Raw genomic sequence first — 144,179 nt, forward strand, 5'->3', positions numbered from 1 at the left:
TTTAACTAAGTGAATTTAATAGTCTTTTGAAAAATCTTGTGGGTACTATCCCCACCCTAGTTTTACTTTCTATTTGGAATGTTTCTGGGTCACCATATCTTGTGTCAAAGTGTTATGAATGTTTTATTTCTTTCATTCTTTCATGCATGCAATTAGAGTAGAATAATATATGAAGGACTGATTGGTGAGGTAAGTTAAATTTTTATTGGTTCCTAATTCACCCCTCCCTTCTTAGTGAACTATCCTACCTTATATTTCTAATAGTTTTATCCATCCTCAAAGTACCTCTAACAGTTCAATATCTGCAAACTTGAACCAAACACATCGAGATGTTTAGCTTAGGTTTGGGTTAAAAAAATAGGAAACTCAATCCTAATCTCCCATCCTTCTAGAATCTTATAGTACACCAACCTGACTTGCATTTTCTTGAGTGGCATGGGGCATTTTTTCCAAATACTACCAATGAAACAAGGGTTTTGGTACACTCAAGAAAGATGTTTGAATATCTTTTGACTCAGACCACTTCAACTCTTATAAGTAATTACAATGTCTTCCTAGAAGATCTTAGATGCTGGTCTAGTCATTCATTTTCTCCTTCCAATCTATATCAGTTTGTACACACTTGTGTTGCAACCAAATTGTAAGCAAAATAAGGAGTTTGTATTGATTTCAATTGCAAAATTACATTCTCCATATCTGAATCACCTAAAAGGGCCATATGAAGACCTTTCCCAAATAATCCAATTGATTTTCAAAGGTTGTGAATGTTGGGAGGAAATTATGCAAAAGTTATCAATGCTTTGCAAAAGTTTCTAAGCAGCTTTTTTTGTAAAGTGAAATTTGTTGCAATTTATGTAAAATGTGCACTATAACCATACAAGGACCATCCTCTACTATCTTAGGGATCTAAATATTTTTTACAATCTTAACAAGACACCTAACTTGTAATGCTCACCCTTAGTTTTCTTTTTTTGTTCTAATTGCCAAATTCTTTTAGGTCAATTTTATGCATTGATTACTTTTAGAGATACTGGATTTATAGTATTATGATGTTATATCATGACTTGGATTAGTGATATATTAGTGATGATTACTCGGTTGACTATATTTCACATGTCATTTAATGATTGTGGTTACTAGTTCATTAATGATGCTTTAATGATTCTTAGTTAATAAATGAGATTTCTTGAGATGATATTTTTAATGATGAATATTTCATATTCATAATGATGTATTGTTATACCTAAGCATTTGATGTTTGACTTGTGGTTATTATGATACTTACCCCATACTTACATGTGTATGGTGCATGTGTTTGTTTTATCTTGTCTGACATGTTTGATGTGGTTGAGGGAGGGAGTTGTAGTCACCTGCTAGTCAGCATCTACACCATGTACCATTCCCTACCATTGCCTATTTAATTTAGATATATTTATATACATGTACATGCTCATATTTTATGTAGGATCCAAGTACTGGGCATTGCCTTCCCTGAATTGCTAGGATGAGCCTACCCTATTATAAATACTCATATGGTGAGAATGGGAAGATAATGATCAGGTCCAATCCCAGACATAGCCTAAATACTTATCCTGCAAGGAGGACTTGTAACAAAATCTCTACCCTTTTTAAAACCCATAAGTCTTTTGTTTGTATGTGGTTTGATTCTTGTTTGGGTTGATTTTTTTTATGCATTTATTGAAGTTTCACTTGGTGAATTGTCTGATAGACTAGTTATTTATAATTCTTAGATTGATAGTTGATATTGTTTTATTAAATGTTATGTAATTTAAAAATGAAAAAATTTTAAAATAAGATGATCTTGAATTTTTTGAATTATTGGGATTAAATGGATTTTTAGTTAAATTAAAACTTTTAATTTAAAAGTCCTATTTTAGGAAAACTAGATTAATAGGATTAAGAAATTAAATATTAAATAACTATGTAGCATTATTATTTAATTAATAAATAAATTTAGTGACATTTAAATAATGCACTTAAGTAATCTTTATTAATTAAATAATGAATAAATGCTTTTTTTTATAAAATTACTTTAGATGTGGTGTGGAGAAATAAATATTATAATAATAAATGAATATTTTAATTAAAAAGTGAATTAAGTGTGCATGAAAGGGATAATTTATTTAAACAATTGTAATTTTAGAGTTGTGAAGAAGAAAACCTAAAAGGTAATTAAAGTTTATATTAGAGGGTTTTAGAGAGCAACTCCGGGGTTTGGAAAAGAAAGGGATTTTTGTGGCCTGAGGGATTTTTCTTGCAATAGGAATTTCATTCGGCTTTCAAATTTTAGCATCAATGTGAGATTTCCTAATTTTTTGGAAAAAGCTACCACATACCAAACATAATTATAATATTATACTTTATGGAGTTGGCTTAACATGTACATTTTTCCTATCAACTTGCCTACAAATAAGGGGTTTGACTCTTAGTTATGTTTGTCCTTTGTGAATTATTCCTAAATCAAATTTCATAATATTTTCCTTCAAATGTGACTTTGTGTTTTGATTTAAGAAATCCCTATTTTAAAGGAAGAGTATGGATGGAAGTATTAGTTATAATTTAGTCCATTATTCTTTCTTTTTTTCATTTGTTGTAGGAAATTTAGAATAGATGATTTTGAAAATATATATTTCTTGTGCTTTTAAATTTCTTTAATAAATTTATTTGCTTAAATAAATGTTTATAGATTAAATTGATTGTTCTATATTAATAAAATTTAATTATTATTTATTATTTAGTCATATTTATAGTTATATATAATATTAGTTAAGTTCATATGTAACTAATAACTTGGTTATTATAATAACTTTTCGCTTAAATCTAAATAAAGTTTGCATGTACTTGATTAGTTCTAATCATTTAGTTTAATTGCATTGTATTTATTTTGCAATGGTTTTTTTTGAACTTCATGGTTATAGTTATTTCATTTTTGTTTTTCCTATGAGTTGTTTAGATCAACCAACTAGTATGTATATCGGAGGTTGACTTTTGTGATTATTTATGTTGTTCTCGAGATATTATGATGAGTTTTTTTATTTATATTGAATATTTCATTTATGAGGTTTGCTATGTGGTGTATGTATGTTTACATAGGTTGGGAGAATTGGTTTGTTTTTGGGTTGCCTGTGAAGGAACTAAGTTTGATTTTTATGGGTATTGTGGTATGGGACACAACTATGTTTTATGTGCTTAGGAGAGGTTTTCTAGGAACATGTCTTTCAGAGTGGCTTGTAGTAGGTGTTGAGATAATGGGTGTTACACACATTGCATAATATTGTTATTTTATTATTTTATTTTATTATGTAATGTTGTGCCTAGATAGACGTGCAACATGTAAAAGATTCCCATGGAATATTCTTGATGAGTTGTATTGTAACATTGTGATAATATTTTATGTAATTATTTAATATTGGGGGAAAGAATTAAATGCCCAATATTAAATGTGGGGTCAGTGGGTTAGGTAGCACATGGTTTTAGCACATGGTTTATGTAATACCACTTGGTGGTTTTGTGGGACTTGCTACTATATAAGCAGCCACAAAGGTAGTTGTTGTAGAGAGAAAAGAGAGAGAGAGTGACAAGGAGAAGACAAAAGGCAAGAGTCAAGCAGGACAAGGCTTGACAGGTTAGCCAAGGGAGCATTTGTGAAGGTTGAAAGCATGGCATGGGATGTGTGGATTCATGCTTGTTCACATAGTTTGCTCGGTTGTGGCTATGACCATGAAGGCTTCCATGGTTGTATGGCAATGGTATTTTTTGCTGAATAATACATGATGATGGATGCTTTTGGAGGCTGGGTTTTTTCCCTCAATGAGGGTTTCCCAGGGTATATCTTGTGTCACAATTTTGTGGGTATGTTTTCTATTCTCTTGCATGTGGATTTTAATTCTGTATTTATTTCAGATCTATTATGGGTTATGTGGAAACGGTTATATTCTTTGTTGCCAAGTTTCCTTACAAGTGGTATCAGAGCTATGGTTTTATTATTTGTAACCCTAGATTGAATCCATGGGAATGCATGAGAGGATAAAAGAAATGGCAAGATATATGAAAAATTATTGCAGATCTGAGGGCTTTGGATTTGCTGTTATGATGGGATGTTAAAAGATTTGGGCATGGGAAATTGTTGGACAAAAGAGTTTTTCGGATGTTTCATTTAAAATGAGAGTTTTGGGGGGTAGCTTGCAGAAATGACCTCCTGGGTAAAAACAGACCTCACCATTGGATCCGGGTCGACATTTCCATAAATTTTGATATATAATATGCCCTAGTTTGGCCATGTTCAGAGAAAATGAAAGAGTTTTTTGGTTTCAGCCCATGATGGCCGTCAAATTTAATCCCGTCAGAATTTTTGTCACTGAAAAAAAAATTAAAATTAAAAATGAAAAATCGTACTGAAAATGGTAAAAAGACTGTCTTAGTAAAACGGCCATAACTTTCTCTCAGAATATCGGATTTCAAAGTTCTTACAGGCGTTGGAAAGCTAATTTAGAGCACTACAAGATGGTGTAGGTTTGGTTCTATGATTTTGAGATTTTGTCAGGTTTTAAGAGCCCTAAAGTCAGATGTTGTTTATTTTGAGCACGGATTAGGGCATAACTTGGGCATACGGAGTCAGATTTTGGACTTCGAGTAGTCAACGGAAAGCTCTTGGAGAGCTCTACACATTGGTTCAGATTTGGTGCAAGTTTGGCATGATTTATTTGTTGATATATTGATCTGAACAGTTTATAGATATATTTTGACTATGGTAACTTGTGAGTTTATGGCATTGGAGATTTAAGTTTTGATGTCATTGTATACTCAATTCATATTTCAGATTGGTCTCATGATGATATGGTTATCAGTGTTTGGTTTGGATATGCATGATGACTTGTTGGGTCTACAAGTTGTGCAGTGTTGTAAGCGGTCTATACTTACAGGTTGCATTTATAGCTTGGTTATGGGTTGTCTTTGCCCATTGATCTTTCATTATTGATGCATATTCAGATTGGTGGCTTGGATTTGGGTTTTCTATGCCCTAAGTCACATGATTTACTATTTTCTTCATGTAGAAGGGATGAGATGTTATCAGGTACAGTCATGGTGGAGGATTGTGGTTGACTATGCTGACAGGTTGGACATACTTTGAGAGCCAGATGCTCGGTTCATGGATGTGATCATGATGTCATGGATTTTGGCATGACATGATTGGATATACAGGTACATCCTTGATGTTCATTAGCTTGGATTTTTTTGATTTGGTTATGGTGGTATATCTTCTTGGTTGAGGATCATGGTTATTTGGTTTTCTTTTGAGGAGCTCATGATGTGCACTTTGAGTTCTTTGATGGTTTGATACCTTGGTTGATTCTCATGGTTAGAGGATATGTTTTCATCATATGTCATGGATAGCTTGGATACACGGTTTAGTGGGAGCTTGTGACAGTGATGGGGTGACAGTGCAGGATTAGTTCCTGGTTTGGTTTGGATCTTCAAGTAGGAGATGGATTTTATGATGCCATAGGTGACTTGGTACCACAGTTGAGTGGGAGTTGTTGGCATTGATATATTTATTGAGTGTTTGCAGATGTTGGAGGTTTGTCTTAGATCCTGTTGCTGCAGAAGCGTCTTTGACATTTGCATGGTGCACTTGTTATCTTCATGGTGTATGAAGATGGTTAGATCTTGAGGACTCATGGAGTTCTTGGTTATCTTCATGGTGTGTGGAGATGGTTCTTCATGGTATGTGGAGATGTTTTTCTTCATGGTGTGTGGAGATGGTTGCATCTTGAGGACTCACAGGGTTCTTGGAAAAGGTGTGGTTTATGCTTTTATTTGGCATGTTATCCTTGGTGTGAGGATGGTTTCATTATTATGTTATGGTATACTCTTGATACGCATTTAGAGTTGTGACATGTTATGGTATGTTCATATGGAGCATGTTATCTCTTTTAGTTGAGATGGTTAGATCATGTTGTCATGTTTATGTTCCTGAGGCCATGGTTGGAACTTTGACATTGATCTTGGTTTAGTTTCTTGGTATTGAGTACACTGATCATAAGCTGGATACTTCATGATATTGCTATGTTACATTTGGAGTTGGCATGGATTGATTGGTTATAGGTGCTCATGGATACTTAGAGACGGTGGTGACGCTGATTTCTCTTGGATTAGAGAAGTATTTGTTGGGATGGTTGATGGTTTTAGCAGAAAGTCTGAGGGGCAGTCACCTGATATGGACTTGAGAGGAGATTGTTCTTAGATGAGTCTTGGTTGGAGACTTGGGTATCTTGATGAGCATTCTCATTCCCCACTCTTGGTCTACTCAGCGGTTTGCTACTTGAGAGGTATAGCCCATTGTTTCTCTCAGTTACATTATATTTATGCTTGTCTTTCATGGATATAGATCTTGAGCTATGGTACATGAGTTAGTTCTAGAGGGTTCATTTGAGATATGGTTTAGCATTGGTTATCTCCATGTGCATATGTTGTTATGCTAGTTGAGTTTGGGAGACGGTTTTATATTGGGCATTTTCCTTAGATTAGGAATGGTTATTCCTTGGTTTAGGAATGGTTTATGGAGTTTGATCTTCTTGTGAGAGGCTTACATCCATGATTAGTTATATGGTATGGTTTGGGTGTTGTTGAGGCTTCTTGTTGGGGTTTTATGGAGGAGATCATACTTGCACAGTTTACATCTAGAGGTGTGTGTAGAAGGACATGATAGAGGTTATGATTTGCATGGTTTCTCTGGTCTTGGTTATCTTCCTGGATGTTTAGTTTTGACTACATTGGATTTGAGATTGGTTGGAGATTGTGATCACTGGTTTGTGCTCATGTATGTCATGTGAGAGATGACATGGTTATTTCTTTCTCTTTCCTCTGTTGGTTGTGGAGAACTTGGGAGAGCATTGGAGACTTGTTATTAGAGTTATTTGGATTATGTATTGTGGATGTCCTTGATACTACATGGATTCACTTCTTTGAGATGTGTTGAGTGGATTGGTTATAGATTTGACATTATCTTTTGCAGTGGGAGCTTCTTGGTATATATGTGGCAGGTATTGCTCTTGAGGCTTGTGATTGCAGGTTATAGATTGGATATGTCGGTGATATGAGATTCACTTGTTATACCTTTGAGGTATGGATAGTTGGATGGGTTTGGCACTTTGCTGTGGGTGCTATTTCAGCTATGGATATTTTGACAACTACGGATACATGTGATTACCTTTGGATCAAGTTTTTTGTGCTTGGATTTCAGTTGGTACAGGATTTTATGATCTTCTAATGCGACAGGTTGGGTGGTTTTCTCTTTGGATGGCTTCTATGTATGTCCAGTGGGAGTGGCATAATAGGAGGTGAGATCATTCATGTTTGAGATGCTGGATACCTTGATTTTGTTGCGGGTACCAGGATGGAGCACTTGGTGTATTTTGATCCATGATGGTGGATGTGCTGGGAGGGATTGTTCCCTTGTTCATTTTATGTGGCTACGGATTGACCCTATGCAATGTATACAACAAGTGGGAGATTGTTGAGATAATGGGTGTTGCACACATTGCATAATATTGTTATTTTATTATTTTATTTTATTATGTAATGTTGTGCCTAGATAGACGTGCAACATGTAAAAGATTCCCATGGAATATTCTTGATGAGTTGTATTGTAACATTGTGATAATATTTTATGTAATTATTTAATATTGGGGGAAAGAATTAAATGCCCAATATTAAATGTGGGGTCAGTGGGTTAGGTAGCACATGGTTTTAGTACATGGTTTATGTAATACCACTTGGTGGTTTTGTGGGACTTGCTACTATATAAGCAGCCACAAAGGTAGTTGTTGTAGAGAGAAAAGAGAGAGAGAGTGACAAAGAGAAGACAAAAGGCAAGAGTCGAGCAGGACAAGGCTTGACAGGTTAGCCAAGGGAGCATTTGTGAAGGTTGAAAGCATGGCATGGGATGTGTGGATTCATGCTTGTTCACATAGTTTGCTCAGTTGTGGCTATGGCCATGAAGGCTTCCATGGTTGTATGGCAATGGTATTTTTTGCTGAATAATACATGATGATGGATGCTTTTGGAGGCTGGGTTTTTTCCCTCAATGAGGGTTTCCTAGGGTATATCTTGTGTCACAATTTTGTGGGTATGTTTTCTATTCTCTTGCATGTGGATTTTAATTCTGTATTTATTTCAGATCTATTATGGGTTATGTGGAAACGGTTATATTCTTTGTTGCCAAGTTTCCTTACAGTAGGGATCTGGGATCAGAAGTGGTTAGTGCCAGGGTATCCTATTGTAAGTTATGTAATAGGTTATGTAATAAGTGATAATATAGTAATTAATATTTTGGGGAACACACTAAAAATATAAAGAGATATTTTCCTTGTCCATGCCTTAATTACTTGTATAGACTAAGGGTGGGAATGGGCTGAAAGTATAACTAGTTTGCCTCATCTTCTTGAGAGGGTTTTTTGGTTCCACATGTGTCACATTGAGGGTTTGACATTTAGAGTAACCAGTCCATAGTGAGTCAACACTTGAGTGTCTAGGGTCTATTGAGAGATTAGCCCAAGGTAACTCAAGTAGTTTGACCATGTGATGACACTCCCTAGTATGTAGCTTGAGTCTCCTCTGTAGATTTTGTTGTACCTCTAGTGATGTACTTATTGTTGATGTATTTAATGTGGTTATTTACTTTCATTGATGATGATTGGTGATTCATGGATGATTTACTTTTAACATGTGTCTTTTTTCTTGAGGTGCTTATCTTTCGTTGACTTTATCTTATGATTTTGGTGATTTGATATATTCTTGTTATATGTATGATGTTGGTATTGGATTGAGTGTTCTTTCTTTTTGGATTATCTTATCTTCTTGAGTAGTATGTGTTACCTTTGAGGTAGTTTTGGCTATTAGGAATTCCTTGCCTAGGAATTTTTTATGATTGATTAGCTGTATGTCGGTCAGTCATTACCTTCCCTGCATGGTGGATCTGTAAGCTGGACTAGGTAACCACATGGTCAAGAGCTAGTGTATTCTTACCATTTAGGTCCCCCTCACATTGCTAGTTGTTGGATGTTCATTTCAGGAGATGTACCTTTATCATTCCTATTTCTTATCTCAGAGAATTCTTTTTAGTTGATGTAATAATGCTATCATGTATTCTGATGTATTGTATCTATTCTCACATACCCTAGGACATTTGCAGTGGATGTTATTTATTGGATGTACTTTCATTGTATTAGTTATACTTATGCATTTTATTATGTGATTATGAAACTATTATTTCTTTATGACCATGAGACATTGTACTTGAGACTTAAAATAGTTAATATAAACTTCTTAATGTAACTCAACGTGAAGGAACCCTTGAGGAATTGAAACTATATCTATAATTGATTATTTGTTCTTGATGTGTATGTATATATTATTTCCACATAATTGTTACTTTGATGTTTTTTAAACTTTAAAAAAAAGTGTTTAGTAAACATTGTAACATGTTAGGTTTATTTCTCTTGGGTTCCTGAGCGAAGCGTTACATCTGGTATTAGAGCTTGAGTTTCAACATTGGGAACTTTGGGCATATTGTGCACCATCACTTGGGCAATTAGTAAACTTTAAACTCATTCAAATGACATAATTTTATTGAAATCAAAATTGAAACCAAACAGTGAATAACAAACTCTAAAACGATACAAATTCTGAACATGAAACTAGAAAACTTATAACACTTTTTAGATTCTTTCTTAATGTTGGTGAGTTATGAAATTATGTTTTATGATGAGTTCTAAGATGTCATTATTGTATTTAGGTGTTGTAGGATAGATGACTTCTGGTTCTAGATCCATTGCTAGGGGTCGTAGCTTAGCAAATTGTAGAGGTCATGGGAGAGCTAGTCACTGTAGCTCTTCCTTGGTCCATTTAGGCGACCCTATCCAGGAAGAGGCTAGAGGGGATGATAGAGTTAAGAAACATGCTGAGATAGATAGACCAACCACTAGAGACTCGGTCAAGGAGATCCTAGTGTGCCTAACCTTGTAGGATAGAGCTCATCATTTAGAGTATGGAGATAGAGATAGGTCCAGGAGTCCTAGAGGGAGGAACCTAGAGAGTAGAAGGTAGTCCAGCTAGATGAAGGACCTACTATGAGTCAAAGTCAAACCTTTCAATGGAGAAGGTACTAGATATGATGCTAAAAATTGGTTTATCACACTGGATAGGTCATTTTCCATGTAAGACTTTGACTCCAACATTAAAGCAAGATATGCCATCACCCATAGATATTTTTACAGCATTTAGATGGAATATAGAGGAGAAGAAACTTGGGACAAATATGCAGACTGTCATGTGGGAGTTGTTCCTCAAACACTTTTGTGAGTGATTTTTATTAGAGCAATGACAGCAATAGAGGGTAGATGAATTACATGACTTGAGACAAGATACCAAGACTATGATGGAGTATGAGTGTAAGTTCTTTGAGCTTATGTCTTATGTAGGAGTCAATGATAGCTCACCATTGATGGTCTGACATTTCATTAGAGGACTTAATGCTAACATCATTGGGGTTGTTAAGGTTTTCCAACCTAAAACTCTTAAGGATGCAATATTGTGAACTACTTTGGTTGAGATGAGTATGACTTTGCGTCAAGGTGGCCTACCAAATGTTCAAGATAAAGGATCATCTTATTTAGGACCACCTAAGGAGAACCAGTCTCATGGATCTAGAAGCTCTAAGAATCATCCTAACTTCTCTAAGGGTAATCAAGAGTAGTGGGGAAGAAAGTTCTTCCATTCTAATAGTGGTGGTTCATAGTAGGGAAAAGTCCAAGAAGAACCATATACTAAGTTTTGATTTTTTTGAGTTTGATTCACATTTCTTTGTAACAGGCTTCTAGGAGTAAGCCTAATTTTAGGGGGGTGGATGTAATGCCCACCTGTAGTTTTCTTTTTTTGTTTTGATTGCCAAATTCTTTTAGGTCGATTTTATGCATTGATTAGTTTTAGAGATACTGGATTTACAATATTATGATATTATTTCATGACATGGATTAGTGATATATCAATGATGATTACTTGGTTGATTATATTTCACATGTTTTTTAATGATTATGGTTATTAGTTCATTAATGATGCTTTAATGATTCTTAGTTAATAAATGAGATTTCTTGAGATGATGTTTTTAATGATGACTATTTCATATTTTTAATTGTTGGTGTAAATAAATATTTACTATTTACACTTACTTAAGTTTACTTAGGTTAATGCATTATTTTATTATTTTATTTTGTGAGAAACGTAGGAGTTTGCACACCTTTCTAAGTTGTCATGTTGACAACATAGTTATTCACACTCCCCTTTTAGCACATGTTGTCTACAACACTAATTTTCATGTTACACCCTTTTAGGCTTATCCTCTTATCATCACACTTACTTCTATTCTTAATGGAGGATAACTCATATCTGGTGGATATGTGCTTGGTTGTATGACTTATCATGTAGCTGAGTCCAAGGCATTCTAGATGCATCTTAGAGGCCTTTATACACGCACTCCTAGTGTACTCTCATGGCATATTGAATGAATATATCATCATTCTAATCATAATCTCTCTTTCTAGTCTATAGTTATGCTTGTGTTCGAGTTCTTAGTTCTTGGGTGAATTTTTCCTTAAGGAAAATTCTTACATGGTATCAGAATTGGGAGATTTTCTCTTCACATAGCCATTCGAGACCATTGTTACTTCAGCACCTTAGCGTGAATCTAGATTACTGAAGAAATTGGGAGCATCTAGAGCCAAATCTTCCCTTACCATTGTGTCTAGAACACTGATTTGTAATATTTTGAAACTTGGCTACCATAGCCCAAAGTCGACCATGAGGCAAATTTCTTTTGCAAATTCGCACCTAAAGGCCCCAATTTGCAACTCAAGTATGGTCATCTATAGGCTTAATTAATTAATTTAGATCTACATTTTTTAATTCTCTACAATTTTATTCTTTGAATTTTATTTTTGGAAAAATTTACCAATTCGGGCTAGTAGGATTTTTTTTGTAGAATTGGGCTATCAAATCTTGGCCTTGTACCTTTCGCACAAAATATTCAGAAGGGGGATTTTTTTTTTGTAGTGGACATTCAACATAATTTTGGCCAATTCTATGGGCACAATAACAAATTTCCTGATAGCTAATTGAAATTTAGGCGAAGGCCTAAATTTGGTGGCCACTTCCACCAATAATCTGATGAAAACCTTCTTTTATTTTAAGCCCCATAGGCTATTTCTTTTAAACCCCTTTTGGAGTTTCCACCCACTCAATGTGGGATTTTATATAAAAAATCTACCGTACATAGGGCCTCACTCATTCACACTCCTGGCCCCTACCAAATAGCTCCTCTAATAATGGTAAATGGGTTCCAGCAAACCCAAAAGTAGTTCAATTGACATGAGAGTATATTCTGCCAATACATCTCATATTCCAGCTCCTACACATTGCATGGGCCCCCACGCTGAGTGACACACAACCACTATTGTAGATCCCACATGATGAAGGTTTATAAGCCCATCTATGCCCTCCATCAGAGCCACCCATGATAGGTTTTTTTGCCATGATAGTAGCTCTTTGCCACATCAACTCACTGACTCCCTTCTGACACGTCAACACTATCCACATAGGATTGGCACATCATCTAGCCATGTAGATGGCCATGGAAGCATCCATACATCTGCCACCTCACATAACCCTACAAGTGTGACATGTCACATTTGTATGAGTGATGTCAGTAGCTATACTGCCACATCATCAGGTGGTCTAAATTTTTGCTAACATCAACATTTCATAGGAAAAACATTTGACAATCATTTGACCATCACTCCTAGGAAATTTTCAACTATAATGATGGTTGTTTAACCATCAAATTTTACATAGCATTTTTCCTACCAGACCCTTCTCTACATTGCTTTTTGATTTGGCAGCTTGACTTTGCAAGCCCATAACTTGGTCATCCAGACTCCAATTCAGGTGTAATTTTTTTGAAAATGGATAGAAGTTCTTGAGCTTTCTAGTGGTTTTGTTTTTTCCTAGTTTTGGTGCAAGGATTTTTTAGAAATTGCATTTTTTGTGGCTATACCTACATAATCCTCCATTTGCAACTTCAAACACTCTATACGGGTACATTTGTTCACTTTTTTAGGTTTTTTTTTTTTTTTTTTGAAAGTGCATTATTTTTCATCTACTTTCTAGATTTATAGTCAGATTCTAGTGTTATTTGGACAAAATTTTCACTTTTAGAACTAGGGCTCTTTTTCAATTATAAAGCTTTGATTACTTTTTAGAATTGATGTACATTTGAGCTATAGTGCTTAGTGATAGATTTGGGCCTCAAAAGGTAGTTGTAAAAGAAAAATTAGAAAGTCCACTTTGTTTATTTTGACAAGTGGCCCATTCTACATGCACTACTTATAAAGTTCCAAAAGCATCTTTTTTGAAGGGGTCTTTTGATTGAGTGAAAAGGGGGGTGTGTACTATGTTTTTTTGTGTCTCTCTTTTGTGCTCTTTTACTTTTATGTATCATGGGTTCATTTAAATGTCCATGTCTAACTTCGTGTAATTATTCTACATGGAAAGATATTGCTTGGAGTAGATTAATGGAAAAAGGTTATAGTATGTATGTTGATGGTATAATTACCAAACCTACTGATGCTAAAGAACTCATTAAATGGAAAAAAAAGACCAAAAAACTTTAGGAATTATTAGGAGTTCTATACATAGAGATCTCTTCTTCCATATTGACAGTTCCACAGAATCCAAACCAGCTTTAGACAAACTTGAATCATTGTATGGTAAGGTGCATGAAGAAAAGGGATTTTAGATTGAGACTAATCTACTTCTCTTGGATCCAAAGAACTTTGACACAAGTCAAGATTACATCAACAAAGACAATCAGTATAGGGCACTACTTACAGATTGTGGAAATCCCATAAGGATGACAAGTTGATTCATCACATCTTGAAGAGGATACCTTAATAGTATGCTTTCTTTGTTTTGAGTTTCAATACTCGTAGGTTGACCATGGGAACTTCTTACCAAAAGTCTACATTTGATGCATTCATAGAGATGTTTATTTTTGAAGAATCTCACTTGATGGATTTAGGACTTCTCACAACATCAAAAACTAAAGCCTTGGTGGCTAGTGATGAGAACCAATCAAGTCAACAAAGGAAAAGTTCTACCAACAACAAGAAGAAGTATTACAAGTAGAAATCACAATCTGAGGCACAACAATCCTCCTCACAACAAGGCAATTCTTCTTCCAAAAAGAAGGGAAGTAATGAAAAGAAGAACAAACTTTTTTGTGCATATTGCAAAATCCCAAATCATGATGAGCATCATCGCAAGACTAAAAGAATCAATGATTGGAAAATCTACTCAAGAATAACAAAATTCAAGTGCCAGGTACTTCCAAGGATTCTACTCCAAAATATTCAAAGAAAAAAGGGAAAGCACTTATGGAAAATTCAAGTTCTTCTTTTGAATGGATACTTGACTCAAGTGCCTCCAACCGTATGGGTTTTTCAAAGGGAGACTTTTCTTCATTGAAACAGTAATAGTTACCACACATCTTTGTGGGAGATTATACTAGAATGGAAGTTGAAGAAAAAGGACATGTGGAAATGAAAAATGGTGAATTCAAAGATGTTCTCTATGTTCCAAACCTTAGCTCCAATATCCTATCAATTTACCAAATCAATCACCTTGGAGATGGTCATCAAGCTGATTTCATTCTAGATTCAATGATGGTGCATAGTCTTAGAGATGATTCATTGGTTATAGTGGGGAAAGTCAATGATGAGAAGAGGCTTTATACCTTCTCCTACTTTTTGCCTAAGTATCCTTCTCAAGCATTTTTGACTCACTCTACTTCAAAAATCAACTTATGGCATGAGCGGTTTGGTCATCTTTCCTTCTGCTCTTTTTAGCAACATTTCTCAAAAAACATGGTCAAAGGTCTACCTAACATCAAATTTTCTAAGGGTGAGTAATCCTCATGTTCAATGGATATCCATCTTGAGGAGAAGTATGATAAAGGGAAGTCTCCTTGAGCACCAATTGTTCTCCAGTTGGTTCACATGGTTTTACGAGGACCTTTTGCTATGACTTCAGTCAGCCAAGGCCACTACATCCTTACATTTGTTAATGAATTTTCATGATTCACTTGGGTCTACTTCCTTCATCACAAGAGTGAAGTGATTCATAAGCTTCAAGCCTTTAAGACTCATGTTGAACACAAATCAAGGAAAGCCATCAAGGTACTATGGGTGGACAATAAGAATAGATGTATAGACCATAGACTAAAGGGCTTTTGCAAAATTGAGGGAATTGATCTTCAGAATCCACTAGCATTCAGTCCACACAAGATAGATGTTGTAGATATTAGGATTAGAACTTTCAAATCCATGGCAAGTTGCATGATAAAGGCCAAGTCTCTTGATCCTACAATAGAAGTTGAATCCATTAGTAGTGCTCCTCACATATTTAATAGGTCTCCTCATAATGCCCTAGATGGGAAGATTCCTTTTGAGGCATGGTGTGATAGAACACTAGTTGTGAATCACTTTAGAGTCTTTGGTTGTCTAGCATGGGCAAACCTATCTTCTAGGGGATGCAAGGCACCATCACCTAGGCCTTGTACCTTCATCGGTTATGAAGACAATGTTAAGGCTTATAGACTTATGAATCTAGAGACTCATGAGATTTTTGTAGAGAAGGATTTTCACTTTGAGGAAAGCTCACCTAGCTTATCCTCTACTCCTCTTGGCACTTCATACATATTGGAAACTTATTGTGACACTAGCGATAGTACTTCAATAGATTCAAACACATGGGGTTGTATCGATAGTTGCAACAAGATGTCACACAATTAGTCTAGTCCACGTGCTTATATTGCCACAATGAAAGGTCTAGCACAACATGGTACATCTTGTCTTCTAGCTCCAGCTTCAGTTGATGACTACATGGCAGATAGTATAGGTTTTTTCATGGAGTCACACACCAAAGACTTGGGAGACAACCTTGAGGACTTACATCTTCTCATTGATGATTATGATCCTTCTACAATTGTTGTGAGGGCTCACACTAACACTCATGTCCTTCTCTACATGATCAATCTTGACAGGTTTGCATGATTATGGATCCTTATAAACAATAATTGTCAGAGGTCTCTTTCTCAGTTGATGAGGTAGATTGTTCATTGTAACAGGCTCAACAGACATCCTTGCTAGATTTTTATTTATTCTTTTCAGTACTGTTGGAAGGGGTGATCATTAGCATCAACATAGGGATACTTGAGTAGGTTTCAGGGCCACCATACATCTTCAGGATTGTACCTTTTCCACTATTTCTTCCAAAGGGCTAGAACGTCATTGATCACTCTTGGACTAGCTTCTTCTTGGAGCACTAGTCACTGGTGAACATTCTTCAGTTTGGAGAGGGGGGGGGGATTACCTTGTCTCTCTTTCTCTTCTTTCTTATGGAGAGGACATTTTCCACTTATGAGGTCTAGTTCTTCTCATTCTTTACTTTTGTATATACTGGATGCATGTTGTAATGTGGGGTCTTGATTACTCCATCCATCCATGCATCCCTATTGATCTCTCCTTTTGGGTTAGGGTTTTTTCCGTGAGGTTTTCCCTCTTTCTTTTATTTATGAGAGATTGCATTTTATTATGTACATGGGTACCTAACATGGCCTAGTAGCCAAGACCCATCTTGCATCTTCATCCTAGTTTTTGTAAGCTTAAGGGCATTTCCCTAAGTTGCACTTAAGGGGGGGTGTTGGTGTAAATACATATTTACTATTTACACATACTTAAGTTTACTTAGATTAATACATTATTTTATTATTTTGCATTATTTTATTATTTTATTTTTTAAGATACTTAGGAGTTTACACACCTTTTTGAGTTTTCATGTTGACAACACAAAAGTACCCAACTCTATTTCATCACACGGTGTCTACAACATTGGAGTTTGCATCATTCACTAAGTTGTCATGTTGAAAACATAGTTATTCACACTCCCTTTTTAGCACATGTTGTCTACAAAATTGATTTGAATGCTACACCTTGTAGGCTTAACCTCTTTTCATCACACTTACTTCTATGCTTAATGGAGGGTAACTCATATCTGGTGGACATGTGCTTGGTTGTATGACTTATTGTGTAGCTGACTCCAAGGCATTCTAGATGCATCTCAGAGGCCTTTACATATAGGCACTCCTATTGTACTCTCATGGCATATTGAATGAATATATCATCATTCTGATCATACTATCTCTTTCTAGTCTATAGTTTCTTATGTTTTAGTTCTTAGTTAATGGGTGACTTTTTCCCTAAGGAAAATTCTTACATGGTATCAGAATTGAGAGATTTTCTCTTCACATAGCCATTCAAGACCATTGTTGCTTCAACACCTTATCCTAAATCCAGATTACTATAGAAATTAGGAGTGTCTACAACTAGCTCTGACCTTGTCATTATGTCGAGAACACTAATTTGGTGAAGATTGAGTATAAATCTAGCTGCCTTTGCCCAAAGTGAATCGTGAGGCAATTGTTTTTTGCAAATCAGCACATGGAGCCCCTAATTTGGAACTCAAGTATGGTCATTTGTAGATTTAATTAATTAATTTGGATCTCAATTTTTTAATTCTTTGCAATTTAATTCTTTCAATTTTATTTTTGGAAAAATTTGCCTAGTAGGGCTAGCGGGAATTTTTTTCACAAAACTAGGCTATTAGATCTTGGTCCTGCACCTTTCACAGAGAATAATCAATAGTGGGATATATTTTTTTGTAGTGGAAATTCAACATAATTTTGGCTATGCAACTACTAAATTTGGCCAAGTTTTTGGGCATGATAACAAATTTCCTAGCGGCCGGCCAAAATTTAGTTGAAGGCCCTAACCCAACGACCACTTTCACCAACAACTTGACATCAACCTTCTTTTATTTTAAACCCCATAGGCTATTTCTTTTAAACCCCTCATGGAGTTTCCACCCACTAAATGTGGGATTTTATATTAAAAATTTGGCATACATAGGCCACCACCCATTCACACTTCTGGCCCCTGCCAAATAGCTCCTCTAACAATGGTGAAAAGTTTCTAGAAAATCCAAATGTAGTTTGGTTGATGCGAGAGTATATTCTACCAACATGTAACATATTTCAGCTCCTACACATTGCAGGGGCCCCCACGCTAAGTGACACAAAGCCACTACCAAAGATCCCATGTGGTGAAGGTTTATAAGGCCACACAAACCCTCCATTAGACCCACCCATGATAGGTTTTTCTGCCAGAATAGCAGCTCTCACTTGTAACATGTCAATGCCATCCATGCAAGATTGACATGTTATCTAGCCACATAGATGGCCATGCAAGCATCCATACCTTTGCCATGTCACATAACCCTACAAGTTCCACATGTTACATCTATACAAGTGACGCCAACAACCATACTACCACATCATTAGGCGGTCCAAATTTTTGTTGACATCAACATTTCATGGGAAAAAATTTGATGATCATCTGACCATCACTCCTATGCAATTTTCAACTACAGTGATGGTTCTTTAGCCATCAAATTTTAGATAGTAGTTTTCTTGCCAGACCCTTCTCCATATTTCTTTTTGATTTGGCAACCTGACTTTGCAAGCCCATAACTTGGTCATCTGGACTGTAATTCAGGTGCAATTTATTTTCAAAATTGGGTAGAAGTTTCTGATCTTTCTAGTGGTGGTGTTGTTTCCTAGTTTTTGTTCAAGAACTTTTAAAACATTGCATTTTTGGTGGTTGTATCTACATAATCCTCCATTTTGCAACTTCAAATGCTCTGTACAGGCACATTTGGTCACTTTTTCAGATTTTTTTTTTTTTTAAAGTGCATTATTTTTTGTCTACTTTCTAGATCTATAGTCAAATTCTGGGTTATTTTGACAAAATTCTCACTTTTTGAAATAGGGCTTTTTTTGCATTATAAAGATTTGATTACTTTTTAGAATTGATGTTCATCTAAGCTACAATGCTTAGTGATAGATTTGGGCCTCAAAAGGTAGTTGTAAAAGAAAAATTAGAAAGTCCTCTTTGTTCATTTTGACAAGTGGCCCATTCTACATGCACTACTTATAAAGTGCCAAAAGAATCTTTTTTGAGGGGGTCTTTTGATTGAGTGAAAATGGGGGGTGTACTATGTTTATTTGTGTCTCTCTTTTGTGCTCTTTTCCTTTTATGCATCATGGGTTCATTTAGATGTCCATCTCTAACTTCACAAAATCATTCTAAATGGAAAGATATTGCTTGGAGTAGATTAATGGAAAAAGTTTATAATCTGTATGTTGATGATACAATTACCAAACCTACTTATGCTAAAGAACTCATTGAATGGGGAAAAAAGACCAATGGGCTTTAGGAATTATTAGGAGTTGTGTACATAGAGATCTCTTCTTCCACATTTCCAGCTCCATGGAATCCAAACCAGCTTGGGACAAACTTGAATCATTGTATGGTAAGGTGGATGAAGAAAAGAGATTTTAGATTGAGGCTAATCTACTTCTCTTGAATCCAAAGAACTTTAACTCTATTCAAGATTACATCAGCTAAGCCAATGAGCATAGGGGACTACTTAAAGATTGTGGTAATCCCATGAAGAATGACAAGTTGATTCATCACATCTTGAAGAGGCTACCTTAATAGTATGCTTCCTTTGTTTTGAGTTTCAATACTCACAGGTTGACCATGGGAACTGCTTACCAAAAGCCTACATTTGATGCATTTGCAGAGATGTTGATTTTAGAACAATCTCACTTGATGGATTTAGGACTTCTCAAGACATCAAAAACCATAGCCTTGGTGGCTAGTGATGAGCACGAATCTAGTAAATGAGGGAAAATTTCTAGTAACAACAAGAAGAAGTAGTTAAAGTAGAAATCACAATCTAATACACAAAAATCCTACTCATAGCAAGGGAATTATTCTTCCAACAAGAAGGGAAGTAATGAAAAGAAGGACAAACTTTTTTGTGCATATCACAAAATGCCAAATCATGACGAGCATCATTGCAAGACTAAAAGACTTGATGAGTTGGAAAATCTACTTAGGAATAATAAAATTCAAGTGCTAAGTACTTCCAAGTATTCTACTCCAACCTCTTTAAAGGGAAAAGGGCAAGCACTTATGGAAAATTCAAGTTCTTTTGGTGAGTGGATACTTGACCCAAGTGCCTCCTACCACATGGGTTCTTCAAAGGGAAACTTTTCTTCATTGAAGTAGTCATAGGTACTACACATCCTTGTGGGAGATGATACTAAAATGGAATTTGAAGGAAAAGGACATGTGGAAATGAAAAATGGGGAATTCAAAGATGTTCTCTATGTTTGAAACCTTAGCTCCAATCCCCTATCAATTTACTAGATCACTCGCCTTGGAGATGGTCACAAAGTTGAGTTCCTTCTAGATTCAGTGATGGTACATAGTCTTAGAGATGATTCATTGTTTATAGAGGGGAAAGTAAATGATGACAAGAGGCTTTATACCTTCTCCTACTTTATGCCTAAGTCTCCTTCTCAAGCCTTGTTGACTCACTCTACTTCACAAATCAACTTATGGCATGAGCTATTTGGTCATCTTGCCTTCTACTCTCTTTAGCAACTTTTCTCAAAATGCATGGTCAAAGGTCTACCTAACATCAACTTTTCTAAGGGTGAGTGATCCTCATGTTTAGTGGATATGCATCTAGAGGAGAAGTATGATAAAGAGAAGTCTTCTAGAGCATCTGTTGTTCTCTATATGGTTCAAATGGTTTTAGCAAGACCCTTTGTTGTGATTTTAGTCAGTCAAGGCTGCTACATCCTTACATTTGTTGATGACTTTTAACGATTCACTTGGGTCTACTTCCTTCATCACAAGAGTGAAGTGATTCATAAGCTTCAAGCCTTTAAGACTCATGTTGAACACAAATCAAGGAAAGCCATCAGGGTTCTATGAGTGAACAATGAGAATAGATATGTAGACCACATACTTAAGGACTTTTGTAAACTTGAGGGAATTAATCTTCAAAATCTAGCAACATTCAGTCTACACAAGATAGATGTTACAACTATGAGGATTAGAACTCTCAAATCCATGGCAAGTTGCATGATAAAGGCCAAGTCTCTTGATCCTACAATAAAAGTTGAAGCCATTAGCAATGCTACTCACATACTTAATAGGTCTTCTCATAATGCCCTAGATAGGAAGACTCCTTTTGAGGCATGGTTTGACAAGAAACTAGTTGTGAGTCACTTCAGAGTCTCTGGTTGTCTAGCATGGGCAAACCAATCTTCTAGTAGATGCAAGGCACTGTCACATAGGACTTGTACCTTCATTGGTTATGAAGAAACTGATAAGTCTTATATACTTATGTTTCTAGAGACTCATGAGATTTTTGTCAAGAAGAATGTTCACTTTCAGGATAGTTCACCTAGCTTATCCTCTACTTCTCTCTATAGTTTATACATAGTGTAAATTGATTGTGACACCAACAATAATGCTTCAATACATTTAGGCATGTGGGGTTCTATCGGCAGTTGCAGGAAGAGGTCATGACATCAGTCTAGTCCACATGATTATATTATTATAGTGAAAGGTCCAACACAACATGGTACATCTCATCTTCTAGCTCTACTTTCAACTAATGACTACATGGAAAATAGAATAGGTTTCTTTGTGGAGTCACACACCACAGACTTGGGAGACAGCCTTGAGGACTTACATCTTCTCACTAATTATGATGATCTTTCTACAATTGTTGTGAGGGCTTACTCTAACCCTCATGTCCATTCTCTACATGATCAATCTTCATAGGTTGGTGTGATTTTGGATCCTTATGAACAATAGTTGTTGGAGATCTCTTTGTTAGTTGAGGAGATAGATGGTTCATTGGAACAGGTTCAACAGACATCCTTTCCAAACATGCATTCATTCTTGTCAACACTATTGGAAGGGGTTATCATCAACATTAGCACATGGATACTTAAGCAAGTTTTAGGGCCACCATCCATCTTTAGGATTGTACCTTTTCCATTGTTTCTTCCAAAGGGGAGGAACATCATCCATCACTCTTGGACCAGCTTCTTCTTGGAGCACCAGTCACTGGTTGACATTCTTCATTTGGATTGGTGGGGGGGGCGACTACCTTGTCTCTCTTCCTCTTCCTTCTTATGGGGGGGATATTTTCTACTTATGAGGTTTAGTTCTTCTCATTCTTCACTTTTGTATATATTGGATGTATGTTGTAAAGGGGGGTCTTGATTACTCCATCCATCCATGCATCCCTATTCATCTCTCTTTTTGGGGAAGGGTTTTTCCAATGAGGTTTTCCCTCTTTCTCCACTTTATAAGAGATTGCATTTCATTATGTATATGGGTAGCTAACATGGCCTAGTAGCCAAGACCCATCTTGCATCTTCATCCTATTTTTTGGAAGCTTGAGGGCATTTCCCTAAGTTGCACTTAAGGGGGGGTGTTGGTGTAATACACATTTACTATTTACACTTACTTAAGTTTACTTAGGTTAATGCATTCTTTTATTATTTTTCATTATTTTATTATTTTATTTTGTGAGACACTTAGGATTTTGCGCACCTTTTTGAGTTTTCATGTTGACAACACAGTTATTTGCACTCCCTTTTTAGCACATGTTGTCTACAACACTAATATCTGTGTTACACCCTTGTAGGCTAATCCTGTTATCATTGTACTTACTTTCATGCTTAATGGAGGATAACCCATATTTGGGGGACATGTACCTAGTTGTATGAATTATTGTGTAGTTGACTCTTGATCTTAAAGGCCTTTATATATAGGCACTCCTAGTGTACCTTCATGGCATATTGAATGAATACATCATCATTCTGATCATACTCTCTCTTTCTTGTCTACACTTGTGTTTGTGTTTGAGTTCTTATTTCTTGGGTGAATTTTTCCCTAAGGAAAATTCTTATAGTAATGATGTATTGTTATACCAAACCATTTGATGTTTGACTTTTCATTATTATGATACTTACCCCATACTTGCATGTGTATGGTACATGTGTTTGTTTTATCTTCTATCTAACATGTTTGATGTGGTTGAGGGAGGGAGTTTTAGGCACTTTCTAGTCGAATCTACATGATGTACCATTCCCTACCATTTCCTATTTAGTTTAGATATATTTATATACATGTACATGCTCATATTTTTATACAGAATGCAGGTACTGGGCATCAATTTTCTTGAATTTCCAGGATGAGTGTACCCTATTACAAATACTCAAATGGTGAGAATGGGAAGATAATGATCAGGTTCAATCCTAGACATAGCCCAAATACTTGTCCTACAAGGAGGACTCATAACTCTACCCTTTTTAAAATTTGTGAGTCTTTTGTGCATATGTGGTTTGATTCTTGTTTGGGTAGATTTTTCTTATGCATTTATTGAGGTTTCACTTGGTGAATTGCCTGATAGACTAGTTATTTATAATCTTGGATCACTAGTTGATATCAATTTATTAAATGTTATGTACTTTAAAAGTGAAAAAATGTTAAAATAGGATGATCTTGCATTTTTAGAATTATTGGGATTAAATGGTTTTTTAGTTAAATTAAACGATTTAATTTAAAAGTCCTATTTTATGAAAACTACATTCAATGGATTTATAAATTAAATATTAAATAACTATGTAGCATTATTATTTAATTAATAAAAATTTAAAATTTAATGACACCAAATAATGCACTTAAGTTATCTTTATTAATTAAAAAATGAATAAATGAATTTTTAATAAAATTACTTTAGATGTAGTGTGGAGAAATAAATAAAATAATAACAAATGAATATTTTAATTAAAAAGTGAATTGTGTGTGCATGAAAGGGATAATTAAATTTAAAAAGTTTAATTTTAGAGCTATGGGGAAGAAACCCTAAAATGTAATTAGAGTGTATATTAGAGGGCTTTCAGGTCATTATGGAACACACATGTTTTAGAGAGCAACTCTAGAGTTTGGAAAAGAAAGGGATTTTCGCGGCCTGACGGAGTTTTCTTGCAATAGGGATTTCATTCAGCTATCAGATTTTTGCATCAGTCTTGAGATTTGTTGATTTTGTGAAAAATGCTACTACATACCAAACATAATTATAATATTATACTTTATGGAGTTGGCTTAACATGTACAATTTTCCTATCAACTCGCCTACAACTATGGGGTTTGACTCTTAGATATGTTTGTCCTTTGTGAATTATTTCTAAATCAAATTTCATATTCTTTTCCTTCAAACATGAATTTGTGTTTTGATTTAAGAAATCCATATTTTAAAGGAAGATATGCATGGAAGTATTAGTTATAATTTAATCCATTGCTCTTTACGTTTTTTCCATTTGTTGTAGGAAATTTAGAATAGATGATTTTGAATATATATTTCTTGTGCTTTTAAATTTCTTTAATAAATTTATTTATTTAAATAAATGTTTATGGATTAAATTGGTTTTTCTATATTAATAAACTTTAATTATTAATTATTATTTAGTCATATTTATAGTTATATTTAATATTAGTTAAGTTGATATGTAACTAATAACTTTGTTTTTATGATAACTTTTAGATTAAATCTAAAGAAAATTTACATGTAAGATTAGTTCTAATCACTTAGTTTAATTGCATTGTATTTATTTTGCGATGTTTTTTTCGAACATTATGGTTATGGTTATTTCATTTTGGTTTTTCCTGTGAGTTTTCTAGATCAACCAACTAGGATGTATGCTAGAGGTTGACTTTTGGGATTATTTATGATGTTCTCCAGATATTATGATGAGTTTTTTTATTTATATTGAATATGTCATTTATGAGGTTTTCTATGTGGTGCATGTATGTTTACTTAGGTTGGGAGAGCCAACTTGTTTTTGGGTTGCCTATTAAGTAATTGAGTTTGATTTTTATGGGTGTTGTGGTATGGGAAAAAACTGTATTTAATGTGCTTAGGAAAGGTTTCCTAAGTACATGTCTTTGGGAGTGGTTTGTAGTAGGGATCCAAGATCTAAAGTGGTAAGTGCCAAGGTAACCTATTGTATATTATGTATTAATTGATAATCTAGTAATTAATATTTTGGGGAAACCAACTAAAAAGATAAGTTAGATATATTTGCCCCGACCATGCCTTAAGTTCTTGTATAGACTAAGGATGGGAATGTGATGATAGTAGAACTAGTTTGCCTCATCTTCTTGAGAGGGTTTTCTATTCTGCATCTGTCACATTGATTGTCTTGGGTTTAGAGTAACCAGTCTAGAGTAACTCAACTTTTGAGGGTCCGGGGTCTATTGAGAGATTAGTCCAAGGTAACTCAAGTAGTTTGACCATGTGATGACACTCCCTATTATGTATCTTGAGTCTCCTCTATATATTTTATTGTGCCTCTGGTGGTTTACTTATTGTTGATATATTTAATGTGGTTGTGGTTATTTACTTTCATTGGTGATGATTGGTGATTCATGGATGATGTACTTTTGACATGTGGCTTTTTTCTTGAGGTGGTTATCTTTCATTGACTTTATCTTATGATTTTTGTGATTTGATATATTCTTGTTATATCTATGATGTTGGTATTGGATTGAGTGTTCTTTCTTTTTCGATTATCTTATCTTCTTGAGTAGTATGTGCTACCTTTGAGGTAGTTTTGGCTATTAGGAATTCCTTGCCTAGGAATGTTTTATGATTGATTAGCCATATGTGGATTGTTCATTACCTTCCCTACATGGTGGGAGTGGAAGCCTAATTAGGTAACCATATGATCAGGAGGTAGTGTCTTCTTACCATTTAGGTCCCCCTTAGACTACTAGTTGTTGGATGTTTGTTGCAGGAGATGTACCTTTATCATTCTTATTTCTTATCTCAGAGACTTTTTTTCAATTGATGTAATATTGTTATCATGTATTCTTATGTATTGTATCTATTCTCACATACCCTGCAACATGTGTAGTGGATGTTATTTATTGGATTTACTTTAATTATATTATTTATACTTATGCATTTGCTTATGTGATTATGAATATGTTATTTCTTTACGATCATGAGACATTGTACTTGAGACTTAAACTAATTAATATAGACTTCTTAATGTAACTCAACGTAAAGGAACCCTTGAGGAATTGAAATTATATTTATAATTGATTATGTGTTCTTGATGTGTATGTATATATTGCTTTCACATTATTGCTACTTTGATGTTGTTTAAACTTTTTAAAAAAAAATTATTTAGTAAACATTGTAACATGTTAGGTTTATTTCTCTTGGGTTCCCGACCAGGGTGTTACATGACCTATCCTAGGAGTAAGATGTTCTGAATGACCATAGTAAAAAATACATAGTTTACATAATACCAATGGTGACTAGGCCTTACAAGTAAGCTTATTTCAAATAGAAAAATACTTCTAAAATTTACATAGGACTTGTAGGAATGAATGCCCTTGAGTGAAACTGATGAAGATATTGTTACTAGTGAATTTCCTAGAGAGTGGAGGTATAGGTGCTCCTACACCATACTCCCTTATTTTAAAAACTCAAGTGTCATTGTTGGCAATGCATTCTTCAGTCATCCATGTAGCATCAATATCAGAAAGACCCTTCCGTTTCACCATGTAATATGTATAGGTAGTCTTCCTTCTTTTTTTGACCACCTTATAATCTAGAATCTTCTCCAAATTTAATGGTTGTCTAGGTAGCAAATCTTTAATCCATTCTACCTATACATCATCAACATCCTACATTAAATCATTAGTTCCTACATCATCTTTGAAAGGGGTGAGATCATAGTCATTGAATTTAGGAGAGATTGAAATGGTTGGGAGCAATGAGATTTCATATGCATTTTCTCCAAATTTATACAAAATCTAACATGGTCCAATATTTCTCATTTGCAACTTGGTGTGTGCCGTGGGTAGCATTTCTTTGTTGAGATATGCCCACACTTGAACTCATTCTTTGAAAACAACATGCCTTTTCTTCTTTTCTACCTCTATCTCATACCTTGCAGTATTATGATTCAAAGTGTCCTTGACTTTATCATGAATCTTCTTGACCCATCTAGATAGTTCTTCACCTTGTGCACTAACCTTAAAGTTTGTAGGTAAATCTCTTAACTCCATGACTCCTATAGGATGAAATCCATAGTTTACTTGGAATGGTATCTTCCTTTTTGACCTATTTACTGAATCATAGAAGGGAAATTCAGCTTGAGGGAGGATATCATCCCAAGCTTGTCCATGCTATTTTAGTAGATATGTTAGAAGGTTGCCTAAGGACCTATTTACAACTTTATTCTACCCATTTATTTGTGGATGGTAGGAAAAATAGAAAGAGAGGTTTGTTCCAAACTTTTTCCATAGTGTTCTCCAAAAATTTCCACAAAAATTTACATCTCCATCCAAGATAATAGATGTTAGTTATCCATGAATCTTGACCAATTCTTCAAAGAATAGATTAGAAATAGGTGAAGCATGATTAGAGATCTTACAAGGAACAAAATGAACCATTTTTCTAAACCTTTTAACTATGGAAAATATGTTATCAAAACCTTGTCCAGTTCTTGGGAGGCCCAAGAAAAAAATCCATAATTAGATTGTCCCATGGCTTTGTTGGAATTGGTAAGGGTTGGTAAAGGCCTTGTTTTTTCCTGAGTCCTTTAGCTCTTTGGAAAATATGACATGTTTGCACAAAGTTTCTAACATCAGTGGGTAGTTTTAACCAATTGTATTTTTTGTTAGAATATATAGTCTACCACTATAACTTAGCGGGGGTGGATCAGTTTTCCAATTAATATCACAATTATAAAATTTATTAAACTTTAACCATATGAGAAATATAATCAAAAACCAAAACAAGATACTCATACATAATAATACCATATATGTTAACTATCCAAACCCTTGATTAGAGGGAGAACACTAGTGGGGATGGTACCCATAAGATGATGTACTAATATAAATATGCCTCATTAGAGGATGGATCCTATTAGGAGTCTATAACAACATTCAATACATATCATTTCCTATTAGGAGACTTTGAATCTCTATTAGGAAATTCCAACCTTGTTAGGAATTGTGCCTACCATATTAGGAGATGTGGAAGATAGCTAAATCCACTACCCAAATAGCTCCAAGGTTAAGACCAATGAACCCACTATCCAAAAAATATTTGTATCACTCCTTGAAAAAGAATAGAAATGAATTGTACTTCCTTACTCTTTCTCTATCCTATCAACCAAATTTCTCCTTCTAATCTTGTAACCAGATCAAAAAACTCACATCCAATAATCCCTTGAATTGCTTACTCACATTGAGTAAACATTCTGGTACGTTTCATACTTCACACTTCATACAATGATAAAAAAATCTAGGCATATTTTGCAAATAAGAGAAACATATTTCCTTTATACCATATCCTCAAAATATTTCCTTGTGTCAACCTTGAGGCTTTGCTAATTAATCATAATAAGATAATTAATTAATTATAATTACAATAGCACTATAAACTTATAGTCTATACAAAACTTCACACGTGCAATAGTAGGGCTTGTGCATCTATTGACATCATCATCTGACTATCCTCTATCACTTTCTGATTGAACATTTCTTTATTGTATCTTAGATCAAAGATATAATACAAACATTAGAAACTTCTTTTGAAGCACTTTGTCTTTGAATTTCTCTCTATAAATTAGGTACAACTTCTATACATCTTTGACTTATGTCCTATACATTGAACCATGTTATCAAGAAAATATAATAAACAAGTCTATGATTGCATATTACCAAAAAATAAAAACCTTGTCTATACAACTATGATCTCTCTCTATTACTCTACCAGTGTTCACAAACTTACTTCTATGTTGACATTAATGACAAAGAATATCATGAATGCAATATTTCAATACTCTACAATGATTAGGATACTCCCCCAATGTGGTATTATCAACATTCATCTAAACAATATCTACCTTTGGAATTCATGGAAATATAGATGAAAAACATCTAAGTTCCAACAATACCAAAATAATACTCTACTATTGTTGTTGATGTTCTTTTCTTTCCGAATCCTCTATAACATTGCATTCTTCTTCTTCTTCTTCTTCTTGAGGATCTACAATAGTTGTTCATAGTAAGAAACTTACAATACATATCTTCCCCATAGATATATTCCTCCTTCTTTACATGAATCTTTATAAATATCCCTGATAAAGTAGATTTTTCTCCCACATTCATACTTTTCTTATGCATTCTCTCCCCCATTCAAGTAGAGGGTGTTTTTCATCTACATATCACCCCCATTGACATTAATGGCAAAGTCCTCATTGTGTCAATTTACTACTTCAAGTCTTCAACTAGCTCAAGTGTCCAAAGACACTATTCAAGTCTAAATACCAAGAATCCTTAATGACTCAAGTCATCTCAGATACTTCCCCATAAGGGAAGCATCATAATTTAATACAATGACTACATCATTTACTTAGAAGTAGGTAGGGGCATAATACCAATCATACCTCTTAAGTAATCAAACATATATTTAGGTAAAGGCTTCATAAGGATATCTACAATTTGATCTTTAGTACTCACATATTATAATATGACCTCCTTTTCTCCTACTTTCTCTCTCAACACATGATACTTAATATATATATGCTTAGTCTTAGAATGCAATATAGGATTCTTAGACATAATCATTATACTTGTGTTATCATATTAAATGACAACAAGTTTTGCAAACTCAATTCTTATATCCATCAACATCTATTTCATCCATGTCACTTGATTTGAGATATTAGTTGTTGCAATATACTTTTCCTTAGTTGTACTCTAAGAAATGAAACCTTTTTTTTTCTTAAGAAAGAAACCAATCTTCCTCCAAGGCAAAATGCTCCACCACTGGTGCTCTTTCTATCATTCATACTTCCTATGAAATCCAAATCACTATATAGACATAGAGTGAAATCACTCGATCTATCATACAAAATTCCATAGTTAGTTGTTCCTTTCAAATTTTTGAATATCCTCTTTACTATTGTATAATGACACTCCTTAGAATCATCTTGAAATCTACCTACAATCCCAAATACATTTTCTATATCTAGTCTGGTATGAGTTAGATATTCCAATCCTCCAGTCATGGATCTATACTTCTTCTATTCAACTATAGGTGTCTCATCTTTTCTAGATAACTTGTGACCACTTATCATAGGTGTACCAACAAGTTTACAACTTTCAAAAATAAATCTCTTCAACAAGTCTTCAAATACTTATTTTGTAAAATGAAAATACAATCATTATTCTGTACAATCTAGAATCCTAGGAAAAACTTCATTTCTCCTATCATACTCATCATAACCTCATTCTTCATCTATTGAACAAACTTATGACTTGCTTCATCATTTCCTCCAAATATAATGTCATCAACAAATATTACTATTATTGACAAACCATTCTCACTTTCCTTCAAATATAAGTTACTATATGTCATACCTTTAGGAAATCCAAGTTTTTTCCAAATAGTTGTCCAACCTTGCATACCATGTTCTAAGTGCTTTCTTTAGACCATATAGAGATTTCTTTAGTCTGCATACAATATCTGTGTCTTTTTTTAGAGGAAATTTTTTAGGCTTCTCAATATATAGCTCTTCTTCAAGTTCTCCATTCAAGAAGGCCGATTTAACATCCATTTGATATACATATTCCTTCATTTCTTGAATCCAATGATCATCCTTACATATTTCATCTATAGTCATATGTTCAACTTGAGATAACAAACTTAAGTGACATACTTCTTCATTTACCTAATTCTATTTCTACTCCAATGTTTTGTCTAAGAGGGTGATTACTAATTCTTTGATATACTTCTGCTAGGAGTTATCAACTCAACTTTCTCTTCCACTATAGGTTTCATGTCTCCACTCTCCAATCTAATTCCCATTCCAAAAATCATTATTAGTCTCAATAATAACTTCCATATTTTCACAGTTAGCCTTTGGGTCAACAATACTTACCAAAGATATATCTTCTACTACTTCCTCTTCCTCAACTAATTTATGCTCATTATCATTAATGTCACAATCATTCAAGAATTTTTCTATACTTTCTTTAAATTATTCATCTTCATCAAAAAGTGAACTCTTTTTGAATTTTCTTACTCTCTTTGAACATCTAGATGAAAAATGATCAATCTCCTTATAGGTCCAAAAAATAAAAAATTTCCATACATTCTGGCTCTCTTTCCATAAGAAGATCAATACCTTCTTTGATACTCATATCTTCTTCAAATTTGGATCCATCTCTACTTGTGCTCCTATTCTTTTGTATGCAACAAAAGGATTCTAGATCTGGAAACTCAATGCTCAGATATTTACACATATGTAAAAACTCAGCAAGAATATTCATCTTTTGGGTGTCAAAATTTCCTCCATCTAACTTAGGACTATCATTTTGAAATGGCTCACTATTAATCTCCCAAATCTGTCAAGATTTCTCTTCAAGGACCTGATGCTCTATAACCAATTGTTAGGATATATAGTCCACCAATATAATTGAATGAGGGGTAGAGAAGGGGGATGAATCAATTATCTAAGTAATAGAACAATTATCAACATTGTTAAACTTTAACTATATGAGAAATATAATTAGAAACCACAATAAGATACTCATAAATAATAATACTAGATATGTTAATTAGGGAGACCCTTGATCAAAGGGACAACCCTAGTGAGGATGGTATCCAACAAATGATGTACTAATATAAATATTCCTTGTTAGAGGATGGACCCTATTAGCAGATTATAATAACATTTAGTACATATCAATCCCTATTAGGAGACTTTGAATCTCTATTAAGATATTCCAACCCTATTAGGAGTTATGGAAGATGGTTGGATCCACTATTCAAACAACTCCAAGGTTAAGACCAATGAACCCACTGTCCAAATGATCTTCATATTATTTCTTGTAGAAATATAGAAATTAATAGTACTTCCTTTCTCTTTCATTGTCCTATCAACTGGACTTATGATTTTTTTGATCTTGTAACTAGATCAAAAAAGTTGCATCCAATAATCCCTTAGATCACTTACTCACATTTAGTGAACACTATGTTCATTTTCATACTTCACACTTCATACAATAATCACAACATTCATCCATATTTTATGAGCAATGAAAACATCTTTCCTTTATACCACATCATCAAAATAATTCCTTGAGTTGGCCTTGAGGCTTTCCCATTTAATTTAATAATATAATTAATTAATTATAATTAAAATAACACTCTCAGCTCAAAATCTATACAAATATTCATGCATGCGATACTAGGGCTTGCACATCTATTGATGTCATCATCTGACTCTCCTCTCTCATTGTCTTACCATGCATCTCTTTCTTACATCTTAGATGAAATATATAATATAAACATCATTAAATGATTCCCAAACCTTCTATTTTTGATCCACTCTCTATAAATTAGGTACAATTTCCATACATCTTCTACTTACATGTTGTGCATTGAATCACATCATCAAGATAGTGTACTAAACATGTCCATGACCATACATCACCAGAAAAGAAAAAACTTTTTTGTACAACTATGATATCTCAATATTACTCTCCTAGTATTCATAGACTTACCACTATGTTAACATTAATGGAAAACATAGTCATGAATTCAAGATGTTAATACTCTACAATTCTTAGGATACTCCCCCAATGTGGTATTATCAACATTAGTGCTAATAGTTTCTTCTTAGGATTTCTAGTGTCTTATCAATCCCAAAGTGACCTCCTAATGTGCCACAATGTTTTTCTCTAAACAAATTTTCCCTCATGGAGAATTTTGGAATAAAAAGATGACCTGCTTTTAAAAAAAAGGACACTCTACAAAAAGTATTTAGAATATGTAGTGGTATAGGCATGAGATAGACTAGAGAAAACCTTATTGACGTCAGCAAAATCTACATCATCTTTATATAGGTTTTTGAGGGCATAAATTCTCATGCTTTTTATGTGCATTTCTTGAAACAAAGTGACTCTCATCCTAAGGGAATATGCTACCTTATTTTTAGTACCTTTCTTTTATTTTATATAGAATATAAAAGCTTGGAGCTATTTAACAAATTTCATACACCTGCAACTTGACTTGTCTTGGCTATTAAGGAAGCTTAGTGCATGATTATTAGTATAGACAATGGATTCTTTAGGGAGGAAGTAGTGCCTCCATTTCTTGAGGTCCTAAAGTATTGCATATAGTTCTAGGTCATATCTATTGTACTTCTTCTTGGCATCTTTAAGTTTTTTAGAGAATAAGGCCATTGGTGTTCCCTCTTAACTAAGGACTACACCTATCGTAAGGTTGCTAGCATCAGTCTCAATAGTGAACAACTTGTTGAAGGTAGGTAGTTCCAAGATGGGGTATTTTGCTACTCTTCCCTTCAAATATTAAAAAACTTCATCTACTTGTGAAGTCCATTGAAATTTTGTTTTCTTACCACCCTTGATGGTATCAAGTGAAGATGCACAATTTTGATATAAATTTTTGACAATTTTTCTATAAAATGTTTCTAATCCATAGAACCTTATGACTTCCCCTTAGGTCTTAAGTGTTGGTCAATTGAGGATAGCCTCTACCTTTTTAGGATCCATTTTCAAAGTTCTCTTTGAGATGAAAAATCCAAAAAATGTGAACTCTATTTGCATAAATGAACATTTTTCTAGATTGATTTTGGTTATCTTCTCATGTAGCCTTTTGAGGACTTGTTCCAAGAATTTCATATGTTCTTCCTTGGCACTATTGAAGATTAATATGTCATCTAAGTAGACCACTAAAAACTTTCCTATGAAATCATGAAGCACTTCATTCATACGCCTCATGAAGGTACTAGGGACATTGCTAAAGCCAAATGGCATTACAATCCATTCATACAATCCTTCAGTGGTTTTAAATGTTATTTTCCACTCATCTCCAAGCCTTATTCTTATATGATGATAGCTTAATTTAAGGTCTATCTTTGATAAGTAGCATGCTCCTCCAAGTTGGTCTAATAGATCTTCAATTCTGGGTATAGGGAAACTATATCTAATTGTTATTTTGTTTATTTCCCTATATTGAGTGCATAGCCTCCATTTTCCATCCTTTTTAGGGGCTAAAACATAAGGGACTGCACAAGGGCTAAGACTCTTTTGTATTAGTCCTTTTGGAAAAAAAAAACATTATGTTTCTAGAAGCCTCTACATTCAAATTAGGAGTGAGTTTGTCAAAATCTTTTTTGGGGAGTGAAGCACTTGGTATGAAGTCTATCTAGTGAGAAATGTCTCTTAATGGTAGGAGTTTATCTAGTGAATTCCCTACAAGTATTCCCTTATACTATTACAGGAAACCATCTACCTCCTTGGGTACTTCTTTTAAGACTTCTTTCATTTTAGGTTTGAGAACTAGGGCATATGCTATCTTAGAATTTTGGATAGTGGTTATCATTTCTTGTTCTCCTACCATGATGACTAATTGTTCATTAGGTTTCTCTTGGTGAGGGTCACAGAGAGAGAGAGAGAGAGAGAGAGAGAGAGAGAGAGAGAGAGAGAGAGAGAGAGAGAGAGAGAGTAGGTTATACTTATGGCCACCTTAATTGACTTGATACTTGTTAGTGACACCATCATGCTTGGCCTTTAGATCATGCTGCCATGGACATACTAGAAAAAGGTGAAAAACATCAATGTCTACAACATCACAAAGGGCTCTATCCTTGTAGTCTTTGATTGAAAAATCTACCCAAGATTGTTCATTTATAAGGGTTTGTTGTCCTTTTGTTAACCAAGATACCTATGAGAGATTTGGGTGGGGTATTTTCTCCAATTTTAGTTTGTCTACCATTTCTCTAGAGATATAAGATTTTTAGTAGAACCACAATCAATTAACACTTTACATACCTTACCATGGCTCTTGTAGTTGATTTTGAAGAGAGACTTTCTTTGAGGAGGCTCTACTAGGGTTGGTGATTGGATCAAGGTTCTTTTCATCATGAGAGTAGCCCCTTCCTCACTAGTACCATCTCTTACTCTTTTATCATCACCTTCTTGCACAATATTTGTTCTTCTCTCTCCTTGGTTATTCTTCATCTTAGGAAACTTGTTAGTATAGTGACCTCTCTAGTTGCAATTGTAGCATTTGATCTACCCATTATTTCTTCCACCATTTTTTCCTCTTTCATTACCTCTCCTTCCTCTTATCCACCACATAAACTACTTTCTCCTTGGGTGTTCTCCTTATTGGAATCTCCTTGTGGCCTATTGTTTGCTAGAAATATATAATACTTAGAGGGGGAGGGGGGTGAATCTGTATTCTACAAACTTTATCCGACAATTGAATATTGTTAATTACTTTATAACTTGCATATGAAAGTAAACCAACAATGTTGAATAGTAAATATAACCATACACATAGAGAACTCATAACACCATTAATTATTAACTAGGGTAACCCTGATCAAGTGAAAACCCCAGTGAGGATAATAGCCATGACATGATTAACTAAACAAAAGGATCATGTTAAAGATATTGACCTTGTTAGGAGTCTATGAAGTGCATATATTGTCTCGAGTCCTTGTTAGGGATAAGTTTAAGAACCCCCTTTAGGAAAAAAGTATAAAATATTGGCAAATCAGATATTAATTTAGGCGAAAAAATAATTCTAGTGGCAAATTTTCATTTTTAAGTAGGAAAATTTTTTAATTTATTTGTGATTATTTTTCAATCATATGAAAATTCTACAAAATCTTGGTGATATTTCATTATTGATAAAAATTGTGGAAAAAAGTACAATACCTAGAAGCAATGATTTTATTATTGTAATTATGATATGGAGCCTAATTAATCATCAAACTTTAAAGTTAAATTTAACCCTCTTTTATCATTATAGTTTCCCTCCAAATTATTGAATGAAAGTTTGTGGGAAGAAACCCTATTACTTTTAACTATTGGTTGATCCTAAATTAATGACCTAAACCCTATTTCAAGCCAAACTTTTAAAAGGATACCGAGTTTTAAAGAAAGTTCCCAAAGTAAGGACATTTGTCCCCAATCAAATCTATTTCATGGAAAAGTGAGAAAGGATAAAAAGTTTCATGAAAAGTCTTCAAAATAGAGACACCTGTCAAATCTACATACTTAATTTGTAGTGTAACTTAAATTTTTACCAAATATTGGGGAATATGAATATTAATTAAGACAGTCCTTAAAAATTATGTGCAAAAATATTTAATTTACAATGTAGAAAACTTAGATTCAATTGGCAAAGTCATCACTAAAGTATAAATTCTTCTATATTATTATTGGCAATTAGCCTAAGCATGGGACCCAATTTTGGTAAAGTGCAGTCAAAATAGACAAAAATAAAACCAAATGTGCGGTCCCTGAAGACTAAGATTAGCCATTTGGAAAATATTAGCCACTAATGTTATCCTTGGTCCTTGTTAGAGACCTAGGCCTTGTTAGAAGTTGCTTCAAACCTAGTAGGAGTTGGTAGATCAAATACAATGTATGGAAGAAGAGCCCACTACCCTAACATGCATTTATACAATAAAGTTCTTCACAAGAATATATATGCATAAAATACTTTCTCACTACTATAATTCTAAGTTGCACTGATCATACATTATATCTCACATAACATAAGGCTTATATATCTTTCAAGTTGTCCATACAATAGTTCACATATCACATATCATCTCATCAACTTCACATTATTTGTGCAAGATAAGATCTATGCTTCACAAATTAATAATTCTCTACTCAGTCGGCCTTCATGTGCTTACATGCTTGATATAATATAAAATAAATTATGGAATAATATCCACAAAGTCAGCTCATCCTGAGTTGATAATTAATTTGTGACCAAAATAATTCCTTAAGTCATACACCTCAATTCTCTTCTATGCTCTATTCTTTTATGTCAAATACCCATATTGATATTTCAACTGTAACTTGCACCATACTATTCATACACATCTACACACTTAACCACTGTAGACACCTAAATTTGATTACACTATTTTAGTAATCCTATTTAGTTATCTAAAAAGGCATTATTAATTAAATTTCTATTTAATTAATCCTTTGTCATCCCCTAGTTGATTAATTTAATTAATCATCTATAGTCCTAATTGATAAATCAAATAATCTATTATTTATCAATTAAATCCTATTCTTCTATCTAATTCCAAAAATCCCCATTTATTAAATAAATCTATTTGATAAATGAAATCCTCAAATTCAAAAACCCCTAACCTATTTCTAATCCTCCATTTAGCCTAATCCACCCCATCCACCCATACTAACCAAGCTTAGCCACTAACTCACTCACCCTCATTAATGCCATCCACTTGCACATCTCTAACATCCCTAATCTAATCCTAAAACCAAGCCTAATCCACCCCCTAATGTTGTCACATTCCTTAAACAAGTTTAAGACTTTCCTAATCCAAACCAAAGTCTCCCCTCAAAAAAACTCAACCACTAAGTCATGAGTGCTCTTACAAAACATAAAGACTCTTACAAGCCCACTCATGACTCTTACATCCATCTTCCACACTCTTCCCTCTTCCACACTCATTCCTCTTACATCCCTCTTACATACTCAACCCCACTCATCATGACTTTAACCAACCCTTAACCCTACCCTCTCACACTCCTCCTCCTTGTGACAAGTGTCACCTTCCCATTGGTGCTAAACAAGCACAATCCATGTGCTCCCCTTTGAGTGCATCTTAGCCCTCCTTAAGCCTTCATCCATCCTTGCATCTAAGCCCTCCATCCCTCTACCCCTTAGCCTATAAATTGAATCCCATCCCAAGCCATTTCATCAACAATCTTTGAGCTAAAGTTACCATGCTATTTTGAGAACCAAAGCCATCAACCATACCCTTATAATGCCAAATTGAGAGCTCACAAAGCTACCAATTTGCCATTACCCATCTCCATTGAAGCAGCTTTTGAGCATCTTGAGCATACATCCATAGCAAAAGGACACATCTACAGAATCAAGAAAGCATGGAGTGTTTTCTCTTGTGAGGTTTTCACTTCTTATTTTCTTTCTTAGTCTAAGCATATATGTGAATTTAGTTTTTGGTTTGTGAATGTTTACTTCATTTGTTAATGTTCTTTGCATACTGATTCTGGTTCTACAACCACAACATCATGAAATTTTCATAAAGCTATCCTAAACTACATATAAGCTAGAATTCAAACTATTTCATCTATACAAATCATATATGTCTCTATTCTACTGCTAACTATCTCACACTTACATAATTTTCTAACTCTAAATGTATAAATGAAATGTTGAATATATGTTACCATAAATCAAAAAAATAAAAGAATTTTAGTGACTATATTTCCTACAACCTCCCCTTTTGCATTGATGGAAACATTTGGGAAAATCAGCTAAGTTCGAAAATGATGTCATAGAAAACAAAAACAAATAAAAGTAACTACACAAAATTGCCTTCAAACAATAACCATTTTATGTTTTGATGGATCATTACATTCCTTATCACTCCTTACATTGATACATAATTGTACTCCCCCTTACATATACAATCATACAATTTACATATACTTACAATTTTCCTTACATATTATTCCCCCTTTGACATCAATGGAAAAGGTGTCAAAAATTGTATACAAAAACGTGTGGCCTACTATTGATCAACTTGATATTCGAGAAAAATAATCTGCATATACAAGTATTATCTTTCCACTTTCTTCTTCTATTTCTCCTTTACTATATTAGAGATACTGATTAGTGCACTTAGTGCATAATATGCCACTTCAAATGTGCTTAAGTTAGTATAGGTAAACTTGTCATAGGAACATTCCTCCATTTGCCTCTGCAAAATTTTGATCTTGGGTGACAAGATTTCTCTAAGAGTAGAGAATCTTTTTACTGCTTTTTCATTATTAGACTCTAACCCTCTAGTCACATTGTGGATCTTCTCCATTTTTATTCCACATTCCTCAATACTAGTCTTAGGGAGTTGTAATTGTGTAGTGAGTGTGTCAAGATCACTCAACTTACCCTTTATATGATTCTCAAAGTCTATTAGGTACTTGCACTAAAATGTGCATTGTCCAAATAATGTCTTACATTCATCAATGTATTTCCTTAAATCCTCAATTCTTACTTCAAGTGCCTTCAATGAATTTCTCACATTTGTGCGCACTATATCAAATATTGTTGCATCATGTTTGGCCTATGCTTGTGCTGAAGCTACCTTAGCTAATGTTGGGAATTCCTCATCGAAGGGTATGTGCAGGATTATGGTGTGTGAAAAAGTGGTGATTTGAAAAATCTATAGTTGTGAAATATCACAAACCATTTCAAAATCTATTCCAATTTTTTTCCCAACCACCCTAATACTAAATGAAAAAAAAATATGTATTTATAAGGTCTACTATATCTTTTGATACCAAACCTATATGGTCGACTTTAAAAAATCCTAAAAATGTGCTTTTGGCCTATTTTTTATGTGATTTTTACTTCAAACATGTAGCGCACTACTTTTTGTTCACCAAAAATTGATGAAATGAAAAAGGTTTCTTAAGAATGTTCTTATCTTTCCATAAATGTAAGGTTTGTCAAATTATGAGTTTAGTACGTAGTTATTACTTATTCTCTAATGGAGTTATGTATAAAGTGTTGACTAACACACTACTTGAAGAACAACTATAACTTTCAAATGGTACAAAATTTTTAAAATTCAAAAGATGCATCACATTCTATGTTTCTTCTAATATAATGGAAAGAAATGAAAAATTAAATTTTGCAGAGTTTTGAATTAGTTAAGGTGGTCAAACACGAGAGTTTTTTAATTCCAAAAATACTAAAGTCAAAAATTAATTAATTATTATTTATTTAGAATAAAAATACCCAATAATATGTGTCACATCCATGCATGAGTCTACTACTTATATCTAGAATATTATTAAAAATATTATCATTTGATTTTGATCAAGGTGGTTAGACATACGTCTACTTATTTTTGTTCGGATTTTTTTTTTAATATTGCATTAAAATTCAAAATTTTGACCAATCAATTTTTATTTTTTTGAGATAAGTCGTAGTAGTTTAGAAACTAGATTCAATTTTCTAGAGATTATTTTCTCTAAACTTTTTGATATAAAGTTAATAACAAGTAAAAAATTGCATGTCAAATTGACATAACACTGATTTTCTATTTTTTTATTGCCACTTAAGAGCATAGTTTGGTTGACCATGATCCTGCACATACCCCAAAGGTCTTCACAAATTCCTTTTCTTTTGAGTGCAAGTCTAGATTAGCTATAGTTATAGTAATTGTCTTTTGTTAGAGTCTTCTCCAAAGACATTATAGATTTGGTCTTTTGGTGAAACTTTCTCAAAGAATTCGTTAGACCCTTCTGATCATCATCATCATCTGATGGAACAACTACTATTATTGTTGCTACTATTGGAGTTTCCATTGGGACAAGTATTACTACTTCCAGTTCAACACTCTTCTTCTTCTCCTTATTTATAGTCTCTTAGCTACTTTCTTAGACTTCTCTTCATTTTTCTTCCTTTCCTCTTCTTCTTTCTTCTTTCTTTTCTTCTTCTTCTTCCCTTTTCTTTTCCTTTTCTTCTTTCCTTTTGTTTTCTTCTTCTTCTTTCCTTTTCTTTTCTTCTACCTTTCTCCTTTCTATTTCTCTCCTCTTTACTTCTTTTTTTCTCTTCTCTTCATCCTATTTCTTCTTTTCATCTTCTTCATCATCTTTAGAGATTGAATAAGATGTGATATTCTCAACAATGGATTGGCCAAATACTACAAAATGATTCTCCTTTGTATCCACATTTATGTGTGTACTATCTAGTTGAATGGATTAAGTACCCATAAAAATATATATTGGTGACAATGTTTGGTGTGTCTCTTTTGCTTTTTCCTCATCAATGGAACGTGTATTGTCTTGTACATACACTAGGCTATCAGGTTTGGTCTTTGCACTCACCTCTACTACTATGGTCCAACTAAAGTCATGTGTTTCACATGGCCTACTCTATTTTCTTCCTCAAATCTTCATAATTTCCTCCCATTAGAAGAATTTCTCTTCTTTTGTTCCTTAGCAAGGGCTCAATACCCTTCAAATTTTTGTCTGAGTCATCCTTGGAGTTAGTTACACACAACTTGTTGATAATTTTTATTCTCGAATTGGTGTCTTCTTCTAACACTATTTTCTTTATGTTCAACAACCTATTATATAGGTCCTCTATTATCTTATTTTGTATACTATCAAATCTCTATTTCATAGTATCATGATCCTTAATATGACATTCTCTAACTACCTTCTATCCATGTTATTGTACAAGCTGTAATACTTATTTAATTACACAAAATTGTCATCATTAATGATTTGAATGTTAAGTTTTTCTACCTTAGGCTTCCATTCTTTTTTTCCTATGGGTTTCCTCCCTTCTTCTATAGCTTTATCCACTAGTCTATCTTCAATCTCATCCTTAGATTCTTCATAATCACTAACTTGCATTGTTTTCCTTCTCTTTTTGGGTCAATTGGTGGTCTTCTTGACTTGTTTCTCAGTGGATGGTGTTGGTTCTTGCTTAACCTTTACCAATCTCTCTAACTTTGTCTACACAACCACTATATCTACCTCTGACTTCCTCCTTGGTTGATCACTTCTTGTCCTTAGTACTTGCAATTTTGCAATTACTGTGTAAGGTAATTGCCCACTCTAATTTTCAATGGTTATACCTTCAAAAGGTGTTACATCAACAATAGGAGTTGCTTCTATCACTTATGATTGTCCACTTGCCTTCATCTCTAGTGTAATTCCTTTAATTTTATTAAAATTCTCATGAGTAATAGTTGAATCCTTAAGGATGGAATCAATCTTCTTTTCCACACCATTCTTTATCTCTTTACTATGAAGTTTAGAATGAATTTCTCTCATTTTCTCTTCATAGGTTCCCCATGTAGTGAAGTCAATGTACTTTTTATATTGAAGTATGATTTGCGCATATCCTTCAATAAGTTTTGTGCTCATATCATATCCTATGGGCTCTATGAACTTTACCCTTGGTCCTACAACTTTAATGCAAGTGTTATCAGTTTCCACCATGAAGCATAAATCATTCTTCTATTTTTCCACCATGGAGGGAGGTATTCTGCACCTCTATTTCATCTTAGTTTAAAAACTCTTCATCATTTTGTCAATGTCATTATCTCTAACATTCTCCAACTTGGATCTGTAAAATTGAGTCACCAACTTTACTATGCAACTATTGTTATCTCAATTAGTTACCACTAGGAACTTATTAGTTGCATAGAAAAAAAAAGAGTCAACAAGGACTAAAATCTGAATACTATGTTCTTGGTTTTGTTCAACTTAGCAAAGTCATTTAACATTTGTAAAATGATAATCTCACATAAATTCACTTTCCTTCCTTGAACTACCATTACATATGCTACATGAAAGAATCTAGTTGGTACTGATTTTAACCCTTGAGCCATGGTTAAACTTGTACCCTAATATCTTACTCAATAATTGTACTCCTTTGTCTTGAATTGTATCAACTTTTATGCTTCTTCCATCAAATCATGTATTTATGCTTGTCTCAACCATCTTCCTTACATTATTTTCACTAACAAGATTACAAACCTCATTACTTAGTCATGTGACCTTATGAATTATGTCATGGTCATTAATAAAACATTTTATCATGTAACCTACTCAAAATTATTTGAGTCCATTCATTATTATCAAACTCTATACAAAACATATACTTCACTAGATTCAACTCATTTAGGTACACATACTCAAACTTCGAGGTTAGTTTATTGTTGCACATGACTCCTAAGGCCTTGTGTATATCTTCATCACCTATACTCTCAATCTTGCAATGACTATAACTTCTAATGTCTTTGATGTGAACTACATTTTTAAAATCATGTTTAGGGCTTCTACAAATTCTCTCTTCAAGAACTTTTCTACACACTTCAGTTCATTGTCAAATCACTCTTCAATTCACTCAAGACACTTGGCATGATTAAATTGTACTCATAGTCTTGTTCATGATCCTTAAATCATTTCAAATTGCACTACACATTAAATGCATATCCACCACAAATTCAAAAATTGTTCTAACTAACTAATGCTCTATCTCTACTACAACTACTCAATTCAGACAGGATGAGTCACAAAAAATTGATGACTTCAATGTCTCATTAGGTGCATTGAAATACTATTCCTAAGACATTTTATAATATCTTTTTGCATCCTTAGCTTTCACAAATGCTTCTTTGAGTTCATCAACATGTTATTTGATTTCTTCCTTTTATCTATTTAATCCATTCCTTCTATTAGTTATGTTGTTGTTCCCTCTATAGTTAGGACTCCTATTGAAATTCCTTCTATCCATTCTACAATGTCTTGTTATGTGTCCAAAGTGATTACATAATTGACATACAAGTGCATTAGTTCTCTGATTGTTTCCCTTTTGAGTATTAGGTGCTCTAAATTTTTTTGCAATTTGAACAAGTTTGTTACACTTGTAACCCACAAACTGGTTATTTTCACCATTAGATCTTCCTCCATAATTAGATATTCTATGTGATCTCCCTCTTTCATTACCTATAGGTTTAGTGTTCCTAAACATTCTACTATTTGAATTATTACAATCAAACTTAGATTTCTTACAAGCTAGTACTTTATCTCCATAATCATGACAATTATAAAAATTGAAATTTGTAACAGGTTTAAAAGACTTACATGTGTAATCCCTTTTCATATGAGCAAATTCATTACATATGAAAAATCTACCTCTGAACTCATGTCTTACTTCCTTGGATGGATCATCTTACTTAGGTTTATCATGTTTCACTATCAAAATAACTAATTCAATCTTATTTGATACTTCAGTAGTTGTGCTTGATTCTACCTTACTGAGATTAGATTCTTTAGGGGATTCAATAATTGGATATGGTTCTATTCTAATTTCAAATTTCTTGGTTGATTTCTCACTAATAAGATATCCAAGTCCTGTCTTATCATAAGAAGGTCTTTGGTGAAATATATGTTCATAAATCTTCTCACTACTAGAATAAAGTTTCTTTAACTGTTGCTTGGCTTGTGTCTATTCTCCTTTCACAATTATATTTTACTTTTCTTAATCTTCATTCTCAATATTAATAGAATCTAATTCAAATATTACTTTACTCTACTAGGATATAAGGTCTACATACTTAGATTTTAGATGAGGTTCACTCGTACTACCATCTTTCTTAAGATTCGACTTAAGTTCAATAATTTTCAACTCATAATTCAGGATCTTAGTTTCTTTCTTAAAATTTCCTACTTTATCATTATCAGTACTCTACACAATTGATTCCTTTCTAGATTTTAGATCATCAATCTTGTCTTTTAGTTTTCCAATGTAGACTTTTGTAGCTTCATACCTATCTTTCAAATTATCTCTTTCTTCTCTAAGAAGGTCAATCTATTCAAGAGATCTTCAAGGTTTTTCTTTAGTTGTTCCATATTCATAGGGATCTTACTCAAACTATTAAACTTTTTTAGAGTAACTACACTCTAATACTAATTTCTAGAAATAGATAATTCTGAGAGGTGGGGTGAAGGAAAATTAGTATTCTACAAAATTTTACCCATAACTGAATATTATTAATTACTTTAAAACTTGTATATGAAAGAAAACCAATACTATTGAGCATTAAATATAACCATACACATAAAGAACTCATAAAACAATTATTTTTTTACTAGGGAAAACCTAGCAAAGAGAAAACCTTGGTCAGGATGATAGCCATGAGATGATTCACTAAACAAAATAATCCTCTTAAGGATATTGACCCTTTTAGGATTCTATGAAGTACATATAGTGTCTCGAGTCCTTGTTAGAAGCCTTAACCTTGTAACGAGTTCCTTCAACCCTATTAGGAGGTGGTAGATCAAATACAATATATACAAGAAGAGCCCACTGACCTAACATGCATTTATACAATAAAGTTAGTCACTAGAATAGATATACATATTGTTGGCCTAATTTTTCACCAAGCCAAAAAATTTGAAATATATTAATGAAAATCAGGAAGAGAGTATGTCTCGTTGCTTAAGATTTTTGAAAATGTTGTCATCCTCATGGAAAAACCCTATAAAATGGTCATGTCCTATATCTTGGTGAATTATTCATAAATTGACATGCAAGTATAAATAGGGATACATAAAAAAACTTTCTTATATGTTGGTATCCCTAAGTCTTTTGATCTTTGATCACTTTATATTTCATGCGTCTTAAGTATTTTAAGTTTTGATGTTGCAAAAGTCTTTCAAGAACATCATCATTTCTTTATGATTGCTAACCATTTTCAAGGATGTGAGGATGTGAAACAATCATCAAAATGGTTAGCATAACTTTGCAGCTTTTATTGCTAATCATCAAGATAAGGTTGCAAAGGACTAATTCAATGGAAATCACATGATCACAGTAGGTTAAAGATGACCCAGGGTTAAGATGGTGAAGCAGAAAAAGCTTGTTGTCACAAATTCATAGGGTTAAGTGTTGAGTTAGAAATTCTAGTTGAGAAGTTGGGATATAAGAAAATAGTCAACATAACAGTCATCATAGTATCAAACAGTTAAGCTATTAACAAATATTTCTAGTTGTAAAACTACAAATAAGCATCTGATAGTCAAAAGGAAATGGTCTTTGCACCATCGCAAGGGTTTGAATCGATGTAAAATTTAAGTTGTGAATGTGCATAAATTAATCAAGATGGTTAAGTTCTAAGAAGTCATATGTCATGTCCCTTTTTCAAATAATTAAAAAAATAATAAACTTTGTTAAGGCAGGCAAGCTCCAAAAAGGTGAAGTTTCAGCAAAAGGGGCTAATCTTAGGAAACCAATGGAATAATAAATAAAAATTATTATTAAATTATATTTTATTAACCCCTCTTGGATGTGAGTTAGGGTTATGCCCTCTTTTAAGGGGGTTTGGAGGCATTTTTGGGCTCATTCTAGAACTTGATTTTTGCTCATTTTCTTTGTTGTTCTTCAAAGGCTGCCAAACCTGTGGAGAAGGAGACCGAAGAACGGGAGTTTTTAGGTTTCCAAGAAGGCTAATAATGGGAGTTTGAATCCATTCCATGTGCAATCTCATAAAGACTTTTCCTTTGTGCTAAACAGTGCAGATTTGTGGGTTTTTGGGTGTGTTTTTTGTATGAGTTTGGTGTTTTCAGTTGAGTATTTCATATCAGTTTGGGTTGCTGCTGTATATCAGACTTTTAAATGTTAAAATAGAGCTGAATATATGTATTGGGATGTGATTAAACTTCTGAGATAGATTATTAGTGTTTTTGTGGTGTTTTCGAGCATATTTTGTGCTATTTCGAGAGCCTGATGAGCATAGTTTTTGTCCTACATTTTTGAGTTGTTGTGTAAAGGCTATATGGATCTGGAAATTTCAATTTGTAGGCTGTTATGCTGCTTAAATTTTTTTAAAAATTTACATTTTCAGATTTATTAATAATTTGTGAAGTTGTGAAGCTTTTAGCACTATTTTCAGCATACCCGATTTGGGGTTTCTTGAGGAATTTGGTGGATCTTTGGGATATTAGTTGTTTGATTTTAAAGATCTGATTTGAGGCTTGAAATATCATGAAAAATTAGGAAAGGGACATTTCAGTGGTATCAGAGCCATGATCTTGCCAGCCTGAGGGTTTGTAGAAGTTTGCATGTCAGTTTTAACAACTACCCAGATCTTGCATATCAGTTTTGACAACTACACAGATCTTGCATGTCAATTTTGACAACTACCCAGATCTTGCATTTCATATTCTATGGTTGCATGTTGCTTCTAATCAGTTGCATGTCAAAATTTATGGTCGCATGCAACTAAGTGAAAGAGAAAAAAGATATTTGCAACGAGAAAAGAATAAAGAAATTTTGATCAAACCTCCAGTTGGAAGTAAAAGTACAAAATCCAAGGAAGGGAAAAGTATGGCTGATCTAGATGAGATGGCAAAGAAATTTTTCCAAGAGATCCAAAATACTCAGAAACAAACAATGGATAGTTTGGCAGAAACTAGAAAGGCCTTGCGAATATTGACAGAAAAACTACAAGGAGTTGCATCTATTAATGAGAAAGGGAACACTTCATAGGAGCCAAGAAATCTGAAATCCACACCATCTAAATCAACTAAAACTATTTTCTTGCATACAGATGAACCACTAGTACCAAAGCTAGCCATTAATCTCGTGGAAGAGGTTACAGGTAACTTGATTACATTAAGAGCTACTTATAATGGCTTCGATGATGACTTTCATAGTTTGGTTCCTTTTAGAGAATATGTGGATATGATGAACACTTTCATGCCCAAGAAATAGAATAGGAGGGAGCATGAAATAAGTGGAAGAGAGATCAAAAATAAAATAAGCAAGTTTACAACACCTACTTTTGATGGAACAAACAAAATTTCAGCTAGAGCATGGCTACAAAAATTACAGACTTTCTTCACACTTAACCCGATGAAGGAGAGTGATGCTGTTCAATTTGCAAGTCTACACTTGGAAGATGTAGCCTATGATTGGTGGTATCATGGAATGACTACTCAAGGTCATGATCAGGTAACTACATTTGATGATTTTATTCAAAGAGTGATAGATAGATTTGACCTCAAGGATGATGAAGAGTACTTTAAAGAATTGTCAAAGTTGAAGCAAACCAAATTAGTTAATGAGTATATAGAAGAGTTTCAAAAAGTGTTTGTTATGGTACCTGATATGAGTGAAAAGAGGATTGTCTATCTTTTTCTTGATGGTTTAGAAGATTCTGTTAAGGGTTTGGTTAAGGCTTTCTCACCCTCAACCTTACAAGAAGCTATCAAAAGAAGCTTGCAACTTGAAACTTGCGTGCCTATGAAATCAATCACTAATCAAAAACTCCCAAATCTTTGGCAACATAAGGGAAATTTTTAGAAAAAGACTTTCCCAACACTACCACCAAAAGATGTGATAAATGTGGTAAAAAAGAAGGTAGATGAAGAGAGTAGGAGTGAATTACGAAGGAAAAAGCTTTGTTTTACTTGTAGAGAACCATGGGCTCCAGGACACAGATGTTTGGGCAAAGGTCAAGTGCACTATATTGAAGTTGCTTTAGAATCTGATTCAGATGAGCATGAGGAATTTCATGATACTAATGAGGAGGTAGAAGAAGAGAAAGAAAAAGAAACCATCAAGGGTGGCACTTTAGCAGCATTATCGAGAGTCCCAAGATACCATCCCTTTCGAATTCGAGGGGTACTAGCAGGGCAAAGGTTGACAATTCTTCTTGATAGTGGGGCAACTCACAATTTTATTGATGAGGGATTTGTCATGAAAAGAGGGCTTAAAGCAGATGATTTTGAGGGATTCAATGTTATGGTAGCTGATGGATTCACTATGCCTTGCACACGGGTGGTGAAACAACTCAAGATGACCTCAGGATATTATGAGTTATGTGATGACTTCTATGTGGTTGGTATTGGGGAGATAGATCTTGTATTGGGTGTTCAATGGTTGCCCTCTATTGGAGGCTATTACATGAACCACCAAACTATGGAGTTTAAATTTCATTCCAATGGGAAAGAAGTCATATTGAGAGGTTTATCAAATGGAGCACCTAAGGCAGTCTCTGCAAAGAGGATGGAGAGGACTTTTCGAAGAGGACAAGTAACATGGGTAGCAGGAGTCATAATCCAACCAACAAGCTCTCCAAAGAACCAAGGTAATTTCAATTTTGAAATTCAAAATATTCTTGATAAGCATAGTATAGTTTTCAATGATTTGCCTCCAGGATTACCACCAGATAGAGGTTTTGAGCATGTTAAAGAGTTAGAACGGGGTACCAAACCAGTTATAAAAACCCCATACTGCCATCCAAGGGGTTATAAGGAAGAAATTGAAAAAACTATTAAAGAACTCCTAGACATGGGATTCATAAGGCCTAGCTCTAGTCCATTTGCATCATCTGTGGTACTTGTCAAGAAAAAGGAAGGTACAATGAGAATGTGTATAGACTACAGGGCTCTAAACAAGAAGACCATAAAAAATAGGTATCCTATACCATGCATAGATGAACTCATTGATGAGTTACATGGTGCTGTATACTTCTCAAAAATTGACTTAAGATCAAGCTACCATCAAATCCGAATGAGGAGTGAAGATGTGGAAAAGACTACTTTCAGATGTCACTGTGGGCACTTTGAATTTCTTGTTATGCCATTTGGACTCACTAATGCACCTGCAACATTCCAATCTTGTATGAATAAGGTATTCAGCCAGCATCTTCAAAAATTTGTTTTGGTATTTTTTGATGATATCTTGATATACAGTAAAACATGGGAAGAGCATCTAAAGCACATAGACATTGTTTTGGGAATCTTGGAGCAGAAATCCTTCTATGCTAAGCTATCTAAATGTGAGTTTGGTTTGACAGAGATCCTATATTTGGGACATATTATAAGTTATAAAGGAGTACAGGTTGATCAACAAAAAATCCAGGCAATTTTGGATTGGCCTCCACCCACTAATCTTACACAGTTCAGAGGTTTCTTCAGGTTGTGTAGCTACTATAGGAGATTTGCCAAGGGATTTTCTCAGCTTGCTGCCCCCTTGACTGATTTGACAAAGAAAGGAGCTTTTGTTTGGATAGAGGAGGCACAAAAAACATTTGATAAGCTTAAGGAGGTAATGAGTTAATGCCCTGTGCTTGCAATTCCAGATTTCTCTTTACCTTTTGTTGTTGAATGTGATGCTCCTGGAGAAGGTATAGGGGCTGTCCTAACTCAAAGGGGACATCCAATAGCATTTGAGAGTAGAAAATTAAATCAATCAGAGAAAGGTTACTCCATCTATGATAAGGAAATGTTGGCAATCATGCATGTGCTTCATAAGTTTAGACAATATTTGGTATGTGGGAGATTCATTATAAAGACAAACCATAATAGCCTCAGGTTCTTCTTGAACCAAATGGATTTGAATTATCGTCAACAAAAATGGGTAAGAAAATTGCAATCTTATGATTTTGATATTGAATACATGAAAGGAAAGAATAATGTGGTTGCTGATGCTCTCTTAAGAAAGCCCACTTTGTGTTCCTTATCATCTATCTCTGCTAATTGGAAAGTCTCCATAATTTTAGAGTATGCTAAAGATTCATTTGCGACAAAGATTTTGGATAAGTTAGTGGATGATAACAGGTACAAGGTTGATGATGAATTGATTTATTACAAGAACAGGATCTTCCTAGTGCCAGGATCAAAAACTAAGGAGAGGATATTGAGGGCCTTTCATGACACACCTTTGGCTGGTCATCAGGGATACTTCAAGACATACAAGCAAATTCAAGAGCTGTTTTCATGGAAGGGTATGAAGGAGGATGTCCTTAAACACATTAAGGAATGTATGGTATGCCAACAAAGCAAGAGTGAGCACAATTTTCCTGCAGGGTTGTTCCAGCCACTTCCTATTCCTGAACAAAAATGGGAAAGTATTACCATGGACTTCATCACTGGGTTTCCCAAGGTTCAAGGTAAGGATTGCATATATATGGTGGTAGATAGACTAACTAAGTATGCACATTTCTTTCCTATCACATCTGATTTCAAGGCATCACAAGTGGCTGAATTGTTCTTCAAGGAAATTTTTAGATTACATGGTTTGCCTAGAAACATTGATAGTGACCAGGACAGTAGATTCCACAGCTCTTTTTGGAAGGAGCTCTTTCATTTGGTAGGAACTGAACTCACTCCTAGTACTAGCTATCACCCTCAAATAGATGGACGAACAAAGATAGTTAATAAATGGATAGAGGGATATTTGAGGAACTATGTTTCAAATCAACAACATGCTTGGGTGAAATGGTTACACCTAGGGGAGTATCGTTACAATACATCTCATCACATGTCTATTGGTATGCCTCCTTTTCATGCTCTTTATGGTTATGATGCCATTTCCTTTATTGATCTAATACTTTTCGATAGCAGAGTACCCGCAGCAAGTGATTTCATCAAGCAAAGCGAATACATAATAAGGTGCCTCAAGGATAACCTACAACATGCACAGAACCAACAAAAGATATATGCTGACAAGAAAAGGATTGAAAGATCTTTTGAGGTGGGAGATTTGGTATTTTTTAGGTTGCAGCCATATAAGCCAAGCACCTTGAAGAGGAGTGGGGCAGAGAAACTCAAGCCAAGGTTCTATGGGCCTTATAAAATCATCAAGAAGGTAAGAGAGGTAGCTTATGAATTGGAGCTCCCACCAAACAGCAAAATACATAATATTTTCCATGTATCTTGCCTAAAGAAGGTTCTAGGCCAAAAAACCATAGTATCTACAAAATTACCACCTCTTGATGATGAAGGAAAATTAGTTTTGATACCAGAAGAGGTTTTGGATACAAGAGAGAAAAGATTGAGAAACAAGAGCGTCATAGAGCATTTGGTCAAATGGAAAGGATTACCACTAGAGGATGCAACCTGGGATGGAGCACATATTCTTGAGAATTCCAACCTTCATTTCTTGAGGATAAGCAATATTTGGGAGGGGAGGACTTGTCATGTCCCCTTTTCAAATAATTAAAAAAATAATAAACTTTGCTAAGGCAGGCAGGCTCCAAAAAGGTGAAGTTTCAGCAAAAGGGGCTAATATTTGGAAACCAATGGACTAATAAATAAAAATTATTATTAAATTATATTTTATTAACCCCTCTTGGACGTGAGTTAGGGTTATGCCCTCTTTTAAGGGGGTTTGGAGGCATTTTTGGGCTCATTCCAGAACTTGATTTTTGCTCATTTTCTTAGTTGTTCTTCAGAGGCTGCCAAACCTGTGGAGAAGGAGACCAAAGAATGGGAGTTTGTAGGTTTCCAATAAGTCTAAGAATGGGAGTTTGAAGCCATTCCATGTGCATGCTCATATAGATTTTTCCTTTGTGCTAAACAGTGCAGATTTGTGGGTTTTTGGGTGTGTTTTTTGTATGAGTTTGGTGTTTTCAGTTAAGTACTTCATATCAGTTTGGGTTGCTGCTGTATATCAGACTTTTAAATGTTAAAATAGAGCTGAATATATGTATTGGGATGTGATTAAACTTCTGAGATAGATTATTAGTTTTTTTGTGGTGTTTTCAAGCATATTTTGTGCTATTTCGAGAGCCTGATGAGCATAGTTTTTGTCCTACATTTTTGAGCTGTTGTTTAAAGGCTATATGGATCTGGAAATTTCAATTTGTAGGCTGTTATGCTGCTGAAATTTCTATAAAAATTTTCATTTTCAGATTTATTAATAATTTGTGAAGTTGTGAAGCTTTTAGCACTATTTTCAGCATACCCGATTTGGGGTTTCTTAGAGAATTTGGTGGATCTTTGGGATATTAGTTGTTTGATTTTAAAGATCTGATTTGAGGCTTGAAATATCATGAAAAATTAGGAAAGGGACATTTCATCATAGCTTCACAAGGAGTTAAGCCTTGCCTAAGATTAGAGCTATGAAGTGGAAAAATCCTTTGGTTGCATCTTCACAAGGTTAAAGATAAGCTTAAGAATAAGGTTGTGAAACCATGAAGAAAGAGAAAGTTGTGTTAAAGGAAATCAAAAATTAAAAAATGTTTCAAAGATAGTTAAAATTTTGATTTGTGATGTTTCAAATTGAAGTAACAATTAATCTAAAAGGTTAAACACAACATCACAAGGTTTATGTTATAGTTAAAGTCTTTTCTTGTGAAGCTGTGAAGAGAAGTGATGATTAAATAAAGTAACTTTCATAAAATTAGATGATTCTTTAAGAATTTGACTAAGGGAAAAGTTCACCTAGGAACTAAGAACTCAAAAAAAAGCACATAGTAAACCAAAAATGGATATGATCAATTAATCAGAGTATGTCCAAATACATTGCTCTATTCAGAATGTGATGTTCAAACACACTAGGAGTGCCTGTATATAAAGGCCTCTCAAGAAGCACCTAGAATGTCTCTAGAAACAACTAGATGATAAGACAACTAAGCACCTTATCCAACATTCTAGATTAATGGATACGAATGAAAAAATTTCATATGTGTGTAGAAGATTCCTGTGTTGTAGACAACATGTGCTTAAAAGAGGTTTGGACCACTATGATGTCATCATGACAACTCACAAGAGTGCACAAACTCCTAAGTGTCTCACAAATAAAATAATGCAAAATAATTAAATAATGCATTAACCTAAGTAAACTTAAGTAAGTGTAATAAGTAAATACTTATTTACACCAACACCCCACCTTAAGTGCAACTTAGGGGAATGCCCTTAAGCTTACAACTAGGATGAAGATGCATAATGGGTCCTGGCTACTAGGCCATGTTAGGTACCCATGTACATAATGAAAATGCAATCTCTCATAAAGCGGAGAAGAGGGAAAATCCCATGGGAAAAACCCTCCCCCAAAAAGAGAGATGAATAAGGATGCATTGATGGATGGAGTAAGCAAGACCCCCCCATTATGACATACATCCATGTATATACAAGAAAGAATGGAGAGGGATAAAAGCTCCTATGAGGAAAAAGCCCCCCCGTCAAAAGTAGTGTGTTGATTAGTGAAGAATGCTCCTATGTAGAAGTTGATCCATGACCTTTGGATGATGTTCCTCCCCTTTGGAAGAAACAAGAGCAAGGGTACCTATGAGATATGTCCCCTGGATGGAGAAGGAATATCAATGATGAGTGGTATCTCTGAGACCTGTTCAAAAGTCCTTGTGTCAATACTGATGATGGCTTCCTCCAAAATTGTTGAAGAGAAGTGCAGATTGAACAAGGAGTGTGGTAGAACCCATCTCAGGAAACCAACAATCTTCTCAACTAATGAAGAGACCTCCTGCAGATGTTGTACATAAGAATCCACAATCATGCCAACCTAGAAGGATTGATCATGTAGTGAATGTGCAATAACTATAGAAGAATCTGCCCCAGCAAAGAGAAGTGAGAAATCATCATAAAAGTCTCCCATGTCTACCGTAAAATTTCTAGCAAGAAATCATCACTTGGAAGACCATGAGTACCCTACAGTGCTAAAGTACATGAATCTATCATTGCAACAAAGGATGAAGTATCTACCTCAAAAAGAAGATGAATGTCATCAAGAATATCTCCCACATCTTCAATGTGAGACTCCACAAACAATTGTACAATGTCTAAAAGGAAGTCTTCACATGAAGGTAGATTAGGAAGACATAAAGTATCCTACTACATTGATTTGAAAGCATATGTGGCTGAAATAGGATCAGTAGGAGCAACAGGAGCTGGAGGTTTGATCTCATCTGAAGAGGAGTCAGCTGCAACTGGTGGAAGAAGATCTTCTGGGAATGGAGGAATAGTTGGATCTCCATAATGCTCCCAAAGATACATCCAAAAAACATATGGATTAGATGACTTAATTTTGAACGTCTTTTTCAAAACTTTATGCTCCATATGGAAAAAAAGAGTAAGAATAAGGATGTCAACTTGATCAATAGTATACTCAAGATCTGGTGCATATGGTAGTACGTTGTGATGAGAGAGATATCTGACCATAAGTTGACTCCATTCCTTATAGTTATTTGGTGTCAAGTAGATCAAATCTAACTCTTCCATGATCAACCAATCAAAGAAACCTCCAAAAAAACAAGGAACCCCCCCTGAAAAAGATGTTGTTGGCACTTGAAAGTCACTTGCCAATTTAGGGCCTATTTCTGAAAGTGATTTTTTTCTCTACAAAACCTTTAACGTGATTGTAGATCTAGAAGGTAGACAAAAAAAATGCACTTTCAAAAAAAATGGAAGCTGATTTGTAGTCCAAATGAGCCTGTACCAAGCATTTTAAGTGGCAAAATTTGAGATTTTGGAGTTACAAAAAAATTCAGAAACAGAGATCTCAAACCACCTACACCAATGTGTAGATCAAAAAATCCTACCCCAAAACAAAAAAACTTGCTTGCAAAAATGAGTCCATATGAGGAAGATATCACTGTTTGAAAATTGGTGCTACTGTTTTTTTTTTTGAATCACCGTCGTGCCTCCAAAAAACAAATGGCTCTAGATTTTGCCTCAGATGTCTGATTTGGATGAAACAAAATTTGATATGGGGGTTTTTGGACCTTCTAAATGTGATACAAATATCAGATTTGCACCAACAAGCTTTAATCTTCACTTGCAAAAAATCTCTCCTATGGCCCCATGGCAAAAAAAATTCCAAAAAATAATGGAGATCCAAAAAAATAGCAAAGATGCAGATGAAAAAAAGTAGATATGAGAATTAAATGTACAGATCTAAAATGATCATACCAATTTTGCAAATCGATCCTTCAAGTGTCGATTTGCAAAACAAAATAAAAACAAATTGCCTCACAATCGACTTTGGCCTAGGGTAGGTAGCTTTGTAGCTGATTTTCACCGATTCAACGTTCCAGATGTAATGGTGAGGTCAAATCTGGCTCTAGATGCTCCCAATTTCTACAATACTCTAGATTTGGGATGAGGTGTTGAAACAAGCATGGTCTTGAAATGGCTATGTGATGAGAAAGTCTCCAAGTTGCTCTGATACCATGTAAGAATTTGCCTAAGGGAAAAATTCACCCAGGAACTAAGAACTCAAACACAAGCACATGGTAGATCAAAAATGGATATGATCAATTAATTAGAGTATGTCCAAATACATTGCTCTGTTCAGAATGTGATGTTCAAACACACTAGGAGTGCCTGTATATAAAGGCCTCTCAAGAAGCACCTAGAATGTCTCTAGAAACAACCAGAAGATAAGACAACTAAGCACCTTATCCAACATTCTAGATGAATGGATAAGAATGACAAAGTGTCATATGTGTGTAGAAGATTCTTATGTTGTAGACAACATGTGCTTTAAAGAGGTGTAGACCCCTGCGATGTCATCATGACAACTCACAAGAGTACACAAACTCCTAAGTGTCTCACAAATAAAATAATGCAAAATAATTAAATAATTCATTAAGCTAAGTAAACTTAAGTAAGTGTAATAAGTAAATACTTATTTACACCAACAGATTCAAACAGGCTTTGTGTTTGGTAGTTGCATAGAGGTGGCAAGATTAATATCTGAGTTTGTGTAGCATCACAATTAGAAGAAATGTTAAGTTGTAAACAATTGTGATGATGTAAAGTGGTAAAACTTATAGTAATTTCTCAGTTGTAGTGGTTAGTAAATTGAAATGGTGGATAGATGTGAAGCAATGGTAGAATATAGAGTGAAGAGATTGTAGTTTCACAAGACTATGTAGTCAATGAAGAAAAGTGGTAGTGAAGTTGTGAAAAAAATGAAAGATGGCTCATTTTGTATGGTCATAGTTAGTGATAAAGAAAAAGTATAAACTGTGATGAAGGCACAATTGTGGTTAGTGTGTAGCGATTGCTACTTCACTACAGTTAGTAAAAAGGAACAAACTAGTAGCTATAAGGTTGTGATAAAAGCTTGAATGAAAGGATTGTGTCTCACAAGTTAACATGGCTAGTAGGGAAATACAACACCAAGGCTACGTCAAAGAAAAATCACATTATTTTAGAAAAAGTGGCATTTCAATAACTCTTACTAGTTTTTACTATACATACATACATACATATATATCTGTATGTATACATACATATATATATGTATGTATACATACATATATATATGTCATACACACACACACATATATATATATATATATATATATATATATATATATATATATATATATATATATATATATATATATATATATATATACATGAAAAAAGTGGATGAGATACTAGATATATATATATTAAATAAAATTGGTTCAAGAGCTCAACTAGGAAAGAACCAAAAAAAGAAAACCCAACATCATCATAGTATGTACAAATTACAAGCATTGATATTGACAATCATAGTTTATCAATGGAAAAAATATAGTTTCGCCAAAATTCAAACTTTTATTGAAAGAATGGCTCAATTTGAGTATTTCTATCTAAAATTAAATTTTGTTCAAACATTTAATCTAGATAAATTCATTCTAGCTAAGTTATATATGGTCTCACACTTTTCCAATTGCAAATATCTATTAAATGCACGTTTTAGCCTAGTTTGTCTCCAATTACTAAAGAAATAAAATTATTTCAGAAAAGTGGCATTTCAATAACTCTTACTATTTTTTATGATATATATATATATATATATATATATATAATAAAACTAGAATTGTCGCAGTATGTACAAATTACAAGCATCGATATTGACAATCATAGTTTATCAATGGAAAAAACATAGTTTCACCAAAATTCAAACTTTTTTTGAATTTTGCATTTTTTATGATATTTTATTAATAACATATAAACACCATTTTATATAGCACAGAGTCAAGAATATTCTCATATAGAGTTTATATTGTTTTAATTAGTTATAGTACATTATAGTTAAAAAATTATATAATCATGTATTTTAACACTCAAAAAAATGTCGATTTTGAGAAGTAAAAAAAATATTAAATCATATAAAAGAAATTTAAAAGTTATATGATGTTCTAGACAAGAGATTCATCTTCTAGAATGTATAATTTTTTTCCTAGTTAGAATAGATTTGTTTTGGAAAATGAAGTGGGAGATGAAATCTTGTCAATTTCAGGTGAGTTTAAATTAGAATCATTATAAAAGAGAAAATATAGGTTTAAAGATAATTTTTATTTTTGATTGTTTGAGCTATAAATGTTATCTATAACATAATCTAAGATTAAAGAGAAATACTTTTGTTCCCATATAGTTTTATGGTGGGAACTAGACCCATAATTTTAAGCGTTTTTCAGCAGCTAAAATATTATCTTTATAATTTTGGAAAATGTATCAATTATTATTCCAAATAGCTATTAAAATTTATAATCCTAAACTTTATCCATTTCTACACATTTATTTAGTTACTTCATTTTCAAATTCAAAAATAATAGTACCAATTTTATGTCATTGAAGGTGAATAGTTATAGTTTTGTTAGGCTTTTTCTTTACGAAAGGGTGACATGAGTTTTTGTTTTTACCCATCACAATTTGGTTTTGCTAAGCTATCATTTTGCATGATGCTTAATGGAAGGAATCCTTTCAAACTTCTCTCTTGAAAATTTGATCTGGGATCAACTCCAAGGTTCCAAGTGATCTTGCGACCTACTAGAGTTTGCTCAGCAGAAGATAAATGTATTTGTTCATAGGGAGGCCTTTGCTAGTTTTGACTGATTTTGGATAAGATTTTGAATCTGCTTGCTATCTCAAAAGAAGAAAACACACAAAAGAAAATATTTTTTATCTTTCTATTTTTAAATGAACATAGGTTTTAACTATGCAACTATATGAATTCCTAAATTAACCAAATTTTTGTAAAAGAAAAAAATGAAGATAGGGTAACAAGAAGTTTAAGAAAATGACTTGAAAAGTAAATCCCTAATGGACATAAACCATGAAGACAACATGTCTACTAGTTAAGTTTTTGAAAAGATTAGTAGGTAACCAATGAAAATAGGAGTTGTGCTTCCTTAATTTCATTGATGCAATTGTTAATGGGAATTCAACAACCGTAAGATGTTTCACTTTTCATCAACTCAAAAGACCACAAAAAGTATGCTCATGCAAGACAAAAATCTATACAGGAACAATAAGGTGATCTTGTCATGCCCAAAAAAACCAACAAGTTATGTTTTAATATTTAAGGGTGATAAAAGGATTAAATGTAATAAACAAGTATTCAAATAAATTCACTAAACTTCCCCAGGCACATGTATAATTATAAAATTTAAACAAAACTCAAATGCAAATTTTCTTAACATATTTTAAACTAATTTTAAAATTATATAAGAAAAAATGAAAAAAAAGCTATAAGACTCAATGAAAGCTTATTTACTCAATCTCATTTTTCTATAAACTTCCTGGTTCAAAGGCTCCGCCAGGAAAGAACCAGGAAGAAAACACAACGTCATTGCCATTACAAAAAAGTGATAAATACAATTTTCATAGGATTTCAATCCTAATTTTTCAACAATCAAATAATTTCCTTCATGTCCCTCATCAAGAGATCCATATCATTTTGTGCAATACATTGCTAAGATCGTGGAGAGAACAAAATCTGATCAGGTGACAAACAAGCATGACCAAGAGACAAAACCAAACATGCATATTCATACAAAGTTTTCACAATAAGATTCACAATGAATCAACACTAGGGAGATGTGTATTCTTCCAACCAAGAGAAGTCAAGCACAACACCAAACAGATGCCCAATCGGGGCTATAAACCAAGAACTTCCATTCTTCCATTTCAACATACCATAATCATACAAGCTTTGTGTTGATAGGTAGGGGCCCATAACACCCTACCCTTTCTCCCTCTTCTCATCCTGAGAAGAGACTCTACACTGGTTGGAGTCCGACTAAATAGACCTTTCCCAAAATTGGTCACTTCTGCCCTCTCCAAGGGTGAGTAATACCAAAACTCCCGTGCAAGAAAAACTCAAAATTGCAAACATAAACATGAAAGGAAATCATCCAAAAATAACATGGTTTTCAAAGCTTCCCAACATACCCACAAACATACAAACATTGAAACAACAACAAGGCAGCATAAGCATGAAACAAACATGGAAACAAAACAAGGGAGATGAGAATTTCCTACCTTCACAAGAGGTAATTGAAATGAAAAAGTTTGAGTAGAGTTTCCCTTTTCTTGCTTCAATCTTCAAACTCCTCTCTAAAAGTAGAGATTGGGTAACCCCTCAACTAGACCAAGAAAGGCCTCTAAATAACCCTCAAACTCAACCACCACCCAAAAGGATCAATAACTACTCCCACCCACTTAAAAATCTAGAAACTCCTAACTTAACCCACACCATGGTTAAACACTAAGTGGAGGTGGAGTGATGACACTCATGGTAGCCATAGTCAATTTTCGCACAAAGGCAAAAAGGGACTTTTTGAGTGGCCTCAAAAGTCAAAAAAAGGGGCTTAGGGGTTGGAAAAGACCCCCAACCCATACCCATACCCTTTGGGTATAATAATTTCATGATTTAAAGCCATAAGAATAGGTTTAGAGCCAAACAAAAGCTAGGAAATAATTAGGACCAACTAACAACTCTAACAATGCAAATTAGGCACTAATCTAGATTAAGGGTGACTAAACTCGATTAAGAACCCAAGTAGCAAACTGACACTAACTTAAATTGACTTGGGTCAATGGGTTACACAGCTAACCCTAACTAGCACATTGAAGAACATAAACAAATCACGAGTGTCAAGCAACACCATAGAACATAGTTACAAGCACAAACATTTACTGATCACATAAGGATACATACATACATCTCAACTTAAAATAATTGAATTACGAACAACAAGGTTTCCAAAATTAACACATAGAGATCAGTTTTGTTCCTCCGTCAATTTCCTTAGCTAAAATATCTGCACACTCATTACACATATCAGTAGTCTCGAAAATCACATGTACATATGTATGTGTATATATATATATATATATGTATCAAAAATTCACATAAATTGAAACATACATCACTCAAGGTTTCTTCCATCCTACTTATATCTCTAATCATAAAGATTCCAAAATCAATGTGTTAATCCTACATTTTACTTAATTTGTGTACATACATATACCTAAAACATTTAATGACGAATATCAAATGTCTAAATATAACATCACACACCATGAAATAATCAAATATTTTCAAGCATCAGATAATGTCTCGACATCTCGAGTCGTGAGTATCAAAATACTAGAAATGTATCACTATGCTATGATGGATCGGGGTGAACTCAAAACATAATGCTTCAATTACTTAACTATTTAATTCATTTCTACTCACATCGAATCATCATAAATTACATCATCAATATGACATATAACTTATTCATTAATTCAAATTTAGTACAAGAATAATCATTGAGGTAACAAAATCAATAACATCATCATTAAGTGAAACACCTTGTATTATTGTTAGTGCAATTTAATGTTTTTAAACAGTCAAGACAACATAGTCGTTCTCTAATCTTTAAGTATTAAAGCATGGATGTATCTGTTGTTCTCAATTTTCATTATGTCATCTAAAAACCTACAACATTACTCCATATCCATTCAAATCTCCTACAACAGATTTGACAGAGAAATTCATATTTAATAAGTACATGCGAAGAGGGACCTTACATCCTCCCCCTCTAGCCTTTGACTTCCTCCCGAAAGTCACACAACTAAAATGTTCGTTCTATGCTAGCCCTTATCTAGATGTATTCCAAGATATCTAAACCATTCACATAATCTAACAGCTATCGTATTTTAACGCAACATTGTCTACTATAAAACTTGCTAATTAAGTCCAATTATTTATTCGACACTTAAAGTTACTCCAATGATTTAACTCAATTTTATAATCCTTTTCTAAACAAAAACATTTTTAATAAAATGACACTAAGTTCCAACATAGGAACAATATGGTTATTATCATTGAAATAAACTAATAAACTAATCTCTACTATTAACTTTAATTAATTCTAAAATTCAAATTAATAAACACTAATTACTAACATAATGGTTCTAGATTACTTCTTTAACGAATTGAATAAATTAACTATTTTAACTTAACCAACATATTTAAACTAGTAACAAAACTAACTAAATTAAAAGAAAACTTTATTTCATAAATAAATCTTATTAATTTAGAAATACTTTAATAATAATGATAAAATAAAAAATAAAACAACACTAAACAAAATCGAATTAAATACTTAAAATTTTAAACTATCTAAAACATACTAAAATTACTAACACTAAATAAAATCTAATAGTATTTATACTAACACAAAACCCCTAGCAATCCTTGCCTTAACTTAAAAAGAACTTAACTTTTAACAAAAAAAATAAAAAAATAAAAAAAATCTTCATCTCAAAATTTAACATAATCTCAATAAATTAACTAACCAACTAATTTTAATATCTAACTTTAACACCTTTGACTTAAGACCAAATATTATTAACAACTAAAATATTAATATAAAATAGAACTAACTAACAAAATACTAAAATTACTTATTAAGCCACAATAACAACTAAATACACTTTAACTCCAAACTAAACTAAATTAACAATATTTAAAATATACTAATTACTATTAGCATAAAACAAATGAAATATAAAACTACAATTAAACTTACTAAACTAACAAAATAATAATAATATCACTTGTGGTTTGAAGATTAAAGATTTCATTCTTCTTATTTTTAATAATTCCTATATAATCATTAACTCTATCCTAATGCTACTTCCTACGTCAGAGCTTGGAAACTTCACAACTCACCTAAGACTTCAAGATTTCATGATTTTCTTGCTGCACGTGCAAGGCTCCTTTCCTTAGGCGTGAGTGGGGAGGAAAAGACTTAATTATTATCAAACCCCATGCCTAGGGCTACACGCCTATGGGAAAGAAGGAGCTTGTTTATGTTTATAATTTATTATGGAGGCAAGTTGCAGTCCTTTCTTTTTAAACATTTAAACCAATGTCTACCCTCCTCCATGGTCGCCTTAGCCTTTTTTTTCTACTCATGTGGTTGATGGTATGAGACAAGTGGAAGGCTTGACAAGACAAGCCATTGACCCCATCAAATGTGTTTTGCCAGAGTGAAGCAACCTAAATATGAAGGTGTCTTTAATAAAGCTTATGAAGGATTGCGTTTTGTTGACTTTGTGCAGTTTTTAAATATATACCCCTCCACCATATCTAATATCTACCTATGACTATGACAAGGGGGGCCTGTCCATAAGGACAGTGCATTGCCCCATGGCCTTATAGGTTGACGCAGGCCTGTCTCCACTCACACTGCGCGATCCCCAAGCGCATGATGGTGAAGGGGATTGGATGGTGGGAAAGGAACGTTAAAGAAGTCTTTTTTTTTTTTTTTTTAAATATTCATTTGCCCTCTCAATGCAAGGCAGGGTCAACGCATTGGGTGGGGGGGAGAAAATAAATGCAAGAGTTATCTAAATAATTTAACATTTTCTTTGGCCTATGTTCCTCCTAGCATGCATTTCTCTCTCCTTCACATTGAAGTTTGGAAGATGAATTTTTTTTTTTGAATTATGGCAATCCACGTGCCCCTACACAATTCAGATCTGCAATAGTACAAAACACATTGTATACTCCTCCTCACCCAAACCCAATAAAGTTGATATCTTTCTCCACCTATCCCATTAAATCATGAGACAAGGAGCTTTGTTGGCCATGGGAGGTGTAAGGAAATTCAATAAAGTACCAAAATTTGGAGCTCCAGTCTGCTCATGCAAGGAGGCTGTTGAATAGCCTGACACAAATCAAATCCATTCCATGTTTTGGAAGGGGAAGTCTCCATACGTAATCTCAAGGCATTTATGCCTATATAATTTTGTTGACATTCACCTTTCCCAAAGTTAATGTTGATTGGATGGCCTTGGAGAAGGATTCAACTTGGCAGATGCATGAAGGAATATTATGCATTTCAAGTCACATTTATTGTGCAGCTATCCCACCAATGAGGTCGCATCATGGAGGGACTAAAGTCTAACTTGTTATTAAATAAGGTGAGGTTTTGTTTTTTTTTTTTTTAAATGAAATTCTTCCACTTGCCACCAAAGTAATGATATTTTATATAGGCTATAATTTTATATGTCTGTAATAGACTGAGTTTCCCCTTTTTGACAACCCATACATTTTCCAGAAAGTTTTAAGCACCTACAACACTTCTTTGAACTCAACTAATTAGACTACTTCTTCCATATAATTTCCATAATCAATTTTAAATGCATAAGAGATGCTCTATTATACCATTGTGGGTTTCAATTTCCTTTTCTAATGTGCAACTATGATATTTTACAACTATCAATTCTCTAACATGCATATATCTTAATTATACAAGAGAATGGAAATAAAATTATCATTCTAATACTATTACCTAATCTAACACTTTCTGGTTAATTCTTTTCTTCCATGATAATTAGAATCAATTTGGCAATCTAAATAGAAAGGAAGAAGCACATTAACGCAAAGCACCAAGCCAACTTAGCTTCACACTCACAATATAAGTTTCCTGTTGATGATTCTTCCTTTACATAAAAGGGTGGTGAGAACTCTTAAGTATGCTAATACAATGAAATACTACTCACTAACTCAGATGTTCCTCCCAATCTTCTCGGAATTGAGAAGCAATGTTGTTGAAAGTGTAAGTTTGAATATTGAATTTTTTAATTTTTTTTTAACAAGAACTTATAGAGAAGTCTATATATTTTTATCATTTCATCAAAGTTACACTAATCAAATATGAAAATGCGAGAAGAGGTTTAATTCATGTAGTTTTAAACATCCACTCTTTACATGGGTCCATTATTGCCCCAGTGTCATGAAACTTGGCTCTAATACCAAAATGTCATGCCCAAAAATACCAACAAGTTATGTTTTAATATTTAAGAGTGATAAAAGGATTAAATGTAATAAACAAGTATTCAAATAAATTCACTAAATTTCCACACGCACATGTATAATTATAAAATTTAAACACAACTCAAATGAAAATTTCCTTAACATATTTTAAACTAATTTTTAAATTATATAAGAAAAACTAAAAACAAAGCTATAAGACTCAATGCAAGCTTATTTACTCAATCTCATTTTTCTATAAAACTACCTAGTTCAAAGGCTCCGTCGGGAAAGAACCAGGAAGAAAACCCAACGTTGTTGCCATTACAAAAAAGTGATAAATACAATTTTCATAGGATTTCAATCCCAAATTTTCAACAATCAAATAATTTCCTTCATGTCCCTCATCAAGGGATCCATATCATTTTGTGCAATACATTGCTAAGATCATCGAGAGAACAGAATCTGATCAGGTGACAAACAAGCATGACCAAGAGACAAAACCAAACATGCATATTCATACAAGGTTTTCATAATAGAATTCACAATGAGTCAACACTAGGGAAAGGTGGATTCTTCCAACCAAGAGAAGTCAAGCACAACACCAAACAGATGCCCAATCGGGACTATAAACCAACAACTTTCGTTCTTCCATTTCAACATACCATAATCATACAAGGTTTGTGCTGATCGGTAGGGGCCCATAACACCCTACCCTTTCTCCCTCTTCTTGTCCTGAGAAGAGACTCTACACTGGTTGGAGTCCGACTAAACAGACCTTTCCCAAAATTGGTCACTTCTGCCCTCTCCAAAGGTGAGTAATACCAAAACTCCCATACAAGAAAAACTCAAAATTGCAAACATAAACATGAAAGGAAATCATCCAAAAATAACATGGTTTTCAAAGCTTCCCAACATACCCACAAACATACAAACATTGAAACAACAACAAGGTAGCATAAGCATGAAACAAACATGGAAACAGAACAAGGGATATGAGAATTTCCTACCTTCACAAGAGGTAATGGCAATGAACAAGTTCGAGTAGAGTTTCCCTTTTCTTGCTTCAATCTTCAAACTCTTCTCTAAAAGTAGAGATTGGGTAACCCCTCCACTAGACCAAGAAAGGCCTCTAAATAAGCCTCAAACTCAACCACCACCCAAAAGGATCAATAGCTACTCCCACCCACTTACAAATCTAGAATCTCCTAATTTAACCCACACCATGGTTAAACACTAAGTGGAGGTGGGATGATGACACTCATGGTAGCCATAGTCAATTTTCGCACAAAGGCAAAAAGGGACTTTTTGAGTGGCCTCAAAAGTCAAAAAAAGGGGCTTAGGGGTTGGAAAAGACCCCCAACCCATACCCATACCCTTTGGGTATAATAATTTCATGATTTAAAGCCTTAGGAATAGGTTTAGAGCCAAACAAAAGCTAGGAAATAATTAGGAGCAACTAACAACTCTAACAATGCAGATTAGGCACTAATCTGGATTAAGGGTGACTAAACTAGATTATGAACTCAAGTAGCAAACTGACACTAACTTATATTTACTTGGGTCCATGGGTTACACAGCTAACCCTAACTAGCACACTGAAGAACATAAACAAATCACGAGTGTCAAGTGACACCATAGAACACAGTTATGAGCACAATAATTTACTGATCACATAAGGATACATACATACATCTCAACTTAAAATTCTTGAATTACAAACAACAAGGTTTCCAAAATTAACACATAGAGATCAGTTATGTTCCTCCGTCGGTTTCCTCAGCTAAAATATCTGCACACTCATTGCACACATCAGTAGTCCCGAAAACCACATGTACATATGTATATATATATATACGTATCAAAAATTCACATAAATTGAAACATACATCACTCAGGGTTTCTTCCATCCTACTTATATCTCTAATCATAAAGATTCCAAAATCAATGTGTTAATCCTACATTTTACTTAATTCTTCTACATACATATACCTAAAACATTTAATGATGAATATCAAATGTCTAAAAATAACATCACACACCATGAAATAATCAAATATGTTCAAGCATTACATAATGTCTCGACATCTCGAGTCATGAGTATCAAAATACTAGAAATGTATCACTATGCTATGATGGATCGGGGCGAACTCAGAACATAATGCTTCAATTACTTAACTATTTAATTCATTTTTACTCACATCGAATCATCATAAATTACATCATAAATATGACATATAACTTATTCATTAATTCAAATTAAATACAAGAATAATCATTGAGGTAACAAAATCAATAACATCATCATTAAGTGAAACACCTTGTATTATTGTTAGTGCAATTTATTGTTTTTAAACAGTCAAGACAACATAGTCGTTCTCTAATCTTTAAGTATTAAAGCATGGATGTATCTGTTGTTCTCAATTTTCATTAGGTCATCTAAAAACCTACAACATTACTCCATATCCATTCAAATCTCCTACAACAGATTTGACAGAGAAATTCATATTTAATAAGTACATGCAAAGAGGGACCTTACAGATCTCTTCTTGAACTAAGTACATTAGTGGAATTTCTAGACACATGGAAAACACTAGAATAAAAAGATCACTCAATCAAAATAATGCAACAAAACTATTGACTCCATTACACTCCGTGAACATACATTCACATAATATAGCACACTCAGGCAAGAATAACTACACTCCAAATCTGAGCACCAATAGCATATATTATTGCATCAAAATATTGGCCCAGAATACATATTAAATTCCTAAATTTATAAGAAATCATCTCCTCAATTTGTGTTTAGAGTGAGAGATCTCTTTATGAAATTATATGCTTCTAACCTAAGAAAACAAATCTATTTATGTATAAACTAACTCTCTAACTAGTGCTAAGTAGGACTCCATCCTTATTTATACATTTAATAGATTCATGAGCCTTTACATGTCTTAAGAAAAAGAAAGCATGAGAAAATATAAAGAAGAAAGTGAAGAGATGATTTAGGAGTCTCTAGAGATGCCAAAAATAGAAGCTCAACCTTCTCTAGATGCTTGTAGGAGTTAAACTACCATCAAAATGCATTTTTAGTGCATGAAAAGTTCTAAATTTGGAACTAGTAATTAACTATATATGCATCTCTGACTTCTTCAAAAAAATTGGTGTACCTTGGGGGAAGTGCACCTGTACACCTCAGAAGAAGCATACCTAGTGCACCTAGCACATCTTGGAAGCATGCGCACCTCAGAAGCTAGGTCCAAAAATGCAAAATTGTACCAAGTATCAAAATTGAAATTCTAGCTTCTAGATTTTGTTCCCCTTCATACTAGACCTATGTCTTGCTATTTGCTCTTGAATTTCTCTATTATCTCTATGACTCGGGTTGCATCTGGAAAATCTAAAGATTCAAATTTGTCCTTTACTTTTTGCATATAGTTTCCTATGTCTATGTGAGTCTTTGCAAAATCTCCAAATTTCACATCCAATTCTAGCAACACCTCTTCAGTCTTAAATGCCTATCTAATATAATCATCAATGAAAGATTCTTCAAATGTATTATGAAAATTTTCAATAATTACTTGTACATTCATTAGTTTTTCTCTTGAATCATCTTCAAAAATGTCCAAACAAGCATCACTGTAATGTCTCTTTGTCTCCAAAATTTTCTCTTAGGTTTGATCCTTGAGCTTATGAATATCTGCATGTAATGTTTCTATTACTTTATTACCATCTGCAATCTTCTCTACGTAGTCATCTATTTTATCTAACTCACCTACAATATATACATCCATCAACATCCGATATCTCTGACCTTTTATTGACTACAATGCTTGTAGATGTTTACCCCAGGTATGTAATTCACCTAGTAACCCAAAATCCTAGTTCAATATAGCAACCAACTTTCTATCATGTAGTATGTAAGATTCAAACTTCATTTTGAGTCCCCTATGCTATGAACCATTCATCCAATTGGGGTACTAATTTTACAAAAGATAGCTAACAATATCCTAGTACTAGACAACTATTATTATACCTTGGTCAATATCAACTTGAGATACTACAATCTTCTTCGAATCTTCCACCTCTACTTCACCATAAAACTAGAATTTCTTCTCCTCCTCAATTTGGTTATTAGCTATCATCTTTGATACCTTGGCCTCTTACCAACCTTATGGATTGAATCTCCAAATCAAATTCTTGAAGAATTACCTTCCATTTTCCTCACCTTTCACCTAGTTCATTTTGCATCAGTAATGTCTTAACCATGGGATTAAGCACAACCACATATACCTTTCTCCTTAATATATAATGGTGGAACTTCTTTACTACTTTGATTAAAGAAACAGACTATTTATTGAGGTTAGAATAATTGAACTCAACATTTTTTAGAGGGTAGCTCATAAAGGAAATGGGTCTTTCATCTTTTTTTTCTTTCTTTTGCATAAGAATCCCAACACATGAGTATTCTAAAGAAAAATAGTATATTTTGAAAGGTAGTCTATAATATAAGCTCACTACTACTAGGGCCATAGAAATGGCCACTTTGATATCCTTAGATGATTTCTTAATCTCTAGAACCCATTCTTTTTTTCCTCCCTATTTTAGTAAATCATTAAGGAGATAAACTATCTCTACAAATCCACTTATAAAATTTCGCACAAAATTTATCTTTCCAAAGAAATATTTAAGTTCTTTTCAACTATGAGGAGGTGAAAATTTTAGAATGGCTTTAATTCTATTAGGATTAGTAGAGATTCTAACTATAGAGATAATATGACCTACAATATTTCCTTTACTAACCCCAAGTGAACATTTCTTGGGATTGAGTGATATGCCATATTTATAAAATCTATTGAATACATGTCTTAATTTAGCAATGTGAGTGCTTCAATCCTTTGAAGAATAGTTAAGTCATCCATGTAGATGACTATACACTTATTTATTAATCCATTATAAGCTTCATCCATGGCTCATTGAAATGTAGCCTCTACATTAATAAGCCCAAAAGCCATTCTTCTATAAGAAAAAGTTCTCCATTTATTCGTGAAGGCTATCTTTAGCCTATCTTTTTCATCAACCATTACCCAATTATATCTTGGATATGCATCCAAGAAAGACATCAACCTGGAACCATTAACAATTTCTAAAACTTCGTCCAGTAAGGGATAAGGGTAGTTGTCCTTTTGAGATGCATGGTTCAAATTACAAAAATTCACAGAAAGATGAATCTCTCTAGTCTTTTTCTGCATGACAACCAAGTTAGCCACCCATGTAGAATGGTGAATGGGAAAGATAATAATGGCATCAAGAAAATTCTTAACTTCATTCTTTATTAATGGTTTAGTAATAGGATTAATAGGTTTTTTCCTTTGACAGAAGGTTTTGACATCTAGTTTCAATGGAATGTCATGTGTAATAATTTTAGGATCATATGTTTTGAGCTCTTCATAGCTCCAAGCAATGACATCCTTATAATCTATAAGAAATTTAAGCATATCTTTCCTTTCCTATGCATTGAATGCCTTTCTAACACTTACCATTATAAGATCTTCGTCGGTACCCAAATTATATGAATCACATTCCTTGATCCCCTTTTCTTTGACCATTCATTTGTTAAGTGTTGATTCATCATTATTAGAAATGTGTTCTAACTGAACCATTCCCTTAGGAATAGTGTTGGCTTTTAAGTCCAGGATGTCATCTTCATTTTCAAGTTCATCATCCTTAGGTTTATCATCTAGAGTGTCATCAATCTCTTTCCCTTTAAAGTGGCCATTTCACATAATAAATTTTAGTATATGTTGATCATCTTGAAAGAATTGGAAGCTTTTAATATTGTACAGGATAGACGAGGCAACCACCAATTTTACTGAAAATCTTTTCAATTTTGTTCTCTCGACTAGTTGTAATGATTTAGCTGAAATAACAAGGGCATCTACTACCATGTTTTTCCTCCTTGAAATAGAATTTATATTTAAAGCTTCTAAATAATATATTAGATCCCATACTCTTCTCCTATAAGAAAGTAACTCCTATCATTGCACGAGTATACTGATTTCACTTTTCTTATAACCATTTATGAATCTCCCTCGATTATGAGAGTTGTGATTCATTTCTCCAATGCAAAAAGAAGTCCTCAGATCAATGCTTCATAGTTTATAGCATTATTAGTACATCTAAATTATAATCTATATGTTGCATAGAAATACACATGTTTTGGGTTGATTAACTCAATACTTGTGCTAGCTCTTAATTTGCATTTGGAATTGTCAAAGTAGAGTGTCCAGATTATATATTCTTTAGGCTTCCTAACCTTATGCTTATTCATCCTTATCTTTTACTTTACTTGGAACTAAAAGGATTCTTTCTTGGGGATCCACTATATTCTTTCACAAGGTGGACTTGATGATTTTCCATTATTAGTCCTTGATATGGAAAGTGTGTGTTTTTCTTGTTTGTCTAGAATTTCCCCAATTAGTTTTGTAATTTCATCAACTTTGGGTTTAGGATGAATGACTATTGAAGTCTATCCTTGACCTTTTACATAATATCTCCTTCTTTGGGCCTTGATCATTCTTGGTGGAGAAGAAGACAAACCTCCACCATCTGAAGAGGTATTGATGCATGATGCATTTAGTTCTTCAATTTCCTCTTCAACTGTTTCCAAAAATTTAGATATGTTTGTAGAATTTTGAATTTCTATGGGTTCATCTTTTGGAATGTTACCACTCTTTATTTCCATTATCTCTATTAATACTTTAGAAACTCCTTCTTGGCAAAGTAAACATTTGAACTCTAAATGACTAACATTATGCAATCAAAAAAATCTTGGGAGAAGTAGAATACTAGGGTTGGCTTCTTCTCTTAGACATTGTAAGTTAGCCACCATGTTGTCTATGAATTGTGTTATGATCTCCTATTTTGGGATTGAAATCATAGATCTTCCATCTTGATCATCTGACATTTTTCTTGAAGTTGTATCAAAATCCATTACTTTTTAAGAGCCCAAATCTAATTGTAAGAATTCCACCTCATTTGGTGCATTGTATTTTTTAATCATTATTTTTAACTTTGGATCTGCATCTATCTTGATTTGATTATTCAACCGTTTCCATGGTAACCATAATTGAGTAAAATTTATAGAAAACCATCTTCTTAGGCATTTTGTCCATTCTCTACTTAGTAGCAATCTGTATGTATTAGGAATCTTGACCACATGTATATCAGTGATGCCTTGAATTCAAGGGTCAACTATTAACTTTATCTAAACATCTTTCAACATGCCAATAACTTTTATTTTCATTTTATACAATTGTATCATTGTTTGGTTAGAGAGTTGAGGAATGACTCCTAACCTTTGTGCTATTGATAGTGGCATAACATTACAAGAGGATCCTAAATCAATTAGGAAATTATGAAGATTCTTCCCATATATTCTAATGCTAAGAAAAAATAGGGGCACCTCAACTGTGTCTTTAAACATAGTTGGCATTGCCTCCAAAGCATTGACTTATCAATGTACTATCTTTTGAGGAACAATATTTATATTATGGGGAGCCTTTGTATAATCAAGAGTTTTCATTAGTTCTTCTCATTGATGAGGAGAATTTTGCAACATGTCAAAAATGGAAATATTGACCTCTTTTTCATTTCAAATCTTCCACTACACTATACTTTTCAAGTCTAGACAAGATTTTTCAAGATTGTAGGCACATTTGCTTGATTCTAATATTTTTTTCCTACATACAGGGGCTTGATTGGTACCATATTGTTACTTTCTCTTGGATCAGCAAGAGTTATTTGTCATTCTAGAGGGATTCCATCATTCATAGGTTCTTTCTGACTTCATAGATTCTATGTAATCTGATTGTCATTTCAAAAAGCTTGAATCTCTTCTAGTTGTGTATCTAGTTCCTGGCTGAATGGAAAAGAGAATTTGTCATTGGTTGGTTGTTCCACTTGTGTGTTCTATGTAGAATCATAAGATTCTAGTATCATAGCATTAAATTGTATGAGAGGCACATTATCATTTGCTTGTGAATTCTGATTCATTTCTTGATTTACATTTTAATATGAACCATCATTGTTAGATGTGTTTTGACCATTGTCATGCTGATTAATGCCCACATACTAAATATTATTGTTATTTTTATTTGTTGGAATGCTCCCTTTTTTTGGACGAGTGTTCCATTGTCAATTCTATCTTTAGAAGCCATTGTTATGATCAGGAGGATTGAAATTGTTTCCTCCATTATTGTTTCCTACATTGTTGTTTCCATTGAAATTCATATTGTAGTTCTGACCATAATTGTTGTTGTTTTAAGGACTAGTATTGTTTCTCTAAAATATGTTATTCTATCTTTGCAACAACCTCAAGTGAGTTAGCTCATTATTCACTTGATACATGGTCTTCTTCATCTAACTAAACTTAGAGGAAATATTGTTGTCTACTTCAGTGGAAGTTGTTCCCTTTTTCTCAAAGAAAGAAGCTTTTGGAGGTTCATATCCTGGGTATGTTATAGCAGGGGTTTCCAAAGTGGGTGCCTATTGTAATGGAACTAGATTCATTCGTACAAATTAGCTAGGCATCATAGGTGCTTTGATAGGATATGTTGGCATCATTGTAATAGCTTGATCTAGAAGCGTCAGTCCTCCTCCATTAGGATTGTCCTACTTAGTAAAGGTAATTACTTTTGAGAAGACTTTTTCAAATGTGTCGATATTTGTTGTAGGAAGTCTTCTTAGGAAAATAATAGTAATATGGTTCATAATATTTAAATAAATCTAAATTTTAGCTTCAACTGGTATAGTGTATGGCATTTCCAACTTGTAGTATGCCATATGAAAGTGATGGTTGAGGCATGAAACCATCTCTGCTAGGTCCCTTTTGATTGATATGAATTATTGATGTATCACAGTTGGGTTGATGAAAGTTTTGAATTGTTCAAAGAACAATTTTTTGAAAGTATCCCAGTCTCCAATACATCTAGGAAATAAATTAACATGCCAATTAAAGGAAACTTCTCACAAAGAGTAGGGCAATAAGTGAAGAAGCACATTCTTAGTAGCAATCTTATTTTGGCTGAAAATTTCCTTGAATAGTTTGATGTGCTGCAAGCAAATTGTAAGGAAAATAAGGAGTTTGTATTGATCTCAATAGCAAAATTACATTCTTTATGTTGTAGCTGCCTAGAAGGGATTTATGAAGACCCTTACAAAGTAACCTAACATATTTTCAAAGGTTGTGAACATTGGGATACAATTATGAAAAAGTTTCTAGGCATTTATACAAAATATGTAGTATAACCATATAAAGATCTTCCTCTAGTGGCCTAGGGACTTAAAACATGTTTATAATCCTAAGAAAAACACCTACCTATTGTAGGACTAAGATGTTCCCAATTACCATAGTAAAAAACACATGTTTTTTAGAACACCAATGGTGACTAGGCCCTACAAGTAGGCTTATTTAAAAGGGAAAACTACTTCTAAGTTACAAAGGACTCTTAGGAAAGAATGCCCTTGAGTAAAACTTATGAAGATATTTTCATAGTGGATGCCATGGAAAGTTGAGGTATAAGTTCTCCTACACCACACATGATGCAATTTAGGGATTTTTCACTTTGCTCCCTAATTCTCTTCATAGATTCCTTCAATGACATTTTGATGTTCATAAAAAATTTAATGCCTTCCATGCTCAGTTCAATGATATAAAAAATGGATTCTAGAGTGAATATAAATGTAACATAGAACCATGATCTTACCATTGGTTGTTGTACAAAATTGTTGGTTGACTTCCTATGAGCTTTCCTACTCAATGTTGGGAAACTAAACACAATTTTGGTCAATGAAGAAGGCTGAAATTTTGTTTGTTCAACCTACACACTTCAAGTTCTTCAAGACCTAGGTGGTTGTACCTATTCTTGAGGTTTCTAATATTTTTAAGTGTAGACCTAATGATGTTTTTGAATTGGAAATGTTTCTCAATGAGAAATTTGGGTGCTTTGAAAGACTTTAAAGAAAAATAAAGTGTTATGAGGGAATCTATAAAATAATGATGGATTCAACCTCACTAGCATACAACCATAAGTATACTTTTACAAGAAACATAAAGTAATCATTCCTTAGTCCTTATTGGAGAATAGAGTCAATTTTCATATAATCTTATTATTTGAACACATAGAGATAGTGTGCACCGGATAAAATACAAGATAAAAGGAGAGATAAATGCAATCTCATGACTAAATGAATTTAACCCTAATTTAAGGAGACCAATGTAGAACAAGTTCATGCACTATTTCCATTCATTGATATAGTATTATTAATCTATGAAAATAATGAAGAAAATGAGACATTTAATACAGCATAAGGAAAAACACATTTAAAGGAACTATCATTATTTCTATTTCTTCATAAGGAAATATAGAAAAGGAACTTGGATTCAAGAGCCATTAATTAAATACATAGGATAAAATGTATTTAATTCATATTGATTATAGAAAACTATTCTCTCCAAAAAAAAATTCCATCTTTAGTTTCAAAATTCTATTCTAATAAATAATTTTCTTGATACCTTTTCATTATAAAATGAAAAGATGAGAAAAAGCTTTAGGCCTTTACATAACTATAACTAATTACTTGATTATACATTAAACAATACATAAAATGTAATATAATTATTGGAATTCTTTGGCCTCTTCTTCTGAAACAAAAATCACATCCTCAACCTCCTCAGAAACCTTCATGTATACTTAAATCTATATGGCTATCTAGGAATGAGTGGGCAATGTGAAAGTAGAAACTATCACGGGAAAAGCCTATAGATCACTCTACATATTTCCTTGACCTATTTTGACCTGATCGATGAATTTGGAAAACTTATTCTCCATGGCAATCAACTTGTTAAGTAATCTCTAAATTATATGCATTTGAAAGGTCTTTTCATCCTTGTATCTTTTTATCACTAACTACGGAAACATTTGGAATTCATGTATCCAATCTTTGAGTGATTTAATCTTTCTATTTACATCAACAATTGAAGGAATACACAAATGCTCAACAATAGAGATTATCTTTTTCTTCTCTCTAAGTTTTTGTTTTTCATGATTCATATAAATGATATTTTTTTCTATTGTGTCAAGTAAACACTACAACATTTGGGGTTAAATTGTGATGACAATTTATGATGGCGATGAAATTTGGGGTGATTTTCTAGTTCTTTTGCAATTGTCTCCAACGTCATCACAATATTGATGTTGGTATTGTAATTGTTATGCCCACATGAGTAAGAAAACAAAAAAAAAAACATGACATAAATATTTCCCCATTGTTTTTATTGTGGAGAGCTCCAAACAAGGGTGGAGAACTTTGAATATTGATATGCACTTGTGATCAATGCATTTTATTGTTGTTACCTTGTGATATCTTCATTTCATTTTTGTACCCTTGCTCTAGGATTTTCTTCAAGGGGAGAACAAGTACCTATGTAAATGTTCTTTTCTTTTCCTTCTAAACATGTATCTCTTTATATATATATATATATATATATATATATATATATATATATATATATATATATATATATATATATATATATATATATATATATATATATATATATATATATATATATATATATATAGAGAGAGAGAGAGAGAGAGAGAGAGAGAGAGAGAGAGAGAGAGAGAGAGAGAGATCTTTTTAAAGGTGTTTATTGCATATTATCTCACAAAACAAAAATTGATCCAACTGCATACATATTCTAAAATCCAAATAAACAATAAAAGTTACTCAACCCATACTAAGTGACTTACCTCAAGATCCTACACAAAAATAATGTAGACCAAGAAAAAATGGGCACAATTTGCAAGAAATTTTACAAATTATATCATAGTAGATATTTTTAGAAAGAAACAAGCCATAACCTAGTTAAACTAGTCTAGATTCTTATTAGTTGGGTTGATTAAAAATTCCTATAGAAGTGTCATACAATTAGGTACAATAAGATGAACAATCAGTTGTTCCTAGCTAGTAGGATAAAATAGATTTTTTCAAGGTGATAAAATTGCATATGTAGATGCATCACTTGTATGTCAGACATCAAATTCATTTCCCAAATTATAATGAATGGTTCAATATAAAGGCTCCATACACTGGCCCAAAAATGGAAGCCAAGGATGAAACCATCCATTTATTGCCACAATCTCCCTACAAGGATCCCAAATATCTATTGCTTTTATTAATTTGGGCATCACTATATGATCTAGAATGTTATGAAGTTGTCATGCTCAAAATATCATGGGCAAAAATACACCAATAATTTTTTTTAAAGTTGATTAATCTACAATAACATACTAATACTTGATCTACATATTATCATAACTCAATTAGAACTAAATAAAATATTAAGGCATTTATCATTAAGTTATATTTACAATGTCTAACTCATTATCTGTCATAACCCGACTCATCACAATACATTACCCCAATTTTATAATCCTTGTAAAAAGATTTAAATCTCAACAAAAGGTTGCTAACATAAAATTACGAACAAATCCCTTTTTCCATCTTACCCTTCACTTAACTACTAAGAATGTTATCTAACAATAACCATATTTGAACATTTGTTCTTAAATTTATTTCGACATTTTTTTTGTAATATATTAATTCCTATACTCAACCTACCACTTTTTTTTCTTTTTTCTTTTTTTTTAAAATTTAGTAATTAAGTATTCAAAATGAAACATCGTTTACCACTTAATTGAATAGGTTTAAATAACTGAAACAAAATGATAGCCATTAAATCTCTAAACTTAATATAATAGCAATCATATCTTAAACATGTAGCAAAACAATTAAGAAAACCAAATTTAAATCTTGCTATATTTGTATTTATTAAAAAGCTAATTTTAAACCTAACAATTGATTATATCAATGAAGCTTCCACTTAAAATTTGAGAACAATAATAATTTAATTTAATTTAATTATAGCCTAACCATTTTAAACTTTAATTAAATTCTAATATAAATTTCATAAAATATAAATTAATATCTAACTTTAATCAAATCTATTAACTTTATTACTCACTAAAATTATCCTAACCTAACATCTAACACAACCATCTTAACATAATATTAAAATTAAAATGAAATTATTAGCTCACTAACAAACACCACTAATTTAACATCTAACACTAAAATAAACTTACTATACACTAACACTTTAACCCATATTCACTTTAACAACTAACTTTTTTTCATACTAACCCAGCATCTGAAACATACTCACTATCAACTTATTTAACTATCTAACCAAAATAATAATACAAAATAATAATAGTAATAATAATAATAATAATAATAATAATAATCACAAACAACTAATTCTACTTCTAACATTTAACAAATTAAAACTAACTTACTTTCCTAAGAACTAACTATTATCTAACAATGAATAATTACAAAAACATTTACTCTAACTAACCCAACATCTTAGTTAACCTCTAACCTTACCTCACAATAATATATTCTAACATAATCTTATTAACTATAACTTTAATATACTAAATTCTAAATTCAGAAAAACTAGCTAAAAATTACTAAACTACATTATAAAATAAAACTTAAAAAAAACTAACAAAAAAATCTAAAACTTATTTTAAAAACTTACTAAGCTAACCCACCCACACTAACCTAATCAAACTAAACACTAACTTAGACCCCATGCACGCATGTGGGCAAAAGGCTCCAAGACTATCCCCTCATGCTATCCAAGTTTAAAAAAATCCAGCCCAAAACAAATATTCATGGAGGATGTATGCCATGTATAGGAGAGAGGTAAAAGGTATAAAGAAAAAAATTAAAAACTTTAAACAAATCTGCACTTTAATTTTTGCATTCAATTCAATGGTAATGTCATGTGAGTAAAGGGAGGCATGGGGAAAAGAGTTAGTGTTTAGTTTGATTAAGTTAGTGTGGGTGGAGTACTAAATCCTATAGAAACTTTTCCCATGTCTCTGAAAAGGGTAGCATAGATTTAGGGTCCCTTAGCTTCCATGAATTTGTAGCATCTATTCTCACTACTGGAAGAATAACTTCAATGAAGAGTTGAGTGTAAGGAGTTAAAGAATCAAGTTCTACTTCTGTGTAAATTCCATAATCATGATGCTCATTCCCATGCAGAAGCCTCTTCTATAATGACATTACCTCTAAACCATGCAAATCATGTTGAAGTGGTTCCAAACCTTGAAACACTCTTATAAGCAATGCCAAAGAAAATGTAGATGGAATACATGACATATTGCACAACTTGTAGTATTTATATATACAAAGAGATCATTTTTAAAGTGCTTATTAAATATTAGTACAACAAAAAAAATTATCCAACTATATACATATTCAAGAATCCAAATAATAAAGCAATAAAACAAACTCAACTCATGCTAAATGACTTAGCTCAAGATCCTTCACAAAAATAATGCAAACCAAGAAAAATGGACTGAGTTCATAATAAATTTTACAAAAACATATCATAGAACATATTATTAGAAAGAAACAAGTCATAACCTAGTTAAATTGGTCTAGTTATTGATTAGCTAGGTTGGTTACAAATTCTTATAGAACTGTCATCGAATTAGGTACAATAAAATGAGCAATTACATGTTCCCAACTAGTACGATCAAATACAACTTTCCGTGGTGATAAGATTGCATATGTAGATGATTCACTTGCATGCTAGGCATGAAAAACATTACCCAAATTATAAAAAATGGTTGGATATAAAGACTCCATATTTTTTCCCAACAATGGAAGCCAAGGATGTAACCATGCATGTATTGGCACAGTCTCCCAGTGAGGATCCCAAGTATTTGTTGTTGATGTTAACTTGGGAAACACTATATGATCCTAAATATTATGAAGTCTCCCATGTCTCTAGAAAATGTAACATAGCTTCAGCGTCCCTTGGATCCTAGGAATTTATAGCATCTATTCTCATTTCTAGAAGAATAACTTCAATGGAGAGTTGAGTGTAAGGTGTTCAAGAAGCAAGTTCTACTTCTATGTAAATGCCATAATCATGAGGCTCATTCCCTTGTACAAGTCGTTGTCATAATGAAATTACCTCTAAACCATGCAAAGGATGTTATAGTGGTTCCCAACCTTGAAACACTCTTATAAGAATGGAAATGAAAATGCAAATGTAATACATGACAAATTGCATAACTTGACATGTCAGTCATAATGGAAGTAGCAAGACAGTTATAGGCATATGAAAAGATCCAATAAAGAACAAGCATATCTTTGAGGTGTCTTTCCCTTCTCATATTGTAAATTCAAGTGAGAGCTACCCATTTTTCCTAGTGTAGGGAGAATTGAGAAATAATTTTACACTAGTCCTATACAACACTTGCCCCAACTACAATCCATGTCACCAAATTCAAAGGGCATATGAAGTTAAGTATAAACATATATATCTCCCATTGAAGATCATTGGATTAATATGTTTTTCTTACTATAAGGAAAGACCTACAAAGATCAGTGTATTTGATAGTAATTATTTTATAACTTATTCTAGAGTTGTTTGAGGAGGATGGAAGCTTTTTCCAAGATGGTCATGACAAAACAAGAAAGAATATAATTTTTGCAATAGATTGGTCAAACACAAACAAAATTTTGACACAATAATGATTGATTTTTAACACCATTTACTCACACATGGATAAATCAACAAACGGCTAAGTTGGAGGAAAAATTAATTCCATTTAAATAAGAACTAATGAAAGATGTAGAAGACCCAAATTAGGAATCATGTGAAAAACTCCTTGAATGGTCAAGAAAACAAGAAGGCCAAAACAAGAAGAAGAATGATAGGAGTAAAATGGTGTTACAAAAAAAAGGAATGAAGACAAAGGGGATAGAGGACAAGTGGCCGCCTCAAAAGAAGAAAACATCAAAAGGCAAGATGGGTTCACAAGTTGTGATTGAATTAGAGACAACAAGAATTTCAAGTTCAGGGTACTCACTCTTAAATCCAAGTAAGAAAGAGATGGATTCCCCCTCTAATAATAGTAAATAAAAACATATATAGATATATTTTGTGGTCAACATTGAGGCTCATTCAAATTATGATCAAATAGGGACCTAAGGTTTAGATGTTTTGGGTATTAATTTAAGCACCCAAGATTGTGAATAAGGAATTCAAAATCATGAGGATGAACTAGGTCAGATCACCTCCCTAACATGGCTATCAAAGAAAATGTGATGGGGAAAAATAATAATAACCCAACCCATTAGGAGTTAGCAAGGTAGATCTAAGATTTACCTTTGGATTTGGCTTTCTTTATGCAATCTTATTTCATTTCCAAGGTCAATTCCATGATAGGGGTTCAATTCTAGCATCTTTTCCATCTTTTTATGTGGTTGTTTAAATTTCATAACAGATTCATAAAAATTAGACTTGTGGGATAGTGATTATTTAATTTTTTGGAAGAAATCCCAAGGAACAAAATGCCTAGCCCATTTTTTTCTGTCTAAAATAGATTGTGTAAGGCATTTGGGTACACTTAGAAAAAAATTCAAATTTAGTATAAAGTATAATATTTTCAGCTTTTCAATTATGGTGATTATAAGTTTTTGTTTATTTTTGTTAGTGTGTATTTTTCAAAATTGATTAATTAAGTTTATTTAAATCATTTAGCTTGCATTATTATTTTAAATTCTGCCAACTCATTTCATCCCTAATCATAAAATTCTCACATTTAGCTTGTTGGAGTTTGAAACTACTAAACAAAAAATTGCTCAAAACCAAAGTGATAATGCTCACATAACCTAATGATTAGCCAATTCCTATTAAAAATTACATGTGCAAACCACTTGGAACCAACTTCAACAAAACCAAGGATTCTTTTCTACTCGTTAGGCTCTGCAAAACCAAGGTGGGTATACTTAGGGATGAATCTAATGCAAACTTTTGTATGAAAATTATTTTACTTTCATTTAGATTCTCATCTTCTATCCTTGTCATATATGCAATTTATCCATTTATTGATATTTTCTGATTCATACACATCCCTCATAAGTAGATTTGGTCACAGTTCTCCTTGAGTTTACCATTATTCCTGGAAATAGTAGCTACCTAAGACTCAAAAATAAAATATAAATGAGTGTTGACCAGCATTATAACCTTGACAAAATGAAATGAAAATGATTTTGAATTTATAATTTCATGTAGAGGCAGAATCTATTCTCAATTATTTCTAATTTGTGTGATTAGTGCCTTATCCATGGGGGCAAAGAGTCAACTATTTGTAGGGGATTTTGTTTCAAATAACTTTTAAATGAACCAATAAATTGTAATCACCCATTTCCATTCTTATGAAATATCCTTTTTATAAACTCATGAATTCTACTGATTTACTAAAGCATTTACCTAATCCCTTGAATTAAGAGCAATAATAAACCAATATACAACCCATCCAAACTACATTCAATCAATTGAACCTTATTCAAATGACCTCAAAATTAACAAAATCATAAAAAGGAGACAAAAATTGGTGACACATATCCAGTGTAAATACCCTTTTGCATTATCCTTTTATATGATTAATATAATAACCAATAGAGACTCATTGAGAAACCCATAATATCTTGTATGCTATTAGAAAGTACATAATTGGAAGTAAACTCAGAACAATAACTACATAGAACTAGACCAATTATATTTTCTTGAGAAATTGAAAAATATAGAAGTCTTGGACCCTCACAATGCCTTGAAAACTCATTTATATAAGCATGAGCTGCAACAAGCAAAGGGAAATTATGATTGACAAGTTTCCTTCCAAACAAAAGATAAAACATAATGTAACACAATGTGTAACATATCAAGATATTCTTTGATAGGCCCCAGTACTGTTACATTGTTACAAGCTATCGACTCTTTTGACATGCCACCACTATTCTGAATCTTTGGAGTATGTAGCTACTAGGCTAGCCAATGATGAATCTTGTTGTAATATTTACAAATCAACTTCTACCCGTGGGTTTTCACTATTATCATCTTGGATAGAAAAAACTACTTTTACTCTTTATTTTTCTTTTGCCATGTCCACATCTTGGGCCTCTAAACCTGTAGTTGGAACTGATTGATGACCTTTATCTTCATCATCTTTTGGATCTAGTGCTATTGTGTCAATAATTTGCACCTCATCATCATTTGTTTCAACCTCTTCAAACTACTCACCAGAAGCAATATCTGCCATCCATGTGTCAAATAGTGCATCATCTAGCCAGTTCAATTGCAAAATATCATTTTTCTGCTTAAGTACATACTCGACCTCATTATCAATACTAACAAACTCTTGCTTCAAAGAATCAAAGAATAACTAGACTTTTACCAACTCTTCTATTGAAGTGGCCCACCAAGCATGCCCTTTCTCATTGATGATTTTATTCATCCTCAAATAGAGTAAATCATCTAGCTCTTTAGCTCATGCATCTCTACTTTTCAATTTATTCTTTTTGTCTATGGCACAAGGAAATAAATCAAACTTTTGGCTCTTATACTTACTTAAGTAGCCAAATACTATTCTCTGCAGATGAACCCTCCTATTATCAAATTCTAGTAGATCATTAACAATATCATAGGTCCTTTCAACATGGTCATGTGAAGACCTTATGATAGAGTAACATAAAAATGTCATTTCCTTCTTTCTCTTTTTCTTTCCCTATTTATTCACAATAGGCTTTAAAACCTCATCATTTTCTTTCAATTCATCCCAAATGTTTATCACCCTTTCTAACTGGTCATAAAATAATGGCCACTCAATTTTGTTTTCCAATTACATTAGAGCCTTTCTTAATTTTCTCTTCATATTGTACATTTAGCTCTATATGTAGTGCCCACAACTTGCTCTTTTCTTTATCAAAATCCTTAGCAGTGTAGTGCTGTGGCCTTTGTGGTGTATCTAGTAATTCTATAAGTGGAGTAGGTTTAAAAGGTTCCACTAGAGGGTGGGGATATGTTATTCTTGGCCTAGTAGACCTTCCCATTACCTTATTTTATAACTCAATCCTCTTTTGAACCTCTTTATTGTATGCTTCCAAAATTGTCTCATATTTACTTTGCAATTCAAACATGGCCCTTTCTTCCTTTTCAATAGTAGCCAAAACAAATTGAGATGTATCTACACCCCAGTGTCTAGCCTACACATGAGAAGTATTAGCTATTCTTCTTACAACTATATTTCCCATCAAACTAGAATCATTTGATTGTGATGAGGTAGCTCTTGATCATCTCCTTAATGATCAAATTACTAATGCAGCTTGGTCTTCATTAAATGTAGTACCAGAGAATTCCTTCTTATTCTAGTCTTGTAGATCAAGTTTATTTGAAACAAAATTAAACACTAGAGCATCAACAATGTCCTAATTGGGTAGCAACAAAATGTTTGATGCTCTGACCATTTTCCTTCCCTCCTCAAGGCTTATACTCTGAAACTCCTTCATCATCTCCTCTTTCACCTCATTTTGTAGGGTAGTTTCATCCATTTCTAGATGCTTTGTTCTCAAATTATTGCACCTTTCTTCAAATCTACCCATATTGGCCTGCCATGCAAATTGGTGAAAAGCCCTAAATTTAACAAAATTGTCATCAGACAAAAATTGATTACTAGCCTATTATAATACAAGGTCCAATTCCCTACCTCTATAATTTGCAACTGTCAAATCCAAACTTGGCACAGGAGCCTCTTGAGGGTTTCCCTCATCCTATTCTACCTAGGTAATGAGCACACCTCCTTGTGACACTATCTACTCAATCTTCTCTCTAGTGATTCATTCTTCTCCAATCCACAAAGGGGATTGAGTAGGTGAATACTCCTCAAATTGAGGACTCTATTCCTTTATTATCTTCTACCTCTTGGGAGAAGGTTCATTAGGTCTCTCTTCTAGGACTACACTGGTGGATCCCATTATTTTCTTGCCCTTATCCATAGTGGCCCTTCTATTCTAAATTATGGTATGACCTGGCCTCCTTTGAACAATCAGGTGACTAGCTCCTACATTAGGAGTGAAAGCTAACCTTCGCATGACTTCTCTAGCCTTATCTAGGTAAGAATCAATAAAAAAATGCTTCTTCTCATTCATGGCTTCCATTATCTCAAGGAAACCATTGATAAGCTTATTTATTTTATCTGCCTCTATAATGGCATTATCTAGAGGACTATAATCCTTATCAAAATAATGAATGAATTCCAAAACCTTGGAGTAAACTCTCCATTTTTCCTTTTTGGTTTCATGTTCTTGTAATGAGAACTCATTTCTTATGATGTCCTTTGGATAATATGAATCATTTTTTACCTTTCCCAATTTAATTTTAAGCCTTAAGGTCAAATTATAAAACCCCTTAGTATCACAAAAATGGGGATGAGAAATAGCCATTTTGTACTAATCCAAAAATTTATGTAAAAAGAATGAACCCCCTTTAGTAATTATAAATTGATGGGCCATAGTACAAGTAAGGAAAATTGACACTAGTTTCCTTTTCAAAAAATACATTTCTTCTAATCCTCCTAACTGCCACAAAACTTCAGCCATTCCTACCTTTAAAGGTACTTGGTAGGGTAACACATGAGGGCTTCCTTTAAAATCATAAATTCAAAATACAGTAGAAATAGAGTATGGGATGATATCTCCCCAATTGTGTGAAACTTTCAAACCACTGGGATTGTCCATAGGCCTAATGAGACTCACTAGTGCCTTAGGGATTCTGGGATTGTCACTCAATATGAGGCATTTCAACTTGGAAGCGATATATCTGTCAAACTTGACAAAGCTAGCCTACTCTACATCCCAAGTCATATCTGCACTCCATAACTATACTGGCAATGCTTCTCCATCCTCTTCTCTATTAAACTCCACTTCTTTACCAAAATATGTCACTCCTTTAAACAAAAACATATGCATCAAAAAAGAATAATGGCAAAAAGTTTTCTCCACTTTCTATTTTGCAATTCTAACATGGGCAATATGAATTTCTTCAGCCAAATAGAGGCAAAATAAAAAATAATATCCACAACAAAGGAAGCAATCTAAACCATCATATACATAAGACTAATGGGCATGAAATTATGTTCATCCTCACCAAAAATTTGACATAGAGTCCTATATATTTCTACAGCTTAGGAAGTGAAAAGATCCTTTTTAAAGGGTTCTCTAGAGGCTACAATGCTTACTGGCAAAGTTCCAATTGTTCCAATATGTGCCCTTAGTGAACCTCCCCTAATCACATCCTTCTTTGCCCTGTATTCATTTTCAAATTCCTTTAGATTAATTGGCACATGAAAATCTATCAATGGCTCTAGGTGAAATACCTCTCTAATCTCCTCAGGACTAATTGAAACTAGAGACACACCATTAGTTCTTCTTACCACTCTAACAACTTGCTCATAATTCTTTGCAATGGCTTCAAGAAAATCATAATCCATGAAGACACTTGGAACTACTAGTTTTCTGAAATCAAAATTCCAAACATTAGCATGTGGAGCAAACAAATTCCTCTCTAAAATCCATTTCTTAAACAACACAAGACTAGTCTATGAAGTTGTTGCATCCCTAACCCAGTTCCCCTTATCATACATGGCATCTATAATTTTTAGCCTAGGGTTTAAGGAAGTTAATTTCTTAACCTCCATAGTCCTAGTGGTAGATTTTGGGAGTAACTCTAGCAATTCATCATCATTGTTCCTATCCATATAATTCACTTGCCCAGAAAACACTTTCATTGGAGGCATCTTGAATTTAATTCTTAGAAACTAAAATTCTATAGAGGTTATAGTGTATAAGTACTTACTTGCTTGTCTTCTTGTTCTTCTCTATAATTCTATAATAGCTCATGAACAATGGGAAACTACTTTACATTCTCGTTAGGCTCGACACAATATTCTTAGTAAGCTCTTGTGCTCAGAAAACTTGAAATCTTTGTTCACATAAGATGAGAATGGTGACATCTTCTGTAATATACTCTATTTTTCCTCACATGTGAAGCTTTCAATCCTCATAAATAAACTATAATGGAAAAATAGAGTGGCATCACCTTCCTTTTTAAATTTGCACTGTTGATCTTCAAAATATCCTATGACCTAGGAGTGAAAATAGGGATGACTCATCTTCTTCTTGACATGCTAGTAGTCAAACCAATGAAAAGTCTCCACATATGCCTTTCTTTCTTAGTTGGCACTTCAAACTAGACCCACTAACTTTTGAGGAGATGTTTCATTGAGTTGCTACCTTACTATACATAAAGAGTGAGCATATTGCCATAGCGAGGAAGGGACAAACCTTGATCTAATCTTAATTTTATGGCAAACATTTTACTACATTTTCATTACTATAATGGTAGGTCCCTCCTACACTTTCCTTATTCACTATGTTTCTATGCATAAAAAGTGAGCATATTGCCATAGTGACAAAGCGATGATCATTGATTCCCTTTTTATCGAGTAGAAGACATTCAATGCATCATGTAATATGAATATGGTGGGGCCCCTCTTTATCTGCTTTACTTGCTATGTCGCTATACATAAACCTTGAGCAACTCACCATAGTGAGGTAGTAACTATAATTGATCTCATCTTGATTGAATGATCACAATTTTTCATTTGGTTTCTAACTTGTAAGTGGGTCCTCATTCTTGATGACACTGAGCTATCTTGACATGCTGGCATATATATACTATTTGAATCCTTATAGTGACATCATGTCTTCTAGACTTTGTTGTGTTTCTTATTTTCAGGTGGGTTGCTACATTTCTACTAGTGAAGCATGAAGCTTTTCCAGTGGTGACATAGTGACCTCTAGTGGATTTAGAGTTTCTAGCGCACATATGCTTACTAGGATGCCACCATGTCCTAGGACTGCATGAATCATTATTGATGAACCATTCATTGTGGTCCACCTTTTGGAACTATTTCTACATCATGACATTCTGATAAGTTGTTATGTGGTTACCAACAAAAGGCATTATATTTCTAGTCATGACATAGCGACCTCCAATGAAATACTAAAACCCAGTGATAGGAAAAGCTAACTATCAATCATGATTGCATTAATGAGTACCTTTTTTAGAGAATCAATACACAGTGTTAAAATTTTGCATGGGAACTTATCTATCATCTGTCAACATCAAAGTTCACCTCATTTCTTCACTTTTTGGTCAGTCACTACATCACTACCAGCGTGGCGGATAAACTTTTCAGTCATGATATAGTGATTCGCTAGAAAGTTTGAGTTTTGATGATATCTATTGCAACTTGCTCCATGTGTGTCCTTTTTGATAGTGATGACTACAAGAAAAATCATGTACCCAAATCTTTTTTTAAACAATGTGCCTTCCTGGTGCCAGTTTTTATTTTACGACATCGCATTTCAAATTCCCAGTAGTCACTATGTTGTGATGGTAAACAACCTTGCATTTTTTTATAACGACAATGCAACAACCATGGATCTAACCAAGATCCAATAGTGGGAAAAATTCTTCAAAAAGGAACTCAACAAACTTTAAAATTAACCGAGATAAGAGAATTTGAACCTTTTAAAAGATGTTGCATAAGCATAAATTCAAAAAGAACAAGACCTAGGCTTTAATACAAGTTTTTTAAAGGGTAATGAAAATTATAAAACCAAAAACCAAAAACCCTAGCCTCATCAAAGGAGTCAACCATGATTTTTTATACCTTGGATTAGGAAAATTTATCATGCAAAAAATTAGTCCAATAGTGGCTCTACCTAGGAATGATAGACTACCTAAGTCTATGCAAGAATTCAGAATCTAAGGTAGAGTAGACCACATACTTGATACAACTATGAAAAATTCTTTAGAGAGCACAAAAAGAAAACAATAGAAATAGGGAAACAGACTGTACAAAGATATTTACAGGGATTTACAAAATATAAAAAATTTAAATGGACACAAGAAACCCTAAAACCATTGTTCATGGAAAATAGATACTTCTAGGAAAAGTACCTCTTCAAGAATTGTCCATGAACTGGCAATTCAAGAATATTTCCAGTTAAATCCCTCAAAAAATATGAGTCTTCACCATTTGTATTAGAAATTTTATATGGGCCAAGCTAGATTGGGTCAAATTTTTCATGCTTTCAATTATCTTCCATTCTAGCATTCGACATCAATACCATATCACCTATATCAAATTTCCTCTCAATGGCCTTTTTGTCATATCAGTGATTCATCTATAATTGTAACTTGGTATTCTAAATAGAAGAATCTTTCCTTGTTTCTTCTAATTGAAAAATATTATCCATTCTAAGTTGCATCTCATCAATTCTATCATCTTCATATAGTTGAACAAATTTATACATCTCCTTTAGGTTATTCTTTGGAAGTCTAGCTTGTACACCATAGACCAAATCAAATGGAGCACATCCAATGGCCTCTTTCATAGTAACCCTATTAGCCCATAGAGCTAATGGCAATTTTAAGTCCTAGGCCTTCTTGTTCTCTCCTAAAATCCTCTTGATGATTTTCAATATGCTTTTATTCCTTGATTTTTCCTGACCATTCCCTTGGGGATGATAAGGTGATGATGTGTATTCTGTAATGCTATACTTTTAAAAAAAATTATATTCCTCAGATCTAAAATACATAGCATTATCATTTACAATCTTCTATGGGCATCCAAACTTGGTCACAATATTATTTACAATGAAATTAATCACTACTTTACTTGATGCATTCTTAGTAGGAATTTCTTCAACCCACTTAGTGAAGTAATTAGTAGCCACCAAGATCCAAGAATGTCCACCACTAGACTTATTTGAAATCTCACCAATGAAATCAATTCCTCATTTTTGAAATGGTGCCTACACTTCAAAAGGTCTTAGTGGTAAATTCCTAGAAAATTTTAGCTTTCCACTAAACCTTTGACAAGCATCACATGTCTTAACAAACTCATGAGCATCTCTAAAAAGTTTTGGCCGCCAAAAGCCAGCCCTAAGAATTTTATGAGTAGATGTTTTAGCCATATAATGACCACCACATACACCTTCATGCATATCTTTCAAAATCCTTTTAGGCTCAATTTCATCTACACATTTCAAGAGAACCCCTTCTATATCTCTCCACGACAACTGGCCTTGCACTATAACATACCTTATAGTCTACAACTTAAGGGATGTTTTTTGGTTGTCTATTAACTTTGATGGAGATTTAATGTTTTGTAAATAATAGATCACATCTCTATACCAATCAGAGGTATCCATATCAAAAAGATTTTCCATGCAACTATCATCAAGTTTATCATGATTTAGTTTGCCTCTAAATTAGCTTCTGTAATTAATTTGGCTAGGCCTTGACCTATAACTAATTTGGTGATCTAAATATTAATGCTAAATTCTTGTATTTTGTTAATCCACCTACATCTCCTAGTAGATACCTATTGTTGTGAAAAAATATCCTTTACAATAGTAGTAGGAACAAAAGTAATAATAGTAGCTCCCATTAAATAACATCTAAAAGCTTTCATGCCTTTCGCCAGTGCATATGCCTATTTCTTAGTTACATCATATTTGAGTTCTGCTACTTGTAAGGATTTTCTTAAAAATGCAATGGGCTACTCATAACCTTCCTCATTTTCTTGTAACAATACTACAACATCAGTGTGAAATGAAGCAAAAGAAAACATATGCATTGGCTTGTCATAATTTGATGCTCTGAGAATAGGGGCATCTTTAATAGCTTGCTTAATCTTGTGGAATGCAATGCTAGGCACATCATGATATTTTATCTCAGACCCTTTCTTTAGCATCCTTGATCACAATTCTTCTAAGAAAGTTGATCTATCCAAAAAATGACTAAATGCCTTTTACACTTTTGGGTTTTTGAATTTTTTCTATTGCCTTTACCCTTTCAGGGTCAATCCTCACTCCATGCTTGCCAACTAGATGCCCTACAATTTTTCCTTTAGTAACACAAAAATTGCATTTCCTTGGGTTTAAAGAGATACCATACTTAAGGGCTCTAGTAAATACATTTTTAAGATGTATGCAATGATCATTCTCATCCTTGGAATAAGTAGTGAGGTCATCTTGATACACAACTAGAAATTTATCAATAATATCGGCAAAAGCCACATCCATAGCCCTTTGAAAAGTAGCTCCAGCATTAGTGAGCCCAAAAGGCATCCTGACATACACATAAGTACCCCATGGAGTAGAAAAAGCAGTCTTGAACTATTATGATTCTTTAACAACTACTTCATTATATCTTGAAAATCCATCCATCATAGACATAAGTTTAAAACCAGTAACTCTTTGCAACATGGCTTCCATATTTGGTAATCCATAATTATCCTTTAATGAAGATAAGCTAAGATTCTTGAAATCAACACATAACCTTATATCTCTATTTTTATTCCTAACAGGGATGAAATTAGACGCTCAAGAGGAATGTCTAATAGGCTTTACGATCCCTACATCTCTCAACTTGATTAATTCCTCTTGCATTTTGGGAGCCAGAGTTGGATTTATTGGCCTTTGTTTCTGCCTAAAAGGTTTAGCATTTGATTTCAAAGCGATTTCATGCTGAAAAAGATCTTCCTTATAGACTTTTAGGTCATCATATGACCATGCAAATACATGTTTAGATTTCCTTAGAAATTTGATTAAATCTTTCCTAATTTTAGGAGGCAATTTCTTACCAATATATACCTTTTTAGGTGTTTCCTCAATTCCCAAATTTACCTCCTCTAGATCTTTGGCATTATATTCACTAGTATTCATTTGTGACCTATCTTGGTTGTCAAAAATAGTTTCTAAAACAACTAGACCCTTTGGGATTTTATTTGTCTTCAATTGCACAACTTCTTGCCCAAAAACAATATCTTTTCCATTTATATTTTTTGCATAAGCTACACAATCAATCTCCTATCCAGAAAACATACTTTCACAAGTCAAAAATCTTAGAATGTCCTTGCCATCTTCAAATACTTGCCAATTTTGGACATTATTAGGAATAGAGGGCCTAGTTTGAACCTTGACTTTAGATATACTAGAAAATGTAATGTCATTAGGTTTTATTGCTATATTTTCTAGCACATCTACCATCTTATTGTTAGTTCTATCCTTCCAAACTATCCCAATTGTGTCAAAATATTCAATCATGTCCCAAATGTTATTTTTGTATTGTTTTAACCATTTATTCTTTCACACATAATCATTTATTACTTGGGATACAACCAATTTAGAATCTACTACAACATGTGAACGCTTTATCCCATTCTTATGAGCTAGTCTAAGTCCTAACAGCAAAGCCTCATATTTTGCAATGTTGTTAGTACAAGGGAAACTCAATGTAAAAGAAAATTTATATGTTACCCTAGCAGGAGAAATCAACAAAATACCTACACCTACTCTATCTTTGCAACAAGCACCATCAAAGAACACAGTCCATAAATCACCTTTTTCTATTTTTGTATTAGCTTCTACTTCCATATGAGATTTGTGCTTGCCTTTCTTCAAAGTTAGAACCTCAGCTCTAAATGTCTTGACATCTGTATCCACAAAGTTTTTCATATCATCCTGAATATCTTCTTCTATAATATATATGCTCTTTGGTTCTCTATTTATTTTTACCAAATTCCCATCAATGTTAAAAATAACAAAGGATAGATCACATTGCAAACTTCCTCCCATGGTAGCACTCCACTTTTTAGATAACAACATACTATACTAAAGTGGAATATCAACAACCAACACACTCATAGTAAGTTCTTTGTCTTGGAAAGCTATTAGTCTATAGGATAATGCATTAATAGTACATATGATGGTCACTTCTCTTTTATCCATGGCACAACATCTTCCCTAAGTAGTATCAACTTTCAAACCTAATTCCTTCATTATCTCAAAAGGCATGACAGTATTGGAAGCACCAGAATCAATCATGCAGTTTTTTAATGTTTTACCATTCACTAAGATACTCAAGAAAAATGGATCTACACTTCATAAACATTCATTGACAGAGCTATCCAAAAACATCTAAGGAATTTGAGACATAACAATTTCAGCTTCTTTGTCTTTTACCTTTTCTCTGTTTCCTTCCTTGGGATCATGAGTTTCATTACAATCTTGACTTACCCTTATATCAATATTTCCCAACCATGCTATGGCTTTATTTTGGTGTCCAAGGATCCTTAGCAATTTAGATAAAGGAACCTTAACATTAATCTAAGATAAAATAGCAAGCATATCTATAGAAGAATTAGAAGGATTATTACTAGTCATATTCCTTTTGTCATCATGTTTATTCAAAATGTTCAGTGCATTTTGATGACTCTTATCATGTTTAGTGATGATCTTTAATACCTTCTCATCTATTTTCTTGGGGACATTATTTGAGAACTCCATATCTTTAGGATTTCTCCCCTTCTTTAGTTTCCACCTTTTATTTGTAGATGTAACCTTCACAGCATGAGCTTCTTTAGGTTTCACAATTTCCCCCTTTTTAGGATCAATTCCTTTTATGAAGATACTAGCTACCTTATCACTTTCATCTGTCTGAGCCATGTTGCTAGTCTAAACTTGAGCTATCATACTAGTAGTAATTTGATCAATCTCTTCCCTAGAAGGTTTCTTTAGGGTTACTTCTTCCTTTACATTTACCATGTTACACACATTATCTTCAACATCACTCTCATTAGAAAATACTTGTTGTTGTATGACACTCTAAAACCATCTTTCGTCATATACATCTCTATCATAATCTTCACATCAGAATAATGTGATTCAAACATATTACATCCTACATCATCATTGTTTTCTTTTTTCTCATGACATTTTTCTACAACAATTTGATTTTCTGGCAATGACAATGCTATTGTGCAAGATTTAGGAGGATGGGGTAATTGACATGAAAAGCACCATGTAGGCTTAGTAATAAACTCAAGATCATCTACCAAATTTATAGATTTTTTTGATAAAGGATCAGTGGTCACCTTATTGTTGTTATTCTTAAGGGGAGGAACATTAGGCTGACCATCTTTCCAAGTAGTGTTGTAAGGGGAAATTTGCAACCTATTTTGTCTATTGAAATTTGACTAATAAGGGATCCTATTGTTAGTGGGATTCCTAACATTCTTCATCTAAGGTAGATTTAAGTTTTTTACAGCATTTAGAACTTGGCTTATCTCACTAGGCTCTTGCTTTTTTCCACCTATATTTTTATGATCTTCCTTTCTATTTCCCCTATTACCAAACAACCTAGGGTCATCTCTTTTACTTTCTAATCTCCCTGAGATCCTCAACTTATTTTCTACATTTATAGAAATTCTAAAAGCATCTCTTAAAGTCCTAGGTTCTTTATCCCTAAGCTAGTATGTCATTTTACCGTCAAAAGAATTTAGATAAGTAATTAGACATAACTTGTCATCAATTTGCATGGCCTGCATTAGCTTGTACATTCTCTTCAGAAATCTAGTATTGAATTTAGTGACAGACTCATTAGGTATCCTCTGGATGTTATTGAATTCACTCAAAATGTAGCTCTAATTTTGCTTGTCACCATACTATTCTTTGAAATAATATTCAATCTCTTTCCAATCTGCAATGAATAATTCAAGGAGCTTCTTAAACCATTCTCTAGTATCTTCAATAAATGACTGAACAAATAGCTTCATGATAACATCTTTAGCCTCAAACTCATAATCACTCATCATGCCAAGAAAATTTCTCAAATGATCCTCACAAGTGATAGCATTATTTCTAGCAAACTTAGGCAATCTTTTCCTCATTTCTTGTGGGATAGGGTTAGGGAAACCAGGAATACCCTCAAAGTATATCTACCTATAACCTTCTAACTCAATAGGTCTCCTTTGTATATCAATATTAGAAGTATTGACAACATTTCTCTCATTGTTGTTAAAAACATTACTAGTACTAGCATTTGTAGTAGATTTGTTGAGATCCACTTTGTATGATGAAGAAGACAAAAAAGAGGCTGAAAACTTAGCATCATTCAGATTTGTAATATTTGATCTATCCTTATCCTTAAGAATAAAATTAGATTGCTTCTTAGCATTCATTAGAAACTTAATTGTGTTATTGATCTCAACTATGGCTGCCTCACTCTCTGCAATTTCCAATTTCTTAGCCAAAGCATCCTTCTCCTTCCTCCTTTTCTCCAACTCAATATCAAAAGGTGATAAAAAATTATGGATCTGGATGATCTTTGTTGGTTCATTGATCCTAATACTAACTTCCTTTTTCTTTCCCTTATCTTGAACACCAACAACATGTTCTACATCCCTTTTAACTTCTAGGGTTTTATAATTCTTGATCTATTGTATCATAGGACCCTCTTGGTTTGTATCTTGGTCTTTCATCATCTTTTTCTCTTGTATCTTAAGTTGTTCAATTTGACCCACAATTTTAGGTTGCCAAGCATTGGCTACTATCTCATTCTCCTTCTTCAAGGTTGCAATTTGCCTAAGAAATTCTTTCTTTTCTTCATAAGCTTTCATAATCTTTTCTTCCCTTTCCTTTTGAAATTTCCTATCAATAGCCTCTTTCTCAGCAAGTTGTACTCTCAAGATCTCGTTCTCATCAACGTTAGGGATAGTAAAATTAGAACTAGATGTCTTCTCATCATTGACGCTTTCAGGTTCTAAGTGTTTAGGTCTTACCTTCTCAAGAGAATAATCTAACATGAAAGGGTTTGTACTATGCTGAAAAATATTATTACTATTTCTATCACCCAAACTAAGTGCATGTGGTTGCACAACCTTTTCTTGATAGATCATTTTGGGGGTGTTATAGAAATCATCATCAGACAAACCTGGGTGAGATCTAAGACCCTTGGAGAAGGGTTCCTTTTCAATAGTAGAATGGTAGGTATTATCTTTCCTTGCCATTTACTCTTGGGAAAAAGTTTACTTTTTGCATCTAATCTCCTTTCAAAACCCAATTTTGTCTTCCTCTAGGAGGGAGATTAGTTTGTAGTTTAATTCTTGGGTTCCTCTTCACATTTTCCCATGTATTTCTCCTATTTGTAATAATTTGAAACAACAAACTTCCAATTATTAACATTGGTTAAACCTCTTGAGTCATCACCCACCTTATTAGAATGGGAACACTTACTAAATAAATGACAAATGCTTTACTAATGGTCTTAGGAAAAATGTGTATAACCCCCAAATCCATGGGAAATTATATGTCACGTGCCTACCCTAGATTCTACATAAGGGAGACACAGATCTTAGATCTAGTATACAGATTTATGACAACACTAAGCATAAGTCCCTAACAGAGTCACCATTTTTTTGGAGTTTGAAACTACTAAACAAAAAAATGCTCAATACCAAAGTGATAATTCTCACATAACCTAAGGATTAGCCAATTCCTATTAACAATTACATGTGCAAACCACTTGGGCTCAACTTCAACAAAATGAAGGATGGTTTTCTACTCTTTAGGTTCTACAAAACCAAGGTGGGTATACCTAGTGATGATTCTAATGCAAACTATTGTATGAAAATTATTTTAGTTTCATTCTAATTCTCATCTTCTATCCCTATCACATATGCAATTTATCCATTTATTGATATTTTTTAATACATACACATCCCTCATAAAAAGATTTGGTCACAATTCTCCTTGAATTTACAATTATTCCTAGAAATTGAAACTACTTAGGACTCAAAAATAAAATATAAATGAGTGCTAACCAGCATTATAACCTTCACAAAATGAAATGAAAATGATTTTGAATTTATAATTCATTTTTCATGTAGAGGCAGAATCTATTCTCAATTATTTTTGATTTGTGTGACCAATGCCTTATCCATGGAGGCAAAGAGTTCACTATTGGTAGGAGATCTTGTTTCAAATAACTTTTAAATGAACCAATCAAATGTAATCACCCATTTCCATTCTTATGAAATATCCTTTTCATAAACTCTTGAATTCTATTGATTTACTAAAGCATTTACATAATCCCTTGAATTAAGAGCAACAATAAACCAATATACAACCCATCCAGACTGCATTCAATCAATTAAACCTTATTCAAATGACCTAGGGTAAAAGCACAAACCTGTGTCTCCTTTTATAAAGAAACGTGATATCAGAATGTGACAGTTCAACATTAATGACAAAAAAAATGGTATTTGTGTTTAAAATATGAAGATGATGCAAACTAATGAAATATGTAGAATTGTATGAATTTTATGCCTATAATTTTTATTATTTTTTTGACTAATAATTTATTCATTTTATTTTATTTTGAAGTCCCTTTTTAACTATAAAAAATATAGGATGTAGTTCCCATCAAACAAGTATGTGCAAATCATCTTTTCTTGTTCTGATTTGAAAATATTTTATAGATGACATGTATAGCTAGTGAACAAAAAAAGAAATAATTATTTTTGATGTATATTTTCTTTGTTATAAGTACTCAAGTTCGACCTTGTCAGAATCCAACAGTTTTTTCCTCCCGTCAAAAGTTCCCTATCAAATCTATACCTTCTTGAGAAAAAATTACATATTCGTGAAGAGGATTCTCTCCTCTAGTGATAAATATAATTTTTATATATTTTTGATATGATTTACTATATTTTTTCATTTTTTGAGAGAGCATCTTATGAAATGTTGAAATATCAAGTTATAATATTTTGAGATTATAACATATTATAACTAATCAAAACACTCAAAAAATTATATAATGATGATATTGAATCTGAGATCTATAAAAGGGTATTTTTAGTTTTGAAAAAAAATGAGTTTTGATAGAGAAATGAGATTTGACCAAAACAGGTTTTTGTATCACAAATGGTGACACAGATCTGTGCTTTTACCCCCTAAAAATTAATAAACTCATAAAAAAGAGACAAAAATTGGTGACACAGATCTAGTGTAAGTACCCTTTTGCATTATCCTTTTATATGACTAATACAATAACCAATAGAAACTCATAGAGAAACCCAGAATTAGAAAATGAATACAAGGCAAAGAAGGATCTAATTAGGGGAGGTGCACTAACGACACATATTGGCATAATTGGAACTTTGCCAGTGATCAATACAACCTCTAGGGAATCCTTTAAAAAGGATCCTTTCACTTCCTAGGCTGTAGAAATATACATGACTCTATGTCAAGTTTTTGGTGAAGATGAAAAGGATTTCATGCCCATCATTCTTATGTATATGATGGTTTAGATAGCTTCCTTTGGTGTAGATATTATTTTTTATTTTTCTTCTTATTTGGCTAAAGAAATTCATATTTGCTTGGTTTGAATTGCAAAAGGGAAAGTGGAGAAATTTTTTGGCCATTATTCTTTCTTGATGCATATGTTTTTGTTTAAAGGAGTGACATATTTTGGTAAAGAAATGGAGTTAAATTGAGAAGAGGATGGAGAAGTACTGCCAGTCTAGTTATAGAGTGTAGCTTTTTCAGTTTTGATAGGTATTTCACATCCAAGTTTGAGATGCCTCATATTGAGTGACAATCCTAGAATCCCCAAGGCACTAATGAGTCTCATTAGGCCTATGGACAATCCTAGTGGTTCGAAAGTTTCACACAATTGCGGGGATATCATCCCATACTTTATTTCTACTATATTTAGAATTTATGGTTTTAAAGGAAGCCCTCATGTGTTGCCCTACCAAGTACCTTTAAAGGTAGGAATGGCTAAAGTTTTGTAGCAGTTACGATGATTAGAAGAAATGTATCTATTAAAAAGGAAAATGGGGTCAATTTTCTCTACTTTTATTGTGGCCCATCCATTTTTAATTACTAAAGGGGGTTGGGTCTTTTTACATAAAATTTTGGATCAGTACAAAATGGTTGTTTCCCATCCCCATTTTTGTGATATTTAGGGGTATTATAATCTGACCTTAAGGTTTAGAATTAAATTGGGAGCATATTCCCTAATAAAAAGTGAGCATATTTCCATAGCAACAAAGCAATGATTGTTGATTCCCTTTTTATTGAACGGAAGACATTTGATGCATCATGTAAGATGAATATGGTGGGCCCCCTCTTTATCAGCTTTATTCACTATGTCACTATACATAACCCTTGAGAAACTCACCATAGCAAGGTAGCAACTATCAATGATCTCATCTTGATCATACAATCACAATTCTTTCCCTGGTTTCTAATTTTTAAGTGGGTCTACATTCTTGATGATGTAGAGTTATCTTGACATGCTAGCATATATATACTATTTTAATCCTTATAGTGACATCATGTCTTCTAGACTTCATCGTGTTTCTTATTTTCAAGTGGGTCACTACATCACTATCGATGAAGCATGGAGCTTTTTCAGTCATCACATAACAACCTCTAGTAGATTCAGAGTTTTTGGTGCATAGATGCTTAGTAGGATGCCACTATGTCCTAGGAGTACATGACTCATTTGGGCCCACCTTTTGGAACTATTACTACATCATGACATTCTGACTAGTCATTATGTCATTACCGGTGAAAGGCATTACATTTCAATCATGACATAGCGACCTTTGGTGAAATACTAAAACCCAGTGACAAGAAAAGCTAACTATTAATCACGACTGCATTAATGAGTACCTTTTTCAGAGCAATCAATAAACATAGTTATGATTTCACATGGGAACTTCATCGTCATCTATCAACATCAAAGGTCACCATATTTCTTCACTTTCCACTCAGTCACTACATCATAAACTTTTTGGTCATGATATAGTAATTTGCCAAGAAGTTTGAGTTTCGATGACATATGTTGCAACTTTTTCCATGTGTTTCCTTTTTGATAGTGATGACTACAAGACAAATCACATGACCAAATCTTTTTTGAAACAATGTGCCCTTTTGGTGCTAGTTTTCATTTTATGACACCGCACTTCAAATTCCCAGCAGTCGCTATGTCACGATTGTAAAAAACCTTGCATTTTGTTATAATGAAAATGTGACAATTGTGGATCTAACCAAGATCCAATGGTGGGAAAAATTCTTCAAAATGTTACTTAATAGACTTTAAAATTAACTGAGAAAGGAAAATTCAAACCTCTTAAAAGATGTCTCGCTAGGATAAATTCAAAAAGAACAAGACCTAGGGTTTAACACAAGTTTTTCAAAGGGTAATGAAAATTATAAAACCAAAAAGTAGAAACCCTAGCCTCATCAAAGGACTCAACCTTGATTTTTTATACCTTGGATTAGGCAAATTTATCATGTAGAAAATCAGTCCAACATAGCTCTTGAGGTTAACTTGAGGCTTTTGAGGCATCTTTCTTGCGATCATAAAAAAGGGGTGGAATATCACTTTCATACCAAATAGACACCCCAACCTATCTTTTTTTAATGTATATTTTCATTCTCACTAAAATTATTTTAACATTGCATTCTAACTAGAAGAATAAATCTAGTCAATAGTTGAATATAAGGAGTTGTAGAAGCAGTTCTTTTTTTGTAAATGCCATAATCACAAGGCTCATTCCCTTATAGCAGCCTCTACCATAATGAAATTACCTCTAAACCATGCAAAGGATATTGAAATGGTTCCCAACCTTGAAACACTCTTATAAGAAATGGAAAGAAAATGGAGATGCAATATGAAAAATAGCACAACTTGTCGTCATATTTGAACTATAAATCCTCAAAAACACTTGCAAGTGGTTCCAATGTCATAGAACCAACCACAACATTTTCCTCAATCCTTTTTGGTGTTCCCATAATATCCTTTACATTTTTTATCTCTTTCTTCTACCATGTAGTCTATTTCTAAAGTTGCTCCTTATCCTTCTGGTATATTGGCATAGACTCTCTCTTCTGCCTTAAATCAACTTCACATTATGCTGTAACTTTGTAATAGGTGTTTGATACTTGATAGCTTTCATTTCAACATTCAAATTTTCAAGATTGGTCAATACCCTTCCTTACATACCTCTCATGTCAAGAACATTCTATATTGTTTCATTACCATGTTCTTTCTTCTAAAATAACAATTATTCAAGTGCATTTTCTTGTAAACATTAATTTTTTTGAACAATTGTAAACTCTTAGAAAACACATCCTTGTTTTCTATTACCATTTATTAGCTTCCCTTGAGAAAAATAAAAATGAAGAGGCATAAATAAACCAAATTTTTCTTTAAAAACCATATTTGGAGATATAAACATTAAGTATAACATGCCCAACATTTTTGTAAATTTATACATTAATTACACCAATTTTTTCTTTCAAAACCATATATACATATACAAACATTAAGTAAAACATGTCCAATATTTTTGTAGATATACACATTAATTACACCAAATTTTTCTTTAAAAACCATATGTGTAGATATAAACATTATGTAAAACCAACTCAATAAGGGTACAAGAATAAGTTAGTCCCATGAAGAAGGATCATGTCAGATAATTCAAGGGAATTTGATCAAAATTAGGAGACAATCTCTACATTGTTGTCTAACTTTCAAAGAGAAGGCAATGCCAAATGTTATTGTCCCTGCAAGAGTTGTCATGGCTTAAAGACAAGAAGAATCAAACACAAAACAACTAAGAGAAATTGTAGGGAGAATGGTAACATTAAAGGTGGGTTTGATTATCATCCATTGGTAAGTTGTTTGTTATATTTATTTCACAATTAATATACATATGAACCACAAAATGGGGGTTTGGTTATAACCATTTTTATTTAGGTCGATCTGCCTAGGGTAGTACATGATATGGACCAACACAATATGGAGGAACATGGAGGTGTGAATATGGGGCAACATGGAGGTGTGATTATTGAAGGAGAAGATAATATTTCCATGAAGGATGATGATCATGCATAAAAAACACATCTAAAGATGATGGTAAAAATATATTGATCCATGAAACATTTGGTAGTAGTGTTGCCACTACTACTGTTGATGATGATGATGATGATGATTATGATGAGGATGACATTGGGTTTTTTCATGATATACCTCTACTTGAGAAGGCAAACATGACCCTTTATGAAGGATCTCAACCAACTCTTCTTTGTTGTATTATTATTGGTGAATTTTAAGGTTATGAATGGTTTATCCAACATAACAATGTCACATATGCTAAGGTTTGTGATATACATCATTATAGTCTAAAAAAGGTGAAATATGTACCACTAAGATTGTTGATACTAATGACTTATATTTTTTCTTGTAGATTGATAGGTGACTATTTATTATCACTCTCAAATGTTCTCCCTTATTCATACTGAGAATTATGTGCCATTATAAAACATATTGGAATGAGTGTCAAGAAATAGATGCTTGTCTTCAAGATCATGTAATCTATTGTAAAGAACATGAAAATGTAATAGAATTCTTTGAATGCCATTTGAGAAGATATCGATATGATGAAGTGACAAAAAAAGGTGCCTTTACAGGTTCCTCATTGCATCCCCATTATTCCAAATCTTAAATGATTATTCAAGTGTAGTAGCTTGGTTCAATTTATGGATTACCATGCATTACAAGTCGATATGACATTATTCAAATGCTTGTGAATGGTTCAAAATTTATAGACAAAGAGGAAAAGTGGCCACACTTTAAAGAAGAACCTCAAAATCTCAGGATTTCTCTGGGAATTGACGGTGTCAATCCATTTCAAGAGATGCAATCTGTTTACTCAGTGTGGCTTTTTTTTTTTATCAACAATAACCTTCCATCATGGATGTCAATAAATAGGGAGTACATTATGTTAGCAATGACTATTTCAAGTATTTTAATTTAATTTTTACTCCCACATAATTATAACCCTTAGATTGAAATGACCACAATAAATATATGATGTCATTCATTCAACTAGGTGAGTACCAAGTGAAAGAAATGATTGTATATACTGCACCTCTTATTGATGAGTTGCTAGTGTTGAAGAATGCTTTCACCATGTATGATATCTTTAGACCAATTAGAAAAGGAAAATTCAATTCCATGTAATGCTTGTGTGAAAAATTCATGATGCTCTGGGGTTGAGACCATTCTATGATATGTTATTCTGAAATCTAGTTGTACATGATAATACTAATTCAAAAAATTAATATATTCAATTCAATTGTATCGTTAGCTTGTAGGTCTTCAAAGAAAGTGAAAATTTTCATGTCCAATGTGTGGTCCAAAGATGAAATCTTACCATTCCAAAAATTTAAGAAAGTAGTTGTTTAATGAGAATAGGTACTTCCTCTATAGAAACCATAATTATCAATCGAAAAACATATTTTCAATGGGAATGAAGAGACTACATCAAAGCTATCAAGAATGATACCTCACCTATGGTTGTTGGAATATAATAGAATTTGATGTAGTATTTCTCCACCTAATGGTTTATATTTGAAAATTATATATTTTGATTTTGTTTTGTTGGCTAATTATGTAATTTGATGATCATGAAGATCAAGAAGGCATCATTGACCACATTCCAAAGGCACTAAAATGTTTTTGATAAGGAAAATAGGTTTTGAAGGGTGCCTAAAACCCTTTACAATTCAAAAGATATTCGATGAAGCTCATACCAAATAAAACTACATCTCAAGATGAAGCAAGTCACCAATGAAAACAAGGTGACTATGGAGGCATCATAGATAACATAATACAACCCCAAAAATAGGTTTTTACCAGGCTCCTAAAACCCCATGTTGAAAAGGGGAAAAATCCCCAACCATGACACTCTACAAAAGAAACAAGGTGAAATAGGTCACCAACCAAAACAACACAACCATGGTGGCATCACAGATAACATAGTATTGTACAACCATAAAAATAGGTTTTAACTAGGCACCTAAAACCCCATGTTGAAAATGGGAAAATACATCCCCAACCATAAAATACTACAAAGAACCACATGCCAAAAGAGCCAAGAGATCAAAAAAAGGGCAACTACTTCAGGCTTTCCCTTTTGAACCCTTCTTTTGAGAACATAATGACATATCAGAAGTGGAGGACTTGACCTTTTTTCCTTTTACTATGGTCCATCCATCTTCCAAAAAACCTACAACCTTCTACCACTCAAAGTCAAAAACACCATAGCCAACCCCTAAAACCCCTAAAGCTAAGGAAGAGACCATAGCAGAGGAAGTGACAGTAAAAACTAGAGACATACTAGTAGAAACTTGAGAAGGGGTCACAAAAGAAACCACCACATCCCCTAAAACCCTTGAAGCCAGGGAAGAGACTATAGTAGAGGAAGTGATAGTAGAAACTAGAGACAAACCAACAACAACCTAAGAAGGGGCCATACGAGAAACTGCCATGAAATCACCAGTAATCATGGTAACAAAATCTACAAATAGACTAGCTACAATCATAGAAGGATCAACAAGAGGAGCCTCTATCAAATCACTAGAAGAAAAATCCAAAAGAGAGTGAGTAGGCAAGGTCACCCGCAGTGGGACACTAGATATACTAAAAGAGGGGGCTTTCTGAACCATATAGTGATCATCTCATACCCCTTTCCACCAAGTAGGTGACTTGTTTGGTCTAGAATCAAAGGATCATCTGGTAGAAAGGTGACTAGTCTTGTGGCATTTCCTACAACAGAAGGGGACACCCTCATAGTCAAGAAGTTTACTCCATGAGTCATGAGCGGTAACCAACAACATCTTTTCAGGGAGTCCTTTGGAGACATCCATCATCTAAAACACATCTGAAGATGTTGTATCAACCAATAAGAAATTCCCAAGATCCTCCCCCATAGCCTCTAGGATAGAATCCAACAAAAAGTGAAGGGGAAGACTTAGTAACCTAATCCATATTAGGATTTTATTGAAGGATTCTATTGACAGGTTGAAATCCTTATACCAAGGTTTAGCCATCAAAGGGAACTTCTCCGTCAATGAGAAACCATAGTACAAAATGGTGTTTCTATCTTTAGTGGTAGCAAATTTCACTATGAAAAAACCCCTTATTATAAGGTAAATTAGGGCTAATTTGGACATGAGGGGCTCCCATACATGAGAGATCTAGGCATGCAGATCCAATAGAGAGGGACAAAAACCATTGAAATGAAAAATAGCTATCATGGATGAGAAGTCCTCCACATAAATGGATATCTCCTTAGTTATTTCAGTCCATAAATTAAGAAAAATTGGGCTCTCAACAATAGTAGGCTCAATACCACATTATCTTGGGCGCATAGACTAACTGCCAGAGCGACCACCAATCTTGGCCTCATAAATAGCTACATTGGCATAAGAAATGTCATATCTACCCACAAAAACAATAGAGTGAGTGAAAACCAACCCATAAGGATCAGCTACAGAGGAACTGCCAAGGCTAGCCCCAAAAGTAGGGGTTGGACTAGGATAAAAATTCCTAGCCTAAGAAGCAGTAGAACCCATAGCAAGACCAAAATTTGGAGTAGCCACCATAAAGCTAGATGCAAGAGCTGAATCCAAACACAGAGCTAGGTGTGGGAGCTGAAGCCAGACACAAAGCCAAATATAGAGCTAGAAGTAGAGCTTTGAAAATAATATACAAATGAGATCTCTTCATTTTTCTAAATTTTATTAACCCTTGGTTGTAAGCACTATAGGCAATAAGCCCCACTATTTTACCAAGGGTCAATGGAGAAACATTCTTAATTAAGATCCATAGTAGAGAATGGCCCTATGGGGACTCAAATTATCCTAGAGAATTTAGTACATTTCCCTACTATGAGTAGTTATAAATTGTGCATTTTCTTGATTCTATTCATATTGGAAATAATGTAATAGAGGTGCTATGAAAAATATTGGATGGAAGGAGTGACAAAGAAAACTTGCCAAAATTTGTAGTGGCATTCATGATTCCAATCATGCATTAAAAAATATGATTGAACCAAATAGAAACAAAGAATAGATTAATGCAAGTTCCATTCCTTGATTATTAATGGAGAAGAAAAGTAACACCATAAAATAAGTCATATAAAAAATTCAATTTTCTGTAGGATTTTCTGTGAATATAAGCAATATCATATCAAAGAAAAGTGAATTTGGGCTAGGGTTGAACATACATGATTAGCATACCTTCATCAAGGTAAGTCGTAGTCTTTTGTATTTACAATATATTTGTGAAACTACATTCAATTTTCATTGTATTATGTTAGAAAATAATGAAATGATCAATTGAAAAATCTTGTAGTATGTTCTACCCACATCTCCCAAACAACTTCGAAAATATTATCAAACACATGAATATGATCTTTGAAAATACATGAGGTAAGTAATGATATTTGTTCAATATATCAAACAAGTATTACATTGTAAAGTCTTGTATTTATATGTTTTTGTGTCTCTAATCCCTTGTAGGTGGTTGTCATCTAAAGAAACCCATAAATAAGATATAAAATATAGGAAGAAAATAATTCATCTAATAATGTGTGAAATGCAAAAGTGTTTACCATCAACTTTTTTCAATGCACAAGAATAGTGCCTTATACACCAAATTGGGGAGATTGAATTTTTTTAACCTATACATCCTAGGTCAATGTGGATGGTTGAAAGAAACTTTAAAATTTTTAAGGTATTAGTTTGACAAAGATCATGTCCTGAGGGTTCTATAACTAAGGGATATATGTTATACCAAATGATGGTGTATGTTAGTCAATATCTTCCTATTCTCATAGAAAAGTCCCATATATATTTTATTTGGGATTTTGACTCCACTAAATTTTTTGAAGGGGAGTACTTGGTGGGGAACCATATATTTAGAAAAGTGAAAGGTAATAAACTATCAAATGTTATTGTATTATATTAATTCTTAATCTTCAAACTAATATGTTGTAAGTTATCTATTTACTTTTGTACAATTGCTAAAGAGTGTGATGCAATACATTTTTTTATTGTAAAAAATCAAGATTGGATGATGGTATGGATTGAATGTTGTGAACATTATGGTCATAGATTAAAATGGTAAACCATGTCTTCATTGATTAAAAAAGCTCATTGTAATGGATATCCAAATCTTACACAAAAGGAAATAGATTTAGCATATGGTTTAAGAGATCTTTGGGTACTTATAAGTTTTTTAATCAATCATATGTTTTTAAACTCATGATAAAATAATTTATAGATGTTTGACATTATTGTAGGTGAAAAACCACAAGGATATGTTATGCAATGGTTATAAATTTTTCATCAAATATTTTGATGACAAGAAGAGAACTTGTGATTATGGAATAAGTGTAGTCTTCTAGGTGATCAATATTTCATCTAGAAATAACTTATATCCTCGAGAATCTCAAAATTGATACAATGGAATTTTAGTTGATATATTTAAATTTGAATTGAATTCCATCAAAGTAGTTCTCTTCATCTTTAATGGTACATAGTATGACTCAATCAAAATGATACTAATAGAACTATTGTTGAGAATGAGAATAGATTTCCAATGATTAATACAAGGTTGTTTGAGATAGTTGGGGATGAGCCCTATGTTCTTCCAAGCCAATGCATGAGTAGGTATTTTTGTTAGAGGTTTCACATAAATCAAGTTGGTCCTTTTTTGCTAAACATGATCCAAGAGGAAGGCCAATAAATTATAATGTGATTGGACAAGAAGATACTGAGGAAGATGAAGAAGTGGATCACAATCAAGAGTTAGTAGATGACTCTCTTGATGTAAATGATGCTTCTATTGATTACGATAATGACAATGATGATGATGATGAAAATGATGATGATGATGATAATGATGTTGATGATGATTATGAAAATAATGATGATGACCTAAATAGTGGTGGTGATGATATCAATGATGATGTTGATCTTGATGATGACATAGATGAAGATAAATATCAATGATGGGGAGCTTTGATTAGCTAACATTGGAGGGGGGTTTGATGATCATTGAGAAGAATGAATATTATACAGTTACATGATCAATTCCTATGATATTCAATATTTAGTTCTTGATAGATAAATGATTAATTTGATTGACTTTTCATATGCATTTTAATGTTTATAATTCAAATGTGATGCTAATATTCGATGTAATTTTGAGTATATGTGTCATGATTTTTTTAGCTAACATAAGATAATTGATTCACATATGCAAAAACCTGAAGCCTTTTCACGAGCATCCAACAGAGTGTCATGGATCATTAGGTATAAGTCAGTACACCCCAGAGAGATTAATACATTTTATCATTTGTAAAATATCTCTCTCATTGCCACCTATCTCTCTTATTTCATGGAGTGCAAGTACAAAAAAATAGGTATTTGTTAGATTTGTCTTCCTCAACAGAGGAAAATGTAGGAATGGAATAGGAAAGTGATACATTTATCATGTCTAAATAAATGAGATTGACTTGATGACAAAATATCAAAAAAAAATTAAATAAGCACAAGAAATTTTTCCTTGCTCAAGGGGGGTCATGTTCTTGTGATGATGAGAGTGAAGGAAATGTTGAAAAGAGATTTTTTGAAGTATGGAACCTTTCATTGAATAATAATTATTTTGTCAATGATGTCAAACCTACTACTTGTTGGAATGACAATTAATTTTTGGTCTGCATGATATCATTTGTTTCATATATGAAGACGATTTTAAAAGATAAGATAACAAGAGAACATAGAGAAAGGTTGAGTTATTTAGTGTATAAAAGGAGCACTAAGACCAAGTAAGACATGGATGATATGATGTATTTTGATATACTTAAGGAGATTAATTGGTTACTGTAGTTAAGAAGTGTCTACCAAGCCTTGCTGAGAAAATCTAGTGCAAGCCGAGCATAAAAGTTCTAGTTGGTACTGAGCAAAAAGTTAGTGTATGCCAATCATTAGAAAAATATAGTAAGTTTTGAGCATCAAGAAAATAACAGTAGTGGTCAATTTGATAAGACATATTTGATGCTAGGAAATTGGTTAAAGGTTACAAAACACACTATTAGGTGTGACCCTATTGGAGGATTTAATGACTCTATTAGGAGTGGCCTTGCAAGAGTTCTTGAAACAATTCAATAGAATTGCCATCTTGTTAGAGGATTTAAAACTAGATGTTAAACCAAATTTGTTAAGAGATTTTAGATCATTACTACAATGGTTAGAAAGTAATAATGAAATGACCTGATTATGATGCAATTGAATTTTTGAATCTAGATCTTTGTTCTACTTATACTTGATCCTTCCTGATTGATTGTCACTTTTCTACTCCCCAAGAATACCTACTTATCCTTCAAGTTCACTTCCTCTTTTCTCTTTCCATTCAACCAAAATACTTGCATACTTTGAAATCACAACTTGACCTTATAATTATATCATCCAGATTGTCAAGTTGGCTCAAATACAAATTAGAATAACCAATATTCACTACCTTAGTTGAGTGGAATCAATAGGTAAAACAATCAAGCTTCACATGCCAAAATAATAAAATCCTTCATTAGCTAACCCAGCTTGGTAGAAACTAACTCTAAAATGATTTCCTATGTTAACCAATAGGGACTCGGTTAACACTGCAAAATTGCAAAAATCCTTTGGTATCTGAGTGAACCTAGTCAACACTAACTCTATTCAACTTTCCCTTCATTAATTGAATGAGCTTGGTTAACTCTCTTTTCTATTAGAATTCCTTTGACTCCTGAGTGAGCTCGGTAGACACTATCTTTACATAGAATAAACTTAGGAATGTTTAGCAGACAAGGAAAAATACCTTCACTGATTAAGTGAGCTTGATAAAAACTAACTGACAACTGATATGACATTTGTGTAACATCAAAGACAACACACAATCAGTCAATTGTATCCAATCTGTAGGTCAAAACCAAAATCTATGGTTAATGATATGTCACGAATAGAAGGTGCTAGACCTTTAACCATAGTAACATAACAAGGTGAGGATGCATGTCCTTGAAGTCCATTCCTCTTTACAGCTGGAAGGGTTGTCAAACAAGGTGCTAGATGTTTACACATGATTTTTTTATTTACAGAATGAGCTAGGCCATGAAGTTTTTATCAATCCTTGATCTAAAGATACATCTATAGTTCTTGTTATGTTGCCAATAGGAGTTGAATGATTTTTAATCATAGAGATAGTGTGACATGTGGATTCTGTGGGAACTTTCTATTTGAACCATATGTAGTAATAAAGGAAAGTAATGAGGATTGTTGATCTTGAAGTTGATCAAGGGTTGTCGCTATGTCACTAATAGGAATTGCTTGAAATTTAACCATAGTGACATAATGACATGGTGACACATGTCCTATATAATATAGTGAGCACACAAATGATTTTAACAATGTAAAATGTTTCCAAGTGTCAAAATTTGGTTGGTTTGACTACTAGGATGGAAAATAGAAGATGAATCACATTGAAAGTTGTGTTTTATTCATCAAATTTTTGTGAATCAATGACCCAAATTCAAATTTTTTTAATATGCCTTCATGTTCTCTATAAGAAATTTATGAGAATTAAGGACCTCTTGTGTGAATTGATATGAATGCAATAACATAAAAATTGGTAATTTCATTTTGAAAATAGATTATTAATGAATTGGAGCATCGTTCTTGCTAAAAATTGATATTGTGTTAACATGAATTGCGATTCTTTGCATAAAAATATCTATTGCAATAATTAGGGATGAGTTTATAAGCCAAGTAAGTACTTTTTCATCTACAAAAAAAATTTGGGTATCTTATATCTCTTGATTACGATGCCTTCAAAGAAGGGTTTCTCTAGTAAAGGGATTATGCACATACAAATATTGATGATGACTTTTTGCAAAAATTAAACGAATCCACTAATGATGTTGCAAAGATGAAGAAATTAGTCTCTATAAATCCTAGATTAAAGGTAGCAAAAGATCTATATGATAGGGGAAATTAGACTTGAGATGTAGTGACATCTAAAAATGGGTTGCAGTTATTTAAGAAATGGTTCTCTAAGGGAAAACTATTTTCCCCTCATGGTAACAATTGGAACTTTGACTGAGGAAATCTAGCTATCCTAGGAGTGTTTATGGATTCAAACCTCCTCAAATCTATAGCCCAAATGTACAACCCTATAATCCAAATTGTAAGGTGAACAAATGGGGAATGCCTAGTAAAAATTACTATTCAACAATTGAAAATTTGACATTGGTTCAAGCCTCTACCCAAGAACCTTTCAAGAAACAATTTTTCAATTCCCATGCCATAGATATATACATGACTCTATGTAGGTTTTTTGCAAAGATGAGTAGGTCTTTATGCATATAAAATTTATGCATATGATGATACACATTTCATCCTTGGGGTTAGCATTATTTTTAATTTTGAATCATTTTTTGTTAAAGAAATCCATGTGGGTTTGATAGGGATTGCAATAGGAAAAATTGAGAAAACTTTTGGTCTCTATTCTATGTTAATGCACATGTTCCTTTTCAAGGGAATTCAATATTTTAAAAGAGAAATGGAGCTAGCAAGAGAGCATAATGGAGAGCCTCTACCAGTTCCATTGTGGAGTGTGGATATGACATGGGATCTATAAGAAGAAACTTTTGTAAGGTTTGGCAGGTACTTTACATCTAGTTTGAGGATTCTTTTGTCAAATAATAATCTTAGGATAACTAAATTATTTTTGGATTTCATTAGACCTATGGATTTCCCCAACAATTTGAGAAACTCACATAATTGGGCATATATCATCCCATATCCACTATCTACTATTTTCTGGGTATATAGATTTCAGGGGACCCCACATGTTGCCTTACCAAGTGCCTTGTAAGGTAGGTTTAGTAGATATTTTATGGAATATAGGAGATTTGGAAGAATTGGAGTTAACTAGTAGATCAAGGGGTTTCATTTTCCCAACTTGCATAGTGGTTCATTAATTTTTACTCACAAAGCGTGCTTGGGCCTTTCTATACAAAGTTTTGAATCCATACAAAATGACTATATCTCATTCCAAAATTAGTGACACTAAGGGATTTTTTTGGGATTTTTAGACAAAGGGACAAAGGAAAAAGGAAAAATGGAGAGTTTATTCTAGAGTACTAGAATTCATTAATTGTTTTGAAAAAAAATATAGTGCATTGAAAGATACCAAGACATTATTTGATAAGATAAATAAGCTAATGATAACATTTGCAGTGATCATGGACACTATGAATAAGAAGAAATCCCTTATTATCAGTACTTATCTTGAGAGAGGAAGGGAGGTAATAAAAAGACAATCTTTTACCCCCACTATAAGTTCAGGCAGGTAAATGTACAAAGTTGTGTCACCTTTCAGGCTGACTTATCAAAATGCCTAAATCTAAGTATTTCTATCTAAAATTTAATTTTATTCAAATATATGATCTAGAAAAATTCATTATAGCTAAGTTATATATGGTCTCACACTTTTCCAATTAGAAGTGTCTATTAAATGCACATTATATACTAGTTTCTATCCAATTACTAAAGAAATAAAATTATTTTAGAAAACTGATGTTTCAATAACTCTTATTATTTTTTATGATATTTTTTTAATAACATATAAACATAATTTTATAGAGAGCAAAGTCAAGAATAATCTCATATATAGTTTATAGTGTTTTAGTTAGATATAGTATATTGTAATTAAAAAAATTTAATAAGTACATATTTTAAGACTCGAGAAGATATCAATTTTGAGAAAGAAAAAATATTAAATCATATCAGAAAAATTTAAAATTCACATGACATTCTAGAGGAGAGAATACTCTTCAAGAATGTATAAATTTTCTATTGGTGAGTTGAGGTTTCAATTGTTATAAAAGATAAAATATAGGTCTAAAGGCAATTTTTATTTTTGATTGTTCTAGCTATATGTAGTATCCATAACATAGTCTAATGTAGAAGGGAAATAAGTTTATTTCCATATTGTTTTGTGGTGGGAACTAAAATCCTAATTTTCAACAAGTAAAAATTATCTTTAAAAAATATGAAAATATATCAATTATTATTCTAGATAATTATTAAAAATTATAATCTTTAACTTCATCCATTTCTACACATTTCATTAGTCTACTTCATTATCAAATTCTAAATAATACTACCATTATCAAATTCTAAATAATACTACCATTTCTATGTTACTGAGGATGAACAGTTATAATTTTGTTAGCCTTTTCCATTAGAAAAGGGTGAAATAGGTTTGTGCTTTTACTTAGGCGAATTAAATACTTCAAAATAAAATTGGTTATAGTATAGTCAGGACCAAGGAATAATTTGGTGTTAAGGGGAAAGAAAAGTTTGGATCAAGCACTAGTGCTTCAACAAGGAGATCTCATCTTGAAGAGAGGTTTTTAGAGCCAATGCCCAAGAGGCCTAAAATAGAAGGAAAATAGGAGTCACAAGAGGAAATTTATACACAATCCCAATTGCCCCTATGTATAGGAGAATAACTCACTAGGGATCAAATTGTGCAACTTGGATCTTCAGGTGGAGTGTTCATTACCACAGCAGAGCTAGATGAAGGAAATCTTAAGGAACCTTCTATGCCCAACTTGGAATTGACTGTGGATGATTTCATCAAAAATGAGCTAGACCCTATAATTAGACAAGCTAGCAATGAAATTTTATCTAATGATATTTTTTTTTAATGAAGGGCCTTATACCAATTTGCATGGAGTAAAAATATAGAAAATTTTGATGAAAGGTGTAATGAAAGAAAGATTGGACATCCTAAGAAAGAAGACTTAGTCAAACAAAATCTATTTAAGGAAGAAATGAATCATTAATTCAATAATGTAACTCCTAAGGAAGGAAGGTAAATTATAAAATCAGTTGGAGTTCTAATTCTTCCAAACTGGGACATTACAAATGTAATGGTTTTTAATGTTGTAAAAAAGGATTTGAGCATTAAATAGAAACAACATAAAGCACTCAGTGGTGTTAAGTATAGTGAGGACCATATTGACTTGGTTATTTGGTCTTTGATAAGAGGGTCTAGAACTAGCTCTTCTAAGCCTAGTGACTTTGAGTTAATTGGAAACTTGTTTGTCAAAAAAAGTGGAGGACAACCAAAATGATGAGGCAATAAAATTAAATATTGGGACAACAACTCTCACTCTACCTACTACCAAAAAAGAGAATAGGGCTAGATAGGAGTTACAGTCAAAATATGAGAAATTTTTTCTAGGATACAATGAAGAGGTCCAAAAAAGGCTTAGACTTGAAAATAAAAAGGAAAGAAATAAAAGGCAACAACTCAGAATTGGAGCTCCTCCCCCCTCAATGCCACCATATAATATGATTCCTATTGTGAACATTTCTAGCCCTTCTCAACATCCAAAGCTCTATATAGTTGATAAGATAAATGAGGAGAATGCTAAGATCTAGTCATTGCATGTGGAACTAGGAATCCAACATGAAGACAGGATCAAAGACACAATTTTTTATATAGTGGATATGGTAGGCAGGCCCCTTTTCTACTAGTCAAGGTTAGTAGAGGTATGGAATGAGTTGGAAAATAATGAAGCCACCTTGAGACCAATTTTGAGTAAGTGTATTAGCAGGGATGATGTTATCACAACCCTATGTTTGTTAGTTATCAATCACTCTAATGATTAGTTATAAAAGAAATTTGACTATGCCAATGATCTCTTACATTTTTATCATAGGAGGGACATGCTATAAATAAGCCTAAATCTTTGATTCTCTAGATACCTCAACAACAAAAAATTATCTCTTTCCCCATGCACTCAAAGGAAAAGAAAAAATAAAAGATAAAGAGGAATGAGCCAATGCACTAAAATAATTATTGAGTATCAGATTGAATAAAGTAGTAAATAAAGAGAATTACATTTGGTTTGCAAGAACTACTGAGGAAGTTATGCAAGTACAAATATTTTTTGATTCTTTCAAACAAGATATTTTTGAAATAAAAAAATTAGGAAAATATATCTTTAAAAGGGAACAAGAAATATTGAGCATCAACTAGTTAGATGACAAACTTTTTTACAAGTGGATGGCAAATTATTCTCCTGAAACTCATTTGCTACAAATGGTACTTAAAGAGGAAAGTATTGACACATAAGTTACCATAGAAATAATATAGTTTATTGAAAAAGTAGTTCAAACAAAAGAGAGAGAGAAAAGAAACAAACTACAATAGTGATATAGCCACCCAAACTGATTATCTGGTAGAAGGCCAACCAATTGTAATAAATATCCAAATATCAGAGCCTGATACAACATGTGAAAACCAAGTGGTCCCATAGCCTGGAGAATAATATATGGAAGAAAACCAATCATAAAGTGTGAATGATTTACAAGAAAATTCTACAATAGAGTTGGCCCCACCGTGACAACCAATGAAGAAGTCATTCTATTACAAAAGGCACACAATCACAAATTTTTGTCTCTTCTTGTGCAACTTTGTGATAGTAATAGTTTTTATCTTTTTGTAAATCTTTCTACTCTGTAGACATTTTCCCTTTCCCTCTAGGCTTCAAGCTTGTTGCAACTCAAACTATATAATTTAGTTTCCAAGGCTAGTGGATTGTCTAAGTTTTATTTCATTTTTCATGAGTCTATATAAAGTTGGAATTAGTACATGTATACTATAAATCAATTCCAAAATCAAATACAAAAGGTTATAGTTGTTGGCCTATTATATTATTGTTCTAATGGAGAATAATATTGAGTTGTATACTATTTAAAGAAACAAATATAAATATTGAGACTTTAAATCTTTCCAAACCTTGTCTCTTTCCTTGTTTCTTTTTTGTTCTTTAAGATCTAATAACAAAGTTTATTAGATTTTAGTTGTAATTCACCTTGAATTATATTTCAATTTCCTTTTTATAGTAATATAATTGATTATGTAAACATTTAATGAAAGTTGAAAGAACACTATGGTTTTAAGTTTAGATATAGTAAGTATGAGATCTAGAAATGAATATAGATAAATCTTTGCAGGAAATGTTGAGATAAGATCTAGAAGTAGGTGTAATATCTGTTGGTTAGAGCCTAATGGATAAGGCACTAGCCATCATTACAAATTTAAATGAATGGAATTTTTTTCACAAAACATATATATTATAATAAATTAATCCTTTAAAAAATTGTTATCCAAGTGTGAAATGCCAACCTATACTTGATTCATGGTGTCTAGGGTTTGATGAAATAGCTAGCTATCGTCTTTTTATGACCATTGAGTTAGAAGTAGGAAGTCTCAATCATCTATTGTAATTGCTATTCATGTTAAGAATCTTGATATGACAGTGGATAAATTAGAATTCATAAGTTAAACCCAACTAGATCTTGCAGAGGTCAAAGTTTAGAAGACTCTGATGTCTTGTTAGTTGGTCCTTTTATTTTGATTTTATAGAATGCCCAATTTGTTAAAGCTGATTCCAAGGTTTTCTAGCACCATAAAAGGTGGTTTAAATGCTATAAAATTAGGAGCCAACAAAAGGGTTGTGAAGAAGATAAAAAAAAGGAGATGATAATGAAGTTTAGTCAATGAGTTACTAGTAAATGCCCTAAATGGAGATACAAATCTGAAAAGTGAATTATATCTAAATAGATTAGACCTAGCTATTTCTTTCTAACCATTGTGGAAGTCAAAAGTCCTTTAAATAAGGTGATATTCTACTTGAATGATCCAAAGTCCTCTAACCAGGTCACTTCTAATGGGGTGATTTAATCATTTGATAGGTTCACACCTAACCATGTATTTTTTAACCTTTAAAAGGGTTATCTCTTAATTAAGGTCACTTCAGAAGAGTAAAAAGTGTTAGAATGTTACTTGGTGTTTTTACCAAATTGGGTTTCCACATAAAATCTAGGTTTTATATATGTATGAATTTTATATATGTGATGCATGTGATTTAATATTGTTTATTTATTGTTAGTCAACATATAATGAATAGAAAATTAAGTGATGTATGAATATGTTAAGTTTTTAATGAGTTTGTATATGGACTAAGTGGTTTTATGAGATTGTATAAGTTGTTTGAAGTTATTAAAAGTTGAATTAGTACATCTAGACCTAAAAGATAATTGATTCATCCTACCCCCTCTTACTTATTCTGAATATTATAATTATAGGTGTCAATATTTGGTTCTTGTGAGGAAATTTTGAAGGAATTAATATAAAGATCAAAATGTACAAGACATAGGTACTTAAGTTGAACAAGGAGAACTTCCTAGCATGGCAATGACTAATGAAACAAAATCTATCCGGAGTTGGATATTTTGCATTGTATTACATGGAAAATACATACATTGAATTTCCTAGACCCATGATTGTTGAAAAAATGTAGGAGAAGTAGGAATATAATAGAATAATGATAGATCTTCCATCTTCCTTGAATTATGTTGAGTTTTATGATGTCAAGGAGTGTACTATAGTAGAGAAAATGTGGCAAAAGTTGGCACAAATCCATGGAGGAGACAAAATTGTGTTGAAGCCTAAAGCTAAAAGTCTAAGAGGAAAATTTGATGATATGAGAATGAAATAAGGATAAACTATTGCATGCTATTGTGGCCAAATCAACGAGGTTGTGGATACTACTAAAAGACTTGGACGCATCATATCTGGCAAGACTATGATAAGTTTGATATTAATGACCTTACTTTATATCTATGCAATTAGTGTATGTACAATTCAAGTACTGAGATGTACACCTAGTAATGATCTGACCTTGGAGAGCCTGATTGGGAGATTCTCTGCTTTTGAATTGTCAAATTTTGATAAAAATACACTATTTATTGTTGAATGTAGGTTCAAGTCTCAACTAACCCTGATGGATCTAAAATAAAGAAGAAGATAAAACATGTAGAATGTGATAGTGAATTAGATGATGATCTTGATGATCTTGAACCATTACTAGAAAGAAGACTCCTTAGGAAAAGGAAAATACAAAGATAAACTTCCTATTATTTGTTTTACATGTAACAAATTTGGTCATATTTCTGCAAGATTTCCTTACAAAGATGAGAAGCAAGAAAGAAAAGAAAAGAAATATCAAGGAAGGAGAGACAATAAATAAAACCAAGGTAACAAAGACTACAAAGGAAAATGTAAGAGATCTTGTTACATTGTTGAAAAAGATAGTTCTGTTAGGGATTCTGATAAAAATAATGAAGAAGTTGTTTATGTTGCAATTAAGGATGACTATGACAAAGATGAGAAAAATTTATTGATTTCAAATGTAAATAATAATGATCAATAGATAATTAATAGTGGTTTTTCACATCATAGGAGTAGTGATAAAAGTAACTTTGAAAAGATAGAACACAAAAATAGATGTAATAATAAGTTTGGAAATGATGCACCATGTTATGTAAAAGCTAAAGGAACAATTATACTAAGTGATAAAATCAGATATGATAATTCATATTGGGTTGATGGTCTAAAATATAACTTGCTAAGTGTGGCATAGTTGAAGAATTAAAGCTATCGATTTGAATTCCAAAACATGAAGGAAAAGATTTACGATGCTATTAGTGAACTAATTGGAAGTTGTTATCTAACAAGATGTAACTTTTTCTATCTAGACATATCTGAAGATACATGTGTATTTGCGCAATGTGAATATATTTGGTTATGGGATAAGAGCCAATGTCATGTGAACTTTGATAATTTGGTAAGAATTAGTAAGATGAAAAGAGTAAGAGGAGTACAAAGATTAAGAATATCAAATATTGTGATGTGAAAATACTTTTAAAATGGGAAAAATGATAAAGTTTAGTTTCAAGAGAAAGACTTATTTTTATGATGATATTTTGGAGTTGGTTCATACTGATTTATGTGGTACTATTGGAGTACATAAGTACAAAGAGAAGAGAATGGATTATGGGAACAAAAAGAAAAATATAGCTAATATATTCACTAAAGCATTACCTAAGGATGTTTTTGAGTATCTAATAGACAAGTTAGGGTTCTATCCCCTATCTTATATTGATGATGCATTACATAAAATATTGTGATAAGAATATCTTACACATTGATGCAAGAGACCAAATTTTAGGAGTTTCCTAAAGTTGTGAAAGGGTAAATGTTGACAATTTTTTCAACATTTATCCCATCATAGATAATCGATTCGAGACATCTTCCATGGGAAAAGTTATGTGGTTTTCAACATTCAATGATGCAATGTTTAAAATTTTTGGTCGAAAATAGTGTGTAGTTTTGGGCAAAATTAGGTACAAAAAAATAGTGTGGCTTCATGCATCAAAGGAGTCATATCAGATGAGTTGGTTGTCAAATTAACATTTCTATGCTCATTTGATAGTTCATAGGTCATAATTGTGTGCAATTTCCCTATTGTCATAGGCTACAATAATCTTTGTTATTGTTATGTACAGAAGGCATAAAATGATATAGCAATGACAAAGCTAGGGCTAATCACTATAGGATATAGAGATCATTGATGGATGGAAATAAAAACAAATTGACACATAAAAAAGCGATGAGCTTATCACTATTTCTATAGTGATAAGTACTTTCTAGCATCGAATGTACATTCTTCATAGTATCACAGGTCAATATGGTCAATGGTGGTTTCAAGTTGTGAAGGTGTGAAAGCTTGTAGTCACATCATCACACATGTTGAAGGTTAACCTATGGTAAAGGTGGAAATTCTATAGAATTGTTTACTTATGACATCACTTGGAATCAAGGAAAAGATAGGATTAGAGTGACGATGATGTAGAATGCTCTGTTCACATCTTCGCGAGATTAAACCTATGGTTAAATTTTAATGTTGCAAGGCTATGATCGAAAGGAAAATATGTAAGTCAGATGGTTGTCACTTCATTGCAAGGACTTAAGAGTGATCCAAGGTTAAGGCTATGAAGTGGTGAAAGTCTTTTGTCACACTCTTGCAAGGTTAAGATATAAGTGGAAAACTTAAGTCACGAAGCTATGAAATGAATCAAAATAGTTGAGTTGGTGGTTAATGCAACATCACAAGGTTTGATCTATAGTTAAGGTTTTGAGTTGGGATGTAATAAAATAATGATAGTAGTTGTCCAAGGTAGTGCTCACAATGACATTTAGTTAAAGCATTTTTTGGGTTTATTGGTTGTGAGAAGGTGACATGGTTAAAGATAAGGGCTTTACAACATCACATGGTTATATAAATATTATGTCCTGACAGTTGCAAGGGTTTAAAGTAGTCCATCTAGTAGTCATCGCAAGGTCATTACAGTTAGTGAATTAAAGTGATTTCAAGCTATGAAGTAGAAACCAAGCATGAAATTAAGAGGTCATAGTTTTGTGGGGCCATGGAGTTAATCAAGATTTTGAGTTGTAAAGAATTGAACAAGAGTGGGCATAGGTCAGCATAACATTTAGAATATCTAGATGATCTAGCAGAATGTTTAAATGATATAGGGCCACATGGCAGGTTAGATGTTTGAATTTTTTTGACTTGATGACATGGATGACATGACATGGTTATGAATATGGGACCAAGTAGCTCTTTTATGGCAAACAAGTCCTTTTGATCATTTGCAACCACCTTTTGTTGTTCTCCATGCCTGGTATATGTAGTTTTCATCCTTCAACCACCATGGTTATCCATCTACTAGCCAGGAAAATTATTGCCATCATATTTGTTTCTTTAGTGCTAGATATGCATGCATTGATCATATTTATAAATGGAGACATGCATCTGATCAAATTTCTCTTTTGATTTTGTGTTATTGCTCTCCTCTGCAATCTCAATTCAACTCAGTGGTTGAGTTTATATTTTCATTGTAAATATTAGAGTTATGCTTGAACTCTATAAAAGGAAGTTGTGTAGGTGTTTGAAAACGTTACCCATTTTCAATTACCCTAATGAGAAAAAAACACATCTAGGGGTAGCTAACTCCCATTTTCAACATGCCCATTTAGACACCAAGCCAACTATAAGGCATGACCCTTCTTCTTCTTTAGGCTTTGCAAAACCTAGGCGGGTAGACCTACAGATTCTTTATATGGTACCAATTATCAAAGCATACACTGAATCTAATATGAAGTAGATAAAAACCCTTATATCTCCTAGTAACTCATGAAATAACATCAATCTATAGTAGCTAAAAGTAGATCTAGGAATCTCATAAGCTGAGTGAGGGCATTCTATTATAGCTCTTCAACGTGAAAGGAAAATGATTGATTTATATTGAGAAAAGACAACATGTCCAATATGTAGCAAAAACTTAATGATCCTATAAATGACCAATGCCTTATCTATTGGGCAATCCTATACTTCATAATTACGCATCCTTGAAAATCAACCAATATGTGGCATATGTTGAGACATTCATGTTTAGTCTGTTCACCTTATGAATTAGACAACAATATCCAATATAACCCCATATTTTCACACATCCTTCTTAATGAATCTACAACTTTTTCTGAAACCACAAGCAATTATATGACTGCTTGAGTCAAATTCAAGCAAATGTCAAACATACAATTGGACAATTGTAAATAGGTTCAAGCTCTTTGTTCTTGAACATGTAAAATTAAAAATTCAACAAGAAAGGATATAGAATTATATTGAAATTCAAAACTTTCTACATATTTTATTTATATCCTTGAAACAAGTACATTAGGAATGCATAAAACATGATACAAGTTCACACTACTGTATCAAAACTATCTATAAAATCCATATGCTATTCATACAAGATATGTTGGGCATGTGGCTTTCACAACCTGAGCAGAGCTCCAAGAACTGGAAATAGAAAACCAACCAACAACACCCTCTCTAGCCCTAGGATCTCACTTAAATACTATGAGATGCAATAGGCTTCAGGTGTAGAGAAATGACAAGTGTCCCTTACAAAAGATGTCACAAGTTTATAAAAGAAAAAGAAGAAGAATGATTAACAGAACATCACGTAGATCAAATATTCTCCTGTAGGCTCCTTTCTATTACAACTTTTTGCTAACTCAGCTCTACCATTGATTTGTTGTATGCACAACTGCTAAGACCGCCCCATCAATGAGAAAATCAACTCTAAAAATTACGCACCAAACTAGGCCCATGGTTTTTGTCAAGATGACTACTAAATGAGAATCATCTTTACTTCCCACTCTTTACTGATCATGCCAGGCTTCAGAAATAATAGAATCATTACTTAGCATGCAGTACATAAGCCAAAAATTAATATGGCTATTAAAAATAACAAAATAGGGATCCTCTGATCCCCAGCCACGTCTGCTTCCTTAACCAACTTCCTGCCAAAATTTTCCATCCACTGACACAAAAAGGGGGTACATGCACAAAAAATAAAAAAGACTATACTCAAGGGTATAAAATCTTCTTCACCCTCTTCCAAAACTATGCACAGGGTCTCAAATATTTCTGTTACCCTAGCATCAAACTAAGATGTTTTGAAAATTTGTTTAAAAGATGATGTTATTGCTGAATGGGTTATTAGCTTACCAAGTCTGTTCCTTGTCCTTCTTACCACCCTACTGACTTGACTATCACACTTGATTACTTGCTTTCCTCTATCAAAAAACCATACACAGGCATATGAAGCTAACCATTTTCCTTTTGTGAACCATCCTTTGAAAATAAATAATACATTTTTCAAACTATCAATGCTCCAGAGCAAATTACTCTTAACAAGCAATCCTTCTGCTATCCACACCCTCAGACTTAGTGAAATCTTTAGAATCATCTTTTGAATAAATCACACAAGACTGAAAATTGCAGAGACTATGGTATACAAACTTACCTGAAGCCTTTTCTTTTTATCTCTGTAACTTTGCACTTTATCCTTGAGCCAACCACTTGACACTCATGCCAAATTTATCTCAATCCTAGCAGTAATTATTTCTGTTTAGAGGTGACTCCTGAATTTCTACTCGCACAAGTTGAAATTGGGAAAATCTTACCTGTTACATTATGTTCTTCACTTTCACATGTGAAGGTTTTCAAATTTCATTAATGTGCAAAATGGCACCACCTTCAATATTAAAATATGCATTTTTGGTCCTGAAGATCTTACAAGTCGAAGCTGTGAACATGATATGTGCATTCAATTTAGCACGAATGGAATCATTTCTTCTTTGCAACAAAGAGATTTCATGTTCACATGTTTTTATTTCAAAATCTTCAACAAAACTATTTACAATAGCAATGGTACTTATTTTCTAATCTAAAATCAAACATTCTATATGACATTGATTTTTTTTTTGCATCTCATCTTGCCGGCAAACATTTATAGAGAAGTGACTCCGGGTTAAGCCATATTTTATGTTATTCTCAATCTCTATCGCTGTCATGAATGCCTGATGCAAAGTCTTGGGTTCTTTATCTCTCAATAGATAGTTCATCTTCCTATCAAATGCACCAAGATAAACCACTGAATGCATTTAATCATCTGGTTTGTAACTTTCAGGAATTTCATTTAAAACCTTAGCAAATCTGATATTAAATTTAGGAACTAACTCACCATTCCTAACTTGGATATTCAAAAACTTATCAAAATAATCAGAGATGCTTATTCTTTCCCCAAACTGCATCATGAAGGCTGACAGTAACTCATCCCAGGATGAAATTGAACATGTTGGTAAAAATGAAAACCAGTCCCTAGCATCATCTTCTAAAGTCTAAACAAACAACTTCATTTGAACATCTTCATGAGCAATTTCAAAATCAACAACCAAGTCAATAAACAACTGAACATGATGACTGGCTGAAATTTCATGGTTTCCACCAAACTTAGGCAAATACTTTCTGAGGTTACAAGGAATAGTATTTGGGAAACCATGAATACCATTAAAATTTAATGGCATATACCACTTGGTAGAGATGGATCTAGGAACTTCACTAACCGACTGCATTTTAGGTGAAATGAATCTTGACATTCTTCAAATTCAAGACTCACTCACCATTAAACATTTTTAGAATTCATAACTTGCAGCAGGTCTTGACAACCTTCTACCAAATGAACACTTCAAACACATTTTACGAACTTTAAAAAGAACCAACTAAAACAAATCTAGTGAAATGTGTGAAACTCAAAATTATTCTCCTCTTTTTAGTGCTAAAACTTCACTGGATGGAGAATACACTTTCCACAATTAATTTTCATGAAAAGGAAATACATGAAAATGAGAATACCTTTAGTGTTGTTGCATGAAACCATTGATCTGTTGATTTTCCTGGTGCTGATCTGAATTCCTCACACCACTTATCAAAACTTACAGAGTTTCCATCTCCTTGAGGAGAATTAAATGAAATCAGTACTATGATTCATCTTTTATCATTTCAAAGACTTTTATAACAGAAAATCAAACAACACTTACTGACTTATTAGTTAGAAACTTATAATAGATCTCTCTTCTTGCTTGCAAATTCACCTAACTTTTAGATCTGCTTGATTCCATTGAAAACTCTTGAAAACATTTTATACATCACCGATCTTCAATGCTTCAAAGATCCTTTAGATAGAGTCGCCACTCACTATTGTGAGAAATATTTTAAACATGATTCATAACACTACAGATCTGAACTAAAAATTCAACTTGAAAATTTTGAAAATCACCAAACACCTTGAAGAGAGACAAAATTTTGATCACTTCTGACTCTGAAATTGCAATAGCACTTTTGAAAACAACAACTGGATGAATTGACTGGAAATAAAACTCAGTAACAACACAATTTGAACTCAACCATTAAGTTACTATTGCAAGTGGATAAAACATACTGCGGTGCATGATTTGGAGTAAGAAAATTGGAAAGAACATCAGAGAACTTACTGTTGAAACTTTTTAATGCACTTGTCCTACTGCATTGAATCTCTTCTTTTCAAATTCTCAAGGTTTGTCTTAAATCTGATTCAATACATTCCCCAACAGAGTCGCCATTTTGTTGGCATTTGAAAATGTTACCAATTTTCAATTACCCTGATGAGAAAAAAACACATCTAGGGGCAGCTAACTCCCATTTTCAACATGCCCATTCAGACACTAGGCCAACTATAAGGCATGACCCTTCTTCTTCTTTAGGCTCTGCAAAACCTAGGTGGGTAGACCCATAGATTCTTTATATGGTACCAATAGTCAAAGCATACACTGAATCTAATATGAAGCAGATAAAAACCATTATATCTCCTAGTAACTTGTGAAATAACATCAATCTATAGTAGCTAAAAGCAGATCTAGGAATCTCATAAGCTGAGTGAGGGCATTCTATTATAGCCCTTCAACATGAAAGGAAAGTTATTGATTTATATTGAGAAAAGACAACATGTCCAATATGAACCAAAAAATTAATTATCATGTAAATGACCAGTGCCTTATCTATTGGGCAATCCTATACTTCAGAATTACGCATCCTTGAACATCAATCAATATATGGCATATGTTGAGACATTCATGTTCATTCTGTTCACCTTATGAATTAGACAACAATATCCAATATAACCCCATATTTTAACACATCCTTCTTAATGAATCTGCAACCTTGTCTGAAACTACAAGCAATTATATGACTCCTTGAGCCAAAAGCAAGCAAACCTCAAACATACAACTAGACAATTGCAAATAGGTTGAAGCTCTTTGTTCTTGAACATGTAAAATTACAAATTCAACAAGAAAGGAGACAAAATTATATTGAAATTCAAAACGTTCTGCACATTGCATTTATCTCCTTGAAATAAGTACATTAGGAATGCATAAAACATGATACAAGATCACACTATTGTATTAGAACTATCTATAAAATCCATATGTTGTTCATACAAGATATGATGGGTGTGTGGCTTTCACAACCTGAGCAGAGGTCCAAGAACTAAAAATAGAAAACCAACCAATAACGCCCTCTCTAGGCCTAGGATCTCATTTAAATACTATGAGATGCAACAAGCTTCAGGTGTAGAGAACTAACAAGTGTCCCTTACAAAAGATATCACAAGTTTATAACAGATTAAGAAGAAGAATGATTAATAGAACATCACATAGATCAAATATTCTCCTGTGGGCTCCTTTCTGTTACAATTTTTTGCTGATTTGGCTCTCCCATTGATTTGTTGTGTGTGCAACTGCTAAGACTGCCCCATCAATGACAAAATCAACTCTAAAAATTATGCACCAACTTAGGCCTGTGGTTTTTGTCAAGATGACTACTAAATGAGAATCATCTTTACTTCCCACTTTTTACTAATCATGCCAGGCTTCAGAAATAATAGAATCATTACTTAGCATGCAGTACAGAAGCTGAAAAATAATGTGGCTGTTAAAAATAACAAAATAGGGATCCTCAGATCCCTAGCCATGTCTACTTCCTTAACCAACTTCCTCCCAAAATTTGCCACCCACTGAGACAAAAAGCTGGTACGCGCAAAAAAAAAGAAAAAGACTATACCCAAGTGTATAAAATCTTCTTCACCCTCTTCTAAAACTATGCAAAGAGTCTCAAATTTTTCTGCTAGCCTGGCATCAAACTAAGATGTTTTGAAAAATTTTTTAAAAGATGATGTTACTGCTAAATGGGTTGTTAGCTTACCAAGTCTATTCCTTGTCCTTCTTACCACCCTGGTGACTTGACTACGACACCTAATTACTAGCTTTCCTCTATCAAAAAACCATACACATGCATATGAAGCTAACCATTTTCCTTTTGCAAACCATCCTTTGAAAATAAATAAATCATTTTTCAAACTATCAGTGCTCTAGAACCAATTACTCTTAACAAGAAATCCTTCTACTATCCACACCCTGAGACTTAGTGAAATAGTTAGAATCATCTTTTGAATAAATCACACAAGACTAAAAATTGTAGAGACTATGGTATACAAACTTACCTGAAGCCTTTTCTTTTTATCTCTGTAACTCTACACTTTATCCTTGAGCCAACTACTTGACACTCATGCCAAATTTATGTCAATCCTAGCAGTAATTGTTTCTGTTCAGAGGTGACTCATGAATTTCTACGCGCACAAGTTGAAATTGGGAAAATCTTACCTGTTACATTCTATTCTTCACTTTCACATGCGAAGGTTTTCAAATCTCATTAATGTGCAAAATGACACCACCTTCATTAGTAAAATATGCGTCGTTGATCCTAAAGATTTTACAATTAGAAGCTGTGAACATGATGACTTCAAAATCCACTAGGCAAGCTGGTCCAAAATAACCCAATCATAATTAACCATGTGTGCAATTCCTCTTTTAGTTGGCCCTTCTTGCTTCTAAGAAATGCAAATGTGCAAGAACTATAGATTTGAATTGAATCAATGACCTGAGTCTAGCCCATGTGTCAGGCTTGCTCATTCTCGCATTACTTATCTTGCGAGCATCTTCATAAAGTAGAAATGCACTGACCGTTAATTTGACTAAGATCAACGGCCGAGAAAGATCTATGTAAGCTCATAAGGCAAGACTTGATATCACCAAGGACACATGTCTTTACGATGCATTCCCGCTTTCCTTAATCTCCCTGCATGTTGATAAAGTAGGCCAACGCCCTTCTTCGATCTAAAGAAGATCAATGGTTGATGGAAAACTCTTCAATAAGCATTGCACTATTCCTTTATCAAAAAAAACATGGCATTTCAAAATGGGATGACTTGGTTAATTGTGATATGTGTCCATCACTTGTTTACCCGCATTGTTAAAAACATATTGAGATTCCTTAATGCGGGCAAACACTAGCCCTTGATGCTGGCTTAAATCGATGGTGATTCAAGATTTCTATATTTGGTGGCCCACTAAAATGATCTTGACCAATGAGAAATCACCTTTTAATGCACGTGCTCTGACAAACCTAACTACGGCATTCAAAAATTTTGCGCCCATGACATCGTCACTTCCACGCTTGGTCTCACTGTGCCATGCATCGTAAGGTGGCATTCTCGCAATGTCTGTTTGTTGTGCATCTTGAAAATGTGGGTATGCTTCATCCATCGATCTCTCACAGATCGACGGTGTTCATAACTTGTCCTCCTTATTTGTACAAATACCCCTTGTGTCTTCATAAGGGACGATTTTCACTTAGGGTGCTTGCCCGCTTTGTTTAAACCATGCTCATCTTCATCTTGTGGGCAAGTGGCATCCATTGATCTACCCAAGATCAACGGTGAATCAACCTTTGAATTATTTTGGACCCATGTAATCAAACTGTGCTATGTGCCCTCTTCTCACTTCCTCGTATTTTGTAATGGCCTCACATCTTTAAAATGTGAGAATGCAAGGTCCGTCGATCTAAACAAGATCAACGATCACTGAGACTTGCATGGTAAGTTTGAAATGAAACTCTTTTAGATTTTAAACCATGTAAACCATGATTACCTTAAACTTAAAATAGATTTAACAAAACATTATTTCATAACAGCCTAAGTTTTAAAAGGCACGCCCTAAGCAAGAATTTGAGAAGGGGCTAAAGGATTTCAAAAAATGTGGCAAATTTTCATATAGTAATAGGTTCTTGACTGGATTATGCATATTAATTGGGGTAGAAAGCAGATTTAGGATTGGTTCAAAATAAGACTTTGTCAGATAACATTAGAATGACAATTTATCATCATGGAATGTTTAGGCAAACTAAATGAAAGGTGTCAAAAACATTGAACACCTTAAGGGCTTTAAAGGTATAGCCAATCACACAAGCATTTATGGGGCTTGATTTATCAAATTTGGAAATGGGACTAAAAATGAAGACTGTGATTTTTTGTCCCAACAAGTTGTAAATATGTTTTAGAGGTTCTTCTCTGTCTTTGCTAACAACAACATAATGCTTTGTGTTTTAAATATCTTTTTTTTCCTTGCATCAATAGAAACCCATGTTTCCTCTTCTTACCATTTAATTAGCTTGTGCATATTTTTTTCCTTGTGTTAAATGTTTCTATTCTGTTAGAGGCTCATGAATATTGTAATTTGAATATCTCTTTCCTTTCAACATTTCATTTGTTTAAACCTAAAAATGGGCCTTTAGGAAGTGTATTAGAATTAAGATCTATGGCTTTTGGGGCCCTTTTAATAATGGCATGTGCATCTACAAGTAGAGTTGTAACCATGTTCAATCTCATTGCATCACCACCATTTTGTTTCAGCAATTTACTTTCTGGTTCTCCATCTCCATTTTCCTCTCAAGCAGTAGTTAGGTGCCTCCTGATTATAAGTAAAATGACCTTATCTAGACACTCAATCTCACAGTTCAATTCTTACAACTTGGAGATTGCTTTAATGTTACACAAAGTCTCTTGAGGGTCATATCTCAAGAAAAGATGCATATGTTTATGTCAATAGTAAACTTATTCATGAGGAGATGAGTCTACAAAGAGTTATGTTGAACATGAAAGAGAATTTGGTTTTGAAATGTCAGTCAGTTAGTGATATAGAGAGGATATTGTATATGTGAATGGATGGTGTTTTTGGAATTGCAATCAAAGTTGGAGACATATGCAAAATTACCATTCTATATAAGAATGAGTGAGGGAGATGTGTATGAAATTACCATTCATATCTATAAGGATAATCAATGTTCAGATATAAAGAGGGAGAATGTGTGATCATAGTTACCATTCATCTAGTAATAGAGGGGGAAGATGAATCAGAAGAAGAGATATGAAATATTGAGCCAATATAGTTCAAATTGCAAATTGTTGTCACCATTAAATAATGTACTATTTGTATCATAGAGGAACAAGTATAAGTGAGTGCAAGATGAAAATTAGAATGAAACTAAGGATATTGATGAAAACATGTATCAAATTATAGACGGAGCTGATAATGTTACATACAGTGTATTAGAATTATTTTAGAATAACTTAGAGGGGGGGAGGCTAAATAAGTTACTCTTAGTTCCAAATATTTTAAATAAACTTGTTACCACTTTTAATAACTCAAACTTATTCATTTGTCAACTCAATCTCTATATTATCGCAATAGTAACATTAATGTGTAGTTCATTGTCCCAATAGTAACCTACTTGTAGAATGTAAGGCAATAAGGAATAAAACATATTAAATACAATTCACCTAAGTATGATGCCAAGATTTAGCATGAAAAACTAATTTGGTAAAAAACCACTAGTAATATGCTACCAACTTTACACTCTTCTAAAGTGACTTAGTTAATAGCCAAACCTATTAAATATTACAAGATATATTGATAGATATAACCCTATTAAAGGATTTAATTACCCTATTACAAGTGGCCTTGTTGGAGGTCTTAAGAACATCCCATTAGATTGTCACCTTGACTAAATTATTTACAAACAATTATTAGTTCAACATTGATTAACAAATTTTAACTGATATAATGGTTAGAATGTAGCACCATGTTAATCTAATGAATACAACTCACTTTGAAAATACATATCATAATGTAGCTCATCTTCTAATCGACTAACTCACCTCCATTAACCTCTTCATCATTGATTTTCTTGGAAACCCTTCAATGTATCATACTTCACCTCTTCTTAGCTCTTCACAACCTTTTGCTCTAGTTTGCTAATCAATGGACTCAACAACCACATACCTCTTTAATTTATCCTTATTCCTTGTTATTAGGATTAGGTTAGATTCATCAAATCCTTCAATCATTTCATTTCCTCCTACTCCTTATTGATAATTCTCCAAAATTCTCTATGAATGCATACCTAGGAATGCTCAAACATGGATATCATGCATTAAATTCTCTAGCACATAAATAGTAATCCTTGAAACACTTTGACTAATCTTAAAATTTAACTTTGACTATCAAATACTATCACTCAATCAATATGATGTTCCTTGGCCTCAGTCATCATTAGATTGCTCAATCAATACCACCTATTTTTTTTGGCATACATTGTCTTTTCTGATACTCATTTGACACTATATTTTCATGGCTTCTACAATCACTCGATTGATACTATATTTTCTTGTCTTCTACTATCACTCTATCACTATAGCACAACTCAACTCCAACTATAAGTTCCATAATCATCTTCTCTATTACTTGGTTTAGCCTATGCATTTTTTCTTCCACTAATCATCTCTACTAGGATTCAATTCAACTATCTTATCTACTTAGTGTGATTATTAAACAACACATTATCTTTTCAATGTGCCAACTAATTCAGTGCACATTGTAGCTACATATTACTCAAGCTTTCCACCAGATCTATTTGTTATCTCATTTTTTCGAATCCTCTTCATGAATTGAATGATATGGTAGTCTAACTAGGTAGAAATTGACTCACTAATAAGTTTTGATATTAGTGAACACATAACAATTGTTCCAATTATGGTTTCCAATAATCTCCCTCTCTAGCATTGATGAGAATACCTCAGGTTACCATGCAATCCAAACTTACATTTGAGTATCCTACTTAATTTTCTTCATTAAGAAATATTGATTAATATCTTTAGTTTCATTTTGATTCTTCTCTCATGATCTAACAATCTCCCTAATTTAATCTTTTACTCTCCTTTTGATTATTATCTCTATAGATCTAATATAACATGAATTGTAGAAATAAGTGTAACAACTTTGTCTATCATATCATGACATCATGCATTACTCATACTCTCCCTATTTCATGTATAACTTCTCCCTTTACTCATGCTTCCCATGGTAACTGCATAAACTCTCCTTGTTTGATAACAATGCAAAAGACACCTTAATATATCTCATAGATATTTATCATGTAGATAATTCCATGTCAATTATCTAAACTAGATTTTCCCTTTATCATCTTGCTCATGACTGGTTCAAAATTTTGTTCTTATCTCTTCAAAACATTAGGAAGCTCCTAAAGCATGACCTCTTGCATCAAGTTATAAGATATTCTAATCTAAACATTTTATGCAATGCTCCATCTCTAGCTTAAGTAGCCTTGGTTAGGGAAATTGCCCCTAATTTACCTCTTAGATATTCATGAGCATCCTTAGGTAAATATTTTGTGAAAATATCATCTATATGTTCCTTTATATTCATATACTCCAATCTCACTTCTTTTTCTTGTACCAACTCTATGAAGTAATGATATTTAATAGCAATGTGCTTGGTCTTGGTGTGAATCAAAGGATTCTTAGAAATGTTTATATTACTTATAATCTATCGTATAATATGATAATAGGTTTAGTGATCTCTTCCTTTATTCCTTTCAACAATTTCTTGATCGACACTGTTCTAGAACAATAAATTGTTGCTGCTACATTTTCAGCTTCCTCTATAGGTTGAGAAATAAAGTTATGTTTCTTTCTTTTCCATGAAACTAATCTCTTTCCTAGAAAGAAAGCTCCACCACTTTTATTCTTTCTAACATAAATATTTCCAACACAATCTGCACTAGTATACACTTTTACTACAAACATGTCATGTTTCTTATAACACAACCCATAGTCCTCTATTCCTTTTAGGTATCTCAATATCCTTTTTATAACCATCATGTGACTCTCCTTAGGATTTTCTGAAAATATAGCAACAATTCAAATATCTAATGCAATATTTGGTCTACTATGAATAATATCTTGTGGTTTTCCTATCATTGATCTATAAAAGGTTTGATTCACATCTCCACTATCATTACTCTTTGAAAGTTTATGTCCAATAAACATATGTGTACTAACTACTCTTGAGTCTTCCATTCCAAAGGACTATAATATCTCCTTAATGTACTTGGATTGTGTAATACGTATACATTTCTTCAGTTGAGATGCTTATAAACCAACAAATAGTTTGATCTCTCCAAACATAGAAATCTCAAACTCTATATCCATTTGATACAAAAATGATTTGCATAATGAATCTTGTCCTCCAAATATGATATCATCCAAAAATATCTCAACTAATAGTATTTATTTTCCAAATTTTTTCTTCAAGTATAGGTTACCATTATCATTAGTCTTTACAAAATCAATCTTTACCAAATATGTGCTCAACTTTCACACCATGCTCTAAGAGCTTGTTTCAATCTATACTCTTCTTTATGTATCTTACATACCATAATCCTCTTTCTCTGATCAAAAAATCATTCATGTTTTTTAATATAGACTTCATCCTCTAGTATTCCATTAAGAAATGTAGATTTGATATCCATTTGACATACTTTGAATCCTACATGAGTAGGATATGCAAGAAAAGTTCTCAATCCTTCTAACATTTCAACTGGGGAAAATGTCTCCCCATAGTCAATTCCTTTCATTCAATTTATTTCTAAATACCCACTTGTTACCAATAAAATTATTGTCCTTTTGTCTAGGTACCAATGTCAAGGTCTTTTTCTTCTCTATTTGATTAATATCTTTATTCATGGATGCAATCAAATCTTCATTCTTGAGTGCATCATTGATTGATCTAGGATTATACTCACACAATAATAATGTATCACTCAACACTCTTTTTTTATTTCATAACTCATGAGTATGTGTCTCTAATGATTTGATTAGGTGTATGATTTCTTCTTACATATTGTGCTAAAGTAGACTTTGGTATTCTTACTTCTTGTTACTTTTCTTCTAGTTAATCTTATATATTCACTTGTGGTAGCCCTTCATGTATCTTCATTCTTCTTCTGGTCGTTTAGTGTTCCAATGTTCATGCTCATATCCTACTACATGATCCTTGATAGTTAACTCCTATGACTCAAATTCACTAGCTACTACTGCTCTAGATCTTTCTTTTTAGGCTTAAGTAGGGTAATAGTATATCCCTCATAAATATATGGAAAAAAAATTATAGTCTTCAAGTTCCCATTTTCATTCAATTTTATTTTTTCTCTTCATATTCATCAACTCTAATAGTTTAACATTTCACAACATTTTTAGTGTCAGAATTCAAACATATATATGCTTTTCTTTTAGTTGGGTATCTTATGAATATTCCTTCATCACTTTTAGCATCAAGTTTTTTATGTGTATTATCTTGGAGTATATAACATTGTCTTCAAAATACTTTGAAATACTTCACATTAGGTGCATATCCATATCATAACTCAAAATGTATAACATTTGTACCTTTCCTTACTTGTACTCATTTAAAAGTATAAATAGATATGGTTACATATTTTCTCTAGTAATTTTGTGAAAAATTCTTCTCCATCATTAATGTCCTAGTATAGTCCACAACTTATCTCTTCCATCTTTCATCTATACCATTACGTGGATGGGTAATCATGTTGGAAATACAATAAGGAAAGAAAAATCTAAGATGTGGGGGGGGGTAGTGAATTAGTCCTTCAGAACATCAACCATAAAATTGCATGTAAAATGAAATACCAAACTAAGAATGTTCATCCATAGCATGAAATCAAATAAACATTTAACACATATGTGACAAGATAGTTACCCAAAAACCATCTAATGAGAAGGTGAAATTGGGATGGGGATGACACCCACAAATCTTCATTACTACAGTTGTAAAATATATCCAATGAAGGTTACAATGTTTGATCATTAAATATGAGCTGCCCTATGAAAGGTCTACCATGTTAAAGGCTTACAAGATTGCTAGATCTTGCCCTATTAAAATAATTTCAACACCCTCTTAGAAGTGTGTCTAATTAAAGGACTTGTTGGGACTAAAAATTGCATGGTCAATTTTGAGAACCATTGAAAAAATCAAGCCCTTAAATGCTTTTGAAATGCATATGTGCAAGGTTGTACCCGGCTGTCCTTTCAAGACCCCTAAGGTGTTTAATGATTCTAGCACCTTTCATTCAACATGCCTAAGCATTTCGTGAAGTTAGATTGAATTTCTGAGCCTTTCTGCGAAGTCTCGTTTTGAGCAAGTTTCAAATCTGCATTTTACCCTAAGTGTCAAATAGTGATCAGAGGCCCAGTTTGCATCTGAATATTTCTTACCTAGAAATGTGTCATGACTAGCCACTTTGGGGATGTTTAGTATGTATAAAAAAGAACCTATGTTTCAATTTTCAAGTCATTTCAAATCCGTTTGACTAGGTTTTGAATCCCTCAAAGTTGGTCAGTTACTGTTTTCATGCTTTTTGCACTTTGCACACATTTCTGCGAAGCCCTGTTTGACATGTTGCAACTTTTGACCAGTTGACCCAAATGTTAAAATTCCTTTTGCGTTGCATTGTAGATGTTAGAGACTTGTCATGTTTCAAGTTTCAGCCCTTGACGAATCCGTTTACACACTTTTTTGGGTCAATTCCATTTGCAAAAAATTGCTTTCAATCAGTGTTCCTAATTGCAAATTTCTGAGTAGCCCACTTTGAACGCTCGCCATTTGCGCCCAGTTATTTTTCATGAGCCAAAATTGCACAGTCATACTCACCTCATGACAGAGTTTTAACGCCCCAATTTTCATCTCCCCATGTGCTCATTTACCCAGTTTTCCAAGCCAAATCAGAACCTTGTTTGTTGTTTTTCTGACGTGTTTTCTTGCAGGTAAATCTGAGAAGGCAACTTTGACAATGAATATCTTTTGACCCCGAATTTTTCATGAGATGAGATTCGACAAACTGAGAGTATGTAGGACAAAGAGTCAGTGTGCTAGCTCTCAGAGCCCGATTAGGTGTCTTGTTCAGTTTTCAAGGGCAGTCAACGGACCTCCTGGCGCAAATTTGACAGTCTGCAAGAAAATGATAAAGTGATTCTTATTTGATTAGTCAATGGTCAAATTGGGTTCTGATCAGTTCAAGGTGTGCAGTTGATCATTCCAGCATTTCAGTTGTTCGGAAACAAAAATTTTTTAGTCGGACCCGCTTTGGGATCCGACCCGCTTTGGGATCCGACTGAATGCTCCAGGTTGAAGGGTTGATTCAAGATCATAAGGGTGTTGCTATCTGATAAAAGATGACCTATTCTTAATATGTGATTATTTTGGAAATCCAAGCTTCAAATTATTCAAAGAATAGGATGGATATGTTCATATATCCTTATATAAAGAAAAGGGGACTTGTTACCAGTCAAAGGTAAAGACAAGCAACAGTCCGCACATTAGAAGATGATATCATTTAAGTGGAATGCCAACGCAAGATTTAAGAGCGACTATGAGGCATATGATGGCATATGATAAATAAAAACTATAATGGCATGTTTAGTGGAATGTTTGAAGGAGCTCAATGCATTTTTAAAAAGGGGGCACAAACTGAAATAGCTAAGCCCATGCTTTCTTAAAAGATATGCATTATAAGAAGACACCAGCCCAAAGAGGACAAACTCAAGGGCGGTTACAGGCATCAACCAAAGAAACTCATGCAAAATTGCAAGGAAGCAGCCCCTGCACAAGGAAAAGCCATCACCCAGCCTGTAGAAAGTTGCAGAAGAATGGTATGTTGGAGGGAGGTAGGGGAGCCTCATGAAGCAGCCAGTTAATGAAAAGGAGGAGATGCTGGAAGTAAACACAGTGCCAGTGAAATAAAAGGTCTTCCGTACACTGCAAAAGGCCAAAAACATGTCACACGATGCTTGCAATATAAAATTTAGCACCAGTAATAAAAAGGAACAGCCGGCCAGCGAGAAGGATCATGCAATAGTGGAGCATCCAATTAAAGGAATGGAACTCACGAAACCAATAGTAGAAGATCACGCATTATACAGAGAAGTCATCATCGTCAAGGCACAAACTAAGACCTTGTCACAACATAAAATGAGCATTCATGCATGTAATCAAAGATCCAGCAATGAAAGAAGAAACCAATGCATATAAGAGGCTCAGGCTATATGGCGATAAAGAATCCTACGCACTTCACAAAGAGCAGTTGTAGTAGACATGGAGAATGTGGCATTGAATGGAACCACCATACACATGGATTGAATCACACATTCAAAGCGATCTTCCAATAAGATGGGAGCAATAGTTCTAGGAAAGATCAAATCCTTGAGTGTAGAGGAAGCCGCAACATTCAAAGAAGCGACCATCCAGGCATCTACAGAGAGGCAGTGTCATGCACAGAGCAAGCCATCCACATAGAGGAAGCTGGAAATTTAAAAATGAGCACTAGTCAAAAAGATGGAGAAGTTTCCCACATCCAAAGAGTAGTTCACGCAGTCAATGACACTATGAAGAAAAATGACCACAGTCCCATGGCATAGGTGAAGCATCAGCAAAAAATAACGCCCACAGATTTAAAAGGAAGACAGATGCAATTAAAGAAATGCTACGCGCAGTCAAAGGGCAGCATAAGCCACAGAGAGAAATAGTAAAAACTAATATCCCACATTTGTAGTATAGATGCGGAGTTTGATATTTAAATACTTTTGCATGCAATAAGTTTGATCTCGGCAAGACTGAAGGCTTTTGGAAGCCAAGTTGACAAAGGTGGGGCCCGTGGTCGACAGGCCAGTTGTAAACGCAGTCAAAGACTAATTTTTGAGCAAACACGCAATCATAAAGAGAATGACGTCAGCAGGAGGTAAGTTGCCGAAAAGTTCCAAAATTCGGCGACTCGCTACCTCGCCACCGAAAAGTGGTGAGAAATTTCGGCTAGCGAGATAGCGAGGTCACCAAAAAGACATAAAAATTCGGCGAGTTCCAAAGTGTTACGAGGGTTAATAGCAGTTCCATCAGTGAATCAACATGCGACACGTGGCAGTCGGTCAATTGAAGGTTGACCCCGGATTCAAAGGGTCAAGAAAAATTGCAGAGTTAAAAATAATAATAATTTATTATTATTTGTGTTGAAAATGCATGTCAATTTTTAAAATCAAACAAGGTTTTAATTCTAATGTTAAGACATTAGATTATTAAAAAAAAATTTGTGCAAACCTGATGTCTCTACCAGAGGACTGTTTTTCAAACAAAGATTTTAGGCATTTTCAAGAGGCTAGATATGCCTTATCATATATCGTCAGAATCGGGTGAAGACGAACTTTCCAAATCTGGAGTCAGTTATTGCACAGGTATCAGTTAGTTTGAGCTACATGAGGTTTTCTATCAGGTACCTAAAGTGCAACCATATTCATACCAGGAAGTTCAGATTTATTTTTTGTCAAGATAATGACCTGGATATCAGTAGAAGGCAATGGAAATGCAGTTAAGGTCGAATTTTTTTTGATTTACTCAGTAAAAACTCATTTTCACTGGCTTTTTCATGGGGCAATCAGATTTTTTGGCAATTAAAGGGTTTTCATCATTAGGCAAGGATATTTTGCAAGTTTGTTACAAATTAATAATGAAACAAAATTAGATCAGAAGGGATGAAAGAGGAAAGAGGTTTTTCAGTTACAGAGGATTGGATTTCAAGTGGACACCTAGCAATTGCATATCAGATCCGGGAATTCATTTCTTGCTATATCTTTCTTTCCTTTTTCATTTGTATGAGTTCCAGTTTTTGTCACTGAGAAACCAGTTGGTTCTAGTTTCTGGGAAGAAAAAAGTTCATTGCTGTGATACCATTTGGGATTCCAATTTTTGCACTGTGAGACCATTGGTTCCAGTATTTTGACATGTTTCCATGACTGTGACACCATTTTCTTTAGCAGAACTCTCATGTGAACAGCATTGTAGAGATAATATAGATAGTTCTGAGATATTAGGTTGTTTCATGTTTTAATCTTATGCATCTGAATGTATAGTTTCAAAGAAATGAATACATATGAGCAACAATCTCACTAGTTTTGTTCTGGTTCTTGTCTCCTGTCTCAACAATCTATAAGTCTTATGTGGTTTTGGAACAAATATTTGAGACCCATTTGCATCCCTTTCAGGTTGTATGTTTAATGTATCTTGCTGTTGGACCAAAGGGCCAAGTAAATGCTCGATATGTTTAAACAAGGTTACTGGTTGTTTGAGAAGGATATTTTGTGAGAATGAGACCTGAATGAACATTGATGTCTGAATCACAAGGTGGTTGGATAGATCTGATGTCTGGGTATATGAGATACGTCCTGATGTCACAGATGTATGTTTTGAATTCATGGAATTGCCCAATGGATTAGGCATTGATCATTTATAGGATCACTGGTTATACTTTTGCATTTTTGAGGTTTTGTTGAATCAACATCTTTAATCAAATGAATTTCCCTTTCATGTTGAAGAGCTATAAATAGAATGCCCTCACTCAGCTTACGAATTTCATTATTTTGCATCTAGCTACTGCAGATATATGTTATTTCATAAGTATTCAGGAGAAATAAGGGTTTTATCTGCTTCATATTAGATTCATTGTATGCTTTGACAACTGGTACCATATAAAGAATCTACAGGTCTACCCACCTAGGTTTTGCAGAGCCTGAAGTAGAAGAAGGGTCATGCCTTATAGTTGGCCTAGTGTCTGAATCGATGTGTTGATAATGGGAGTTAGCTGCCCCTAGATGCATCTTGTTCTCATCAGGGTAATTGGAAATGGGTAACGTTTTCAAACTCCAACAGGACTTAAAATTATAATTAAGTAAGTACCTTGTTAAAGGATTTACAATAGCCTATTAGGACAACTGTGTTAAGAGATTTAAGTGATTCAACTATTAGAATGTCTCAAAAATGATATTGTAATTACCACTCTGTTGCTAGATACTAGATCACCTCTTTCCATGTATCTCTGATACTTTCTAATCAGATGTATCACTTCTTTCCTTTGTTCTCCTCTAACTGATTCTATAATTCATAGCTCAATTCACAAATCCTTAGCCACCAGGAATTCTCTATTTACACATGCAAACTTCTCTCTTTACACATACATTCTCTTAGGGTTTCCTTCCTTAAGAAGACCTAGGTGACTTAGGGCTAGGTATGAATCAATGATTTTGATTCATCAATTTTTCCACTTAATCCATCCATTTAATTGATTGGTTTCATGTACTTCATAGGGATCCTCAATATAGATTCATTCTTATCATCTTGAATTGCAAAATAATCCTTAAGTTGGTTCAAAAATGATTTACATGGAAGTTTTCTCCATTACAAACAACTATGTCCAAATGTATTTTTCTCAGAACTTCAAGTATCTGATGCTTGACATGCATTGTATTTTTAATGTTGTAACTTAGCCTCTGAATGACTTGGCATCCATTGATCACTCAAAATTTTAATCACTCAGTATAAACTATATGCCTAGTACTTGAGTGAGTTAGATTATCATTTACTCAGCACATATTGTATATCTCGCTCAGTGTAAACTATCTGACAACTTATGCTAGGCATACATTACTTGTTTAGCATGAACTATGTTTTATGTAGTAAATGACTTAAGTGTATTGCCACTCATATGTCAAAACCAATCTAAGATTAACAATCTCTCCCTTTAACATGATTGGAAAAATACTTGGTCGTGCATAAATAACCTTAATTTATGAGAATAACTCAAATAATCTCTATTTAGTACTCATCTTAGATACAAAATTTCAAAACTTCTAAATTTTGTAAAACTTTTGACTTATCAATCATAGCCCAAAGTTTTATAACTCCCCCTAAGTTGATTGTTCTTTCCTAAATTTGGATACTCTGCTGAGTAAATATAATTTGTTGTTTATGTAATAATTCCCCCTTAGTTTTGTTTCACTCAAAACTTATTCGTTCTCCCCTTTTTGTCTTTTTCAAAATTTATTTTCCACCTTTTTGACACTTATGTCATGGGTGGTATATGAATAGTATGTTTGTCAAGGAATGATTTATGGACTTTCATTATAATATTTAGTGTTGCATCCTTTTTGTCACATACTACCTCTAGAGATTTGATTTGAATATCTAACTCAATATCAATGTTAACTAGGCCTTCATGAGTAGAAAGATTGGAATATTTCTTCATCAATGTTTCTACAAAGGCTAGTTCCTTGTGCAACACCTCCATGTGTGGAGTCAATATGGACTAGATGTTGATCAATGTAGCGTGAATGTTGGCATCTTGATGTTGTAATGCTACTAATTGATCTTCTACTAATAGAAAATTTATAAAATGAGACAAACATTTACCAGGATATTGTTGTTGGATTTTACCAATTAACTTCAAATCTCCCTCTAGGTAGTCAATGTATCTCTTCACTTATTGTGTGAATAGAGTTACATCATACAAATTGGTGTAAACAAATAAAATATTCTCCAACATCTTCTTCACACTATAATTTTTGGTTATAACTCAACCTGATATAGTACAATGGCACTAGATAGCTTTTCATTTACCTTGGATTGAAATTTCTTCTTAGACCATTCTAGTAATTTTACATTTGTGTCCAAGTCTTCATCATTTATCTTCATAATGTTTTCCAACTACTCAATAATTGACTTTTTTGCATTAGGTGAAGGTAGGATGAATGCATCAAGAAATATGTCCTTGATGTCATGTAGTGCTTATTTCTACCTATTCTCCCTTCTATGTAGTTCTTGGTGTTGCTTTCTAGCTATGCATCATGTAATGTGCTCATTTTCTCTATGGTGATTGATGTAAGATCAAACTTTTCTAGTTTAATCACTTCATTAGCCTTAGATTTACTAGGGCTAGCCCTTGATGAGTGCAATGGTGTAGCTTCTACACTCATCCTATGAAGTGCTTAACTAGGAATAGGAGTAATAGTATCTAGTAGGATAACTAGTGTCTAAATTGCTATTTTTTTATTCTAGTTTCATAGTCAAGACTAAACCTTCAGTCCTATATTCTCCTTTCTTATGATATCTATTTCACCATGTTCAACCTTTTCTTCACTTACTTCCATAGGTGTCTATTTTTTTGACTCATCTGTTCTCAACCCATATATCACTTTCCATGGTTGGGTGGTCTTTTGGAAAACATCTTCAATATTATTCGATAAAATGTTAAAGGCTCTATATTTTGGAGTAAATTTTACCTTATGATTATTAATGGCCTTATTCATTATAGACTTGTCCAAGTCTTGCATCACTCTTGCTATAGTAGTCTCTTTGATATTCCTTTAAGTTGTGAGACTATATTGCCACATTTTCTCAACTCTATCATATAGACTTTTGGATAAAGAGTTGGCAATCTCAATTGGAGTGGTGTTAAAAGTTTCCACCAGGGCATACATAGATTCTTCTACTTTATTCATTTATGCCTTCCTGAGTTTATCCAACTAACCATGTGTGAACCCTATTAAATTAGCATTTTTTTTTATATTATCACGCAAGTTATCTAAATTAGAAGAGGGAATGTGGCTTACAACTTTGAATTGGCTATTTTTATTTGACTTGGCCCTCTCCTCATTTTATTAGCTAGAGCTATATACTTCCTCCTTTTCCTCTACTCAAGTTCATCTTCCTTGGTGGTTGTACTAGCTCTCTTGCCTTTCTGCTTCTCAACTTCTTGAGTTTTCTTACTAGTAGCTCTTGTGCTAGCCTTGATGATAGGAAATTTAGGCTTTTGTTGTGAAGGTTTCACAACTTTCTTGGGTTTTCTTTTTGTTGGCTTCTTTTATGTAGCAATAGGTATTTCATTAGCTTCTTCTCCCTCAACACATTCATCAATTTTTTCTTCTTGTTCTCCTTGGTCCTCACCTTGATCCTATGTGAGAGCAAGTAGTGCTTGGGCATGTGTATCTCCTTCATCATCTTCATTATCATCTTCTTCTTCATCTACTTCTACCTCTTCATCAATTATTTCCTTGATCTTTTTCACAATTTTTCTCTCCTTCCTCATCACAAAATTTGTCTTCAAGTCCATTGTAATTTTAGCATTGGCTACATCATAGTTTCCAAATGCAGTCACCTTCATATCTACTTCCTTTGATAGTAAAGAAGTGATGGTTGTAGATGCCTCATCCACATTAATTTCATAAGGAAATTGTCTAAGCCATCTAACTCTTGGAACAACAACTTGAACATAAGTGAAATCAACATCAATGAGAAAAAAAACATCATTATAATGTCTCTCTACTAGTGACACTAGTATCCTTAGTCTTTGTTTCATTGACTTCATAAAGTCATCAAAATAAATTTTCATTATAATATCACAATTACCTCCAAGTTGCTCTATGTATTCTCCAATCTGTACTACAATAGACCTGTTGGTCTTCCAAGCAACTTTTCCAAATGATGGAAAAGTGTTCTACACATAGAAAATTATACACACAAGTATTGAACCAAATTTGCATTCTACACTTTTTGTCTTTCTTATGGTTCCCAATTTTTCTAATAACTATTGGAGTTGTAACTCAGAAAGGTCATAAAAATGGTCCTTCTTGTTAAGATATTAGTCAAGTTTTTTTATTAGTGACACACTCACTTAATTAGATAGCTAATAGATACCTAGATTATTGTATAGTTAACAGTGTTAACCAAGTAATCTAGGCTCTATCGAGTCCTATAGTTGCTATCGACTATCAGGAATAGTATTCAATTTGTGCCAAGTAGTTTTTACCAGGTTGGTGACTATCAATGTAAACTAGGCTTCTTAGTGTTTACTAAGTTTCTCAATGCAAACTAAGTTCTTTAGGGGTTATTGAGTTTGTAGTTTCAGTGATGTGAATTTGACATTGATTGATCCACATAGTATCAACCAAGTGATTCAATTTATATTAAGCTCATAGTAATAAAATTGATCGTGCTATGTAGTATGAATCAAGTGATTTAGTTTATATGCCAAGTTTTTTAGTATTCAATAAATCACCAGTTTAGACTGAGTTTAGAATACTTGAAAGTGATTAGTATGGACCAAGCTTCTATGTCTATCAAGTGCATGACAATGTCAAGCATTGATAGTAGATGATGTGTATTAGAACCTCACTAATTTAGTCTTTAGAACCTCAGTTCCTAAAGTTGGGCCAAATTTGTGTATTTTGTGTAAACTTATACTATAGCCAACTTTAATGAATTATAAATTGGATTGGTATATATGTAATGTATTGTATTACATCCAAATAAGTATGCATGTATGAAACAAGAAAAAAGGAGTAGAAGTGCAAAGTAAAAAGGCTATAGTAGTATAAAGAGTAACAAAGATTTTTCTATCATAGTAAGTTGATCATTACACTCAAGATATCTTATTCAAAAAACTAAGTTACAGATAAGAGATCAAACACTATTTCATCCTAACAAGTGGATTAGTTAAATCTTTGCACAAGGTAGACTTAACAGTCTTATGTTAATCTCTTTACTAAGTACATACTTCATTGTATCTTTGTAAATCCTTTTACAAGGTGGACCTAGTAGTCCTTATTACTCTAATAGGGTTGATCAAAATAAGTGATCATTGTAAGCCTTAACAAGACAACTTTATACAATAGTACTAAAGCTTGAGGGTATCATCCCCACGCAAGTTCTATTTTCTATTTGGAAGGTTTCTAGGTCACCATATTGTGTGTCAAAGTGTTATGAATGTTTTAATGCTTTCATTTTTTTTATGCATGAAATTAGATTAGACTACACATGAAGGATTAATTTATGAATAAAGATAAAGTTTTATTGGTTACTAATCCATCCCTCCCTTGAAATAACTTAACCTATCATATATATTTACAACAATTGGTATCAGATATTTATGGTTCTCAGGAAAGAAGTTTAATAGCTTGAGAAAAGATAAGAGGCAATGGAGGCATTTAGACTTGATAAGGCTATTAGCAATGAAAAAATAGACTTGGAATTAGCTATTGAGAAACTCAAGAAAGAAAAGGAGAAACTCTCTCAATCCTTGAAAAGAAGAAAAGATCTTGCAATTCAGTTGAATGTCAAACTCTACATTGAAGAAAGAATTGAAGACATTCATTTAGCAAGCAATTCAAATGAATCCAATGAAGCAATCAAAGAACTATTAGAGAATAATGGTAACCTTCAAGAAGAAATTAAAAAACTAAAAGGAACAAGAAATTTAGTCAGTAAGATCGTGTGAAGTCATGGAAGAGAAAAATAAGATAAAAGAAGAGATAGAAGG

Source organism: Cupressus sempervirens, chromosome 10 (genome assembly GCF_028749045.1).
Source record: "Cupressus sempervirens isolate cs-2001-9-10 chromosome 10, ASM2874904v1, whole genome shotgun sequence".
Taxonomy (NCBI): domain Eukaryota; kingdom Viridiplantae; phylum Streptophyta; class Pinopsida; order Cupressales; family Cupressaceae; genus Cupressus; species Cupressus sempervirens.